This window comes from Carica papaya, chromosome 3, assembly GCF_054855325.1.
Source record: "Carica papaya isolate Zhongbai chromosome 3, ASM5485532v1, whole genome shotgun sequence".
Taxonomy (NCBI): Eukaryota; Viridiplantae; Streptophyta; class Magnoliopsida; order Brassicales; family Caricaceae; genus Carica; species Carica papaya.
In genome coordinates, this window is record NC_142311.1 from 25,536,786 (window position 1) to 25,680,964 (window position 144,179).

The 144,179-nt window shown below is 34.1% G+C and overlaps 4 protein-coding genes across 8 annotated transcripts; 1 reads left to right on the forward strand and 3 right to left on the reverse strand.

Moving 5' to 3' along the window:
• Positions 1 to 12,986: 12,986 nt before the first annotated feature.
• Positions 12,987 to 60,537, reverse strand: LOC110807706 (lipase class 3 family protein). The gene is made up of 14 exons (XM_088216327.1): positions 60,174 to 60,537; positions 59,904 to 60,042; positions 58,805 to 59,021; positions 58,624 to 58,724; positions 57,377 to 57,498; positions 45,920 to 46,011; positions 45,406 to 45,511; positions 45,016 to 45,170; positions 41,176 to 41,303; positions 25,699 to 25,820; positions 24,274 to 24,371; positions 23,956 to 24,170; positions 23,416 to 23,788; positions 12,987 to 13,686 (listed from the first exon to the last, which is right to left on the reverse strand). The coding sequence occupies exons 1-14, from the start codon at positions 60,450 to 60,452 to the stop codon at positions 13,611 to 13,613; spliced, it is 2,223 nt and encodes a 740-aa protein (XP_088072453.1). The 5' UTR covers positions 60,453 to 60,537; the 3' UTR covers positions 12,987 to 13,610.
• A 39,295-nt stretch (positions 60,538 to 99,832) lies between these two features.
• On the reverse strand, positions 99,833 to 108,352 carry LOC110824995 (uncharacterized). 3 transcript variants are annotated; one of them, XM_088216329.1, is made up of 3 exons: positions 107,152 to 108,352; positions 100,749 to 100,933; positions 99,833 to 100,367 (listed from the first exon to the last, which is right to left on the reverse strand). In XM_088216329.1, exons 2-3 carry the CDS (start codon positions 100,902 to 100,904, stop codon positions 100,047 to 100,049), a joined length of 477 nt encoding a protein of 158 aa, XP_088072455.1. In that variant the 5' UTR covers positions 100,905 to 100,933; positions 107,152 to 108,352; the 3' UTR covers positions 99,833 to 100,046. The 3 variants fall into 3 exon arrangements, with proteins under 3 accessions (XP_088072455.1, XP_088072454.1, XP_021911161.1); XM_088216328.1 differs by having other exon boundaries at positions 100,749 to 100,948; XM_022055469.2 differs by lacking the exon at positions 107,152 to 108,352 and having other exon boundaries at positions 100,749 to 102,083.
• Positions 108,353 to 111,163: 2,811 nt separating this feature from the next.
• Positions 111,164 to 126,315, reverse strand: LOC110807704 (Got1/Sft2-like vescicle transport protein family). Of its 3 annotated transcripts, none has more exons than XM_088216330.1 (6): positions 126,157 to 126,315; positions 124,829 to 124,913; positions 117,896 to 117,987; positions 117,702 to 117,782; positions 111,632 to 111,676; positions 111,164 to 111,440 (listed from the first exon to the last, which is right to left on the reverse strand). In XM_088216330.1, exons 2-6 carry the CDS (start codon positions 124,854 to 124,856, stop codon positions 111,408 to 111,410), a joined length of 279 nt encoding a protein of 92 aa, XP_088072456.1. In that variant the 5' UTR covers positions 124,857 to 124,913; positions 126,157 to 126,315; the 3' UTR covers positions 111,164 to 111,407. The 3 variants fall into 3 exon arrangements, with proteins under 3 accessions (XP_088072456.1, XP_021888592.1, XP_088072457.1); XM_022032900.2 differs by having other exon boundaries at positions 111,535 to 111,632; positions 126,157 to 126,314; XM_088216331.1 differs by lacking the exon at positions 111,632 to 111,676 and having other exon boundaries at positions 126,157 to 126,314.
• Positions 126,316 to 138,290: 11,975 nt separating this feature from the next.
• LOC110807701 (uncharacterized) lies at positions 138,291 to 142,129 on the forward strand. Its single transcript, XM_022032897.2, has 3 exons — positions 138,291 to 139,490; positions 139,870 to 141,518; positions 141,615 to 142,129. Exons 1-2 carry the CDS (start codon positions 138,341 to 138,343, stop codon positions 141,480 to 141,482), a joined length of 2,763 nt encoding a protein of 920 aa, XP_021888589.2. The 5' UTR covers positions 138,291 to 138,340; the 3' UTR covers positions 141,483 to 141,518; positions 141,615 to 142,129.
• The last annotated feature ends 2,050 nt before the right edge of the window (positions 142,130 to 144,179 follow it).

Sequence of the window (144,179 nt, forward strand, 5' to 3'; positions counted from 1 at the left end):
GAACATTTAGAAAGGTAAGAAGATGCTGATTTTTGCAGACCAGAAAGATTTTGAATGAGCAAAATGAAAATTACTAGAGAGTCTAAATGCATGAATGAGATCAATGAAATGACATAAAGATCAGAATGAATGGTCTTCTTATTCAAGACCAAATGGCAACTATATTGTATATTCCTTTTACTTAATTTTTTCTTCTCGCCAAAATCATAATCTTTTTAGATCCTCATACGACCGGATATTTAAAGGTATATGTGGCTTGAATTGAAGACTTCCAATTTGCTAATTTGATAGTTTAATTGTCCTTTGTCTTTGCCAGATATATATATATATACACCAAAAAAATTAGAGGCCAAATTCTTGTTTAATGCTCAAATCTCTAGTTGTTTCCCTCTTTTTCCTAGAAACTGTAGTGGTTACATATGCTTTTGAGGAGTATGTACCTATATATATAGAAACTAGAGAGACAACTATCCATAAACTACTTTTTCCAAATTTAATTAACCTCGGATTATCATCATGGGTACAGCTTTTTCGAAAGTTATTCTCATGAAAATTTCCAGTATTATTTTTTAGGTGATCATTAAGATGAATTACCCTAAAATGTTTTAGCTTACCTTTATAGTTTACTTTTGAATTAATGAGAGAAGTCGTTCAATTAATATTCACTTAATATTCCATAAAGCTAAGCTAGTTTTATCAAGTTATATAACAAAAGAAGAAACTTTTGAACAATGAATATATATATATACATGTATGCAGTTAGGGTTTATCCAATTGGATACCTTTTCTCGCCTTGTTCATCTTGTATACTTATAAATATATTTACATATATGCACTTGTTTTTAACACCTAACTCATCAACAATATTTCACCATAATTTTTTACACCATTTTAGTAGTATTTTATATGTCGTTGTGTTAATTTAAGAAAATAATAAAGTAGGTTCACTTAAATTTTTTACTATTTGTATTTTTACTAAGCGTAACTATTGAAGTAAGTGGGTTCATTTAGTTTGGATAGATCTTAATTTACTACACTCTGTCGTTACACATAGAAATTTATATACCGAAAAGTATAGATCGTTGGATGGTCGGAAGAACTTAAATTTTTAACTTTATTATCTAGAGCAAAAAAAACAAAAAAAAAACATAACCTTGTTTAATGTCATGTAACAAACTTTAGTTATTGAAAAGTTAGAGTAAAAATTTTCATTCAATATATGAGTTTCAACGGTAGAATATAATTCTTAGTAACTTATATAGTGGATCATATTTTAAAAATTAAGAGTGATAATAATATGAAATGAGTTCAATTAAATGCCCCAAAGATTTCTTAATGATAACATTTTTTATGAAATTTTAATGTGTAAATCAACCGAAAAAAATATGAGAAATTAGAACTTATCTATAAGGAATCTTATCAAGATAAGCAGCTCAAGAAAAATAAAAAGATTCTTCTATGGAGTGATGTCGACAAGAGCTATAAACAAAGATGTTGAAGATCAAGAATGCTTAGTCGTCCCAAAATGATGAGTAAGATAAGACAAAAATTCTTACCTTAAATTTACTCATGATGCATTGCTAGATACTCTTGGAATTAAATGATAAATTAGTAAATTGAGATCAAAGAAGAGAAAACTTATCTAAGGTGCATCTAGTTTTTTTCTAAAGAAGTTGATTCTTTAAACAAAGAAAATGAGTATTTAAAATCCAAGTTGGATGAAAATATTTTCTTAAAAAGGAAATTTGAGGGTTTGAATATTATGTTATCTAAATTTGTTCAATACAAGGAAAAGCTTGACATGTTATTATCTAATTGAAGTAGTGTATGTGACAAAGTGGGGTTGGAACATAATCCCCCTAAGAATCAAAAGCTTTTTAAGAACCTTTTTTCAAACAAAATCTATTAATTATAGTAACCTCTTATTATGGTAAGAAATATCACATTTCACACTCATGTTCTATTAAAAGAAATATATATATATATATATTGGAGTAAGAAAACGTGGGTTGCTAAAAGAAATATACCTTCTGGCACTAACTCTTATAGGCTTAAGAAAATTTGTACAAGAAATGTGAATAAAGATTTAGGAGCACAAATTGATTAACAATCATTATTGAAGATAGTTAGAGCAACAAGAAAAATCATGATCATATATAAATTGGTAACGCTGTCACCTCATTCAAATTTGATTAATTCAAATAATTATTTGGTAAATAAGTTTATTGTTTAAGTTTTTGCCTATAATTATTTGGTAAATAATTGATTGTTTAAATTTTTGCATAATTATTGAGTTTGATTGAAAATCATGGTATCAGTGATTGTCCAATGTGATTGAAACACCGGGATAACACAATAAATGATCAGTAGAAACTTTCTTAATCTTCTTGTTTGATTAAAAAATTAAAAAAAAAAAAAAAGAAAAAAAGATATGTATATGTATGTGTATATATATGTAGTTAATATGATTAATTAGTAGAATTAAAGAAGAAGAATAAGTGAGAATCAATGAACATGATGATGATTCTTCTTGCTTGAGATTTTGGTTGCCTCATTTGATAAATGGTGGATTTTGATTCATTTTACAAGATTCTCTCTTTTGCACTTCATTATCATATTACAAGAAAGAGAAAGAGAAATGAATAAATAATCATCTTTAAAGACTCTTGATGTACATAATTTTTGGTAATATATCTTGAAAATACTAGAGGTTCTTCTATACCAAGCTTTAAAATTTTAAAATTAAAAACTTCAATTGATAATTGAATGATTAATTTTATAACACTAAGAATTTGAGATCCAAGCAACAATTGATGTCATGGACATACTTTTTTGAAATAATTCTTCTTTTTTCTTTTTTTTTTTGCCCCCCTCTCTCTCTAGTGATTAGGTTGCACATTTTCATTGATCTTGAAAATCATTCCTTTGAATGAACTAACTCATATTTCAATCTTAATTTTATTGTAAGAACAATCCCATAACCTATTTGAAATCAGCAAGTTTTACTACACAAATACATCTAAACCAAACATAAATATATTATAAACACTCTGAACAGCACATTATATTTGCAGTCAGATCAATTTTATATATTTAACTACCTAAATTCGACAATTTTGATACACACATTATTCTCACAAATTCTAATTTACTCTCCAAAATCATAATTTAACCCGAGTAAGACCGGAATTAACCAAACTAAAATATTTTATATACCAAAACTATAGTTGGAGCTAAAAATCTCCTAATTCACCCAAATGTTAAAATTAATTAAACTAATACATTCTCTACACTAATTTTTTTATTACCAACTGTATGTCTTTTAACTAAATGATTGTAAATTTTTAATTCCATACACTAATTTGACTTGGACTAAATAACTTGTAAATTGCCAAAATGGAATTCTAGATTGATTAGCTTAATAATACATTCCCACACTAATTTATGGTTTGAACTAAATGATTCGTATATTTTCAAAACTAATTTTTGAATTAATTAAATTAATATGTCTCTTACACTAATTTATATTACCAATTAAATTTATTGTAACTAATTAACTATAAATTACAATAAACTAAAACTCTAGGTATAATACACAAACACTATTCATGTTCCATAACTTGTGCTGTTCGGTGGTCAAGGTTGAAGAAAAATGGTGACAGCCACTATTCGCGGCTGTTTGTGGTCAGCTAAATGGCTGTAAAATGAAACTTGTGTTTCGTGTGGAGGAGGAAGAAGAATAAAGAAGAAAAGAAGAAGAAAGAGGAAGAAGAAGGTACTGTGAGGGTCATAGACAAAAAGAGTCTGTTGTGCGTTAACTGGTGTTTTTGGGGCTCCCTTTTACCAATTTTATTTTGTTTTTATCCCCTCCGTTTTTCACATTTTTAGCACATATATACATGTATATATATGTATACATATTTATATTAGTACCATATTATGTAGCCATCACCTGAAGTAATTATTATTATTATTTTTTTTTCTCATTCGCTTCGTGCTTCTCTCTACCTACATACTCTTTATGTTATATGCATTATAATATATAAGAGGCATCCATTTTCTTGTACATATGTAATTTTATGTATAACTATATAAAAGTCACATAAACTATACATCACTATTCATACATGTAAATTCCTTTCTAATATCCTTAAATATGTAAATATATATAAGTTAAACTTAAATTTTAACGAAATTTTTAATTTAAAACTTTTAACTTCTTTTATTTTTATTCATATTTTTACACTATCATCAAACTTAACGCTATCTAAAAATACTACATTACAAAAAAAGTAAACTAATAATAACATAACAAACTACATAGATGTCATATTGACTATATTTTTGAAACTTGATGTTGACGTGGACATATTTTTTATCACGTGTGCATCTACTTGATAATTTTAAACATGTCATTAATGATAAAAGTTTATTCGAATAAAATTTAAAGGTAAATATTATATTTGAATAGAATAGCGTAGGAGCCGATTTAAACTTTTTGCAATAGAAGTAGAGCTTTTCAATATATTATCTCCTTAAACAAAATATACATATTTTCTTAATCAAATTATTAATATAACATGAATATATTTAATCTGTATAGATTATATAATATACCATTTATAGTTGAAATGTCGATCTTATTAAATTTTGAAATAAGACATATAATGATATTTGTGTAGGTGTTTGTTATAAAAATAGGTGAAAAATAAGAGTCTATACATAAAATATTAGTGCAAGAGTTATTCTCTTGAATTAATTCTACCATGCTCAACTTGCATAGAATATGATATACCATGATAATAAGAAATTAGCTTTCATTCTCTAAGTCTTCACTAAACTAATAACTATACGACTTAGACCGTGAATGCTTAAATTATAAGCTATCAATCTCAATATAAGAGAGACTATTTTATGATTGAGACATCACAAATAGTCTTGAAAATTCATGTTCATGATAAGTTAAGAGAATTGATTTTTTCTTGAATACAATTCATTTTAAATATCTCTTAATCATTGTTTATAATAGTTTGCACTTTACACATATTACGTTTCTTATTGATACAATACATGAAGAAAATGTATTTGTATAAAATCTTTTTGATAAAAAAATTATTTTTTTCTTGAAAATTATTTTATTGTCTTTCAAGGATCACGACATATTTATAGATGTTAATTTATGGTTTCATATCCAATATATTTAATAAATGAATTTATTTAATTACATTGTTAATGCATGAATTGATTATTTAATCTACAACTAGCTAAACAACTGAACTTAATAAATCATACATATGAATTAATAGTTTTTTAACGCTTTAAGTGATTAAAAGTATTGTGTCTAGATAAATCTTAATGTTTACTAACTAGTTAAAATATTTGGTAAAATAGAAAGTTTTGTGATAATATTTCAATAAAATTAAAAAACAAAATTTTTTGTTTTTTTAATTAAAAATTATCTAAAATTAGATCTTATTAAAATCAATCTGCTGACTAAGAGAAATTATACAATACAATTAAAACATAAATTTGAATGAATTTTAAATATTTGATAGGTTTAATATTTTAATTCTCTAGTGATTATTATGCCCATATCGAGGTTTTCCCTCATCTTACATATTATAAAAGGAGAAGTTGGTCCAAACTTTGGATGCTGAGGCATGTAAACAACGGACACAATAAGACTAATTTAAAATATTACTCACGAGCATTAGCACAAAATTTTTACTGTAGAGTTGATAAATCAAATTCAAATCTTGAAAAAGTAAAATACTCATTCATGTCATTTTGACTTAATCTCGCCATCGTCTCGACCTCAAAATCTTTGTAATTCATTTGGTCCTCTTCAACCACTAACTTAAACCAGTTTGTCTTTCTCACATTGTTGTACATTAATCAATAAGAATAATTCAGCCAATCCTAAACTAATTTCAAGAAGTGAAAAAATGGGGTTCGGTTAAAGGGAGTGGCTTATATATAAATATTAAAGTTTACATATATATATATACTCTGAACAGAGTAAGGTGTCAAACCAAGAAACCTTTCTATTTAAAATGTATTATTTTCTTACACCCCATACAAGAAGGCTACTGCTACTTATATATATATATATATATAAGAAGAAGGTCGAAAAGAAAACAAATAAAAGGAGCACCAAAAATGGATAACAAAAATAATAAAACAGTTGGCTAATAACAACAGAAAATACAGCTGGCATAGCACACTCCATTATGTATACTATTACAACAGAAAATGCAGCAGATGAATATCTTAATTCTCTACCCCCCGCCCCCAAGGTGGAGATTGATGGAAATCAACCAATCCCAGCTTAAACAAGAGAAAATCAAACTGAGAAAATGAGAGGCTCTTGGTGAAAATATCTGCTAGTTGTTGCTTATTAGGAACAAACTGAGGTTGAATGAAACCTTCCTTCAAATAATGACGGACCAGATGGCAATCAATTTTGAGGTGTTTGGTGCGTTCATGGAACACTCGATTGGCAGCAATATGAAGCGCAACATTGTTGTCACAATATAAGGAAATTGGCATAGAAACGTTAATACCAAAATTATGTAATAAGTAGAAAAGCCATTTTAACTAACAAACAGTGGAAGCTATGCTTCTATATTCAGCTTCTGCTGAAGAATGTGAAATAGTAGTTTGTTTTATTTTTTTTATTTTTCATGAAGCCAAGGAAGAGCCGAAAAAAATAGAGTAGCCTGTGAGAGATTTTCTAGAATCCTGACATATAGCCCAGTTTGCATCACAATATGTTCTTAAATTGAGATCATTCTAAGAGGACATAAACAATCCTTTGAAGGGATGGACTTTGAGATGTCATAAAAGATGAACTGTTGTATCCCAGTGTACTTGACATAGAGAGTTAACATATTGACTTAATTGTTAAATGGCATGTGTGAGCTCTCGTCTTGTAATATTGAGATAAAGCAACCGCCCTATTAATCTCCTGTATCTGTCAGGTTTAGAAAACAAATCACCTACATCTGTTTGTAATATTTGTCCCTTTTGCAATAGAGTCTTGACTGGTTTAGTACCAAGTAGACCAACATCTTGAAGAATATCAAGGATATACTTGCGCTGATTCAAGTACACCATTCAGAAGATCTAGCAATCTCAATCCCTAGAAAATAATGTGTTGGTCCTAGATCCTTAATAGTAAATTTGTCATCAAGGAAAGCGTTCACAATATTGATCTCAGCTTCATCACTTCCTGTAACTAATACATCATCCACATAAACAAGTAGTGCAAGAAAAAAACCTCCATTTCTCCTAGTAAATAAACAATGGTCAAGTTCTGATTGTTTAAAACTAAATTGCTGCAATTGATAACAAAATTCATAGTTCCACTCTTGAGATGCTTGTTTCAGTAATTTACATAACTGCCCATTTGTATCCTTAGTATATCCCTCAAGTGGCTGCATATATACTTCTTTATGCAGTGTCCCATGAAGAAAAACATTATTGATGTCTAAATGAAGAAGAGGCCAACTATATGCACTTGCTAACACCAAGAATACTCTGACTGTTATTGTTTTTGCCATAGGAGAAAAAGAGTCATAATAATCTATCCCAACAATTTGATTGTAGCCTTTGGCAACTAACCTTGCCTTAAATCTGTCAACAGTGCCATCTGCTAAGTATTTCACCTTATAGACCCATTTGCAGCCTATTGTCCTCTTCCCTTTAGGCAATTCAGTTAAAACCCAAGTCTGGTTCCTTCCAAGTGATGCTGACTCATCTTGCATAACCTTCACCCACCTTGCATCAGTGGAAGCCTATTTATAAGAACTTGGTTCTATAGCTGTAGAAACATTAGCCAGAAATTATATGTAGTGATCATGAAACATTGGTGAAGGATGATAGGGAAAAGTGTTAATCAGGTATGATGATCTGGCAGGAACTACTACTGAGGTACTGACCTTAGCACATGGTGGAGGCGATTGGACAATATTACACACGCAATCAGTGAGCCATGAGGGTTTAATTTTAGCTCTAGTGCTTCTTCTAGGTTGATTGGGTACGAATATATCAGAAGAATTAATAAGAGATTCTACTATGGTGGTAGTAGGAGAACTAGGTGGAGAAGAATCAGACTAAAAGATAGAAGATGAAGGTTCATCTGTAAAATTATGATCATCATCAAGAGGAACGATAGGTAAAGGTGTAGCAGATGATGACGATTAGTATGGAAAAATATTTTCATAAAAGACAATGTCTTTGGAGATCAAGACCTTTTGTAATTTAAGGTCAACACTTTGTACGCCTTCTGTCCAAGACTAAAACCTAAGAAAATACACTTGATGGCCCTCTGATCAAACTTATCTTTGTGAGGTATGACATTTGACACATAACATAAGCAACCAAAATATTTGAAATCTTCATAAGAAGGTAAATATCCATGTAAAACTTTAAATGGTGTTTTCCAATTTAAAAGTGAAGTTGGCAGTTTGTTGATAATATGTGTGGCAAAGAGTATGGATTCTCCCCAAAAAACGTTTTGGCAACTGTGATTGAAACATCAAGGCCCTTGCGACTTGTATATTGTGTTTGTGTTTCCTCTCTACTACCCCATTTTCCTGAGGTGTGTAAGGAGAAGTTTTTTGATGTAAAATACCTTTATTCAAGAACAATGCCTAACATTCTTTATTTATAAACTCAGTACATTATCTGATCTTAAAATTTGAACAATTATGCCAAATTGTGTTTCAATGAACTGAAAAAAATATTTTAAAACTCGAGTAGTCTTAGATTTTTGTGCTAACAAATATGTCCATGTTGAACGACTGAAATCATTAACAATTGTGAGAGAAAAATATGCTCCTATCAAAGATTTTTGGTTCTAAGGTCCCTAAAGATTCACATGTATTAATTGAAAAGTTTTCGTAGTTTTAATATGACTGAGTGGAAATGATGTTCTCTGTTGCTTAGCTGTTTGGCAAACGTCACAAGGAGCGAGGGAAACATGTTTATTTTTTAGAAAATGTAAATGAGACAAAGCTAAAGAGGAAACATGTCCTAGTCTTTTATGCCAAAGAGATAAGGACTGAATTGATTTTTTTTTTGTTGGAATCAATACAAGTGCAACTGAGAGAATGAACTAAATTGATAGTCTTGCTATTTTATTTTAACAAATTTGTGTGATAATCAATCAAGTCAGGACTAATGCTCCTTGAATCCAAAATGTAAAGTCGCCCAATCACCCTTCCCACAGTTAGGATTTTCTCATTCTATAGGTCCTATAACAAGCAATAGTTAAGAGAGAAAACAAATTTAATCAAAGAGGTTTCTGAAAGTTTATTTACTGATAGTAGATTATATTGAAAAACTGGTATATGCAAAGTGGATGTTAAAATAAGATTGGGAGAGAAATGTACATCTCCTACATGATGTACCATATTGACTGAATTATCAGGTAAGAAAATAAGAGTAATGGCTTTGACTGGATTTGGTTTTTGAATGAGTTTTAGATCACTACACGTATGACTTGAGGCTCCTGTGTCCACAATCCAGCTATTAGGTTCTAATAGATCAAGTATACTAAAAGCAAAATGGTGTGAAATTATACTTGTAAAATCTTGGAAATGAGACATGTTAACAAGACCTCCCCCTGTGATACCTTTCCTTTTAATAAATTTACTCATTTCTTGTTGAATCAGCTCCTGAATCTTGTTGTTTTCCTAGGTGAAATTGTTCCTTCCTTGTCAATATTGATCTCAGTATCCACATCTGCCATATTTGCCATCTGTTTAAAACCTTGTTTCCTTTGGTTTCCATGAGGTCTTTGTACCAATCAAGAATGTCATGGATCTTAAAACATGTCTCCTTGTTGTGTCCAATAAAGTTGCAATCTGAACAACGTAAATTAGATTTATCAATCTTCTTAGCTCTACCTCTATCCTTGCCATAATTCTCTGCATCATGACATATTCTTTTGTTATTAACTGTCATCATAGCAACTATATTCAGGGTATCTGTGTATACACTTTTAATTTTCTTTTGCTTTTCAACTCTCAAAATTATTGAATAAGCTTTGTTCACAGAAGGTAATGGTTCTATTACCGAAATATGATTTCTTATGTTATCATATCTATCATTCAGATCCATTAAAAATTGCATCAACTTGCTAGAAGAGTTATAGTCTATTACCTACTTAACTGCTCCACAGCTGCATTATGGAACTGGTTGCAAGTATTGCAGCTCCTCCCATAACTTCTTAAGCTTTGTGTAGTACTGAACCACTGTTTGGTTCCCTTGAGAAATGGAAGAAATCTCCCTCTACAAGTGGTATAGTAACGGACCATTGCATTCTCCAAAATCTCTCCTCTAATTCCTACAAAAGTTCCTTTGTATCTGATGCAGTATGCAAGAATGCATCTACAATGTCGTTGGCAGTGGAATTTAGTATCCACAATTGTACCATACAGTTTACTTTATTCCATTTTTCAAAACTCTCTGATCCTTCTTTTGGCTCCTAGAGCTATCTTCACATAACGACTCCAGGCTAGATAGTTGTTTCTATTTAATGGAGTGGAAACAAGAATCATGCTTGGATGATCAGATGATTGAAGAAGTAATGGATCTTCATCGTTATGCCTAACTCCTTGAACACTTCCTGTCACAGTCTCTGCAATGATAATAATTTCCTCCATGCTTAAAAACTATTTGTTTTCTCTCTTTGGATCGATTGTGCTCTGATACTATAAACAGAGTAAGTTGTCGAACCAAGAAACTTTTCTATTTAAAATATATAATTTTCTTACACCTCATACAAGAAGGCTACTGCTATTTATATATATCTAAGAAGAAGGTCAAAGAGAAAAGAAATAAAAGGAGCACCAAAAATGGATAACAAAAATAACAAAATAGCTGGCTGTTACAACAGAAAATACAGTTGGCATAGCACACTCCATTATGCATGTTGTTACCCAAAACTTAACTGAGAAAAGGTAAGTAAGTTCCGTAATACTTTATTTTTTTCATCTCAAACCCATATTCTTTATCTTCTTCATTAGTGCAAGCACCGACAATTAAGGGAGGAAAATAAAGGCGTGACAAAGGTGAGTGAAAATTAAAGAATCTGGAGGTGCGACAGACTGGATTGACGGCTTTTCTGGTTATTAGATTAAAGATGCAAGTTTGAAAATAGTCATCCTCCTCGCTTATAAAAGGAGTGTTTGAACAAGAAAAGGCAGAGGTAAGAGGTGGTAAGAAGGAGAAAGAAAAGAACGAAAAAGAGCAAGTTATTTTAGTTTTTATCTTTGTAAAAATTACGAGGAAAAGAGTGATTTTTTATTTTGATTTTAGCAAAGAGAAGAGTGAAGCTGGTGAGTTCTGTTTGCTAAAAAAAAAGTAAATTATGTGATAGTTATTTGTGCTGGAGGCCATGGTCAAATAATTCTCAAATTCAATATAGTTTAAAATAACTAAAAAAAAAAAAATTAAATATATGGTGTGTTCGATGCAGGTTCGAATTTAATATGCTAAAGACTCGATGTGAGTTTAGATTTGATGATATCCGATCGAGTAATAATTTACAATTTCAATAGATTTTATAATAAATTTTAAAAAGTAAATATGTTCCACTATAATAGTACTGTTGAAAATAAATATATGTTTTTTACTTTTTCATAAATCAGTTATTAATTATGATTTGATTTCTTATTTAATTAGAAAGTGTATTAATTAGTCTGCTATTTAGATTTTCTTTTAATTATTGTTATTTTAGAGTTAAATGTTGAGAATATTATAAACGTGTAATCCTTATAGGTTTTAGAGAAATTAATTATAATAGACACATGCTATTTGTTAATTAATAATCTTTCTATTTTTAGCATATTTCAAAGATTTTTTTGTTTTCTTAGGAGGTTCTAGTGAAGCCCTAACGAATGCTAGTCTGACTCTAACGTTGTTCAAACTCAGTCATAAGTTTGAACAACATTAATTTCAACAACTCAGTAAATCTATTGGATGTGACTAAAGATTTTCTATAATATAAATATAATTATACAGTATAAATATTATATAAATAGAAAAGCTGAAACAAAAGTTCCTATATTTATTATTTAAAACAAGAGAGTGATGAAGAAAATAACAGTTTCGATCCAACAAATGAAAATATATATATATTATATCAAAGAACAAAGGGTGAAATCTTCTGCCTCCACCACTTTAGCTGCAAGCATCATCCAGATATTCTCCATCATTTGCTGGATAAACAGAGAAGAAGGTTGCATACTCTATCGATTTTTCGGATTCATTTTGAAAATTTTTCAATCTTTAAGTTTTATGCATATCAAACACTCACATAAATCTGAGATATCGCAATGACTAACGGGAAGAAAGATGCTTCTTTTACACGTGTTCTTCAAAATCTTTCTCCACAAATATGAACAAAATTTTCACCGTCAATAGAAGGTAAAAATAATGGGTAAACAATCTTATTGTTGAATCTTACTTTGAGAAGAATCTTGTGTCTAATGCCTCCGTGATGTGTTGCATTTATCAATAAAACTGCACAGTATGCCTCATGTATTAGACAGTAACTTAAGTGAAAATGAAATCTGTCTTTTGCTTCTCTCTCCGGGAGAAGTCTACAAAAATGATTTACATGTGATATATATAAATTCCTAAATATGTTAATTCTAGTTTTATATATTTAGTTTAGTGATGATTATTTACTTTGGAGTTACACTAATTAGTCTATTATTAGGTTGTTTTTTAGGATTACTGTTGAGAATATTATAAAATTTTAAGCCCTACCAGTTGTAAAGAAATTCAATTTTAATAAACTCATGTTATTCTTTAATGAATAACTTTTCTCCTTGTGTATTGCAACCATGCAAATTCGTCCCTGTTTCTGTCTTGCACCAATGAAATAGGCGATATGACTGTTATTTAGTTCATCTTCTTCTCAGTCGAATGGACTTTGGTGGGTGTTGATGGAGAAATAGAGTGCAAAAGCTAGGTCATCAATGGCCAGGATTCTTGAAATATCATAATAAATTACATGAAACTTTGTTTACTACAAAATGATGAAAATTATAACAAATTACATGTGGAATTGAAATAATGCATCAAATTGTTGAGTTTAAAATGTATTGTCTCAATTCCACTTAAAATTTTGCAAATAGAATTCTCATCCTAAGCAAGTTGAATACAATGTATCATTCAAAGGAATTCTATGAGAATAGTTCTTGTTTTCTTTTTTGAAAAATGAAAAACGTAGCCTTACCTTCTCCCAATAGAGAACAAAACTTTTACTCCTATGTTAATTTGATATCTCTTGAACACTTTCTTTTCTAATCGCATTTATTTGAATTAGTAAATGAGGAAAAAGCTTTGCAACTAGAATCTCTATTGTGATAAAAAAGACTACAAGAATCTTTAATGTTCAGGATTCTGTCAGTGTGTGCTGAAAGTGTACCTCGGCAGATTTTGGCAAATTTCTGTTATTTTGCTTGATCAACATTCCAGCTCCGAACTCTGAGATGCAACGCCAGAAGATTTTAGAGAGGTGACCGGTGCGGTTGAAGGCGCCAAGAATAGCAGATTCAAGCCCAGGATTTGCATCAGACCCTGATTTACACGACTTACACCATTTGGGTTTCAGCCGATAGACATGGGGCATTTTGAGCTTCCAATACCTTTAGCATGGCATGGTGACATCTAAAAAAGGATCAACTGGGTCAAAATAAAAAAATAACTGGTTCCCTATCGGGAACAAAATAGTTCCTTTGAAGTGTACCAAGAAGGAATAAAAATAAAAAATCTGTGTAATTATTATGTGAAGCGTTTTTTATGTGCAATAATTATGTAAGAGATTAAGTTATAGTGTTAAAAGTATGTAGTGTATGTGTGTGCTGTTAGAAGATTATAAATAGGAAATAAATCTTGTAATGACAGGATAGTTTAGGCAATTTTTGGAATTTTATTTCCAGAATTTAACTACCTCCTGTTATGTATTAAAAAACATGGCTGTCTTTTAAAGACAGCATAGATGAAGAATTATGTTAAGAAGAGTACTTATTTTAGATATCTAGAGTTTCTCTTTCAAATGAATCCTTAAACTTAAATCTAAAATCAGAACCTGAAGCGGAATCCAGAATCAACCAATGTAATAAAAAATCCACATATACAATTTGGCACAAAAACTTAAACCCTAAACAAACCTTCCTACTTAACCTATAATCAACATGTGATTAATAGTTAAAGTAACTGAGAAAAAATACAAGATTTGATAAAACACCTCAAAAGGTACTTTGATAAGTAGAATCAGTTCTTTACTCAATAAGAAAGTTAACAAAAACCTTCCCAAAGAGCACACAATAGCCAAAGGCTAACCAAAACAAAAAGCTTTTAGTTTATTGAACTTGAACTGATTACAACCAAAGAAGTGAAGCCTTTTTGTAACCATAGGTATTGAGAATTATAATAGAACTCAAAGTCTAAAATTTAGAAAACAAATCTCAAATTTCTATCTAAAACTCTTAAAGAAAATAATAAAATTGAGAATTGTAAAGTAACATAAATTAAGACTCTTCCCTGTCGGATAATTATTTATTTCTTCAAGGATTGTGGTCGCCTTTATCTTGGAGTAGTTTGCTTGGTTTTTGCCTCTTTATTTTAATAATTGTTGGTGACGAAGATAAGAGAAAATTTACCCATGTTTCATGAAGAAAATGACTCTTTTTCCTCGTGAGGATCGGCATTGAGGTGTAACTTATCCCTTAGAGCTTTCACATGTCAAATATGATTCCAACACCCTTTAATATGATTTTAGGGAGAGAAAAAACCGATTAAAACTCTTAAAAGGATGAGGATGGATTCCTTGAGTGAATTACTTCAAATCCTACTTGAATTAGGATTCATGAAACCGATTTATGACATTAAATGAAGAGGGGAGAAAATCACTCTTGGGAAAGAAATTATCTCGGTCATGTGACCCTATCTTATAGGGCTTGGCATAGCTAGCTCTCTTTTGGCTGGATGGGCCTTGTTTTCTTCCCTTGTAGGCTTTTAAATCTGATCTAACATTTTCCTTCAATGATCCACTCTTGAGCAAAAGTTTGAAAGAACTTGTGATAGTCATTCCATGTGTTCCAAGTCCATCATATGTTATGTTTAGCCCTTGTATGCAACCATATGAACTTTGTCCATGGCATAAACATCATGGCCTTGTCTTGGACAGTCCAGGAGGTTGTCATCTCCATTTATACAGCCCAATTAGCCTTAATCTTCCTTTAGACAACCCAAACCTCAACTTACCAAGTTTGGATGGCCCATACCGCAACATTCATCTTTTATGGTGCCAAAACCATGGCCTCTCATGCTTATGAGGCCTTGAGATCCATCTTGGATGGCATCTTACTCTTCTTTAAGGTGGCCGTAATCTTTTGACATCAATTGGTCATGTCTTTCCTTGAAACCATGAGCCTTCAAGTTCATATGCCCATGAATCCTCATAAGGCTGTTAACTCTTAAGTGATCTTGAGCTTTCTTGTGGCCTAGTTTGATTTGGCCTACCTTGGTTCATATCATCCACTCTTTCCTCAAAATAATTCGTTCTCTAATTGGAACCTTCTTATGTAAGGGCTTTATTAACTCTGCTTTATTCGGAAAAATATCCCTAAACTCATGCAAAACAACACCATTGATAAAGAAAGATTAGATAATAAATTCTCCTTCCTTAGCTCCTTCTTTTCCCTATAATAACACTTTCTCTTCTTGTCACCTACTTCCTCTTCTGCTCCTGACTTCACTTCAAAAGAATTCTTGATCTTCAAATACCTTCTTAGGTAATAGTGGTGCAAGAATAAAATTCTGATAATTCATGCTAAACGAATAGCGATTCCTAAAGCCATCATGAACTGCATGTTTGTTATATTGCTAGGGCGTTCCCAATATAATGTAACTAGGATACATGAGTACAATGTCACGACGAACTTCATCAGTGTATCTCACAATAGAAAAAGACACCAATACTTGCTTAGTCACCTTTACCTCTCCATATTCATTCAACAACTGTAATATGTAGAGATTAAGATGTTTTCTGCACGTCAACCCAAGTTCATCAACAAGGGTAGTACTAGCAATGTTGGTATAGCTACCTCTATTTATGATTAGACTACATGCCTTCCAATTCCCAAGGTAACGGGTATGGAAGATATTCTCTCTTTGCTTACTCTCTTCTTGCTTGACTTGAACGTTCAGTATTCTTCTTGTGGAAGAATGTGCTTTACACGTGTATAGATTAAATTAGGAAAATCTGAATATAATAGCTAGTCTCTCTAAAATTAGGTTGATTTGATTAGTTTATTTTTTTGTGGTGTCATAGCCCACATATTATGGGATATGATTCCATTTCTAAAGGTTAGAGCTCCTGTATATAAACCAATTATAATTATAATACAAAATATAATTTTTCCTCTCAAACTACAACATGGTGTTAGAGTTTTAGACTCTTTTTTTAGGAACTGAAACCCTACCCTTCATAGCAGAGTTCTGCCTTCATAGCAGGGTTCTTTTTTTTTCTCTTTTTTTTCTGTTCTATTGTTGAGGAGTTTTCTAAAACTCTACTTCATCACCAAGGTTCCATTGATTCGCCGCTGCAATTGTTTTGACCTGCCACTCTGTACGGAATTGTACGAAATTGCAAGCTGCCCCCTATTTTTGCCCTACCACCACGGCTGCCAGGAAACTTTTGTAAGAGAATACCTGACTCAAAACCAGCCTTAATTACCTTGGGACTGCTTGGTTCGATTAAGAATGTCGGAGGCGGTAGAAACAACAGCTATGATACAGTTGGAGGATGCAGAAATTGTTAGACCTCAAGCCGGGGAATTGCAGAATATTCAGGCAGCATATAGGCTGAAAGGAAAAAACTATCTTAAATGGTCCCAACTTGTCCGAACTGTGATGAAAGGGAAAGGAAAAATCAGTCACATCTTAGGGACAGGGCCAAAACCGGAAGATCCACGATTTGAAGCGTGGGATGAGGAGGATTCTATGATCATGGCATGGCGATGGAACTCCATGACTCTAGAGATTAGCGACATACATTCTTAACCACTGCCAAGGATATACGGGATGCAATTCAAGAAACATACTCCAAGGCAAAGGATGCTGCCCAAGTCTACGAAGTCAAAGTTAAGACGATTGCTGTAAAAAAAGGAGATAAGACTGTTACTGAATATGCCAATCAAATGAAGGCTCTATGGCAAGAACTTGATCATTATCAGCTAATTAAGACCAAATGTCCCGATGATGCAACAATTTTGAAGGAGTTTATTGAACAAAATAGAGTTTATGATTTTCTGGTTGGACTCAATCAAGAATTTGATTCAGTTAGAATTCAGATTCTTGGTAAACAGGAAGTTCCAAGTTTCAATGAAGTGGTGTCGCTCATCCGAAGAGAAGAAAGTAGAAGAGAATTGATGCTTGAACCAAAGGGAAATGACAGTTCGGCTTTAGTTGCTAGTAACAAAAATAAAATAGCCACTAATGCAAAAAAATGTCCGTGGTTGAGAATGGAAGGACCAGCCAGCCAAAGACTCAAAACCGTGACCACAAAGACTAGCCACAAATGCAAAAAAATGCCAGCGGTTGAGAATGGAAGAACCAGCCAGCCAAAGACTCAAAACCATGACCACAAAGACACTCTATGGTGTACCTACTGCAAGAAGGCATGTCATACTCGTGAGCGGTGTTGGAAATTGCACGGAAAACCACCAAGCCACGAATGGGGATAAAAAAGAGAGCAACCAAGGAACAATGGGCACGCCAAGATTGTAACAGTGCAACCGCATGAAGGGATATCCCAAGAGATGGGAAATCTCAGCCAAGAAGAAATTGAGAGGGTGAGATCACTTATTGGCAATCTTGAAAAACCATCAGATACTTGTTCACTGGCGTATCCAGGTAAACTTCCCTTCTCCATTGGATTAAATGTCTCAAATATAACCTTTACCAACTCTTAGATTACTGACTCAGGAGCTACCGATCATATGACCCATTCCTCAAAAATATTTTCCTCATATACCCGTGTCAAAGTAATAGGAAAATAATCACAGCCGATGGATCATTAACTACTATAGCAGGCATAGGTAGTGTCAAGATAAGCCAATCACTGTTGTTAAAAAATGTTCTTCACGTCCCTAGGTTAACCACAAATTTTGTTTCTATCCAAAAGCTCATTAAACATCGGCATTATAAAGTAGTTTTTAATCAGAGTTATTGTGTATTTTAGGACAAGGATTTGGGGAGGACAATTGGACATGCTAGAGAACGGGATAGGCTCTACTATCTCAAAACATTAAATCATTTACCATTTTTTTTTATTTAGCAATTCTTCATTTTACATTTCATTTTACCAAGTCAATCCAACACTACCAAGAGCATGACATCTCATTTTCCTGTCTCACATTCTTTTTCATCTAATTAAGAACAAATTTGGCTTCATCATCGCAGACTTGGACATCCATCATTTAGGATTATTAAACTTTTATTTTCTTCTTTATTTAAGGGTCTAGAAGTTAAACATTTTCATTGTGAAGTGTGCGAACTTGCTAAACACAAACGTGTATTTTTTCCAATTAGTAATAAAAGGAGTTCTATTCCTTTTGATCTCATTCACAGTAATATTTGGGGTCCTTCAACTATTTCCAATGTAAAAAGAGCTAAATGGTTTGTGTCGTTTATTGATGATTGTACTCGAGTCATCTGGATTTTTTTACTTAAACAGAAATCCAATATTAGCGTTGTTCTTCCAAATTTGTATTTTATAATAAAGACTCAATTTGGTGTCAATATCAAAAGATTTAGGTCAGATAATGCTAAAAACTATTTCAATCAAGCCCCAACTACATACTTTCAGAAAGCAAGAATAGTACATGAGCTTCTTGTGTGGGCACTCCACAACAAAATAGAGTAGCAGAACGAAAAAATGGTCATCTCCTCGATTCAACAAGATCCTTCTTGTTTCAGAAAAATGTGCATAAATCTTTTTGGGGAGAAGTGGTTCTTATAGCTGCCCATATCATAAATTGTTTGCCTTATAGAGTCCTAGCATTTAAAAGTCCAATGGATGTCCTTTCCAAGTTCTATCCAAACCTACACACCACAAATAGTCTTATTCCTTGTATATTTAGGTGTGTGGCATTTGTTCATGTTCATAATCAGAACCGAGGAAAATTAGATCCAAGGGCATTAAAATGCGTATTTGTGGGATATTCTTTAACTCAAAAGAGATATAAGTGCTATTACTCTTCATCAAAAAGGTTCTATGTCTCAACTGATGTGATATTCCATGAACAAGAATCCTATTTCACCGTTCCTTATCTTCAGGGAGAGAATTCAGTAATGGAAGACAAGGATAAGACAAATTTTTTGCCTCTTGATCTGCCATCCTCACCACTTCCTGTGAGACAGCCTAGTCCCATGGATGTTTCTACCGAGCTTCCTGAAAATGTTTCTCCCACCGAGCCCACTGACAATATGAATCCGACCATTGATAGCGTGAGATTTGGCAAAGGCAAAGTGTTCTCGAGGAGGAAGAAGGTTATCCCTGAATCTGTGCAAGTCCAAGACTCCAACCTAAATCTTGAGAATGAGGTAGCAATTTCTAATCTTTTTTCTCAATTTGAATATGAGATATACAATAATGACCAAGACCTCCCTATTGCTATCAGGAAAGGAGTTAGAGAATGTACAAACCAAACTCTATATCCTCTTGCACATTTCCTGTCCTTTAAACATGTTTCACCATCTCATAGAGCTTTCCTTGTCAGCTTAAACACCATCTCCATCCCTACCAATGTATCTGAGGCCTTAATCGATGAAAAATGGAAGCAAGCCATGAATGTGGAGATGGAGGCATTGGAGAAAACAAAACTTAGGAGTTAGTGAAGTTACCTAAAAGAAAGAAACTCGTAGGGTGTAAATGGGTTTACACAATAAAATATAAAGCAGATTGATCAATAGAAATATGCAAGGCTAGATTGGTGGTTAAAGGTTATACTCAAACCTATAGGATTAATTATCAAGAAACTTTTGCTCCAGTTGTAAAGATAAACACTGTTAGAGTTTTATTGTCAATAACAGCTAATGGTGATTAAAATTTGCAGCAGTTTGATGTTAAAAATGCATTTTTGCATAGAGAACTGGAAGAGAAAATTTATATGGAAGTTCTGCTAGGTTATAATAAAGGGTTGACTGCTAGTACAGTATGTGAACTAAAAAAGTCCTTGTATGTACTTAAACAATCACCACGAGCATGGTTTGAGAGGTTTGCTAGAGTAATGACAGCTATGGGATATAGGCAGAGTCAAGAGAATCACACTTTATGTAATAAACACTCATTTAAAATTACAGTCCTATTGGTATATGTTGATGACATAATTGTGACCGGTGATGATGATAGGGAGAGAAAACTTCTAAGTCAATATTTAGCTAAGGAATTTAAGATCAAGACATTAGGAAGATTGAAGTATTTCCTTGAAATTGAAGTGGCTCATTCTAAGCGAGGCATTTTTATCTCTCAATAGAAGTATGTTACAGATCTACTCAAAGAAACCAGCAAAACAGTATGCAAACAAGTGAGTACTCCAATAGAACCGAATCTCAAGCTTGGAGAGGCAGAAGAAGATGCTATGGTGAATAGAGAGATGTATCAACAGTTGGTGGGGAAGCTCATTTATCTTTCTCACACTGAGCCAAATATAGCGTATGCGATGAGTGTGATCAGTCAGTTCATGCACAATCCAGAGGAAGTCAACCAGCAGGTGGCATACAGACTTTTGCAATATCTCAAAAGAACACCAGGTAGAGGCATTCTTTTCAAGAGGAATTGAGGGTTAGTCCTTGAGGCATACACAGATGCTGACTATGCTGGATCAATTGTTGACAGAAGATCAACTTCAAGTTATTACACCTTCCTTGGTGAATGTGGTGACATGGAAGAGTAAAAAACAGAATGTGGTAGCACGATCTAGTGCTGAGGCAGAATATTGAGCAATGGCTCAGGAAATGTGTGAACTCTAGAGGATCTGAAGATTACGTAGGATGGCCCTATGAAACTTTATTGTGATAACAAATCTGCAATTATCATAGCTCACAACCCAGTGCAGTATGATCGAACGAAACACATCGAGATTGACAGACACTTCATCAAAGAAAAGTTGGATAGTGGATTAATTTGTACACCTTATGTGTAGACATGGCTAACTTGTTGATATACTCACCAAGGGGTTAAGTAGTTCAGTGTTTGAGAGTTTTGTATCCAAGCTGGGAATGGTGAATACCTATTCACCAATTTGAGGGGGAGTGTGAAAGAATGTGTTTTACACATGTATAGATTAATTTAAGAAAGTCTGAATATAATAGTTAGTCTTCCTAGAACTAGGTTGATTTGATTAGTTCTTTTTTTTGTGGTGTCATATCCCACAGATTATGGGATGTGATTCCATTTCTAAAGACTAGCACTCCTGTATATAAACCAACTGTAATTGTAATACAAAATATAATTTTTCCTCTCAAACTACAACACTTCTAATAACAAAAGTTTTCTCCTGAGCTAGGTACTCAACATCTTCCAATGATGGCATGTTGTCATTATCGTCACTATCACTTGCACTATCAATATCATTGTTGTCTTTGAGTAGTATGATTATCTTATTAGAACATTGAGATGCAAAGTGTTCAGTACCTAAACACTTGAAGCATTTGATGTTATGCTTTTGATTAGAAGTAGGTGCATTAAAACTTGAAGCATTTAAACTCCATGGATTGCCAGAGTCTTTATAAGTCATCAGGACACTATTTTCTTAAGTCTTTTTGGAAAAAACTCCTCAATCTTTATGGCACAAGCTTGCTTTTAGTTCCGCATAACATCTTCAATTTGATGGTCAAACTGAAGTTGTTAATAAGACTGTAGAATTGTATCACTGTTGTTTTACAGGGGACCATTCCTCTCAATGGGTGCAATGGATTTCGTATGCAGAAGATGCATATAACATAGGGTAATCTTTCCTCCTTAGATGCTACTCCATTTGAAGTGATGGTAGACTAGTCTCTTGACTCCTTTCTTGTCGTCTGGGCTTATCTAAATTTGAAGCAGTTGATTGCGACCTCGACAATGGCAATATGATTTTACAATCTCCAATCTCAATTACTTCAACCTCAACAACATATAAAACAAGTATATGACTGTTGTCATTTGGAAATGTCTTTTAATGTGGGAGATCTGGTCCTCTTGAAGCTTCATCCATACAAGCAAATCCTATTAGCAATAAATGAGTGCAGAAGTGGTCTACTCGTTTTTATGGTCCTCTCAAATGTGATCCAATTGGTTGGAGAGGTTAGTTATGAATTGGAATTGTTGTCACTTTCCAAGTTACACCCAGTTTTCCATGTCTCCTCCGTCAAAGCTTTTCATGGCGAGCATCATGGCAAGCAAGCTATCTCCTCTACAGTAACCATTATCCAATAGGTATTCCTCATCCTTCTCCTTGTCGATTTCCAAGTTACGCCCGGTTTTCCATGTATTGTCTCCGTCAAAGCTTTCATGGTCAGCAAGCTGTCTCCTCTACATTTCCCATTATCCAACAGGTATTCCTCATCCTTCTCCTAACTCAGTTGGCATCCCACACAAAAAATGACAGTATGAGGTCCTTATTCATTAGGAAGGTCTTTCTCCAGCAGATGCATCAGGGCAACTTGTGAATCATACGGCTCTACGCTATCCTCACTTTGCACTTGAGAACACATACCAATTCAAGGGGGGAAATGATATTAGAAACAAAATAGTTCCTTCTGAGAATGTGTATGATACACAAGGAACAAAAATAAAAAATCTGTACTAATAGTCACATGAAGTGATTAAGCAGTAATGTTAAAAGTATGTAGTTTACGTGTGTGCAGTCTAGGAGGTATTATAAAGAGGAAGTAACTACTGCAACGACAAGGGCAATTTAGGCATTATGGGATTTTATTCCCAGAATATAACTGCTTCCTCCTGCTATGAGTTATATATTTAAAGACATGGCCGTATTTAAGAGAGCATATACAGCGAATTACTTTAAGAAGAATGCTTTCTTACTCCAGAGATTATAGGGTTCTATCTTTCAAACAAGTCCTTAAATCTAAAATAGGGAATGACAGAAAAACTAAGAAAAATAATTGTTTGCCAACTGATTTTAGTGTTCATTGTCCAATAATGATATCCGCCAGTAGGGAACATAATATTCCCTAATTCATAAATTTCACAAACTACAACTGAGGAACAACTCTTTTTTTTTAAATAAGAAACAACTCTTTTAAGTACTCTAAAAAACTCAACCCCCATCTGAGAAAAAAAACAGAGAGAGAGAGAACGAGAGAGAGAAAGAGAAAATTTAATACCTCCAGGGAAGATGATCCAGAAACATAGATTCTGATACAACAATATCTTTGAAGCATTCTCTGTTTGCTACAAAGGCTTTATAACTTTCTGTGCTTTCTCGAATTCTCCATCCCTTCCACAGTGGCAGATTAACTTTTTGTGGCACAATATGAATTACTAGGCCAGGTAGAAACATCTCAGCAGAGTTAAATGCAGACCCAATGTCAGACCTTGGAACAGTTTCCATAAACTGAGATATAGGATTGTCTAATGGATTTTCATCAGCATTCATAGAATGAAAAGGATTACTGGAATTATTAGCAACTTCAAAAGCATTTTCTTCCATGTCAGCCTTATTCCAGAGGGAAATTTCCTGATTTTCTTCCTTCCTCCCTGCAGTAAAAGTGGAAATCTTTCAGTACAAAACACATCAATCCTCCAAAGGAGTGTAAGTCTTTGATTATCATGATAGTAAATATACAAGTTCATATGCCATTCATTTTTTTTATGAGCATCAAAGACATTTCTATGGTAACTTTTGATGAAGTTTTGCTTCAGACCTTCAGAGCGAATCCCAGAATCAACATTTGATAGAGCCTTCACCTCAACCTCACTTCTTTGGTAATTGCTTACATAGAGAAATCGTCGTGCAAGCCTGAAGATCAAGGTTGAATCCGTTTTGGCATCTTGAGACAGTGCCATGATGGCAGCTGCACGAAGCCGTAGGATTGATCCAACTGAAAGGCGTGCAGAAAATTCATTGTCGTATACAATGCTGCAGAGAACTCAAAAGAATTCCAATGAAAAAACAAGAATCTTATTTTTTTTTTAAAAAAGGTAATTTCCTGAAACTTCAACAGCATGACTGAGTCAATTACCTTGTAACAAATTCAGAACATGCATCTGCCACAACTAAATCCACACATGGGAGGGCTCCATATGTATAGACATGTAAATTGGGGAATTTGCGGTATAGCTGAGCATCGAAGAAATAGAAAAACGTCAAGTCAGTGACAGAGAGAAAAGGAGAACAGGTGATAGAAACTAAAATACAACTTTGTAGCTTTTCTCTTGTACAGAATGGAAGAGGCATAGCCACAACATATTGCGTCATTTTAGACCTCCAAATCCTCTGATCTTCAAATAAATAGGGTTCTCATTTGACAAGCTGGGATCTTGTGTATTCATCCACATGCATGCACACATTTGTATTATGCTATTTTTCCTATAAAGAAAATTTCATATGCTGCATTACTGAGCAGGACTTGATAAAAAGGGCAAAAAAAGTCAAAAAAGCCAAAACCTTGCAGCACATGAAGCACCCACTTCCCTACACAAGGCTCAACAGTCTGAATTCTTCTGAGACTGATCATGACGTAAATCCATGAACCATATGATTTTCAAGGCTCTTTTTTCTTACTTGAAATATGAATTTTTAACACCTTTGCCATGAGAAATAAGATTGTGATGTAAACAACTCAAAATTTTATTGATTGAAGATTACTATCTTAGTCTCTCAATTTGGATTGAAACATTTACTACAGTTAGAGAACCTAATTGTGAAAAAAAAGAAAAGAAAGATTTAGGACTCACATATAATAAGGGCTATAGTTTTGTGACTAAAGTGGTCGGTAGCTCAAGATATTATTCCTCAGCCCCCCTCCCGCCCAAAAGAAAGGAATTTAAAAAAAAAACAAAAAAACAAAAAAATCTCTCCCTTGAAAGTAAATTGATAGATCAGCCAACCCATTTGTCTGAGGAAGACAAGCTTTGATGTTGATGATTATATCAAAGACTAGAGCAGATAGAAAATTGTCCAATATGTTTGTCGTCAGAGGATGTTGGAATTTGAACCCTGAATGTTATCCTCGACTAGTAATCTTAATAAGAAGACATGGATATTCGGCAAACCACAGTCATGATCCTACTTTATTATTTCTATGAGGACAATCCATTGGGTAAAGAACTCGACTGTGTGAACAAAACTGAGACCCACTATAAATTATGGTGAAAGTTTTATGTCTTTCAATAGAAAGATTGCAGCCAACTCTTCCTTCTAGCTTAATACCATGTGAAGTACCATTTATAAGTAACTTATTCTTCCAAAATCTTACATTGATTTTGTGAGAAAAAAGCTATATGTTTTACATGCCAACAATATTGATTTCAGTGAATGCAAAACCACTCCCCCATACAAGTGATACTTTGTCTAAGCAAATTATCAACCGTCAAACATGCACATACACTATTAAAAGTAAGAAAAGGCTGTGTTAATCACACTGTTTAAAGTGAAAAGACCATACCCTTAGTCCCAGCAAAGTAGCGATGGCGCCTCCTAAGGAATGTCCAACTATGCGGATGTTATAGCCATCACATTCCCTTCCAGCTCCAAGCAATGAGGAAAGAAAACCAATTGATTCAGACTCTACATGTCGATTTACATCAAATACAGAGAGAATATACAAGTTAACAAAGAGTAATTTATAATTTTATAGAAAAAAAAATTTCACATAAAAAATCTACTAAGGCTTTGTCCGGGAGGGGGAGAGAGAGACTTAAATAATGGAATGGAAAGGAACAGAAAATCTTTTCTATTGTTTGGATAAGATGGTAATAGAAATGAGAGCAGAATAGTTTACCTTGTGTGGATAGGAGGTGAAAGAGAAAATGCTAAAAAATTAGTTATGTGTAAAAGAAATAATAACCTTTTTCTTTGTAAACATAATAAAAGGATGAGGGTAATTTAGTTAATCAACCAAATTAAATTTTACTCTTATTTCCATTCTGTCCACTCTCCTCCAATTTACAAGAGAAAAAATTTGGTCCTTTTGAGGGAGAATGAGATGAATCATTCACCAGTCCCCAAAACAAGGTTAAACGTTTCAGTCTCTAAATTTCCCATATCGTCCCCTCTCCCAAACATACCCTAAGTAAATACGTAAACAGGCAAGTAACTCATTTTTTAACAAGAACAATTAACAATATTCATAAACATCTAACTTTCAGAAAAAAATATATATATTTATAAAAAATATTCATAAGCATCCAAGAAAATTGAAACACTTATAATATTATTATTGAAAATATACAACTTTTTCTAGAACAGAAAATGTAGATTATAAAGCACCAAGAGGATGCAAGTCTGCATACAAAATATTTATAAATCAAGCAAAATATATATAAAGTCCCCAAAATCTTCACTAGAATACAACGGTCGGCTCTTTATTAAAAAACTTAGAGCTTGGAGTCAAGAATTCTTAAATCTATCAAAATAAACTTCAATCCCATCAAAAGTCTTTCTATTCATCTCCTTCCATATAGTCCAAATAGTAAATAGAGAAACAAGTCTTAAGTGCTTTTCCTCCCTCAGAAAACTCTTCCAAGCCCATAACTCACCTAACAGTGCCAGCAATGAGCCAATCAATCCTAGCGACCATAGGCTAACAGGCAAAACTGGTGAGCAAATGGGCACCAAAGAAGAATGTGGTTACAAGTCTGTTCGACTTGTTGAACACCTCTGTCAACAATTTTGCTCATTGGCCTGTCTATAAGGTTATTCAAGAAGAGTGATATTTATTTTTATGAACAATTCATAGAAACCCTGTTGATCACATAATTTTTTCCATTATAGTGATCTTTCCACTAACCAACATTAACCCAATCATTGAGTACATTTTTGAAATACTACTAACCGTGAAAGGCCAACGTAGCCACTTGTCTCAAGAATTTCATGAGTAACAATATCCTGTTTTTGCCTAGATTCTCAAATCTTCAATTCAAAGACAGCACTCTGATTCATCCTGACAACGTAAACACCCCTAAATCTTGTGGCTGAAGCAAAACAACTGAAAACTGTTATGAAATTTTGAATAGACCAGCCAATTCAAAAGGTGAAACAGTCACTTGACTAGTTGTCATTCTCCACATTTACATGGAGAACTATAAAAGAAGATAAGTGGAAACTGAAGGGGCTTAGTTCAAATTAATCTCCTAATTTTGAAATTCAGTACAGTATTTAACCAGTTAAATTAGTGTCTACAAATGAAAATTCAATATGCTACTAATAAATAACAGGAGAAAATATCTTTGCTTCTTTGTGGGCTTAAGTTCATGGCTTCTTTAGGAATGTCTATGGCTATTTTGCATAGGACTTGAGATGTGCTGTTATTCTGTGTAGAAGTCATAAATAGAGCTGACTCTAAGAAGATTTATTTCCTAGATTGTCGGAGAAGATTTCTCTTAGATTGTAGGAGAATATTTGTTTTCTAGATTGTAAGAGCTGATAACGAGCATCTGGATTTGATCCTAGGATCCCATAAAATAAGTGTAAATCTCTTTCTTTCCTAGGGGATTCAATAGAATAGGAGTCTTCCCTAAATTGTCGGGTCACAACTCTTGTAACTCTCTATACATGTAATTCTAGTAACCTTATGAAATCAAGCTATAGAATTATCAAATAACATGGTATCAGAGCCATCTCAAAATCACCTTCATCCTTGTTAGTAAACCATCACAAAAATGAAAAAATAAGGAGTGACCAGCGAGCAATCCTCAGCATCTGAAAGTCACATCCATCCCTGAAAATTTTTTGGTAACTAACAGAGGAATGGACAATCCCGGAGTGTCCATCACCGGACATAAACTAAATGGCTAGAATTATCTCCCGTGATTGCAATTAATGATGATATTTGTATGTGGAAAGGGGAAGGACAATTATCTCACTGGAGCCACAGTTCCACCAGCAAAGAACCAAAATATTGAGCTTAGAAAACTGAAAAAGATATGGTGATTTCCCGGCTCATTAACTTAATGACAAACGAAATTAGGGAGTACTTCCTTTCATTTGGTCTGCAAAGGAGATTTGTGACGTAACAAAAGAAATTTACTTCAAAGTAGACAACTCATCTGAGTTGTTTGCAGTGGAGCGCACACTCCATGACCTGCAGCAAGGGGACTCAGCGTAACCCAATACTTCAACCTCTTGACCCACAATTGGCAGCAGCTCAACAGGTTCAAAGAACATAAATGGAACTCTCTCGACGATGGCTTGAGGTATATACATATTGTAGAAAGAAGAAGGCTCTACAAGTTCTTGCTCGAACTCAACAAAGAACTTGATGTCTAAGGGAGGGTTTTGGGCTCGAAATTAATACCCAGTGTCTGCAAGGCATTCTTCAAGGTATGCAAGGAGGAAAACAGAAACAAAGTCATGCTTATAAGCTTCAATCCTCCGCAAACACCTAAAGGTTCTGTACTTGCTGCCCAAAACAGCCGGATAAGGCAGGAGAGAAACAACAGAAGAAACAAAGACCTTGGTGTGATCATTATCAAAGACTAGGACATACAAGGGAAATCTGCTGGAAGCTCCATGGGAAACCAGCAGATTGGAGACCTTCAAGGAATCCAAACGGTAGGGAAGCAAAAGGAATGTAGCTGCAAGGGAACACTCTCACTCCAACAGAAACAATGTTATTTAGTAAGGAGCATGGAGTGTTTGCAAAAATTAATCAATCCCCATTAAATAAACAGCCCAGAGGATGATACTGGGTCAATGGCTCACTCAAGTAACTTCATAACTGGTATAACTTTAAGGCAAAAATAGGACAACACTTGCATTGTAGATTCTTGTGCTTCAGACCACATGACTAGTGATTCCAGAATCTCCACTACTTATAAACCCTACCAGTTGTTGGAAAGGGTTCAGTATTTCTAACCAGAGATATAATATTAGATACAGTACTTTTTGTTCCTAAAATTAAATTGCACCTATTAACTGTTAGTAAACTCAATTAAAAGCTGAATTGTGTTGCTAAAATTTGGTTCAAACCTGATTGAATTTCAGGAACTAAGTTCTGAGAGAATGATTTAGAATGCTAAGACACATCATAGATTCTATATTCTCAACAGCAATTGTATTTAGGAACAACCACTCAGGTTTACCTCTGAAAAACGGCAAGAAGATGCAAATTCATCCATATAAATGTTAACTAGAATATTATGTTATTCAATTAGTTAAGATACCTTTTTCTGTATAATCTTTCCCATAATGATGTAATTAATTGGAATCCCTATTATAATATTAATTTTCTCATTGTAAACAAAAATTTTATATATACCCCAAATATAACAACATAAATTGTATTAGAAAATAAAGTTAATATTTTTCTTCAAAATCTTTATGATATCAAAGTCAAATAAAGTTATTTTAGGATTCTAATTTCAGAGTTTCCTTCAAACCCTAAAATAGTACAATGGGTTGAGTTAGTACCTATCTATCAAAGATCTACTCCCACCACCACCAGTTTGCCTCACCGCCAGGCTCCCGCGCCTACTCCAGTGGTCTTTTCCGTGCGCATGAGTCACACACGCCGCCATAAATCTTTTCCTCTGGCTCGAATCAGCCTTCTAGTATGCGCACGGGGATTGGATTTACAAATCTGGCGCATATTATCCTCTGTCACGCAAATTTGACCGGACCGGAACAGATTTCGCAATCCGACACAGATCAGGTTTCTCCGCACATAAGCTGTTTCTAGTTTCGAGATCTGGCACCGAACCAGCTCCTCCGCACGCGTCCGCATCTGGTTACGCAATACCCACGCCGATCTAGCTCCTCCATGCGCATCCGCGTCTAGTTTCGCAATACCAACACTGATCCAACTCCTCTGTGTGCATCCGCCTTCAAGTTTTGTGATCCAGCGCCGATTCAATTTCTGCGTGCGCAAGCCACTCCAACCAGTCGTTTCTAATCCTTTTTCCAAGTACCGCCGCATCTGCCGCCGCATCTGCTACCGCTTCCTTGCTGGACCGCTCTGTTTCTAGTAACTATCTTCAGACTTGCAACATATTTCCTTCTTTGGTGCTGGTTAGAAAGTTTGTCCTTTACTTATGTGATTAGTTACTAGGTATTATTCTTTCCCTATTTTTAGTACTTTAAAAATGATAGAAGTAAAAAAAATTATTGTTTCTAATTCCGATAACTCCTTATTACAAATCAGTCCATATAATTTGATGGAAATAATTATCTTACTTGATCAATATCTTTTTTATTATTTATTAAAACTAGAGGATTACAGGATTACATTACTGTTGATATGAAAAAACCAAATGTTGTTAGTTTGAAATATAACACATGTGATTCTAAAAACTCTTCACTAATATCTTGACTTATCAATTCCATGCAACTCCACATTACCCGAACCTATCTATTGTTCAACATCACAGCAAAAATATTAAATGAAGCATCTATCACATACTCAAATGGGTAATGATGCCTAAATTTATGAACTTCGAAATAAGATTCATGACACAAAATAATAAGAGATGAATAGTTCTCAATATTTTTCCGAACTCAATGGACTGTACCAGCAATTAGATTACCATCAAGATTTTCAGACAGATTGTGCTTGAAATGCAATCAAAATTCATAAACTGATAGAGAATTAGCGAATTTATGACTTTTTGACTGATTCAAAAACCGAATATGATCATATACGAATCTAGATGTCTGATAAGAATACTCTTCCCTCATTATAACAAATTTATGTTTATGTTCAAGAAGAAAAAAATAAAAGAAATGTCATGCTTTATACAGCACTAGTTAAGAAAACTGAATTAGTTGCTCAATCTGATCAATTCAAACCAACGAAATTGTGAATATTATGACAAGACGAGACACACTAAGGAAACTTACTAAAAATTGCATGGTCGACCAACTAGAGGTCGTGATAAAAAGAAAAGTTGACCTACAAGAGCTCAACAAATTTAGCAAGTGAAACACCTAACACACCAACATTTGGAGCTTTTTCAAACGAAAATATTCAAAATCTGAAGCGTATTTTATCTCAACTTAACTTTTCATCCACTATTAGTGCACCAAATATAGTAAAATTAGGTATTTTTTTCTCCCTACTATTTTCAATTTTGATATTTGGATTCTAAATTCTGTAACTAATAAATACATTGTAGGCTTTCGTAAAAATTTCTTAACCTATATTGTTTGTATTAAAGGAGAAAATATCCATATAGCAGATGAGTCATACACTCCTATATTTAGAACAGATTTCATTAATTGTACTCCGACTATTACACGAAATTTAATTTTACATGTACCTAATTTTTTTTACAATTGTTTATCAATTAGTATCATCACTAGAGATTTTAACTATAAGATTGAATTTTTTTCTAATTATTTTATCTTTCAAAATCTTCTAACAGATAAGAGAATTAATACCGGTAGACTGCAGGATAACTTGTATATTTTGGACAGAAGTCATAATTTAATTGGGAATCAAGCCACCATTGGGAATATGAAAGTTAATCTGTTAATACTATAATAGCACCTGCGGTTGGAATATCTTTCTTTTTTTGTATTTAAAAAATTATATTTCAATTTGTTTAAAAAAACTTCAATAAATTTTTTGTTTTGTTATGCATGTGAACTTGCTAAAGATAAATGAAATTCCTATCATTTGAGTAATAATAGAAGTTCTATTTCTTTTATAGCTATTCACTCTTATGCATAAGGATCTACTCATAATACTTCTTTATCTGTTCATAGATAGTTTGTTACTTTTATTTACTGTTATACTAAATTAACATGGATTTACCTATTGAAAGCAAAAAGTAATGTGTTTTTATACTTTCATTGATTTCATAAAATGATATGTACAAAATTCAAATGCTCAACTTAAGATTCTAAAAACTGACAACGGTACATAATATATCGATTGTGGGTTCTGTGCCTACTTGAAGTCTAAGGAAAAATCCAACAAATAAGTCGTGTTTACACTAGTGAACAAAATGAGATCGCTGAAAGAAAAAATGGATATATATTAGAGGTACTTCAATCACTGATGTTCACTATAAATCCACCAAAAAGTTACTGGGGATGCAGTTCTCTCAACTGTTTATTTTATCAACATAATATTTTTGTCAATTCTTGATTTTAAAAGTCATCTAGAGATTTTGTAAGGACAAATGTCTTATATTGTTCTCTTAAAAGTGTTTGAATGTGTTTATTTTATCCATACTAGAAATGTGGGTAAACTAAGACCTAGAATCTCAAGTGTGTATTTGTTAAATATTCCCCTACTCAAAATGACTATAATTGTTATCATCCACTGTATAAAAAGTATTTTGTGAATATGAATGTTACCTTTAGAGAGTCAGAAAACTTCAGTCCCAACACCTCTTCAGGGGAAGAGTGAGAAGAGATTATTCCCAACTTGGTAACCCTTAACAATCATATTTAATGGAAGAATTCTACTTCGGAAGATCATATTCAATGAGGAAATGTCAAACATTTGCATAAACCAAACTTGAAGAGGTATGCAAGGAGAGATAAAACAGAAAAAACTATCTTACAGTCAGCATTAGACCAAGTATCTTTTTCAATTCTTGAAAATACTAGTGAGTTACTTTTATCTTGTGATTTGTTTGATAAACCCATTATACTTAAAAAATGAATCAAGACGTGTACTAAACATCCTATATCTAACTTTGTTTCCTATTACTCTCTATCTTACTCTTATAGAGCTTTTATCTTGTGTGTTTTCTCTGTGTCTTTTCCACGGGATTGGAGAGCAGCTCTAGGAAATTCCAAATAAAAGTAAACCATGATTGAAAGAATGAAATGTTTGCCAACAAATGAAACATGAAAACTTATTTTACCTCCACAGGGAAAGAAGATGGTTGGTTGTAAATGAGTGCTCACTGTGAAACACAAAGTATATAGGTCGATTGAAAGATATAAAACAAGATTGGTGGGTAAAAGGTTTACTCAAACCTATGGAGCTGACTATCATGATACATTTGCACCTACCGTAAAGATGAATACAATCAGAATATTATTGTATTGCGCAACTAACCTTGATTTGGACTTACAACAGTTTGATGTTAAAAATACCTTCCTCCATGGAGACTTAGAGGAAGAAGTATACATGAAAATTTTTCCTAAATTTGAAGATGAAAAAACACAAGAGAAGGTTTGCAAATTAAAGATAGTTTTATATGGATTGAAGCAGTCTCCAAAACATGGTTTGAAAGATTTAGAAGAGTTATAATCTCTTTTAAATATCAACAAAGCAATGTCGATTATATTCTCTTTACCAAACATTATGAGAGTAGGATCACTCTTCTTATCGTCTATATAGATGATATGGTGGTGAGTATAGATAATACAAAGGAGATAGCACGATTGAAAGAACTTCTTATTCAAGAGTTTGAAATAAAGGATTTAGGAAAATTGCAGTATTTATTGGGAATTAAAGTTTTCAAATCTAACAAAGGAACTTTCATTTCTCAAAAGAAATACATCTTAAACTTATTAGAAGAGACTGGTATGATGGATTGCAAGCCGATAAAATCTTCCATTGAAAGTAATTACAAACTACAAGCAGGTAGTGGTACATCAGTTGATTTGAAAAGATATCAGAGATTGGTTGCAAAACTCATTTACCTTTCACATACCAAACCTGATATAGCGTATGCTATTAGCCTAGTGAGTCAGTACATGCATGATTCTCGTGTGTAATTTACATGTCGTTTTTCGCATATTACGATATCTAAAATCTGCACCAGAAAAATATGTGTTCTTCTCCAAAAATGATTACATTAAGATAGAAACATTTATAGATACCGATTAGACTAGATCTCCAGATGATAGAAGGTCAACCACTGGTTACTGCACACTCATAGGAGGCAAATTGGTTATATGGAAAAGTAAGAAGCAAAGTGTAGTTAGTCATTCCAATGTTGAAACAGAATATATAGCAATGGCCCAAGAAATATGTGAATTATTATGATTACAAAAGTTAAAGAAATAATTAAAATTGTTCAAAGGAAAAAAACCTATCTTTATTCTGTGACAATAAAGCAACTATTAGCATTACTCATAATCCAGTTCAACATGATCGGTCATTGAGAGTTACTGACACTTTATAAAAGAGAAAGTGGTTGATGGCTTTTTATGCTTATATCATGTGCCTTCAAGTAAACAGGTAATAGATGTCTTCACTAAAGGATTTTGCAATAAATCTCTTTATAACTTGGTCTGCAAGTTGGGTATGGGTTATATGTTTGTACCAAATTGAGGGGGAGTGTTAACTAGAATATTATGTTGCCCAATTAATTAAGATATTTTTTCCTATGTGATTTCTATCGTAATGATGTAATAATTAGAATCCTTGCTATAATGTTAATTTCCTTATTTGTAAACAAGAATTCTATATATATACCCAAATGTAATAAAAAAAGTTATATTAGAAAATAAAATTAATATTTTCTTCAAAATCTTCAATAAATTTTAAGAATTTCCAGTTGAAAATATATCAATTTATAAAGCATTCTCGTAATTTTTATCAAACTCAAGCTCATAAATATTAAGTCTATTTTCACCAATTAATAGTGATATATGGAGACTCTCCAATGTAAAAAAATATTATGGGAGAAAGGTGGTTTATTCTATTTATTGATGACTATACTAAAATCACATAAGTGTATCTTATGAAAGAAAAATCTAAAGTTAAAGAGATATTTTAAAAGTTCAATACAATTATCCAAACCCAATTTTATATAAAAATTCAAATATTTAGAATTGATAATACCAATGAGTACTTTGGAAAAACTTCAAAAGACATTTAAAAAACGAAGGCCTTATATATTTAAAGTTCATGTGTTGATATATCCAACAAAATAAGGTCATAGAAAGAAAGAGATGTCACATCCTAGAAGTAACTAGATAATTCCTATCCTGTACTTACGTTCCAAACTTTGTTTGGGTAAGGAGGAAGTCACACTCACTGTCACTTACCTTATCAATAGAATGCCCTCTAAAGTATTAAACCTTCAAATATCAAGCCAAAAACTACTCATGATGTACCCTCTAAACCAAACAATTTCATCCATAACTCCAATAATAGTTGGGTATATAGCATTTATTCACATTCACACACAATACCGCAGTAAACTTGAGCATAAATCGATAAAATGTATCTTCTTTAACTACATTCCCAACCAAAAAGGATACAAATGCTATTTCCCAAGCAACAAACAACTCTATATCTCTATGGATGCGAAGAATCTTTCTACTCTAAACCTGGAATTCAGGAAGAGAAAAAGCAATAAGAATCCCAGATTTGGGATCAAATAGGAAGAAGCAATCAACTCTTTGGTCAAATGAGGGAAAACAATCAAGCTATCGAGTCACAACCTATCCCCAACAAGTTGCAAGACAGTGATGACAACCCCTACTCCCTGCAAGATAGTGGAGATAGTATTGCCAACAACTAGTAAGCCTATGGTTAGCCAAGAATGGAAAGTTCACAGCATACTCAATGAAGAAAACTCAAGAGGATATAAAACACATCACAAGAAATGACAAGAGTCCACTCTAAACGAGAGTTCTCATGCACAATCAAGTAACATTCTATTTGAGGAGAATATAAGTGAATCCATGATTGATGATCGTCCAATTTTCCTAAGAAAAGGGTAAGGTCAATGCACTAATCACCCCTTATATGATTTTGTTTCATATAAAGGGTTGTCCGAACAATTTCAAGCATTTCTTACAAACTTAGATAATGATTCCCAATACAATCTAGGAGGCAATGAGTATCCCAAAATGAAAGGCAGTTGTCTTATAAGAAAAGAAGGCTCTAAAGAAAATAACACTTGAGAACTTATAGGCCTACCTAAACAAACAGCGGGATGCAAGTGGATCTTCAATGTAAATACAAAAGTGATGGAAGTATTAAGAGGTTTAAAGCTTGATTAGTAGTCAAGGGATTCACTCAATCTTATGGCATTGATTACTAGAAGATGTTTTCCCCTCTAGCCAAATTAAATACAATTCGTGTGTTATCCTTGACTGTTAATCTTTAATTGACCTCTTCATCAACATGATGGGAAAAATATCTTCCTTAATGGGGAACTCATAAAAAATGTGTACATGGATATTTCATCGAGCTTTGAGACATAAGTAAACAGAAGTAAAGTATGCAAACTACGAAAATCACTCTATGGATTAAAATAATCCCAAGAGCATGGTTTGATAGATTCAACAAAAAAAATAAAAAAAATTGGCTACATATGGAGCTAAACAAACTATACCCTTTTGTGAAGCATTTTGATAATAGGAAATTGGTAGTATTGCTAGTGCATAAGGACAAGATAATCCTAACCAGGGGCGATGAGGTTGAACTTAAAAAGCTCAAATGCTTCTTAATCAAGGAATTTAAAACAAAAGATTTGGGAAGCTTGAAATACTTCCTTGGAAGGAAGTGGCCAGGTTTATGAAGGAAATCACAGCCTCACAAAGAAAATATATCATTGACTTGCTTAAAGAGAGAAGATAACGTGATAATAACTGAGGAAAAGATCTATAATAAACAGAAGGTTTCTGTGACCACTGAAGGACGGAAAAGACTAAACGGTAACAAGCTTCCTGGACATATTCGCAAGTGTTCTCGGACAGATAATGACCAAACTGAAACCACCCAGGTAAAAGTCCAAGACAGCAAATCTGAATTAATTACACCTGGATCTCGGCCAAAAGAGAGACGGAATCAGAAAAGACGGGAAACTAGGAAGTTATTAGGCCTTACGGCTAAGGAAAGACGCGGCTCACGAATCCCGGCCCAAGAAGAACCCCAAAATGTGATATGGGTATGCATACTCGTGGCCTACATGTGTGTGGGCCTTTCCATATGCGCAACGTGGCCTCTACACGAGCGAACACCTAACCCGCATGGTCACGCACGTAAGATGTGAGAACAGCAGCACCCGCATGCCCCACAGCACACTCACAAGCACACAAGGAGCTACCCGCACACACAACCAGCATGCATGTGCGAACAGGCAATCCCGCATGACCAGCGCATGCTGGCATGCGCGCAAGACACATGCAGCATGCGTGCAGCGACGCACAAGTGCGCAGGAGGCCAGGCGCAAGCCCAGCGCACGCGACCCAGCCTCGTGCGACAGGTATGCACCTCACACACGCGCCGCCCTCGCGGCCTGCATGCTGCACGCGTGCCTAGCAGGCTGCCCACGCGACTTTGGCCTTCCTAAGTCCTTTAGGACTTTTTTTCTTACTTTTTCTAAGTCTACAAGGTTTCCTAAGCCTCTACAATTATCCCATGTGATTAATGCCAAATAGAGGAGGATTTCTACTCAAAATTGAAGTCCAAAGAAGATAAAAACCCTTGAAGATTTGAATAGGGAGAAAATATTATTTTAATAATTATCTTAATTATTTAGATTTGTTTAATTAAGTTTAGAATAAGATTTGATTATTTTAATATTTATGTATTTGTTTTCTAATTAACTTAAGTTCTAGAGTTTGGATAGGAATTATAAATCCTATTCTGATTAGAAATAGCCAATAAAAGCCTATGTAAAGGCTTAAGTTCAAGTTTTGTAATCGTACCTTTGAGAATTAATAAATTAGAAGATTTGAGCTTTTTTTTAAGAATTAGTTATGTGCTAATTTTAGCGTTTTCAAGTTTTTCGAAGTTAGGGAATTTTCCGAAGTCTTATTAAGCCAAGGAGTTAGAATCGACTTATCAGATAAATCCGTTGGGTCTTTCTTTTTCTCATTTTATTTTCCTAATTCTTATTTTTGCATATCATTTAAGTAGAAGGAAGAGTTAATTAAGCGGTTAAGTTTCTGTATTGCATGCGTTGGGTTGTGATTCTGGGAGTCAAAATGATCTTTCTCATATCCTCCCGCATCACAAGAACCCTAGGTTGTAAACGAACAAAGACACATATAGAGAAAAATATAAAATTTAGAACACAAGGCGAAAGCTCCCTGGTGCACAAGGGGCAATATCAAAGATTAGTGGAGAAGTTGATCTACCTCTTACACACAAGACCTGATATAGGGTCTGCTATTAGCATAGTGAATCATCTTACTAACTAACATTTGGGAGTTGTTAACCAAATCCTGTGATACCTAAAGTCATCTTTAGGTAAGAGATTATACTTCAAGAATAACTCATGGAGGGACGTGAAAACATTCACCAATGTTTATTGCGCACGGTTAGTAACTGATGGGAGATCAATATCTGGGTACTGCTCATATGCATGAAGAAACTGAGTGACACAACGAAGTAAGAAATAGTCTATGGCTTAATAGAAGCGGATTTTAGGATTATGACTCGTAGAATTTGTGAAGATATTTGGCTTGATTATATCCTAAAAGAATTAAGGGTTGAAAATTCAACTCCAATAAAACTACTTTATGATAAACTATCAGTAATAAGTATTGGAAAAAATCTGGTTTATCATGATTGCATGAAACATATCTCTTGATTGTCCCATCTAACTTTAATTTGATTTTAGAGACCCATTTGCATCCCACCGGTATCTTACCTTTAGGTAGATCCACCATTTTCTGTGTTTGGTATTTCTCAAGTGCTTGCATTTTCATATTCATAGTATTCTTCCATTTTTCACAAGATAATGTCTCAGATGCTATACAGGACGGTAAATACTTATCAAATGGCGCAAATTATGAGAAAGGATAAAAAGTATGTTTAGTGCAATTTCTTATACCTTTATAAAGTGCAATAAGTATGTCATTATTAAACTTTATAGATTTTTCAAGAGTTATCTCAATTCCTAGATCAAAGTTGGATTCTTGCACCAGTTTATACTCAATACTTATTATCCTCCTCCTTGTAAACATGCACTCAGGTTACAAAATTGGGATATGATATGACTAATATTATATTTGATTTTAAGTAAAAACATTCAGATGATTCTAGTCAATCATCAATAAATGAGACAGATACATCAAGTTCCAGAAATATTAGGTATATCAATTGGTTTTAAAATATCATTATGGATCAATGAAAATGGAACTAAATTTCGTTTATTACTAATAAGAAGTGTCACACGTTTATATTTTGCAAACTCACAGATGTCGTATTGTAAATTTTTATAATCAAATTCTTATATAATAAAGAAAACATAATCCTTAAGATGGGAAATAATGGGTGTCTAAGTCCTTTATGATAGAGTAAAATCTTCTTCGTGGGGTCAATAGTAATAGCAGAGAATGATTTCCTGGGTGCATCCATGTAATAGAATCTGTTTCTGCTTAAACACATCCAACCATCTTCCACAAATCCCAATTCTCAAAGCCATAGTGAGAAGAGTTAAATATTATTTTGCATTTCAAGTCTTATGATTACTTATTGATTGACACAAGATTAGCACACAACTTGGGAGCATATATTAAATTTTTTGGGGTAAGAATAGGACTAAACAACTTGGGAGCATATACTATATTTTTTGGGGTAAGAACAGGACTAAATTTAAAATTGCCCTTCCCTGCAACAGTATTAGGGGAACTATTTATTGTGAGAATTTTTTATTACTTGAATATAAAGCATATGCATGAAAATGTTTAAAAGTAGTAGTTATACGATCTGCTGCTCCAAAATTCACAATCCAATAATTTTCAAAATGTTTATCTGAGATATTTAAATTGTGTGACAAGAAAAGCATACCTGAGAATGCTAATAAATTAGTATCTGTTTGTTTTTTGAAAGACTCAAGTCGAATACTCAGTCTTTCAATTTCCAATTTGAATTCATTAAGGTCTAAGGTTATCATGTTGAGATTTGCTCTCGTGATTTGGGACGTAATCTCTGACATGATTTAAGAAATTTCTAGGCAATCAAAGCCAATTAAAACAATGCTGATTGGAGTTGCTTTATTGGAAAGAAAAAAACAGGGCAGACACGTGCTGGTTGGCTGCACAGCTGTTGACTGGTTGCACAACTGGTAGCTGCACAATTGGACTGGCTCATGGCTGCAGAGGGCAACGGCTAGAGGTATTGTTTGTGGCTAGACAAAGGCTTGAAAACAGACGAATTGCAGCTGAAAAGGAGTAAAACGGGTCGTTAGAAACAGAGTAGAACGACGATGAAAAACAAAATAGATCTGAACGAAAGCAGAGTAGATCTTGGTACAAAACTGAGCAATACAGGATGTGAAACAGACCAAGCAGGGCACAGAAAACAGAGCTCAACAGAGCAGAAAAAAAAGGAGAAAAACAGAGCAAATCTGCAAGAAAACAGAGTAGATCCATGCACCAAAACAGGTAATGGCGGCCGAAAAACAAATCTTGCAAAACCAGAAGGCGGCTGGGTGTTTTTTGGCTATGAAGGCTGTCTAGGTGGAGCAGAAGCATGCCTACTTTCCAAGATACGAAGGATGGGTGCTGCTGTGGTGGTGGCCGGCTAATAAGGCTGGCCCCATTAGGGTTTTTTTGTGTTTTTCTTATTTCTGCAATTAAGACCGATCAGAGTTTGCAAAAGAGTTAGTTTCTGTGTATTTGATTAAATATTACAACCCTATATATACAGATTGTTTAAAATGGAAGAAGGAAATGAACAATAGATTATAATTGATAACAAAGGTTTATCCTTATACTCTTTAACATAATTTACCCTTTCTTTAACAATATATATGTAATTCTGGTAATTTAATAAAATCAAGTTATAGAATTATCAGATAACATTTTGATACTTATGTTTTCTCCTTTTTTTTTTTCCTCTTGTTGGCTAAGGGAAATTTCTCCTCTATCTAATAATATTTCATTTTTCATAAAAAAAAAATTAAAAAGAAAAATAAAAATGTTGACCTTTCTATTGTTTTCTTCTCAAAATGAAAAATAAAAATATTAACAGGAGCACCAACAATAAATCTGACATGCCAAGGGAAATCAAGTAGGAGAAAAAATATTGTCAAAATAGTTGGCCCATTACCTTTGTTTCCATGATTTCCTTCAATTTGCATGAAAAGGTCCCTTGCAGCTTCCACTATACCCAAATGTCCATAACGTGGGAAAGATGATTCCACGCGATGCTTCATCTTAGGGTTATTGTGACTATCTCTACAAAGAAGAGAGAGTTACAAGCTAAGGTCATTGCGTTTAGTGGACCTTTAAAACCACCAATCAAAATAAGAGAAGATCCAAGCACATTAGTACAACAAGTGTGCCTGTGCAAGATGTTGAACAAAGCCATACCTCAAGGTTAATGCCTACTCAAAAAAGTGTCAAGGTTAAAAACTATCATGTATATGTCTAAAATTTATATCCACATTAGTGCTTTTTGTATTCAATCAAAGATTGTCCTTACCCAAAGGTCTTCAAACTAACTTGTCTCTTGAAACTGGGATTTGGAAGAGCATTAGAGGAGGGAGGCAGTAATTCAGCTCTCAAGGATCATTTTTCAAGTTAACTATAGGTGATTCTCTTCAAAGAAAAACCTTCTATTTTGTTCAATCCAACATTTGATAAGGATGCTTTTGTTAGTAATTGTTATAAGTTTGTTGATCGCACATAACCATAGTAGAATTTTATTTATCGTTGGAGTATTTTCAGTTTATTATTTAAGAGACTTATTAGAGTTAAAGAGTTTATTTGTTGTTAGTATTGTTTTCTATTTGTATTAGAATTAATATTCTTAATTCTATTAAATTATTATTTCCTAGTTAAATTCTAGTTAGGAAAATATTGTTGTAAATAGTTTGTTATTTCACACATTGATCATTCAAATATTTAATAATACTTTTGAGAATTTCTCGTAATTGATTGTTTGATTCAATCAATCTTTAGGTATAATGTCTAAGAACCTTAGATGTGATATCTAGATCTTTCCTAATTTCTTATTAGACAAATTGACCTAATATGTCCTATATCATTTTGGTATTTGAGCTAAAAGTATTCTACACCCAGATTCTCAAAAACTCTAAACTCAAACAGTCCCAAACCTATCTGAAAACAAATCAAAAAACCCTTAAACAATCACCAACACCATTCACCAATCACCTGCCGGAGGTGGTCGACATCATCACCACCCACTCTAGCAGGCCCAATCAGCCTACACCTGAAGCCCCGCCATGAAACTTTCTACTCCAGCCCCCAATTTGGGATCAGCACCTCTGTTTGAGCCGCCTGCCAAACGGTCACCACTGTGCGGTGACCGGAAGCCGACGCATAAAGCTCATACAAGGCCAGCCGCGAGTAAATCTTGAGCCTGTTGTTTTGTTTTGATGGTTGAAACTTTTTTAAGAAGAATTCAACTTCAATAATGGTGACCAATGCTGAATTAAATGCCACAATTGAGAACTTGAGACAACCACTAATACTAAATTGGAATTGATGCAAAACTCAATCGAAACAATCCTCGAAGAACAGAGACACATAAGCACAACACAAGCAGGTCCACCAATTCAAAATTTGCATGTTGCTCAAGCAGTCCATCCTGCTAAAAGACATGTTGAAGATAATGCTGCAGAGATTACCAAAAAGATAAAGGTCGACGCCCCTGATTTAGTAGAAAAAGGGATCCTGGTTTCTTTCTTGATTGGCTTAATCCAATTGAAGAATACTTCAACTGGTATGAAATGTCAGATGCACAAAGAGTTCCATTTGCTAAGATGTAGTTGGTTGGACTTGCAAAAATATGGTTGTATACAATTAATGAAAATATAACAAGGAGACAACAAACAACTAAAACATAGGATGAGATGAAAACTATTCTTGATGAAAAGTGTCTACCTCTCAACTACTTTGACAAACTTCGTGATCAAGTTTATATTTTAGTACAAGGCAACATGTTGGTAATTGAGCATACACAAAAATTTAGAAGAACTAAAAATTCAGAGTCATTTAGTCGACAATGATAGTCAATCAGCATCTCGGTTCAAGGCAGGATTAAGAGTTGATATTAAAAGAGAGAGCACAAACTATAGCACAAACTAATCAAGTTGCCTTGGATATTGAAGATTAGTTTAAGTATTCAACTTCGAGGAAACTTGAAACCACCCAGGAGGAACTGTGGAACACATTGTGATGAGTGAGCAAGTTCTGCATAACGAACTTCAACTCAGAAAAAATTAGGTCCCAATACAAGAGGCAAAAGAATGGTTTGCTTCAAGTCTGGGAGGCTAGGCCATATAGGTTATCAATGCCTTCAAAAAAATAACTTGCATATTGGAACAGCGGAAGAGAAAGAAGAAGATAATACAACAGATAGGGATGATAACGTTTCCCTTGACGATCATGACTTAGCTGATGACAACTGTCGAGTGGATGCTTCCTTTGTGTCTATAGTCAGGCGTATCCTTGCAGAACCTAAAGTTAAGGAATAAGATTGGCGTTGTACTACTATATTCCAAACATTTGTCATTTGTGGACTAAAAGCCAAAAAGTTTGTCATCGACGACGGGAGTTGCATGAATATAGTGTCGGCTTCCCACTAACTTCAAAGACAAGAAGACTGCAAAAATGTCTTGTCTCTTTCAATATGGTAAGTATAAAGATGTCATCTTATATGATCTTGCTCCCCGTTGGCTATCTGATCGCAATGTACACCATAATGGAAGGAAAAATGCATACTTCTTTTCCATGGAAAAAAGAAACATTCTCTTGGAACATATGATCACAAAAGATATTAGAAACTTCAAAGACAAGAAGACGGCTAAGTTTGCAACTGCTGATCAAAAAGAACAACTCCATTAAATTGATTGCACTTGGATTACAGAAGTTCACCTCAAGAGGCTAAACCCTGTCATGCATGCCATATTTTATGATTTCAACTCAACAGAGCCGAGCTTTTTTCCTCCTGGGGAGAAATGATGGCACATAGTCATGATAGGATTCTATTTATTATGTAGCATTTTTAGTTCATTTGTTTAAGAGTCTTATTAGACTTAGAAATTTTATTTTTTTAGTATTATTTTCTATTTGTATTAAAATTAGTATTCTTAATTCTATTAGATTACTCTTTGTAGTCTAACTCTAGCCAAGAGAAGATTATTATAAATAATTCATAAATTCACTTATTAATCATTCAAGTATTCAATAATATTTTTGAGAATTTCTCATAATTGATTTATATGACTTAATCAACCCTTAATTGTGATGTCTAAGAACCCTAGATGTGATATCTAAATTTTTCCCAATTTCTTAGTAGGCTCAACCCCTAACTTGTCCTACATACATCATTTGTTTTGGACAGCAGATACCAAAGAGCAGTTTGAGGTTAATGGATACCACAGTTCTCGTGTGTCCTCTTCTCTTGCTAGGGTATAAATTTCTTCCCTTGTAAAGCTTTCTGGAAGAGTACAGCTACCTAAGTCATATTTAGTTTGTATTGGAAGCCGATCGGAATAAAATTCTCACTCTATATAATCTAGCAAAAAGGAGTGTCATTTGCAGTTTGTGGAGCTCTTGGTCTAGGCAGTTCTGGGACACAGATACAACTCCTTGGTAGCACAATAAAGGAGCTTTGACAGATGGAAACTTTTTTCTAATTGGATCAGAGAATTTTAGATGGGTGTGCTTCAAGTTTGGATTACAGGTCAAGCACAAAAATGAAGGAGAGGCTGTGGACCTTGAAGGTTCTGTTTCTTGCTTTTATTTATACACAGGCAGTGACCCCCGAAAAAAATAAAGAAAAGAAAGAAAATTTATTGAACTTATGTATGTTGCACATGTATGAATATTTGGTTTCACATACAGAATTTATTTTACATATGCTCATTTATCCATTTAGATGTAAATGTATATCACAAACATAATAGAGAGAGGAAGATACTTTATTAACCCATCCAAATCTGCTGCAGAAAGAGGACATGCCTTGCCTAAACCATCAGTTATGAGGTCTTCAGGGGTCTCTGTTCCCCGGACGGCAATCACCACACACCTAAGTTGATGTAAAACAACAACAAAGTATGCAGCCTCACATTTTTCCTAAGACAGAAAGAGAAATAATGTCTCAAAGGTAACAGACAAAAATGGAACAAATTTAAATTCAGAGGATGAAAATTATTAATATCAAAATGTTATCCATATTATTGATCCTATAAACGGTGCTTCCACTCTCTCACGGGGAACATGAAGTTGTGAAGCATCAAACAACCCTAAGAAACATCCAGGTTATTTTCTGCTGTACCATCTAAGTAATTGTGGCCATTAGAAAACTCACCTGGCAAACACGACCTCTTCGAAGAACATCCGGTGGTAAATTAACAAAATTTAAAAAGGCTGCTGCATGACCTCGCCACCAGTTATCACCATCAAGTATGGGCTGCCTAAAGAAGAAACAAGGAACAATACGCAATCAATATTCTGACATATGATATATATAGACCATCAAATGTCTACATATACACTGTAAAAATAACTCTAGATGGATGCACAAACACAAGATACACAAGCACACATGCACAACTGCAGACACTTGCATGCATACACACATGCAGACACATTTAAACACACATGCATCAAGAACAACCACTTTTTGTAACACGATTCGGCCTCCCATATTCAGCCAGCAACTTACAAAAGTATGCACCTATTTAAGTTTAATGCATGACTGTATTATCTGGGCCAAAACCATCCCAGATAATTATGGTGGTAAAATTTTATAACTGGAGTTGCAGATCAATTGTGTACGGGATATGCATATTAAACATGTTAGGAGCTGCAGGACCAATGACCTGTTACGAGTCCAAGGAGTCAAAATCCCTTGCCTAGAAATCCATGCACATGGAAATAACATAGGATTTCTCCCTAAATCAAGTAAGGGTCCCTGCATCAGATAAAGATTTATATAAGCGTCATTCTTAACATAAAAACAATAGTCAAAGAATAAGAAATTCAGCCCTAAGTTTCTGGAACGTGAAAGTGTTCTTGAGTAAAAAAATCCTCTATCCTAGGATTCTGTCTGTCTTGTTATCTTATTATCTCATTGTCTTGGACACTATGAAGAGGTCATTGTCTAATCACTTTATCTTGGACACTGGGTGGTTCTTCATATCCCTTTACGGATTCTTCTGGATCAAGGTCCATGATTATTGGATTAGATCCCACAAGAGTGAGGATTAAGTTCTTTATGTTTAATTGTGTTAGAATATAATAGAATATTCCCTATACATAATAATATAATTATCTTTCCGAATATGTAAACGTAATTAGGAAGAAAATAGTTAGAGTAATTTATGTTGATTAGCATATATAAATCCGTCTACATGTATATATATCCCGACTTTTATTTCAATAAAAATACAAAAATTATTCAGTATTTTTATTCGCTAACCTTTTACATAGTATTAGAGTTAGAGTTAGGATTAGCATTTTTAAGGGTTAAACTAAATAAGCGTTGAACAATCCATTTCCAGCGCTGGAGGAAGTCGACCACCGTTCTCCGGCCAGTTCAGATCGCAGCCGGCATGGTGGTGCACGCAGAAGAGGTGGAGGAAGTCATTTTCCAGCGATTTTTAGTCCTCACGCGTCGGATGAACTGGAGAAGACTGGTTCAAGTGCAGGTCAAGTTTGGCATGAGGGCAGGGCATGAAGAGACGCTCGGTCGGCCTGTTCTGAGCAAGAAACCAGAAGGTCGGAGTGGAGAAAAGTCGCAGCAGAGCAGACCGCACGGCAGCAAGTTTTCTAGAGTTTTCCAGTGCAATTTGAGGTGTTTTTGCAAGCCCCTCCTGGATTTCAATTGTCCGGTGGGTTCTGTGGCGATTTTCGGCTGAAAGGAAGCATTTTGGTGATTTCCGCTGGCGGCGCATGACTTTCCCGCTACGACGCATGAACTCCTGCGGCAGCGCGTGTGACGACGCGTGAGCTTTGGTGGTGGCAGTGCGGTTCTCTTGAGTTTCCGTGCGTGAAAAGTCAGAATTTCTAGTTTATTTGCAGTGTTTTCCGAATATTTCTAATTGTTGTGTTTTGAATATTTTGAGTAGTATATTTTTGTAATTACTATATTGAAATGTATAATAATATTATCTGTTACTACTACTGTGAAAAATGACATATAAAGCAATACTATAAAAAATTATAGAATCTCAATTGGATGACACAGACCGCTAATATTGTTGCTACTACTGCTAACTCATCTTTTAATAAAACTGTTATGATTTAAGCTGACGAGTATACTAAATTCACTCAGTATTAGAAATTTTTGAATCAATTTTATGCTCTTGCTAAATTAGAAAAAAAATATCTTATCTTCTCCTCAAAAAGATAGGTGATTAATTCTGATATTACAGATTACATAACAGATAATCCTAATATTTTTTTTAAGTTTTGACCATACAAACCACATTTTCCTATAACTGTTACTGATGGGTTGACCTATAATATTGTGAATTCGGGGACCACAAAACCAACGTCATCTATTATTTTATCATTTGCATTAAGTTTACCTAAACTTGCATTCAATCTGATTTCTGTGAGTAAACTCACTAAAGATTTGAATTGTTGCATTACATTTTTTTCTAATCACTATGTTATTCAAGATCTTATGACGAAACAGATTATTGGTAAACAAAATATGTGAGATGATCCTTACATTCTTGATACTTAGGTACCTCGATCAGTTACTGTTCTAGTGTTATCTCTCTATTTAAAGCACATTATCAATTGGAACATCCTTCTATCTGTGTTTAAGAAGTTACGTCCTCAATTCCATGATGTAACCCCACTGGATTGTGAGTCATGTCAGTTTGCAAAACATCACCGTAGTCCATCAGCTTCAAGAATCAATAAACGAGCAAAATCTACTTTTGAGTTTTATCATTTTGATGTTTGGGGCTCATGTCCTGTTCCGTCCGAAACTGGTTTTAAGTATTTTGTTACCTTTGTGGATAATTATTCTAGAATGACTTGAATATATTTTATAAATAATCGTTCGTAAGTATTTTCTCACTTTTGTACTTTTTGTATTGAAATCAAGACACAATTCAAAATTTTTGTGCACGTATTGAGGAGTGATAATGTTAAGGAATATATGTCAGATTCATTTCAGAACTATATGACTCAACATGGGATCATTCACCAATCCTAATGTGTTAATACACCATTTCAAAATAGGATCGCTGAGAGAAAAAACAGGCATTTACTTGAGGCAACTTGAGCCCTCTTATTTCAAACACAAGTCCCCAAGCAATTCTGGGCAAATGTCGTTTCCACAACTTATTTCTTAATTAATTATATGTCATCTATAGTGTTTGATGAGAATGTTCCTTATAATTTTCTTCTTCTAAACAAATCTTATTTTTGGTGCAATATAAAATATTTGGTAACACCTCTTATGTTCAAGATGTGCGAACTAGTGTGACAAAACTAGACCTAAAAGTCTTGATGTGTGTATTTTTGAGATATTCTCACCTCCACAAAGGATACAAGTACTACTCTCAAAATCTCAATAAATATTTAGTATCAACTTATGTGTTTTTTTAAAAAAAATATATCGTTTTTTTCCTCATCATCCAAGTCTACAAGTTATGAGGCAGACGACGAGTGGTTCATTTATAATTTCACAGTAGGTGCCTTTACTGAGCAAACAGATAAAAATATTCCTTTAAATGATGTGCGTCCAGCTCTACTTGAGCTTGTTGATAATAGTGCTCGCGTGTCTCTGATCCAAGTACTACTACCGATTGTTCATGTTTATTCCAGAAGATAACAAACTAATGATACATGTCATCCACCACATTTGTCGTCATCTGATTCTGCCTCACAGGATCTTGATCTATCCATTGATTTTTGTAAAGGTAAACGTCTCCTTCTTCTAATGTTTTCGTTGTTTTTATATATTCAACTTTTATACTCAAGACAATTAAGGAGGCTCTGAATCATCCTGATTGGCGTAATGCTTATGCTTGAGGAGAAAATACTCTTGATGATAATCATACCTGGGATCTATTAGATTTACTCAAAGGAAAAAATAATGTAGGGTGCAAATGGGTATTTGCAGTCAAAGTGGATGCAGATAGCTCTGTGGCGAAACTTAAAGCTTGACTAATAGCAAAAATCTATGCTCAAACTTATGGAGTGTACTATTCTGATACATTATCTCCAGTGGCCAAACTTACCTCTATCCGTTTATTCATATCTATTGCAGCCTCCCGAGATTGGCCCTTACACTAGATAAACGTTAAAAATGCATTTTTTCATAGTCTTAGAAGAAGAGTATATGAAGCAACTACCTGGGTTTATTGTTATGGGAAGTACGAGAAAATCTATCATTTGAAAAAATCTTTATATTGTCTAAAGCAGAGTTTCCGTGCGTGATTTGGCAAATTTAGTGAGGTAGTATGTGAGTTCGGATTGAAGAAGAGTAAGTGCGATCATTCAATCTTTTATAGACAATCAAAAGCTGGTATTATACTTCTTATTTTTTATGTTGATGATATTGTGATTATAGGAAATGACCGTGCAGAAATATCTTCTCTCAAGTCATTCTTGCACACCAAGTTTAATACCAAAAACTTGGAATAGATAAAGTACTTTTTGGGAGTTGAAGTGAGAAAAAAAAATGAAGAGATTCTGTTATCTCAGAAAAAATATGTACTTGATCTACTTGAAAAAATACGAAAGTTGGGAGCTAAGTCATGCAATACACCAATGGTACCAAGTGTATATCTTACAAAAGATTATGATGATCCCCTTAATGATTTAGAGAAATACAGGCGATTAGTTGGGAAATTAAATTAACTCATTATGACTCGTCCAAATATTGTATACCCTGTCAGTATTATTAACCAGTTTATATCAACACTTATAGTCAAATATTATGAGACTTTAAAATAGATTTTGTGTCACTTAAAAGGTGTCATGGGACTTGGCATAGTGTTTAGAAATCATTAACATACTCACATTAAATGTTTTATAGATACTGATTGGGCTGAATCTAAGATTGATAGGAGGTCTACTATAAGCTATTGTGTTTTTATTTGTGAGAATCTCGTATAATAGAAAAGTAAGAAACAAATAGTTGTATCTCACTCAAACACAGAGTCCGAATATAGAGTTATCTCCCAATCCATATACGAAACCTTATGGATACATCATCTGTTAGATGAAGTGGGTTTGAAGCCCGCATCTCCTGTAAAATTCTGATACGATAATCAAGTCACCCTTCACATTGCCTCAAATCATATATATTATAAGAGAACCAAACATATCGAAGTTGATTATCATTTCATTCGAGAGAAAATTCAGAAAAACTTCATATTTACTGGTTATGTGAAAAAATGAGAACAACTTGGTCATGTATTCACAAAATCTTTGAATGGAATACGGATTGAGTATTTTCAAAACAAATTGGGCATGATTAATATCTATACCCCAACTTGAGGAGAAGTGTTAAAATATTATAAAATATTCCCTATACATAATAGTATGATTATCTTTCCAAATACATAAGCGTAATTAGAAAGAAAATAATTAAGGTAATTTATGTTGGTTACCATAATGAATCCACATACATGTATACATATCGAGACTTTTATTTCAATAAAGATACAAGAATTATTCAGTATTTTTCTTCTCTAATCCTTTACAAATTGAAATGAAAAAGCTAAAGATGCTTCTTGAAGTTGAGGCTCAAGAATGATGGTGGAACAAGGAGACTGCTGGTTGCTGAAGGAACAGAGGCTGAATGTTCGGGGAGGCTTCTGTCAGCCAGCAGTCAGATGTATGATTTAAACATGAAGGAAGGTAAACAGGTGATCCTTACAGAAACTTGCTGGTTAGAGATGACACATATGCATTACGAATTCAAAAAATGATCTTGGAGCCAAGAGACGAGGGCAAGATGGAAGAGGTTAGTTGTGTAGTTGTTCTGCCCGTGTGAAAAGCAAGGATGGTGACCAACATAACACTTCCTCGTAGAAAGAATGAAGCTGCAGTCCTTGAGGCAAAAAAGAGAGTACATCTCTGCCCTATACAGACATGCCCCTGTATTATGAAAGATTCCCAGCTAAATTTCAGAATCGCCTGGGAATGGCCTTAAGAGCCTTGGTGCTAGGCATAAACCTAAAGATACATGACCAAGCTTTCTATGCCAAAGCTTACAGCCTTCGAGAAGGGAAATGAGCAGCTGAAACCTGCCAAAGCAGGTTAACACTTAATAGACCTTTCTTCCAAGCCCAACAAGCCAGAAAGTGCAGTTTTTCATGAGGCAGCATAGGGAGTTGACTATCCAACTTATCTTCCTCTTTCACTGACAATCCTCCATGTACTGAATGTTGCTTTAGTTTGGGAGAACCAGTTGTCACATTTTTGTCAACAATGAAGAAAGTGGTCTGGAGAGAAAGTCTAATCCCATTAATCTGCGAAGGATCTTCTTTGGCTTCTCAAGATCTTCTATTACTTCTGGAACCCAGCATGGTCGCAGGAGATGGTCTATAACACAATTTGGTGACTCTAAAAGTGAAGGAATCTCTGTTCAAAGATTTGAGAGGAAGAAATGAAGATGACAGGTGAGACAAGTGTAAGCTTCCAAAGGAAATGGTAAGGTGCAGGATTGAGCAACATGGCTATAAGCTATTCCAATACCATAAAGGCCAAGAGAGAGGGTCAATCTCTCATCAGTGATCTTGTGAAGAACAAAAACAGAGGGGAGGTGATGGCACCATAAAGAGTTGAAAAGGCTAGAACCGCCAGTTGTTGAGAGGAAGGTCAAACCTATTTTGGAAGTATCCAAGCAATGCACACTTATTAGAATAAAAATAATAGAGAAAGAAGATACACAAAGAAGCTTCCATGATAAAGATAAAGAGAAACAGAGAGAGAGTCTATGTCTATGCTTAAGCCCCCTAGAGAGACCTTGAAAAAACTGGATGGCCATCATTTATGATAACGAAAAACAAGGCTGAAGAAATTCATTGAGAAATTTTCAATCACCAATTGATGCCAGGACCATTTGTCCCACAAATATAGGAGGAAAGACCACGTAATAAGATCACGAAGTATGATCTTAAGTCTTTTTACTATCAAATTTACAAAATATTAATTGACCACCCCTCCTATGGAAAGTATATAATCAGATTTAAGGACATTATGGTAAAATACACCCTACATAATTAATGTAATTAATGGTCTATTTCCTTTTCAATTCTAGAAAACTTACATATATAAAATACACATTCAACTATTCTTGACATGGTATCAGAGTTGTAGGTTAAGAAATCTTAAGATTCTTTTATAAACTTTATTAGGCCTTTATTGCAAAAATAAGAAATCCTAAAAGAGGTCAATCTTCATTGCTGGCCATTACAACCTAGCTGACGACAACAATAGACTGGCGATCTCCACCACAAACCAGCCATCATATCTGGACCTACTTAACAGAACCTAATGGCCAAAAGCAGCCGAAGGAACCGTTCAACCGCCAACTACCAGAACCTAATGCCTACACCTGTACAGCACTTGTCCAGCCAGCCTGCCACAACCATGAGCCCAGCCGCCTCAGCCACGCACACAACTAGCCAAAGCCCCTCTTGTTGTTCGCGTCTCTGCCCAGGTCGCTAAGACCCGCGCCATCATCTTCAACTCAGCTGCTCTAGGCGATGATTCTGTCCAGGGCACACAGCACCACCAATTGGTAACATCCTTCTTGTGACCTTTTATTTCACATTATTTGTCCTACAACTTTTAAAATATATCAGAGGTTACATTCTAAAGTACAATTTGTGTCATTTGATAATATACTCATTGCAATTTATAAAGGAACTAGGAAATGCACTAAACATCCCCTTCATTTTATATCATAATTAGTATCATTTGGTAAATGTTATAGTCTCATAAAAATTTTCTTATGAGTTGAATGCGGAATCTAACCCTACACTGTGCCTAAGGCATTATCCTGTGAGAAATGGAAAAATTATATGAATGTTGAAATATTGGCACTAGAGAACTAAACATGGGGAGTTGCAGACTTGCTCAAAGCGAAGAAGTATGTGGGTTTCAAGTGGGTGTGTAGAATAAAAAACAAGGTAGATTGGATAATTGAGAGGTATAAAGCAAGATTTCTAGCAAAAAGCTACATCTAGAACTATGAGATAAATTACCAAAAAACATTCGCACCAATAGATCTTACTATCTTAGCTACTCATTTTGAAAGGTGATTGCAATAGTTCGATGTGAAAAATGCATTCCTACATAGGGATCTGCATAAAGAAATCTGTACGGAGATCCCACTAGGATTGAAAAAGAGGTTGGACCATATGAAGTTCGTAATTTGAAGACAGCATTCTATAGACTTAAAGATTAACTAGAGCATGATTTGGTATATTTACAAAGGTAATGATGGGTTAAGGGTACAAGCAGTCTCAAGGAGATCACTCTACTTATCAAACATTATGAGACAGGAGAAGTTACTGCTCTCCTAATATATGTCGATGACATTATCATAACAGGAGATGATGAAAAAGAGAAAATGATGCTCAAGTAACATCTGTCTAGAGTATTTGAAACCAAGAAGTTCTAAATTGAAGTACTTTCTGAAAATTGAAGTTGTCCGTTCAAAATTAGAAATCTTCATCTCCCAATAAAAATGTATTCATGGCCTGCTAAGAGATAAGGACAAACTAGCATCTACGCTAACTAGTACTCTTATAGGTCTCAATCATAAACTAGGACTGGTAAATAATGATACATCAAAAAATAAGGAGATTTATCATATATTAGTTGGAAGACTGATAAATCTATCACGCACAAGAGTAGACATTGTCTATGCAGTAAGTATTATAAGTTATTGCATAATTCTAAATAAGTACATTTACAGAAAATCTACAAAGTGATGCATTACCTAAAAAGGTCATCCAGGAAAAGGATCATGTTTATAAATAATGACTAGGTTGCTTTTAGAAGCCTATACGAATGCAAACTATGCTGAGTCAGTAGTAGACTAAAGATCTACCATGGGTTACTGCACTTTTCTTGGGGTTAACCTAGTTACAAGGAGTAAAAAGTAAAATATAATTACAAAATCAAATGCAGAACTAGAATTCCAAACAAAGACTCACGGTAGGATATTTGAAAATCAAGTGGGAAACTGCATGGGCCTATATTGTGATAACAAACCAACCATAAGCATTACCTATAATCTGGTACAATATGACAAGACCAAACATACTAAAGTTAACAGACATTTCATCAAAGAAAAACTAGACAGTGATTTAATATATATCCCATACATGCCGACTAGTTCAAAACTTGTAGATATATTGACTAAAAATCTGAGTAATTTAGCATTCTAGTCTATCATTGGCAAGCTGAAGATGAACAATATCTAGTACCCAGCTTGAAATGGAGTATTAAAGAAAATTTATAATTGTATTAAAAAGTATTAGAGTAAAATACACAATATATAATTAATGTAATTAATGGTTTATTTCCTTTTTTATTATAGAAAATTTGTATATATAGGGTTGTGAGATTCAAAAAAATACAAATTTAATCATTCTTGATAGAAATCATACATCAAAAAAATTATTAATGACAAAAACATCAAGGCTTTGACACCTCCACAAAAGTTGTTATGCATCCCCAACAACAGCAAGCATCACCTTGCTCAATCTACTATTAACACTTTAGCTTGACCACTCCCTCCACTTTAAGAACAAGGATCAAGAAAGTAGCAATAATGTGAACGAAAAATTGTCCCATATCATGGAATTCCTTGAACATCTCGAAAGCATCACCTTCAGCAGTTTCCAACTCTGTTGGATAAAAGCAGTCAATTAAGTATAAGGCTTGAAACCTTTATTTCCGTTACAGGACTGAAGGGTCTAGTTTCTTCTTCTGAAATATATAAAGGTAGAATATGATGCAATGAATGAACTAAAAGGGCCAGTATAGAGTTTTACAGTCACTTCACATAGAACCTGATGTTTGAAACTGCTAGGACATATGATATGTTAGAGCATTATTGAAGATGAGATTCAGTGTGCCTTTTTCCTCCTGTTCCTCTCCTTCATAATCTGAATGGCTAGGATATTGGTGAGTGGATCACCTGTGAACACCTAGTTCCATCTATTCCCCTTGTATTGGAAAACACAAGATAAAGGACATTCGTCCAGGACACTATCTTCAAGCTCTACCCTGCTCTCAATACAAGTATTACCACCCTTCTCACCACTCCATTTGTTGGTAAATCCCTCAGCCCACCTATCTAATCTTTCACAAATTATGCACCACCTGGCTGGAGAAAGCCCCTAATTTCATCTCTTAGAAACATATTACGTTTAGTTTCGATGTTGACATGCATTATGTAACTACCACCTTTTGGTTGGATTGTTAGGATCCTTATCTAATTACCACCTTTTTGTTTGGATTGTTAGGATCCTGCACAAAGTAAGAAATAATTTTATTTAACATACTGCAACAATTGATGCTCCTCCTTTCTTTCTCTTCTTCCCCTTATTTGACCTATCATAATTAATTGTTGAGTCTTTTCAATTCTCTAATCCCTGTCTACCCCAATCTTTCTTTCATTAGTTGAGCTTGGTTTACCCATGCTCCGCTTTGTGACCATTTTGGCCATCAGTCTAGTTGTTCCTGGAAGTGGCAAGGAAGGGTGGTGAGGAACCAAGTCAGGTGAAGAATTATCTGATTTAAGAATGAACATTAAGTCTTCCAATTAGACTAATGGAAAAGAAAATGAACACAATGCTGGTAATATTTTTGGATCATGTGGTAAGCGGCTTGAAAGTCTAAGTACTGCCAAACACGCTTTAAAGAATTGAAATATTTTATGATTGGTTCATTATCTTGAGAAATATCACCAAGCCTCAAAGTGAGTTCATACACTTGAGATTGGTTACTCAAATCAGAGTGCATTTGGGTAACATTATTCGGTAGTTCTTTGGCAGTAGTGTAGCATATGTAATTAGAATTAACATCCCCCTCTATAGAATTCAAAATCTATGCCATAACTATGGAATTTTATATCTCCCAGGTGCATGCGATGGATTCGCACTGGCTGGTTCCAAAGTAGCACCTGTAAGGCAACCAATTTTCCTCTTCCTCTATGTAAATCCAAACTGACTATAGTCAACGTAAAAAATTATCACCGTTAAGACTAATGTTAGTAATTTGGATTGGATGAGTTCCAGAGTTAGAGGAAACTCAAGGATTATGGGTTTGGTTAATATTATGTGGTGGCAAGGAGTGAGCAATCAAAATTTCTGACATACTGGAGGTTTATTAATGTTGTGATGGCTATGGCAATAACTTTTTAGAGTTTAGTCAAAAAAAAAAGTTCAGCTCTAATACCACGTTGTCGAGAGGAAAATAGAGAAATAAATATTTGATTTTAATTTTCTCTGATTCTATATTCACACCTTCTACGGTCTTACTTATAGTATGAGGAGATCTTATACGAAAGACAACTAATTACACCAAAAATCCTATAAATTCTCCCATCCATTGTTCCCTATTAATTACAGAGATACTATTAGAAACTAAATTGATATATAAACCTTAAGAATTTGTACACTAATTACAAAATTTCCAACAAATATTAAGATATTTAGCTTATTTAGAAACTACTAATCGATAGGTTTATGAATTGTATAAGTTTTTATTCCCTATTTAAATACTCTATTATAGGGTATTCCAATTAGTTAGCTTATTTTCCTAGTTTCTAAAATTCTTAGTTACACGTAAGAATTCCTATTTTTATTTTATTTAAGTGTCTACGAATTGGATACCCTAACTCAGTTATTTGATAAACTATTTCCGATTACCAATGTTTTGTTTGAGTTAGTGATTTGATCCTTGAAATCCAAGATGTCCTTCTGTCTCTTGTTCTTTATGTCTACTTAATATTCTTCTATTCTTTCTTTAAAGTCTTTACCTTTATCCTCTATTTCCCTCTATCTATCTAGTCTTCTATTCCCTTCCATCATACTTTCTCTTCATTTCTCTACATTGTAGGATAATTGTAGTTCTACCATTAGTTGCCTTATCTCATTAAGAGTTCTTGGTTTCACTTATTTTTTGACTGTGTATCTTGTGCTAGATGAAGACGATTTGGGGAACAATTTAGACATTTTGGTTTTTGGGTTTCTGGATGTGGACAGCAATGATTTGGCGACTGTTAACTTATACTCTTTTAATCTCAAGAAAAAATAGTCAAACAAAATGGTCTATAAGAATACCGTGTAGGCAGCTTCCGCAAATTTGTGGAAGGTAGCAGCCCCCACTAGGTGTTCTTCAGGTGCCTCTATAAACCCTTCATAGGATGTGGTGGGTCGGTTATTCCTCTGCAGCAAAGCTAAACCTGAATAATACAGTTTATAACATCACTGAAAGTACAGAAATTTCTAGCATGAAATCAAGAAAGAGTTACTTGTCATAAATTAATGACAATTGGACTAGCAAGTGAAAGACAAGACCAAAAGGAGAATTCTCCCCATAAAGGAGATAGGAGCTTTTTGTAATGAGAAAAACTTTCTTCCCAAAAAATCAACTAAATGATAGTTACATTTTCATCATCCTGATGCTAATGAGGCTTATAGAAAGAACCTAGAAACACCCAACTTTTTTATCTGTGACACAGTAGTTGAATGTTTATGTTTTCAAGAACTAGATTTCTCTTATTTGATATTTAGTGAAATAGCAAACAAACAACTTTATTCTCAGTAACCCCCACAACAGCCAGAACAAAAGGTATATTCAAATGATGTAACACAGCAAAATAAGGGTTGAAAAGACCAAAAAAAAAAGATAAATTAATCCAGAATCATATGGATTAGCAACAACCACAATAACAGAATTATCACCACCACTTGCTATCTCCTTTGCCCCAAGGGTATAGAGTCAGAGGAATAGTAGTACCTCCTCTTTGCTATCTCATGATGCAGTTTGGACCTACAGCAAATGATAATCGGAGAAATTCCCTTTTATATACTCCAATAATTGGAGAAATCATATCAATTAAAAGAAGACGTACGTACTGCAATTGTAAATATCTTTTGGAGAAATGATATTAGATAAAAGAAGAAATTTAGTGCCTTCTAAATCTGAATATATCTTTCACCTATTTATCCTTGAGTTGAAGAAAATATAACACCTAAAAAGGAAGCTTAAAGTAATGTTCCTTATACCATGTGCCACGTTCTCTCTATTATGGTCTTCAGAATTCAAACCACCACTTATTGAGTACTACAAAACTAAGCTACATATATCTCAAGAATCTAATACATATAAGAGGCATCCAACTCCAACACTAGCCAACTCAAAAAATTTGCTCTTCTCATATACCCTTGTTGTGAATGTTTTTTGGAGAAATCGTAACAGATTAAAGAAGACATACATACTAGCTTCAATCATGTAGTTTTGAAGAAATACAAGAAGCAGAGACATGCAACTGATGATGATATGTGACAGAATTTTCAGTACTGACCTGCTAAAAGTTCTAAATGACCAGTGCCTGTTGCACGATAAGCAACTAGATCACCCAATAATCGTGCTACTGAGTACACTTCATCTTCCTCAGCCACACTCCTGGAAAAATAAATTCTCTGAAAATTGCAAACAAACATCAATGAATAACTTATAATAACCAAAAATGCAGAAAGACACACAAGTATTGGATGCGTCCCAGACAGCATAAAGCCTCCCGAATGCCATGATCAAATACTTCATGATAGTGAGCTTTCCATACATCATCTTCAGTTGCATAAAAAGATCTCCACCTTAGAACATCAGAGCCTGTAAAACATTGCACTACTGCAACAAAACAGACCATGAACATTAACAAAGGCAGCAATTTTGCCTTCCATCTGCTACCATTTGAAATTCCTGCATCACATATATTGACAACCATGTGATCAAATGAGAAATTAGAATAGATCAATCAGATAGAGAGAAAGGGAGAGATACAATTTCTTAGAAGAAAACTGAAAACATTAATTCTAAAGGCTAAACCTTTACAGTTTGGCTCTAGGCTTTGCAGCCAATAGACGTACATTCAATAAGTCCTCCACCTCAATTCAAGTTAAGGGCTAGTTATTTATTTTTAATTTGACCAGCAACAGAAAAAGCTCAAGGCTACTTTCAGCCAGAATAAAACATATTTGTGAGATATATATCACAATGGAAGTAGAGCTTATATCTAGATTTACATCTGCCCTAAACAGAATACTCAACACCTGCATTCCTAGTACGAGAACAGGCATCATTCTAGTCCTGTTTGAAATGTCCTACAGCGGACATATAAAAACTAGGTCTAGAACCCATTGGTTCTGCAGCAAACCTACTGCTATTGGCCATAGTTAAACGTAAAGATTGCCTAATCCTGAGCAAAACAGAATAGACAACAAAAGTAACAAGAAAATGAGCAGCAAGTAATCATTTATGCATGATGCAAACTGTTTGTTTTCCTTTCCTTGTCCAAAGGATGCACACAAAAGGATATTTAATATTACAACATGTCAACACCAATTATACGAGCAAACGAAGGCCAGAGACAGAATTCTGGTTACTGCTTTATGCTCAAGATAATTCAGTATCGATCACTAGATCATATTATAAAAAGAAACAATCATAATATGATTTCAATATTTAGGGGAGAAGTAAAAGTATCCAAAACTTAAGACTCAAATAATACCAAAAAAAAAAAGAGTAAGAAAGGAAAGCTTAATATGAAAAGGGCAGAAAATTAAAGTTAATATGTCATTTTACCTAACAAACAGTCCCTGGGCAATCCATCACGGGAAACATTTTCAACAACATGGAACATAAGGTAAGCGGCCCCCAAAAATTGCAGAGCTGTAACTAGAAATCCAAACCGGCTCCAACAAACCCATGTCTTGTATCTCATCTGTTCATTAAGAAATGGAAAAGAAACCCCATTAGAGATGTAGAAATCAAGTGCAGTAGATTCAAAGCAGACGTACGTATGATATAACATAAAACACATTACAACTATCCAGAATAGGGAGGTTAAAATACCCGTCTATGGTGGCGGAGAGCGGCGTCAACGACTTCGGTCTGCAACGGAGAATCGGTGATGGCTTCAGCGATAACGAGCTGCGCAATGCCGGTCTTGATCATGGTGGCGATCTTAACGGCGGCAGCGAAGGAAACAGCTCCGATTGGGAAAAGGTTTATAAGGTCACAACCTGAGGATGAAACAACGAGGAGAGCGGTGCCGACTATGAACACCACCAAATTAGCAGCGGCCAGCACCAGCGTCGTCCTTCTTACGGTTTGAAGCCTCGGTTTCCACATTTTCTCCCCATGTCATACGCAACAAGAACACATTGTTCTCCCTTTTATCTCTTTCTTTTATTCATCGCAGTTAGAGAAAATGCAGATATAAATTAGACAGCCATACTTGGAAAATAAATAGAGTTTTATATTATTTTAAGGAAAAGAATTAGTTTTATAATATTATTAACGAAAATATATTAAAACCATGTTTGTTAAAAATTAATAAAGAAATTAAATAATTCGGGAGAAATACAGAAAATAAAAGGAAAGAAATTCAAGAGAGTAATTTATTGTAGTATAAAACTATTAAGTCAAAGGGTGTGGCATGCAGCGATACGTACGTTGCATGAGAGAAGCATTTAGGCTTTTTTTTATTTCTCTACTGGACACACGCAAAACGACACCGTTTTGTTTGTGCACTTTCGAAAAATTTTGCTTCCCGTTAAGAGAAAAAGGACCTTAAAAAGCCTTCCTGCATAGATATATAGAAGATGATATCTATAAGCCAGCCCTTACTAATTCACAAAGGGTATAATTCACAAGCATTAGCCATTGGAGTTGCTCCTTTTAATCTCGTCTATACATTGTTTATCTTCAAAAAAAAAAATTATATTTTTCTTTTTAGTTTAATTTATGTGATTATATAATTATCATAAGGAAATTCTCCAAATATTATCTACATTAATGTCTTAACTCTTAAACTCATTTGTGATGTCAAATATTTTGAGGCACTTTTCTATTCTATGGATATAGAGATAATGTTCAAGGAAGGTAATTCAATTGTTAATTAGAAAAAAAAATCTATAAAATTTTTTTTTTTACAAAAATATATTATAAAAACTGTTCTACTCAAATGGATACTGGTCCTTTCTTAATAAGAAAAAGAAAAAGAATAATAATAGCTAATCTAATAATTTCTTATACAAATAAATAATAGCAAACTATAATTTAGCATAATCACCTACTTTAATCTTACATTTATAGTGAATTATACTTTTTAGTGTGATAAAATAATTATTAAAATAAATAATTGGAGAACTATAATATCCATCAAAATTGATCTTTAATACAACTATCAAAAGAACATTTCAATATGTTAAGTAGATTTTGCACTCTAGTCAATGGTTTGTCTTCCACTTTCTTTTTAGTGTTTCTTTGATGTGGGTAAGTGGTTGTCCTGATCTCTGCCGTTCAATGAGTTAATTTGTTGTATACTTGATATTGAATATGTTTCCATAATAATTTACAAAAATCAATAGCTGATTTTACACAAAAAGTGAATATAAGAATTTACAAATTCCATTATCAAAATCCTCTAGTTGTAATTTTTCTTTTATAATTTTATCTATCTTTATGGCTTCTCTTATTTATTACAGTGCAATAATGTCAACATGTATGTATTTGCGCTCTAATATGATATTTGATCTAATAATAAAATATATTTAATTTAAATATTATTTAAAATAAAAATATATTCTCATAAAACAACTCTCAATTTATGTCAAATATACAAAAAGATTATACTATTTCTTATAAGAATAAGTTACAAATTTATTTTATAATACCATCAGTGCGGAGACGGGGTCGACAAAATGATATCATTCATTTATTATTTACTACTCATTGTTATGTATTTAATTCCTATATTTATATTATGCAATTATTTTCTCTTATAGTTTAATATTTAATCTCCTAATTCATTGTATTTCTAATATTGCTTATTAAAAAAAAAAAGGAACAACATAGTAACATGTGATAAAAGAACTACTATAATATTATTGGGAATTGACGATATTTAAAGGCAGTCCTTTAAATTATTGCATGTCAATATTTTATGTACCTTACAATTAAAAGTGTTATTTTAGTTGCCATAAAAACACAGTATATCTATGTATATAAGCATATGTATGAGGAAAATTGTAACAGCCCCGGAAATTTAAAATGGAATGTATATTAAAAATATCAAATGCGGAAGCGAAGTCAAAAATTCGATTAACATCCCTTACACTAAAACCAAAAACGTGCTCACAATATAAAAGATCAAACTACCTAACGGAGAAACTTGAAAGTAAAAGCTACAAATATGACTATGGAGTCTTTAGGCGTTCCCTTCGTCGTCCTCCTGCGGAACCGGCTCGGGAACAATGTCTTCCTGATCTGAAATGATTAAATAAGGAATGAGCTACACTAGCTCAGTAAAGACATCACGATATCTCACCGTCACGGAGGTAAAGGTGGGTAGAAAACACAAAAAGACCAATGGAGCATAATTTACAACAAAACCTTTTATCAATAATAAAACCTTTACCATTCACTTATCTCGGTGAAATTCATAAGACAATATACGAAAGCAATAACATCATCATCATCATGAAATCATATATAGATTGTATAACGTAATACTTATCAAGCCTTTCGTAATTCAATCGTTACACAACATATTTTCCTTATTTACCAGCCCACTAGTATCCGTGGGGATCCATAGGGTCCCGCTACCCGTTAACCTTTAACACTTGAAATCATATTCCAGGGCCGTCCCCATACCCCGTCCGGTATGAGCGCCAAAACACATAAGATCTCCATACCCCGTCCGGTATGGGAGACCACAATCCCGGTAAGGTTCCCTACGGACCCGGTCCGTCCACCATCTCTCAGGATATCTAGTCAGGCTGACCACATTATACAATTACCCATTTACATAATCTTTCATTCTCCTTTCCCTCAGTCAGCATTATCAATCCACATACAAACAAGCAAAACGGTAATTTATGCCAAACAGATAACATACAGCATCAATATCCCAGTCGTTCAATCCATAATCAGTAAAACAGTAAAATATGCACACGAAACTATAAAATGAAAAACATCAAACCTCATATTGCATTTAAAACTGTAAAACAGGCCAAGTAACAGTTAACCGACAAACACACTAGACTCGGGCTCCATTAGCGACCTTAAGCAATTTCACACATTCGTTGATTCATGAAATATCGTTTTATCATTTATTGAACTTTAATACCGTGATAGGAGATAGGGTGAGGGGTCCTTACACGTTTCGGGGTCTGAACACGGCTTCACAGTGTGCCTACAGGCTATCCCTAATTTTTCCTTAATTTTTTCTGGGGAACTGAAACGCACTACTAGTACCTGCACTTGTTCCAAAAAATCCCAAATTAGGCCCAGGGCCCCTTTCGGCCAATATCGCATTTCCGGCACGGCGGATCCGCCGTACTCCAGCAACGGCGCCGCCGCTTGCGGCGGCGATTCACCTCGGTTTGGCCATTTTCAGCCGTTTCCGACCGAATTCGGCCACACTTGCATCGATACTTGCGATTAAACAACTCTAGGGCCCTCGGGGGGCCAAAAAATTACGAAAAACTGAAGCTTACCGGCGACGGTGCTCTCGGGTGCGGCGGCTCTCCGGTGAAGTTCGTGTTTTGGTGATTCGGCTCCGATCAACCTGTAGAGAAAAGAATGGTGATCACGGTGATATAAAAATTGCATTAAGCGGAGGCCGAGAAGGACCTCATCGGAGGCAAAAACCGAGGAGGGGCGCGGCGGCACCGCTGGGCTTCGGCCGTTTGGCCGGGATTTTGGCTCCGATTTGGCCACAGGGGAAATCATCGTGGAAAAACGAGTCAAGGGTATGAAATTTACCTCGATCGGCGGTCGGAAATCCCTCCGGTGCGGCGGCCGGCTTCTGGTTCGTCTTCTCCGGCGAGGGCAGGCGGCTAGGGTTTGTGGTCTGGTGTGGGGGTCTTATTTATACCCTTTTGCCTTTTGATATCAGCCGTCCATTTTGATTTAATCTGGGCCGTCCGTTTTTGATTGAATCTGGGCCGTCCGTGTGATTGCATCTGGGCCGTCCGATCGCACGTTCGATCTGGACCGTCCGATCGCGCATACGCGGATCGCCAACGTGGCCCGTCTTGGATCAACGTGGTCTTGCCACGTGGCAGGTCCCGGTTGGCCGGTACTGCTGACTGAGTCTGCTGACGTGGCTGCTGACGTGGCCCCCCCCCCCTTTTTTTTTTTTTTTTTTTTTCCTTCTTCAATTTCCCGGGCGCTACAAAACTCTTGGCTTAAGCTCCTGCTTCTATTTTTGCTGCCAAATGGTAAAAATTTGATCAGACACAAAAAAATAAACTTTTTAACTAAAACTAAAAGCTATTTTTTAGTTTTATTTTTTTATAAAGATGAAAATTAAAAGTTAGAAGTATATGATTTTGACAAATAATTTTTTATATATGAGATAAATATTATTTTTTATATATATTTGTTAACTTTATGAATGAACCGAAATTAAAGCAAAAGGACCGGAAAATGAACCGAAAATTGCGAAGAAAAATAGGTGGTTGATGAAATTGAAAATAGTTTTGAAAAAAATGGGTGAAAATTTGGGATTTTAGGGTATTTTTAAAAGAAAAATAAAAAATTAGAGGTCAAAATGTAATTTTAAAAAATGTGACACGTAAGACGCCCAGTCAGCAGCCCCAACAAATCGGAGCGCGTTGCGTGGTAAGGCGCGCTGGCGTGGTGCCACGCGGAAGGCCACGTTGGCAATCCGCGTGACCGCGATCGGATTGTCTAAATTTTTTTCTGTGCGTGTGCACGGTCTAGATCTGTTTTCCCTTTAAACGCGATCATACGACCTAGATCAAATCACGATGAACAGTCCAAATTTTTTGACTTTTTCGGCCAAATCGAAGCCGCTTAACGTATTTTCTCATAGGAATGAGTACAAAATCAGCTGAAATCGGTTAAAACTGGCCGAAAACGGCCAACCCAAGGTATACTACCAAAAAATTTTTCATACCTTAATTTTTTGTGATAGATCTACAAGATAATTGAAATGTCAGAAAAATAAATGATCAAGAGCTTATATAGTGCGTAGTTTCTATAACATCCCGGGTTCGGATAATTAGTCTTGTAATAGTAAATCGAATTTTTTAAAAAATGATAATAATAATAAGAATAAAAATTTTCATTTATTATGAAAATGCAAAAATAATGAAGAAAAAAAAAATTCATTTCGGACCTTTTTGAAACAAATTTCAAAAATCAAGGCCAACTTATAAAATAAAGGGGGGACTCACTTGAAAGAAACTTGTAAAAATCGGGGTCATTTCGTAAATTAAAGGACATGGGTCACGTAGGACGGCCACGTCAGCAGCACAGGGAATCAGGATGCACCATGTGACAACCGTGCCAGCAGGCAGCTTCACGCTTGGTGATCCACGTGCTTGAAGGATTAAACAACTTGGATTCATTCTCGCTCGAACAAACAGTCAGATCGCGATCCCACCTCAATTGGAACGAACGACCCCCATGATGGATCCAATGGCCACGTGATCAATGGCTCAAATTCGCAGGATTGATCGATAGAATGGCCTAAAACGCGTATCAGAGGGAAATCTGGGATGCCATAAATAGGCTTGATCGGATGGCTCCCATTGCTCCACGCGAACTCAAACGAATGACCCAGGTTAAAGAGAGAGAGGTATTTAAACCTCTTTTTTGTCGGCCTCCAAAACTCTAGCCACCAAGTTGACCAGAGAAGAAGAAGCAGAGGGCACTGGAGGGAGCTCAGGCGTTGGAGGAACGATTGTGCCGCCGTGTCAAAAGCTGAAAAACGACGCTAGTAAGCACGATTTTCTCTCATTCTTCTTATTTTTCCGTTCTAAACCATTTAAAACTATTTTTGATGTAGAATAACCCAAGAAAAGCTGCAACCCGAGGGAGTAGATGACAGAGTGTAGTTGTGTTGCCTTGTTGGAGGCCAAACCAACGCCGGTAAGACCAAAATTTATTTTTTTTCCTGTAAAATACTTCATATCCATGATTTAAGCTAATTGCCACCATAACCCTGCTAGTTTTGACCTAATTAAGGGAGATGGGCACCAAGGAAGACGAACCAGACGGCGGAGCTCAGTTGCACTGTTGTGCTGGAACTCCAAATCGACCTCAATGAGTTTTGTTTGCTCCTTTTTGTTGCTTTTTATGTATTTCCACACCGTTTTGATGCATGTTTCCTAATTCTACCAAAAAAACTCAAAGAAATTCGTGTGCAGGGAGCCGCCGCTAACCGTAGTTGAGAGGCGGTGTTCTGGTCTCTAATCTAGTTTAATAATTCCTCAACCTTTTTTCTTGTTATGGTTAAATCAAAGTCTAATTGATAATAATTTTATGATTCCTCGATGATTAAATACAAGTTGCCGATGGAGCCAGTTAACAGATTTGTTTATGTTCATCATTAGTTCTATTTGTGTTATCTATTCGTTATTTTTATCTCTATTTTTATTTTATTTTATTTACTTATTTTATTTTATTTTCATTTCCATTATTTATCTACTTAATTTGCAATTTTCTATTTCTTTTAAGTTGTTGTAATATGTTTCCATTCTTATTTCGTTATGTCCATCTGGAACCAATGTATTAACCACACATATTGAATTGTTGCATTTTATTTCATTCTGTTTTATTTTGTATTATTTAATTCTAGTTTATTTCATTATCATATTTTACTTTGTTTAATTTCACCTTGATAATAATGAAAAATATGCATGCATAAATCGATGTCATTGAATAAAAATGCTTATCGGGTATCATGAGAAAGAGTATACGAATTTGGTACATAGAGTGAACCCTATCGTAGACATATCCTCCGTCATACGGGATTAAAAAGTCCCATACCGAAAGGGGTTGGGAGTTAATTAATTTCGCTCATACTGGATGGGGTATTGAGACGGTCTTTAATTTGTGACGCCTATTAGTGGATGGGGTATGAGGACGACTGATCATTTAAGAAGGAAGTGTTTATGAATCCATGCATAATAGGGATCTATAAAGACCCGAAACCTTAAAGAAAAGAATATATATTACAATAGTGGAAGCGAATAGTAATTTAGGGTTTACATTCCTTACACAATAGATTGGAGTGCCCAATAACACTACGGGAATGTCCCTTTTATAACAGTTCATAAAAATGAGATAAATGGTTGAAAACAAAGAAATAAAAGTCTTATGGGGTTAACCTCCACTAGTAACTTTGATGAGATCTGGGAGGTAACCTTACTTGCAACCCTTCTACTATTCAAGATCTGGATCTTGGTCTTCTTGATATAAAATAGTTAATAGGAGAGTGAGCTACACTAGCCCAGTAAAAATATCACACTAATCATTGGTACGTAAATTGAAGATTGGTAAAAATTATAAAATAACCAATAGAGCTATTAATTTAGGTAAATTCATTTAATATAAAACTTTCATTCCATACTTATCACTATGAGTTCCCAAAATCGGCCTATGAAGACAATAACTCAAATAACATTGTGATTTCATATCTAATGAGCAAGGATAGTGACTTACCCTTTTACCTACTTATTAGTACCTCTGAAGGTTCATAGGGATGTCCCCCTACGCGTGAACCCAATAACCAATTTATCATTTAACCGGCTGTACTCATACCCTGTCTGGTAATAGGTGTCAGACATACCATCGCATTGATATCCCGTCGGTATAAGAGTGAACCATATCTCCCAAACTCTTCTAGTATGAGACTTCTCAACCCTGTTCGACTGAGGTAATGTCTACGGTAGGATTTTTCCTATGTAACGAGTTTGTCCATCCTTTTCCAATGCACCCAGTAAGCCTCTCATACATAGATTCACACTATTAATCAATCACCAATTATATATCAACATTCCATATTTATAAATCAGTAGTAAATCATATAAAGAGACGGTACATAAATCAAAAGAACATAATTGAGACATTTATTGTAAAATGATCCAACAAATGGGGGGCTATGCAGTTAGGTAAATTAAATAACGAAGAAAGCAATTAAAAGTAACAATTTAACACACACAATATAATAGTAAATATTTTAGGAAGAATAGGAGAAAATAAAAAGTAACAAGGCCAAATACGTACTGATCAGTTTCACCTCCACTAGTGATCTGTAATTAATTTTAGGATTTTTTAATTTTCTTAAAATACTGCATTATTGATTATTAAGCTTTAATTTATCATAACAAAGAAAAAGATGAGGGATTTTTACCTCGAATCGGTGTTCGAAATACTGTACTTTCCACTGTGCCTCTTGACGGTCTTTGGGTTTCTTCGATTTTTTCTGTAGAAATTAAAATACCCGTCACGTATCCAAAAATACCCTAAAAGATCAAAATAGGCATTTTAAAACCTTTTCGACCAAATTTAGGGTTCCGACATGGCGGCGCCACCGTGTTCGGCACTTGCACCGCCGCCCAAGGTGGCGATTCACATTGGGCTGGCTGGTTTTGATTGGTTTAGGCTGGTTCTGGCTCGTTTTGTACATAAACCTACAAAAAAACCAAGTTAGGAGGCTTCAGTTGGCCAGAAAAAGCAAAAAATCGAAACCCTACCGGCGGAAGGTCACAGATGCGGTGGCTTCACCGGTCCTCTTTTGCGACCGAAGTTCTCTTTTGGTTAACCTGCACCAGAAAGTGACAGAGAATATAATGGTCAAAAAATTACATAAAACAAGAAATGGAAAGGGGGTCATCGAAGAGAATTTTGAATTTTTGGTCGTGGCAGCTAGGCTAAACTTTTCCCATGGTTTTTGGCTCTCTTGTTAGCCCTTTGGCTCTGATATGGCCATAGGGAGACTCGAGATTGAATTATGCGCAGAAAGGAGAAAATTTTACCTCTCTCAATAGTCAGTGATGGCTCGAGTGCGATGGTGACAGTGTCCCTCCAGCAACCTATCTTCCCTTCGATTGCCCTCCTTCTTTTTCTTTTCTACTTAGGTGTTGACTATGGTTTTGGGGCCGACTGAAGAGAGGTTTAAATACCTCTCTTCTCTCCTATCCTAACTATTTATCCGTGTCGATATAGGGCAAAGAGAGTCGTTCGATCATTGCCTGTTTAGGCTGATTATATGGGCTAATTTGGGTAATCTATTGCTATCAATCTCATTCGTCTATCGTGATCAATCTCATCTGTCTAATCGCATCTGAAAAAAAAAACAATTTGAACCATTCGTGCACATGGGATGGGATCTGGGCCGTCAGATCACTTAAGTACATGAATCACCTGCGTGGAGCTGATGCTAGCCTGTCCACCACGCGGCGTGTTCTAGTTCGTTATGGCTGCTAATGTGAGTGTCCCATATGGGTGTATTTTTTTTTTGGATTTTACCATTTGTTTTCAATTTTTCTTTCAAAAATATTTCTTTTATTCACAATTTCACCCATTTTCATAGAATTGTTTTCAATTTTGTTCTTAATTCATTTTTTCTCAAAAATTTAACAAACTTTAAATTAAAATAAAGATTTAACTATTTATATATATTTTTATAAATTAAAAAATTATCCTGGGGCTAAATTTTTGGGCTCCGATATTACAACTTTCTTCCCCTTAAAAAAAATTTGGTCTCTCAAAATCTTCACCCTCTTATTAGTCAAACAATTGGAGGTACTGTGCTCTGAAGTTCGATTCTAGCTCCCAAGTGGCCTATTCCCTTACGTGATTCTGCCATAAAACCTTGACGAAGGAAATTTCTTTGTTGCGAAGTACTCTGATCTTTCGGTCTAAAATGCCTACCGATATCTTCTCATAGGATAGATCCTCCTAGAGTGAAAGTGACCTGTGAGATAGGATATGCAAGGGGTCTAGGTTGTACATGCGTAATATAGACATATGAAACATGTTATGGATTTGGATAGCTCTGGAGGTAGTGCTAGTTTATAGGCGGACGTACCAATCATATCTAAGATCTCAAACGGTCCAATGAATCGGGAATTTAATTTCTCCCTCTTACTAAACCTGCTGATACCCTTGAAATGGATAACCTTAAGAAACACTCGATCACCCTTCTTAAATTCCATATCTCTCCTCTGGATGTCTGCATAACTCTTTTGTCTACTCTGAGTTGTCGAGATATTCTTCCTGATTTTAACTATCTTGATTGTGGTCTCCTCTACAAGATATGGGCCAAACAACTTTCTATCACCCACATGTTCCCAACAAATCGAAGACCTACAGGATCGATCATACAATACATCATACGGGGCCATCCCGATACTTATTTGATAACTATTATTATAAACAAACTCTATTAAGGGTAATGATCATCCCAATAGCCTCTGAAGTCTAGGACACAATTTCGGAGCATATCCTATAGTGTGCGAATTATTCGTTCTGATTATCCATCAGTTTAAGGGTGGAATGCAGTGGACAGTTTCATTCCCATTACTTACTAAAAACTAGACTAAAATCGAGAATTCAATCTAGGGTCTCTATCGGATACCACTGTCACCGAAACTCCATGTAGCTTGACTATCTCTCATATATAAATTCTTACTAGCCTGTTTAAGGGGTCAGTCATTTTGATAGCTAAGAAATGAGAGGACTAGGTGAGTCGATCAATAATTACATAGATAACATTATGTCCCAAGCGTGCCTTAGGCAACCCTGTTACAAAATCCATGGTGATATATTTCCATTTCCACTCCGGGATCAATAATGGCTGGAGTGGCCCACCTGGGCGTTGATGCTCTGCCTTAATCTGTTGACATACAAGACACTTAGAGACGAAATCAGTGATTTCTCTTTTCATCCCACTCCACCAAAAATGGGATCGTATACTTTGATACATGTTTATACTTTCGGGATGCATGGTGAACTTTGAGCTATGAGCCTGTCATGATGTCTCTTTTTAGTTCATTATCATCTGGGACACACACTATGTCCTGGAACCTGAGTAACCCATTGGTAAAGACTCAGAACTTTGGATTTACTCCATGTTCTGTATCCTTCCTGAGAGTTGTTAGGGTAGAATTGGTCAAATAGGCTTCTTTTATTTTCTAAATCAGTTAAGGTTGGACAATTAGATGGGCCAGACATGTAACCCTCTTCAAGTCTTGAAGTCGTACATGTTGTGCAGCCCTTATTACCCTGCATTCAGAAATCATTTGGTGAGCCAACATATCTGCACTTTTTCTACTGAGCGTGTTGGCTACCACATTACTCTTGCTCGGGTGATACAAAATCTTACAATCGTAGCCCTTGAGGAGCTCTATCCAATGCCTCTAACGCATGTTAAGATCCTTCTGAGTGAATATATGCTTCAAGCTCTTATGATTTGTGTAAATCTCAAATCTCCCCATACAAGTAGTGGCGCAAGGTCATTAAGGCGTGGATAATAGCAGCAAATTCTAAGTCGTGGGTGAGGCAATTCTTTTTATGACTCTTCAACTATCTAGACCCATAAACTATAACATTCTCATGCTGCATCATAACACAACCCAACCCTAGGTAGGAGGCATCACTATACACTGTGTATCCACCTGTTCCACTTAGTATAGCCAATACGGGTGTGGTAGTTAACAACTTCTTGAGTTTTGTAAAGCTCCTTTCGTAATTCTTATTCCACTTAAACTTGTTGTTCTTCTTTGTAAGTCGGGTTAATGGAGCGGTTAGGTTAGAAAATACTTCCACAAACTTGCGATAATATCATGTTATTCCCAAAAAGCTATGGATCTCCTTAGCCAAAGTTAATTTTTTCCAACCGAGTACTACCTCAACCTTTTGAGGATTCATTAACACCCTATCCTTTAATATTATGTGCTCAAGAAAGATAGTATGCTCAAGGTAGAATCCGTATTTACTCAATTTTACATACAACTTCTTTTTCCTGAGAACCCATAAAACCTGAGCGTTTTCCTCTCTACTCTTTGAATAGACCAAAATATAATCAATAAAAACAATGATGAATTAATGCAAAAATTACCAGAAAACCCATTTCATCAAGTCCATAAAAATGGTTGGGGCATTGGTTAGCCCAAAAGGCATGACTAGGAACTCATAGTGTTCGTAAATGATTCTGAAAGTTGTCTTGGGAATGTCTTCTGCCCTGATATTTACTTGATGGCAACTCAAACGCAAGTCTATCTTGGATAAAATCTGAGCACCCTGTAACTGATCGAAAAGATCATCAATCCTAGGGAGGGGGTACTTGTTTTTTACTATGACTCTGTTTAATCCCATGTAGTCAAAACATAACCTCAGAGACCCATCCTCTTTTCTTACAAACGTGACTCCAGCACCCCAAGGAGACACATTGTATCGGATGAACTTACTATCCTGCAATTGTTTGATATGTTTCATCAGCTCTTCCATCTCTGCACGACTCATGCGATAAGGGGCAACCGAGATCAGCTAGGTGCCAGGCTAAAGACTATGGTAAATTCAACTTTTCTATCAACTAGCAGTCTGGGTAGTTCATCAGGGAATGCATCCAAAAATTCTCGGACCACAGAGATCTCTTGAATGCAAACTTCTTTCTTATGTTTGCCTAATATAGAAAACACAACCGAGGTAAAGTGTCATATAAACAATGCAATTGTCATGAGGGAATAATATCTAAAACTTTTATTAATTTGTGAATAACTCTGTATTAGGAAGATTGAATATAAGCTTCTTATGAAAATAGTCTACAGTGGCGTGATAGGCCGCTGACCAGTTCATCCCCAGAATTATATCAAAATCTCCCATGTCTATTTTTGTCAGGTCTACACTTAATTTTTTATATGTTATCTCTACGATACATATTTTGTATATAACTTTCCCTAGTAGTGTCCCATTCCTAAGAATAAATATAAACAGTACATAATCAAGATTCTCAGGTAACACATTCAATTTTTTACAAAAGTCTGTGAGACAAAAGAATAGAAAATACTAGTATCAATTAAAACATGTGCAAAGTAATTACAGATAGTGTACGTACCCTATATCACGTTCAGGTTGGCTTTAGCATCCAGTTGGGTGAGGGTATAAGCTCTACCCTGAATTGTAGATCTAACCTGATTCTAATTCTGTGGGCACTCTCTCACGTAGTGCCGGGCACTCCCACATATACGATAGGTGTTGTTGAGGCGATAACAATGTCAGTCCCCATGGTCCTTTTCACAGTACTGACAACTCCTGCGTTTTGTTATCGGGGCCTGAAAAGGAGTTTGAGTCACCAACCTAGGTTTCTTGTTTTGCTGAATCGGTGCAGTCGTTACTAGTTTACGGTGTGGGACTAGGGGTCTGGAATTTTCCACTACTTGAGGAAAAATACAGAGGTTCTTCTATATTAACTATGTAGGTGCTGAGCTCTAATACATACAATTGTTGTCTAATCTCAAGACAGAGGCCCCACTCAAACTTCTTTACCTTCCTCCCTTTATCCATCATACTCTCAAGAGAATATCAGTCCGATTCTAGGGACTTTCAAGTATGCTCAGATATTGTCATCTCTCTTTGGACCAAGTGTGCAAACTTCATTTCCTTCAAATGCCCAAGGTGCTCTGGAAGATACTCTGCATTGAAGGCTACTAGAAATTGTTCTCAAGTGACTGGGATAGGCAGGGTGGCCTGCTTCAACTGCCACCATTGACTTGCTTCACCCACGAGCATGTAGGTGGCAAGTACAACCTTCTATTCGGAAACTACCCCAAGAGTTGTGAAGACCTTCTATGTCTCTGCAAAACAATACTCGGCCTTTTTGAAATAGGATGTACCTGCAAAGGTAGATAGGTTTAGTCTCTTATACCTCTCAATGTTGTCTGGGTCCATCATGGGTGAAACCAGGTCTCACTAAAGAGGGACTGGATTATGTTGGGGAAGGACCGAGTGACCCTGTGGCGGCACCTGGTTGTATAGTGAGGGCACTAGATTGTACTGTGGGGGCACTGGATTGTACTGTGGTGTCAGATGATAAGGTGGAGTAGCATGGTTGTATTAGGGTGGCACTAGATCTTCTTGCTGTAAGAGTGGCTATAACTGTGACAGTGGTGGAGGGTCAGATAGCTCCCTTCTTTCTTCTCAGGCCTGTTGGACGGAGATAAGTCTCTCTAAATATCTCAAAGAGTCGATCAACATTCTCTCGAAGCGACCCATCCTGGGCTGCTAGGTTTAGTAGGGGCCTCCCTCTCCTCATATCCTTGTACTTGTACTTCACAAAAAATGGTTTAGCAACGGGTTATATTTTAGTGACTTAATCTTTGTGTAAGGAACTGTTCTGAGGAACGCAACTCTGATACAAACTGTAAAGATCCAAAACTTTAAAAAATATATATATATTAAAATATCATAAGCAAATAGTAATTTAGAATTTATATTCCTTACACAGTAGATTGGAATTCCCAAGAGGGTTTCGAGAATGTTCTTTTTACAGTAGTTCATAAAAATGAGATAAATGGTTGAAAATAAAGAAATAAAAGTCCTATGGGGTTAACCTCCATTAGTAACTTTAATGGGATCTGGGAGTAACCTTACTCGCTACCCTTCTGCTATCTAGGATATGGATTTTGGTCTTCTTGATATGAAATAGTTAATAGGAGGGTTGAGCTACACTAATCCATTAAGAATATCACACTAATCACTGATACATAAACCAAAGGTTGGTAAAAATTACAAAACAACCAATGGAGCTATTAGCTTAGGTAAATTCATTTAACATAAAACTTTCCATTCCATATTTACTGTTATGAGTTTCCAAAATCGACCTATGAAGACAATGACTCAAATAGCATTGTGATTTTATATTTAGTGAGTAAGATTAGCAACTTAATTTTTTACCTGTTTACCGGTACCTCTGGGGGTCCATAGGGATGTCCTTCTACGCGTGAACCTAATAACCAATTTATCATTTAACTAGCTATCCCCATACCCCGTTTGATAATGAGCGCCAAACATGTCATCGCCTTGATATCCCGTCCGGTATGAGGGTGAACTATATCTCCCAAACCCTTCCGGTATGAGACTTCTCAGTCTCGTCCGACTGAGGTAATGTCCATAGTAGGACTTTTCTCATGTACCGGGTCCGTCCACCCTTTCTTAAGGTACCCAGTAAGCCTCTCATATATAGATTCATACTATTAATCAATCACCAATTACATATTAATATTTCATATTTACAAATCAGTAGTAAGTTATGCAAAAAAAACGGTACATAAATCAAGAGAATATAATTTAGACATTTATTGCAAAACGAACCAAAAAAAGGGTGTTATGCGGTTAGGTAAATTAAATAACCGAGAAATCAATTAAAACTAGTAATTTAACGCACACATATAATAGTAAGCATTTGCAACTATAAAAATATGCACTGACTAGTTTTGGCTCCACTAGTGATCTGTAATTAATTTTAAGATTTTTTAATTTTCACAAAACACAACAATATTGATTATTAAGCTTTAATTTACTGTAATAGGGAAAAAGGGTGAGATATTCTTACTCCAAATCAGTGTCCGAAATACTATACTTTTCACTGCGCCTCCTGTCAGTCCCCAGATTTCCTGAATTTTTTTTACGAAAATTAAAACACTAGTAACGTATTCAAAAAAAACCCCAAAAGGCCAAAATAGGCATTTTAAAACCTTTTCAGCAAATTTTAGGGTTCGATTTAGCGGCACACTATGCTCCGGCACTAACTCCGCCTCAACGGGGCAATTTGCCTCGGGTTGGCGGGTTTTGTGCATAAACCTGCGAAAAATCAAGTTAGGAAGTCTCAGTTGGCTAAAGAAAAAAACAAGCTGAAACCCTACCAGTAAAAGGTCTTCGGGTGCAGCGGCTCCGCCGGCCCTTCTTCATGGTCGAAGTTCCCTTTTGGCTAACATGTACCAGAAAAGGACCGAGAACACAATATTAAAAAAATCATGTGAAACAGAAAATGTGAAGGGGGTAATCAAATAGGGTTTTGGGTATTTAGCCATGGCAGCTTGGCTGAGCTTTGGCCATGGTCTTCGGCTCTCGCATCGGCCCTTTGGCTCCGATATGGCCACAAGGAGACTTAGGATTGAATTTCGAGCAAAAAAGTAAAAATTTTACCTCTCTCAACAATTGACGGTGGCTCGAGTGCAGCAGCGACAACGTCCTTCCGGTAGCTGGTCTTCCCTTTGGGCGCCCTCCTTCTTCTTCTTCTCTAGTTAAGTGTCGGCTAGGGTTTCAGGGCTGACTGAAGAGAGGTCTAAATACCTCCCTTCTCTATGATCCTGATCGTTCATCCACATCGACTTGGAGCGAGAAGAGTCATCCAGTCGTTGTCTTTTTAGCCTGATTACGTGGGTTAATCTGAACTGTCTATCACGATCAATCTCATTTATTTAATCGCTTATGAAAATAGAATGCATCTGGACTGCTTGTGTGCATGGGATGCTATCTGAGTTGTCGAATTGCCTAGGTATGCGGATCGCTTGCGTGGTCTCCCGTATGGAGCCGATGCCAGTGTGTTCGGCACGCGGCATGTTCTGGTTTGGTGTAGCTGCTAACGTGGCCGTCCCACGTGACCATTTTTTTTTTGCGATTTTATCCCATATTTTTTATTTTTTTCAAAAACACTTCTATTATTCACAATTTCACCCCTTTTTTCCAGAATTTTTTTCAATTTTGTTCGTAATTTATTTTTTCTCAAAAATTTTACAAAATTTAAATTAAAATAATGATTTAACTATTTATATATATTTTTATAAATTGATAAATTATCTCGAGCCAAATTTTTCAGTCCGGGTGTTACAGGATCCCTCTGGGCCCCTAGCGATACCAGTAGGAAAAATAAAAAAAATAATACGATGGGAATTTATATGGTAAGTAACCCAATTTCAAGCAAAATAGTAAAGAACCAAACATTATATATTCATTGAAATGTATGCTTATTGTGATTAAATCGTCATCCTGACTTTATCTTAGTATATTATGTTTGAAAGACTACTAGTTGTGGAAGGAAATAATAACATTTTCAGAAAAATGAATAAAGAATGCATTAACATTCGGATTTCATTAAAAACATGTTGCATCGGTTATTTTATGTTTTTTACAATTCTTTTATTTCCATATCGGTGGTAAGATATTGATATTCTTATTGAACTAGTCCACCCCTTTCTTATTAACCATTTCAGATCAAGATGACCAAGACTCAAACTCCGAAAAGTGAAAGAATAGCTAAGAGAATATTCTTTTCCATTCTACTAGACTTAGATTGAGGTTAATTATCATTTTGTAAGAGTTTCCTTATTTTATGTAATGAGACATTTGAATAGATCGCTCTGGGTATTTATAAGTAAATATGCAAAGAATGTAATTTTTAAATTTTAAACTTTTCCGCGCTGTGAGAAATTCAGTATTACTGTATTATTACAAATATTCAAATCCTTAATATTAGTTTTCGACTTTTACAGTTTCGAATGTTATAGTCAACTAAAAAATAATTACATAATAGTATTATCATACTCACATTTTTTTTATATTTTAAATATTTAAATAAATAACTATTATATATTATAATATTAAATAAAATAAAAATTATCTACATTATCATATTATTTTTTTACTATATTTAAAGATTATTTTTATATTTCAAAATTGTAAATTAAATAACAATTATTTGTTATCACATTAAATAAAAACATTAAAGAAAAAATTGACACGTGTTAACTTTTAGTTTTACTTTTATATATGACTAGATCTCTATCTCATGTAACACACGAGTTCTAATTTTAGAAATTAATTATACAATATATAAATTCTAGGTAATTAAAAATTAAATTCTATATAAGAAATTTCAAATAGATAAATATTATATGCTATCAAAATTATTTTTATATCTAAAAGTTATATACTATGTGAGTTATAGTTAATTAAAGATTAAATTTTATTTTTATATTTTTTCTACTTTAAATAAATAACTATTATATATATTATTATATTAATTTTATTTTTATATTCTAAAATTTTAGTGGATAATATCTGAAACTTTATTTTTATATAATATAGATAATTATAATTATCACATTAATTTTACTTTTATATTTTTAAATTTTATTTGATAATATCTAAATTTTTATTTTTATATTATATATAATTATAATTAATATTAATGTATATTATTTTTATTTGTACTCCAAAAAATAAGAAAATGTCATCTAATGTTTTTCAGTATTATTTTGATTGACTAATTAGTATTTTTTTATATATACTATTTGAGTGGATAATGTTTATATAATTATTATGTATTAGTATTATTTCATCACCAAATTAGTATTATTTTTATTTAAAATTTTTTAATACTATATATATAGATTCTTAAAAAATAATATCATTTAAATATTTACATAAAAAATAATAGAAACTAATTTTACAGTAAATTTAACCATTTTTAGACTTTAAAACTGCTTTGAAAATGCTCGTGGATACATCTCGACTAGCTGAGAGGACAAAAACCGATCCGCGGGTTCAGACAAAAGTACCCTTAATCCCTTTCCACTTTCTCAGCTGTGGAAGTTTTGTTTTCATCAGCAATTCTAAATTTTCTACAATTTCAATTTTTATTTTCAAGTTTCTTGAGAGCTTTCAGTTCGGAATTGACGGTCGAGGAGTTAAAGTAGGAAGGTGTGAATGGCACCTCAGGTTCCCACTTACTTTGCCTCGGAGGCTATTTGAGCTCTCACCATGTACACTGAACTTTAGCCCTACACACACACTCCCCTTCTTGATTCGAACTAAACGAGAAGATATTCAGGGTCCCTACCCTATTCACTCCTACCCTCTCGTTCCAAAATTCTCATGTATAGTAACTATATATACAAAACATGAGGTTAAAATTTAGAGTCTAATATAACAAAATAAAATTTTTCTAATATGCACAAAATATACAAAAACAAGAACCCTTTTATAGGTTCTACTCGTCTGGCAACGGTGCTGCCTCTTCATTCTCCTCTGAAAAATATCAAGGAGAAATTTAATGAGTTTCACCAACCTAATAAGTATTTGCGTTCTCTCAACCCATATAAAATTTGATGCAAAACACATGGTAAGAAACAAAAGCAATAAAAATGTTTTAGTGCAAATTCATGTTCTTATTTTCACTATTTCACATGTTTCTGATCGATCTGATAAATTCTCTTGAATATCATACACAAACCTCAATTGCATATTTTTATACTCTCGAAAGTCATAAATGCACTTGAATATCAATTTTTATTTCGAAACATAATTACACATATATAAAAGATCACAGATACACTCAAATGGTCATTTCTATGGTTTCATCGCGCGATCCCGTTTATGTCATCATATTGGAAAGGCTAAATGAATTCCTCAATCCCATAGAAAGCACACACATAAGTCACACAATGGCTACAGTAAGTATGTTTGCTAGATGACCCACACTCACACGAATGCCTATCTACGTCTGGATTAGGTTTCAGACTCTATCCATGTGTAGGTTCACCATGTCTGCTGAACTTCAACCACATACACACTTCTCTCATCGATTTAAACTAAACGAGAAGGTATTCAGGGTCCCTACCCTATTCACTCCTACCCTCTCATTCTAAAATTCTCAGTTTATTTAAGTGGTGATTTCTTAACCTCAATTATTTCTTTTCCTTTTTATTTTTACATTTTTATTTTATTTCTTTTTCTTTTACAATTTTTTCCTTAATAGGGAATTTTCCCTTTCAATTTTAGATTTCATCAGTTCAAATAACTCAATTCAAATAACTCTCAGTCCATTGGATCTGTTTTATGGTTTCGTCTCCTCATAAGATTCCAATTTCTTAGGTTTATATATCATAATTTGGGTTATGTTTTTCCATCGAAATTGGACCAATGTCCATTCAATTTTAAAATTCATAATTTTTATAGAATTTATGTACATTTCGAAATTTAATCCAGTTGAGATTTAGAAATACTTACTCTCCTACACATCTTTCTAGATCCATTTGAAAGTCCAAATTTTCCTGTACACACGACATAATTAATTAAAATACTTTGAAATACATAAATTAATTTAATCAAATTATAGGTTCCAACAACCACCCAACAGAATACTTGAATCTATCAGGATCCATACCTAGAAAATCTTTTGGCTCCTTATTCGACGAATCAAATTTTCGTTTTTTTGAGAAAGACTTTTCAGCTTTCCGGATGGCAAACCAGATTTCTGTTTCCCAAGAAAAATCTTTTTAGCTTTTCGAATAGTGGATCGAATCAAAAAATGGTTGATCGGGCTCCCGTGCTCAGGGAAGACCCTTTAGCTTCCTAAATGGGTCGGCTTTCCCCATTCCCGAGGAAACCTCCTTAGTTTTTGCAAGGGTGATTAGCCCGGCCGGGCCCGCGCAGATAACCCAACACTAGCCCTGCCCAATCACTGCTCAACCACCACTAATACACAAAAACATAACGATTTTACCTTTTGGCATAGACGATTTGGCCTAGACTTAGCTCCTAGTCGCCTCCTTTCAGTCACCCTGGCTTGCGTGCTTGCAATTGGAATGGTGATTTTTATGCCTAAAAAAATTGGTTAGTGCAAAATAGAAATAGCTTGATTGGAAAATAGAGGAAGAAAAGATAAAAACGACAAACCTTAACCTCGTTTGCCTCAGTCTCTACTGTCACACGACGTCTCGGTCGTTCCCTCATCCTCTTTTTTCTTTTTGGTTCGGCTTCCACACTCTCCCACCTCCGCTTCTCTCATATTTTCTTCCTCCCTCGCGGTGACCGCTCTTTGGCTCCTTTTCTCTTTCCCACTCCCCCCCCCCCCCCCCCCCTTCTTTTTTCTTACTCTTCCTCCTTTTTCTCTCCTTTCTCTTCCTCTTTCTTGCCTCGCTCTTCCTTTTCTCTCCTTTTTTTTTCCTCTCAGCTCTCCCCCCCTACTCGACAGATCTCCTCTCTTCCCTCTCACCCAGTCGACTCTCTCTTTTCCCCTCTCATTTTCAACTTCTCCTCTTAAAATGAGAAAAAACCCTAATCTCTTTCCTTATATATCTATCTCCTTGGCTGTTTGATCTCACCAGCTTGATCTGGGCCATCTATTCTCTTTTAAAATCTCCTCCATCAAATCTCTTCAAGCTGTCCGATCTGGGCCGTTCGTTCTCCTAATTTCCTTTGTCTATTTCTACTTCTCATTATTTATGTTTTTACCCCCTTTTTTCTTACCTATTTTCATTTAAGTCCTTGAATTTACTTAAAAGCCCCAATTTTTGAAAAATTCCTTTCATTTACATCCAAACTCCCAATTTTATTTATTTGTATATTCTTTTTTCTTTTAGATGGATATTATAGTCATCGATGAGAGGCGAAAAGGATCCCTCCATTGCATGGATAGGCCACACAATCTCACACTGCCCATAGCAGTTACGTTTGCTAGGTGACCCGCTCACACGATCTCGGTCGCCAGCATCACCATGTACCATCATACACATGTCACCGAAAATGTCAGGCGCTGATGATCGAATTAGCGTGTGTTGTCACATGTGGCACAAAAACATCATATTTGGTTGTCACCCTTCAATTTTTCTTCCTTAATTTTTTTTCTTCTTCTTTTTTCTCCTTTTTTTTCTTTTCTTTTATTCTTTTTTTATTCTTTTTTTTTCTTCTTTTTTTTCTTTTTTTTTCTTTTTTTTTCTTTTTTTTTTCTTTCTTCTTATTCTTCTCTCTCTCTCTCTCTATCTACCCGACATGATTTTTCTCTCTTATTCTCTTTCTTTTCTTCCCTTTTTTTCCTTTCTTCTTCTTCTTCTTCTCTCTCTCTCTACCCAACATGATTCTTCTCTCTCTTATTCTATTTCTTCTTCTCTTCCCATTTTTTTTCCTTTCTTCTTTTTCTTCTTCTTTATTTTCCTTTCTTTTTCTTCTTCTTTCTGCCCGACGATCTCCCCTTCTCTTTTTCTTTCTTCTTCCTGTGACGTCTCCCCTTCCGTCGCGTCCCACCTTCACGACTATCGTTCACTCCTCCTCCTCATGCGGCTAAGGCTCCTCCCCTCACTTCGTTCTCTCAACCCCGATGCTGCCTAGACTTTCTTGACGGCTAGGGTTCTTCTTTCCTCTCAAAGTATGGATATTTGGGAGCTGTTAGATCTGCAAGATAAATCTGAACCGTACATTTTCATATCTCACAACGTGTGACATAGCCAAATGGCTCGACCCATCCTTACACCTCACCTGCTAAGGTGTCCCGTATTTTTGAAATTATATTTGACCCTATTTTTGGTATTTATTATCATTTAGATCCTTATTATTCATAAAATGCCACCAAAATTTTATTTTTTCTTCATTTAAGCCCTTAAAACTTTAATTCATTTAATTTTATGCTTAATTAAAAATTTAAATATATTTTTTTCAAGTCTGCAAAATTGCAGGTGTTATAAATCTTCTCCATTGCCCAATAAATTTGGTTCTCCAAATTTTCATTTGTAAGGACCCCAAAACAACCATTCCTATATTAGGTTGGTATATTTATCAACAAATTGGAACAATCATAACATTTTATCCTAGGAGAACAATTTTAGATTATGATATTTGTTTTCTAATTTTTTTACTACTAAAGGTCAGTAGGTTTAAGGGTGTTTGTGGTACCTAATTATTTTATCATTTCCATTAGTGTAAGGGAGCCTATTATCTAAAATTATCATGGTGATGGTTCTATTATCAGAATATGTCCTTTAGGGATTTTGCTTATGAGTGTATTTCTTAGTTTCAAAAATTAAATTTGATGGTGTTTTATTCAAATTTTCTTCAAAATAGATAGTATAGTTAGAGAAGTACTATTTGAGCTAAAGTTATATCAATTGTTAAGTTTCATGTGCCTAATTTAATTCATTAGTTTTCTAACTTCGAACAATTAAAGTGTGATTGTTTGAAATGGCTTAGAGTGTTACAGAATTAATGATTATTTTTAAAAGTGATTACGAATTCTTTTAGTAGCAGATTAATTCATTAGTTTTGCTGTAAACAGTTACGTTTAGTTCTAATTCTTGCAAGTACACTCCAAGTTCCCAAGAATTATGTGACTACTCTTAAGTATGGTCTTAAGATACGAGTCACCGTTTTGTCACACCATCAGTTTACTCTTTTTGGTTTGGAAGAAAAAAATCATTCGGTTGGTGATGGTGGTTCATCACGCTTCCACTGCACTATTTTGATAAGAAACATATTGAAATTTATGAATAGTTAGATGTGAGGATAGCTCCTACGGTTATATCCCTCACCTATGGAATTTTTCTACAAGTACTAGAACTCTTAGAAATGAGGATTTTAACTAGGCATTGTTTGATTTTAGTTCCTAGGATGATAGTTTATTATCTAAAAATATGGTTATTTGTTTTCCTAGGACTCGAAATCACTACTGGAGTCTCTAAACGAAGTTGGAAAAAAATTTTGAAATAGTGAGGGTATTTGTTTTCCTAGAGGGATGCAAGGAGAATTCTTAGAAAATTAAATTGTCATTTGGTTCCTATCAGCCCTAGGTTTGTTATATGGAGTGTATCTATTTGGAGTTCCTCTAATTTTGGGAATTTCTCCATATTAGAAAATTTTCCAACTTGGGGAATTTTCTTTCAACCTAAGGGATTTCTCTTATTTAGGAAATGTTGTTATTGTTAAGGAAATCTCTCATTTGAGGGATTTCTGGTGCTATTTTCGGGACTTCCACCTGCATGGTAAGTTTTCTCCCAATTGAGGCATTGGTTCCAAATGGGAAAGTGTTTCTCCCTCTAGAAAATTTTTCCCTTAGTTGGGAGATTTCTCCCCTTTTTAGGAACTACTTTCTTATTTTAAATGAAATTATATGCTTTTTCCTAACAACTTTGTTGCAGTCATTTGACTCTATGAGGTCGATAGGTCAATAAAAAGGTTAAGGCTCTGATGGTTTTCCATAACACTTATAAAGTTCAACGACAGTGGTTAGTTATGTATCGTCGTCTGTTAACTTAATGGTGAACCCCAAATCTATAGAGTCCTAAGTTTGCCAGGAAATAACCTATGTGGTCCTATCGTTAGGTTTGTGGAATACTATTCTCTTATTTTTTATTTGAAAAATATTTTAGAGGATGACCAAAGCATTTCTTAGGAGTCATTTTCCTAAGTTTTTTAGGTCTTAGACCTCTTAAAGTTCATATGCCTTATATTACAAGGGATGGTTCTAAGGAATGTATGCTCTGATACCACCTGTAAAAGCTAGAACCCCAATGTCGGTGGGTACGGACATTAGTACAATATTTCTAACTAGTGGAATAAATAAATAATAAATATGCAACGGAACTACACTTTAATACACATCTTTTGTGACCGGATAATTATTTGTTTACAAATAATTGAGGTATCTAAATTAATTTATAAATCTAAAATAAAAACAAATAAGGTTTCCTTTTTGATCTTCCATTGATCTTGTACTTCCTCTGACCTAAATGGGGGTAAATTGGGGTGAGCTTCATGACATACATTCACGTAATATATAAAATATAATAATATTTATAATCAAGAAAATGTCAAAGAAAGCATCATAATCAAAATACACAACAAACATTAACGAAAACTTATCTTAATCTTTTTCATCATGTTCTGCTCTTATTTCTAAATATTATTTATGAAATCATTCTTGTTTTATTATTCACATTCTTTATTCATAATATTTCTCTACTTGAATATCACATCTACACTCGAAATATCATAATACACTTATAATATTACATCTAAGGTTTCATCGCATGATGCCGTTTATATCGTCATTGAGGAGAAGCGAAAAGGATCCCCCTATCACATAGATAGGATACACAATCTTACATTGCCCACAGCATTTACGTTTTCTAAGTGATTCGTTCACAAATACTTATTCACGTCTGGACTAGATTTCAAATACTATCCATGTGTAGGTTCACCATCCCCGCTGAACTTCAGCCACACACACACACCCTCCCCTCCTCAATACAAACTAAACAAGCAGGTATCTAGGATCCTTACACTCCACGCTCTTTCCAAATCTCTATGATTTTCAAGTCACTTATTTCATACCTAATATCTTAATTTCTTCGTTTAATAAAATACAAACATACACATACACACACAAAATACACAATATCATTATGCACATCAAAGCCACACATTTTAACCCACTTTCTGAATCGTCTTGTACCAGATCGCACAACAAACACATGATACTCATATTCCTCGCGTAATTGTACTAGATCACACAGCAAGTACAAGGCATGGTACATCTTCACCAGATCACATAGTAAGTACAATGTACCCAATTCCACACGTACACACACTGGTTATACATTTCACACGCATAACATATGTATACACATTTTAATACATATATATTATAATACAAACATGTATCCTCAGTACATGTCTTAGACAGAATATATATTTATATTTACATACACAATTTCTATCGATAGATACATACATTTATACTTAAACACGTGTACACAATCATAACACACTATATGTAAGTACTCACATATTTATTCTTATGAGTTTTGTTCTTATCAATTATGTTCTCATTAATTCATATCTCATTTATATGCACATACGCATGCATAACAACGTAGATATATATACACTACATAAATATAAACAAATACAAATTAGACATACTAATTATATTTATATTACATTACACATACATTTAAATATTTATGCATATTGCACTATATATATATACACATTTATATAAATATATAATTTATCTCTCCATACAGAATACACATAATTCTTACCTATGGTGTGATCGATAAAGCTTTGGAAATTTTTTCTAGCTCGATATGCGGTCCTATCAGAAATCCAAATAGAATTTGGATAATTTTTCTTGGGATACGTGGTCCCGATTGCCAATATCACCATGCGCCATCACTCGTGTGTCACTAAAAATGGCAGGCACTGATGATTGAATTAGCGCACGTTGTCGCATGCGGTGCACTAACATCATATTTGGTTGCCACTCTTCTATTTTTCTTCCTTAATATTTTTTCTTTTCTTTTCTTTCTTTTTTTTTTCTTTTATTCCTTTATTTTCCTTTTTCTTTTCTTTCTCTTTTTTTTCTTCCTTTTTCCTTTTTCTTCTACTTCTTCCTCCTTTCTCGCAACTTTTCTTCTTCTTTTTTTCTTTCTTTTCTTTCTCTTCCGTTTTTTCCTTTTTTTTTCTTCTTCTTCCTCCTTTCCCACAACTTCTCTTCTCTTTTTTATTCTTTTTTTTCTTTATTATTATTATTATTATTATTATTATTATTATTATTCTCTCTCTTTCTCTCTCTTCTTCTCCTTTTTCTTCTGGTCACAGCCACCGCATCATATAACCCACGTAACCTTCTTCCTCTTTCTTTCTCTCTCAGTTGCAGCATCGCGTAATGTGGCGAGACCCTTCTCTCTCTCATCAATGCTACTTCAGCTTTTTTCTCCTATCACAGTTGTGCCTCTCTCTCCTCGCTCTCTTTCTTTTTCTACTATTTTTTTTACATATATATACATATACTTATGTATATCTTTATTGCTTACGTCCTACTCACATCCTTTTTTTTCTTCTTTAATTATATATATACTTATATATATATATATATTTGCCACCTCATTTCCTTGTGCTTCCATAGGCACACACACCTCTGAGCCTTTCTATTTTTTTTAATTTTCTTCTTTCTTTTTTTCATTTATAATCAATTATATTTTTTTTTATTTTTTTTTCTTTTGTACCCAACTGGGCACTAACTAGGTATTACAAATCTCCTCCCCTTAAAACAATTTGCTCCTCCAAATTGCATGTCAAGGAATTGGAATCACTTATCTCCCTACTTGGGAAAATTTTCACTTGTTGGTAGGGTATTTTTTTCTTACTAAGAAGATGTTTATCTCTGTTGGAGAATCTCTATTAGTTGGGAAAATTTCTCTCATGTGCGAATCTCCTCTCTTTCTAGAAATTTTGATCTTTTAAATTTTCATTTATGAGAAACTTCAAATAACCATCCATGTAATCTGTTGACGTTATTTATAACACCTGCAATTTTGCAAACTTCAAAAAAATATATTTAAAAGTTTAATTAAGCATAAAATTATATGAATTAAAGTTTTAGGGGCTCAAATAAAAAAATAAATTTTGGTGATACTTTATGAATAATAAGGACCTAAATGATAACAAATACCAAAAATAGGGTCAAAATATAATTTTAAAAATGCGAGACACATCAGCGGTGAGGTGTCAGGACGGGTTGGGTCGTTCAGCCATATACATGGCGAGATCTAAAAACGTACGGTCTAGATTTATCCTACAGATTTGACGGCTCCCAAAAGCCCATATAAGAGCTTTATTTTCAGCTCTTAGAGAGGAAAGAAGAACCTTAGCTGCCAGGGTAACCCAGGCGGCATCGGGGCTAACAGAGCGGAGTGAGAGGAATAGCCTCGGCCGCGTGAGGAGTTGGAGTGAGCGGCAGTCGCGAAGGTGGGACGAGAAAAAGATAGAAAAAGAGATTGTCAGGCAGAAAGAAGAATAATAAGAAAAGAAAAGAAAGAAGAAGAAGAAGAAGATAAAAAGAAAGGAAAAAAAAGAGAAGAGAAGAAGAAAGAGAAGAAGAGAGAGAAAAATAATATCGGGTAGAGAGAGAGAGAGGAGAAAAAGAAAAAAAAAGAAGAAGAAAAAGAGAAGAAGAAAGGAAAAAAAAAGGGGAAGAGAAAAAGAAGGAGAAGAAGAGAGAGAAAAATCATATCAGGTAGAGAGAGATAGAAGAAGAATAATAATAAAGGAAAAAGAAAGAAGGAAAAAAAGAAGAGAAGTTGTGGGAAAGGAAGAAGAAGAAAAAAAATGAAGAGAAAGAAAAGAAAGAAAAAAAAAAGAGAAGAAGAGAAGTTGCAGAAAATAAGGAAGGGGAAGAATAAAAGGAAAAAGGAAGGAAAAAGAAAAGAAAAAGATGAAGAGAAGGAAAAGAAAAAAAAAGAAAAGAAAAAAGAAAAAAAGGAATAAAAGAAAAAAAAATGAAAGAAAAGAAAATAAAAAAAGGAGAAAAAAGAAGAAAAAAAATAAGGAAGAAAAATGGAAGGGTGGTGACCAAATATGATATTGGTACACCGCATGCGACAACGCGCACTAATTCGATCATCAGCGCCTGACATATTTTATGACACGCGTGTGATGGCACGTGGTGACACTGGCGACAAAGACCGTGTGTCAAAAGGTAAAATATATTCCTCCTCTTTATGTGTGTATAGTTTTCGAAATTATTTGTAAATTAATGTATATTTTCCATTGAAAATGAGAAAAATGATCCAAACGATATCTGAATTTTTGAAAGAATTGTAGATAAAGCCAGAAAGGATTCCTAAAGCTCTTTTGGTCACACTGTAGATAAAAATTATGTGTATTCTATATGGAGACATAAATTATATATTTATGTAAATGTGTATATATATAGTGTAATATTTGTGAATGTTTAAATGTATGTATAATGTAATATAAATATAATTAGTATGTCGAATTTATATTTGTTTATTTTTATGTAGAGCATATGTACGTTGTTACGCATGTGTGTATGTATATATAAATACACGATGCATTAGATATGACTTGATAAGAACAAAATTGATAAGAACAGAGCTTATGAGAACAAATGTATGAATAAATATATATATAGTATATTGTGTGTGATTGTGTTTACGCGTTTAAGTATGAATGTGTGTATTTATTAATAGAGATTGTATGTGTGTGTGTGTGAACATAAATATATACTATGTGTGAGATATATAATGATGGTACATGTCTGTATTATAATATATATGTGTGTACATATGTTATGCATGTGAAATGTATAAACAGTGTGTGTACATATTGAATTTGAGTACACTGCACATGTTGTGTGATCTGGTACAGATGTACGACGCATTGTATTTGTTGTGTGATCTGGTACAAGATAATTCATAAAGTGAGTTGAAATGTATGGCTTTAATGTGCGTGATGATATTGTGTATTTTGTGTGTGTGTGTGTGTTTTTATTTTTTTATGCGTAGAAATTAAGATCTTAGGTATGGAATAATTGATTTAGAAATCAGAGAGATTTGGAAAGAGTGTGGAGTGTAAGGACTCTAGATACCTACATGTTTAGTCTGAATTGAGGAGGGGAGGGTACATGTGTGGCTGAAGTTCAGCAGGTATGGTGAAGCTGCACATGAATAGTGTATGAAACCTAGTCTAGACGTAGATCAGTATTTGTGAGCGGGTCACTTAGCAAACATAACTGCTGTAGCCAATGTGAGATTGTGTGTCCTAACCATGCAATGGAATATTTCTTTTCGCCTCTTCTCGATGACAATATAAATGATATTGCGTGATGAAACCTTAGTGTGATATTTCAAGTGTATTGTGATATTTTGAGTGTAAGTGTAATTTAAAATAAGAGCAAGAATTAGGTTATAAGAGTGAGGATTAGAATATATTTCGTGTGATGATTTGTTTTGTTGAGTATTTTGATTGAGATGCTTTGTTTGATATTTTTTTTATTACAAATATTATTATATTTTATATATTGCGTGAATGTATGTATGTAAGTTTCCGTTATACAATCTTTTTTCTTACTAAGTTTGTTAAACTCACCACAATTCATCTTCATCCAGGTAAAAAGAGATGAGGAACAAGTTCAAGATCAATAGAAAATGATGAAGAAAAACTTTATTAGCTTTTATTTTAATATTGTAAATTAATTTAGATACTTCAATTATTTATAAATGAATAATTATTCTATCACAAGGGATGTGTATTAAAGTGTAGTTCCACTGCATATTTAATATTTATCTGTTCTACTAATTAAAAATATTGTGTTAACATCCGTACCCACCGATATTGGAGTTCGGGTTGTTACAGAGGAACTAAAAGAATTTGAAATACTTGATCAATTGCTAAATGATTATACTGTTTTCACGAACCACACCCTGTCTTATTAGAAAATAATTAGAACCTATTTACTTAAATCACATAAAGTCAAGTTAAGTAAAATAATTGAACTTTATTAATCATAACAGAATCGTATAAACGTTACATCTCTTAAATATAAAACATAAATATATGTACAAAGCTCTAAATTTTTTTGCTTACATTATTAAACAAAAGTACGAAACAGTAACATTAATCTCAGAGTCTAGCTACCAAAATTTTCTATGTATCACCGCTTATTCTGCAATGGTATCTCCAGCATCTGGAGAATGATAGGGGGTGAGATAAAATATCTCAATAAGCTATAGTATGAAATTACAGCATAATACATACAATATATAATTTTTTACACACAACAAAGCATATATCATATAATTTTTACAAAACAGATATACGAATAAGAAAACGAATGCACAAATCAGAAAACATATTCACAATTGGTTCATTGTATATTTCATCACTATTATAGAGTGTTAATCAGTTACCATACATTATGCGTAGGCACACATACTTACCATTGGTTCCCCATGCACCCGAACACAGAACGACATATATGAGTACTTTGAAACACCGCTACCCTCCGAACACGAAATGCTTAAGGCACACATAAAAGATTGTTTTCCAAAAAAATCGACTATGGAACAGTTATGTATGGGTACACACTTATCACTTTACCAATAACCCGAACAGAGAACGATTATATACAGTTACATTAAAGTCTAGCATAATGCAAGTGCTTTCGGAACAACTTCTTTCCATAATGCGGTAATGCACACATATCAAAATCACATTTCGAAAATAAAATACAAAATAACACTTATATCAAAATAAAATTTTAACAAATACTTACTTAGCAAATATGAAAGATAATTCGAACACTTTCATATTTTTATATTGAAAATAAGTAAAATATTTTCAAAATTACGTAGGCTAATGAATCTGTAATATCCACTTACCTTAGGTCCTTAGCAGTCACAATCTTAATTTCAGTAGAGTTTTGGCTTTATTTATGACCTTTTTCTCTCAAATATCTGGTAAAGTTTCGGAACGATTTTTTTTCACTTTCTTGACTCAAAAATATCAAACACAATACTTAAAAACTAATTCTGAAAATTAAAGAGAAACCAAACTTCAAAATTTAAGAAAAGACTTACATTTCTAACTGTTTATAACATTCTTTGGATCGCAAGCCTTTCTCATCTTCTCTTCCTCTTCTTTTACTCTCACAAATTTAGTAGAGTTTTCCCAAGGTTTTTATCTAAAACCTTATAATACTCTAAAAAATCATAGACTTCGTACTCTTTCTTTCCTCAGCTCTATGTTTTTCATTATTTTTCTCTCATCCAAAATACTTCTTTCTCCCTTCTCCCATCTCTTATTTATAGGAGTGGAGAGCCACGAGAGAAAGGTTGCCACTGTTTCATAATACAATTTCATCTAAAAGTTGTCATCTTTCATCATGTCACTCCATCTAAAATGTTACCACTTTTCAGATATCGTTTTATCTAAAAAATTACCACTTTTCACATGTCACCTCATCTAAAAAATGCCACTTTCCATTATGTCACTTTATCTAAGTTTTTATTTTTTACATGTCACTTTATCTAAAAGTTGTCATTTTTTATTATGTCATTTCATTTAAAATTTACCACTTTTTATTATACCATTTCATCTAAAATGTTTCCACATTTTTCTGTCTCTTCATGTTTATTCTATCTCCTTTATTTTTATCCATCCTTTTTTCATTTGATTATAAACTATGTTCTTAACTTTATTTTATATTTCTAAAAATATATAAATGCTAAATTAAATATATTAAACATAAAAAATTAACTCAGAGGTATTTTCGAGCAATCACAACTCTAATCTGTATGTGTTTTTTAGAGTGTTGAAGTAAGGCAGAAGTTGGTCTTATGAATTTGCAAAACTAAAAATTGTTGCTGATATTTATGAAATGCTTTTTGTGAGAATGATCTAAAAATTCCAGATACTTCATTATGATTTAGTCAGATCCCGAGGGTAGATTAGGATAAGCCCCTAACGTGAACTCAATGAGCATTGATGAATTTTTGGTGCATGCCTTAATGCACCTCGTGATTTCAGGTACGCTAATATGTCCCCTAATTTTAGTAAGAAGGTCTAAAATCTAGTTGACTATGATTTTGATACAAAAATGTAAGTAAACAGTCATATATGCAATATGCAATATGGTGAACGTAGTATGATCTTTTTTCTTCTTTTTCAAATAAGTCCCATCAAAGTTAGAGATTGAGCAATTTCTCTAAATGCATGCCTTAGTTGATGCTTTGTTTTTTTTTAAAATGTTTTTTTCTAAATTTTAAATATTAACCCTCGATTAGATGTGTTTTTGTGATTCCAATAAGGAAAAGACATACATATATTGTGTTTATTAAGATATTCATACAATTTGTGAAGGTTCTTTTTTGAATTTCTTGTACATAGAATATTACATGATGACATAACAAAATAAAATGACAGAATGTATTTGAAGGGGCAAGAACACAAACCTTAAATTTAGATTTTACAAGATAATAAACTAAGATAGGAAAATTATTTTGCAGGAAGTACTATATTAACTAACACAAGAAAAAAAAATTCTTATGGTGAGAAATTTTCACGATAAATTCTTATGTTATTTAATGGTCTCTCCTTGAAAACTGAAAAGAGAAAACTATATAAAGTTTTTTTATACGTCAGAAGTAATAAAAAATCATATGGAGCCATGAACTCTTACATGCTCTGATAATTGCCTTTTCTTGTTCGTATTTATTTACGAAGACCATATAGTTGTTGTAGCCTCCATTTTCAGAAACCTCTCATTTGAACCCTTATTATTTAATTGGTGAACAAATACAAACTATTTTTTTTTTACTTTTTTTTAAAGAAAATAAGTTTTTTTTCGGAAGCACTCAAAGTATTTTGTATTCAAATTTTCTTTTCCACTAATTGCTCTAGTTTTGACTTCTAATTTAATAGCTATCATTATGCTTACATATTGGAGTAGAGATTTTCATTATTAGAGCACCAAGTTAATACCAAAAAATGATAGTGTTAATGGCCAGGTTTTTTAGGGGGTTTTTGCATTATGTTTCTTTAGGGCATTAATTTAGATGTGATTATTGTGTTTTAAATTTACCAGGTGGGCTTATATGTGTAAATTATTGTGTATAAAAAGCTATCAGATTAATGGAGATGGTTAGAAATTATCTGACACAGTTAAGAGTGTAATGGGTCTTAATACATCAAATTAAAGTGTGGGGTTTATTTTATGTGTCGAGACCAAATCTATAATTTTTAATTTTATGATCTGTCAAATTAGGAATATAAAAAATTTACAGACAGGGATTACTTATAAATAGGCAGTTATGGTCCTTAAATTACACGTAGGATTTGTTTATTTTGATATCTCATCACTAAAAATAGAAAGAGTGTGAGAACTCAAATAGTTTTAGTGGCACATTTTGATCTTGAGTTGCATCAGAAGGATGCTAAGACATAATTTCTCAATGGTGATATTATTGAGACGATCTATATGATGCATTTAGAAAACTTTGTATCAAAGAATGCGAAACAAATGGTTTGCAAACTAAAGAAATCCATCTATAGACTTAAGCAAACTTCCCGTTAATTGTATTATAAATTCCCTCAGGTTATTATCTCGTTCAGTTTTGTATATGATGACATACTGCTTACCAATAGTGATGTGGATTTATTACACGAAACAAAGAGATTTCTGACAAAAGAAATTTGATATGAAAGATCTTGAGAACATCTCTTTTATATTAGAGATTCTGATACAAGGGGATTGCTCTCGCACTATTCTTGAATTATCACAAAAGAGCCATATAAAAAAAGTACTTAAGAGATTTGGTATGCAGGATTATAAAGCAGGTGACATCTTTGTATCTAAAAAGTAAGTTTACTCTTAATTAATTCATTAAGAATGACTTTGAGACTAAGAAGATGCAAAAGATTCCTAATGTTTCAACTGTAGAGAGTCTTATGTATGCACAAGTTTATACGCATTCGGATATTGCATACATTATTGGAATGTTAGAGAAATATTTAAGTAATCCATGTGTGGATCATTGAAAATCAGTCAAATGCGTTATGCGGTATCTTCAGATAATAAAAGACTACATGTTCACATACAAGAGATCAGATCAATTAGAGATCATTGGTTACTCTGATTCTAATTTCGTTGGATGCCAAGATAGCAGGATGTCTACATCAGGTTATATCTACTTGTTGGGAGAGTCATTTCCTAGAATAGTGCTAAGCAAACACTCATAACCTCTTCCACTATGGCGAAAGAGTTTATAGCATGTTATAAGGCATCCAATCATAGAACATAGCTACGAACTTTTGTCACTAGGCTATGCAGTATTTATAGTATAGAAAGACATTTAAAGTTATTTTATAATAGTAATTCTACAGTTATATGTTCCAACAACAACAGGAGTTCAACAAAATCAAAGTATATAGATATCAAGTTCTTAACTATTAAAAAGAGAGTTCAAAATAAGAAGATATCAATAGAGCACATCGAGGTGAACTCCATAGTTTTGGATCTGGTTACAAAAGGATTACTACCTAAGGTCTTTCATAAGCACATTGCTTGTATGGGTGTAGTACTTTTTGACGATGTATAGTTTCAGTGAGAGTTTTGTACTATATTACTTTTATGATACAGACATGTCATAAGTTTTGTATTTTGGATTTGGTTTATGGATTTTTTAATTAACTTCAGTTATAATATTTTTTGTTTATGTTTATATTTTATCTCTGAGTTTTCTTGCAATTGATCTCACTAAGGTTAAGGTAGGACCAATTGGAAATAAATATGCTTGGGTCACATTTCATGTAATTTCCATGCTACACATTCATTTTGTATCCATGTCATTCAGTTATATTAATATACATGACCATTGATGGGTTTAATTACGACAGATGTAGCAAAGACAACTTTGATCCTATGTTGATATAATTGATGGACGAAATTGTTTAGAGATGCATTAAGGTAATGATAACAAAATTTTAAATACTCATATAGTTATTTAATACATAATTATGAGGTAACACATATACCTCAAGTAGGAGATTATTGAGTTTCAAATTTACCATATGGGCTTATATATGTAAATTACTGTGTATAAAAGAGTATCAAATTAATTGGAGTTGGTTAGAATTAATCCGATACGGTTAAAAGGTGTATTGGGACTCAATGCATCAAATTAAAGTGTGAACTTTATTTTATGTGTAAAGACTAAATATGTAATTCATAATTTTGTGATGGGTCAAATTATGAATATAAAAAATTTATAGGTAAAATTTGTCTATAAATAGACAGTTATGGTCCCCAAATTACATATAGGATTTTTTTATTATGATATTTCATCACTAGAAATAGAGAGAGTGTGAGAACTTAAAAGACTACGTGCTAATTTGGAATATTTACAGCAGGACGTATAAATTTCTTCCATTATGGATTCAAGTACGCTTTCTTGTTTATTTTTTTTTTTTATTTAGTATGAGATTTGTTTACGGTTTTATTTTCAGATCTACTTTAATTTAATTCTAACAGTGATAACTTTTTTATGCATTATATTAGTTACTTGTATTTGTATGTTTATAATAATATAGATTATGTATGAATATCTTATTTTAATGTGTCAATTTTAGATTATAATTTAATTTTTAGATTTATTACATGTATATGCTAAATTTTTTTGATGAACAATATCAAAAGAATAAAGAAAAAATTATTAAGAAAATGTTCTTTTTGAGAAGGTAAAAAAAAATTTAGCAACTATGAGAATTTCAAACCAAATTATGCCTTTCAATTAGTGACCATCTACAACTGTCGCTAAAGTGTTAAAACCTCCCTCGCAATAGTCGTGGTTTATCATTAATACAATCATTTAGCAAAGGTTTCAAAATCATCATTTTTGTCTTGTTTAAAAAAATGAGATTTATGTGATAGCTTAGAGACTGCTAAAAAGATTTTGGGCAACAAAAAACCACGATTGAAGTCCTTAAAAGTTGTAACGAAATTTTGATGTTGTTTTAGTGAATGGTCTATATGTTTTATTAGTATTAATAAGAACTAATTATCATCACTTTCTAAAATTTAATTCTAAATTTGTTATGGTTTAGTTCTTGAGTTTTTATTCCATTACAAAAGACTATTTAAGAAAGATGATGTTAAAATTTTAAATGTGAAAAATGTAAGCTCTTAAGCTTTGTTTATAATAAAGAAATAATAACCTTTTTTACAGATCAACATTAATCAAATAAAGAGGAAGGGAGCAAATATTTGAAGGTTTTCTCAATTGGGTAGAAGAGTGTGAATCAAGAGCAATAGAGATGAAAAAGGGAGACAAGGGTCTTTATGATCGAGGGCAGAAGGGAGACAAAGTGGTTCATGGAAATCGAGATAATTGGATGAGAGAAATGGAGATGAAGAGTGTTATGCAAACATTTTTTATTTCAACTTTCTAATGAATTCATTGAAAAAACAATCCAAAATATTTTGATAGTGGATTGGTTTCAGCTTTATGTGCTTATGATTAATTAATGCGAACTCTCGAATATAAAGAAATAAGAATTGATAATCATCAAGCCCCCATACCCCTTAGGAGTTAGTGGGATTGAAGTAGTAAGTCAGTTATAGTTTTTCTTTTCAGTTCTAGATATTCAATAAAAGTCTTAGGGAATTCGATAATATTCACTTTGTTATCTTCATCCTGGCCAAATAATGGACTCATACTGTGGAATTGGTCTCATGTCCCATGTTGTAATTGATCATGTTAAAGTTCCCAAAATTATCCATGAAGTATGGAATGATCTTTGTTGGCAAAAAATCTAAAGAAACTTAAGATTGTCCATGAAGTATGAAATGATCTTTGTTGGCATAAATATCTAAAGGAGCTCAAGAGGACGATGAATTGAGTTTCTAAAATTTTAAATTTATTATGCAAAAATCATCACAAATTAAATATGTAAGAAACTAAAGCATAAATTAAACATGAAAAATAAGTAAATTAAAAGAAGAGTTAAGAGATTACAAACAAGAATTTATGAATTTGACCACCCAAACTATATATGCATCATTTTTATCCAATTAACTACTTGAGTTTTCCACTATTGTAACGAACTTTTATAATAACTAGCTTTTTTGGTGCTTAACTTAATATACTCATGTTTCTCACAAGCACAAACCACTTAAGAGGATTTTTCGTATTTAATTTATAAAATAAAAAACATTGGATGAAAAGATTTTAGATTTTTTTATTCTCTAAAAAATGAATATATTAGTTGAAGCTCATTATAGGGTTCAATATTAACTCAACAAGAAAAATGAGAACTTCTGATTGATTCTTAAAATAATTTGTTATAAAGTAATTTTAAAATCATATAGAGGAAGATACTAAAGATTAAAATGAAAAAATAGTCATTAGATGCAAAAATAAGTCACATTTGAGCACTAAATGCTCATAAAATCATGTTTGAAAAAGTTATTGCCGCAGGTGTAATATGATAAAGTGCATCATATTACTTCTTCATATGTTTCAAAAAAACATTTGTTATAAGATAGTATGACACACTATCACGTCATATTGTTGGGACACCTCTTAATGTAATGATGTTATATGGCACGGTCCATCAAATTTACATTGCCTAGATATCTCCCAGTGACAATGTTATGTTTCGTGTTTCATCACACCATATTGCTTAGACACCTTTCTGTATGTTGAGGATATGTGAGGATATGTGATGTTTTTCGTCATATCATATGCTCTAAAGGAAAACTTCACAAAATTTTTCTGGAAAAATTTATTCCAACTTTAAAAGGCTTTAAAATTTTATTTTATAAATAATTTTTACATAAAACTCAAAAAATAAAATTTTCAAGACTTCTTTTTTCAAATTTCTTTTAAATATTTTTTTTCAAAATATCAAAAGATGATTCTTGAGTCAACATATTTGAATTGTAGGAAATAAAATAGATCTGAAACAAATCTAAATGAAACCACATTTTCACATCAAACTAAAGGGTTTAGAACTGAAACGGAAGCGTACTTAAATCTATAGCGAAAGAAATTTTCACATCATGTAGTAAATTTTTTAAATTAGCACGTAATCCTTTAGAATTTTTTCACTCTATATATTTGGTTATGAGATGTTCGAATAGAAAACCTTATGTGTAATTTGGGGACCATAACTGTATATTTATAGGTAAATACTGCCAATCAATTTTTTTATTCTCAATTTGACCCATCACAAAATCAAAACTTATAAATTTAGTTTCTACACATGAATAATAAAATTTATACTTTAATTTGATGAATTAAAACTTAATATACAATTAATCGAATCATTTCACTTTTAACTGGATCTAATTAATTAAATAGTTTTTTTATAAATAATAATTTACACATAGAACCTTACATAATAAATTTAAAATCCAACATGAATCACTTACTTTGCAAAAAAAATAATTTCTTTTACATATTTGTCTTCTATTTTTCTTCTCTTTAGCATTTCTCTTTTTTCAAATCTTCTAATTTTCTTACTCTTTTTTTTTTTTTTTATACGTTTATTACACTTTTTGACTTTTAAGAATTCGTTCAACAAATATTAGTTAAATTAAGTATTGTCCTTCATTACAGTCAATGTTTATGTTTCAACAATTTCCATTATTGAGGGCATCAACTTGTCAAGGAAGAAGTCAATCATGAACAACCCACACGTATCAATGAGGCATTTGTATTGAAACGATTGTTGTGCAGGAGGCAAGACTTTAGGAACTTTCTATGCTAAACAAGTTTTATTTTCAATTTATAAATTGACTTCCCTTTCTGGTTTGGTGATGTGCCAAATGGGTTTGCAGCTTTGGATCCCAATTTATGTTTTTCATGTTTAAAATTTTAGCTTCATTCATCTTAAATGGTTTTTCCAAACAAAATTGAAAGCTAAATGACCTATAATTATATTAGGAACTAATAGCTATAGCAAGCATGAATAACCAACTCATTGCTTCGCATTATTTGGATTCGAAAGAATCAGTCAAGATATGATATATTTATTGGTCATATCATTGTAGTAACTGAATTTTTTTTCCATAAAAAAAAAAAAAAGAAAAAGAAATCTAATTATAAGTTGTGAAGCAAAATAAAAAAGTATGCAGATAAATGGATTTTCTTATATGATTAGGTAAACACAATTTGAAATTTAAATACAAGAACGGTCATGAATTTACAGTTAAGAGTTAATGGTTTCAGTTTGTCCTCAAGTTTTGCTTTTGTGACTGAAAATCCACATTTGATTTTTCAATAGAAAAAGAGGGGAAAGATTTTCATCTAGTTGATATGATTTAAATAATTGTAGTAATTATATTTTTTATTATAATGTAAATTTTTTTCATTATTTTAATATCTATTATTAATTTTATAATATAATTAACTAATCTTGATACAATATTTTATATTAAAATAATAATGTATTTATCAAGCATTATACTAAATTAATCTTAAAATTAATTTTATCGAAAGCTCTTTTTATATTACTTTAATTATGTAACAAAAATACTGCATGAATTCAACATACTCTAAATATATATTTCTTATGACTAATAAAATTAGAGGTAGAAAAAAACACTCTAATTGCTTAAAGGGGATTTCCCACTAAGAATTTTATGTACTCTCTTGAATCCAAATAGTAATTCAACAAAATAATCAATTCAAGAGGGTCAAGGTGTTTTACCATATTTTACTCTCAACTTTAAAAACATCAACACTAATATAGAAAAGCACGAAACATTAGATAAACAACCTGTTAATGGTCAATACATCGACAAGCAACTCGCATTTTACACCTCTAGTGAGATATGAAATTTGGCGTTCGAGTTTGTGTTTGCGGAGGTGGGGAGAGAGCATGAACGTACTTGCAGTTTGGGCATGAAGGGTAGGATTTAAAGAGTATTACAAGCAGATGGCAATTCATACATGGCAAAGCCACCATGTTACTACCACTCCCTGTTGATGAATTTTGTTGATTATCATCTTCAACTACTAACTTCTGTTGACCAGTAAAATTAGGGTTTGTGGAGATGTTGAGTTCAAGGTCCAACTTCTTCTCCTTGGGGTAGCTCCAGCTTCTTCTCAAGCTCTTTTTGTTCACATAATACATTCTACCTGACTGCCATAATAACACCAAAGCACTGTTTAGTTATACCTATCAAATGAAAACCATTCAAACGACAGGAGGGTATGGAAACATTTATATGAGAAAATATGATTGATGCAAATATATAATACCTTAGGAAATATATATTAATTAACTTGCATGGCTCGACATCTAACTAAGAGAAGGATATATATACATTATATAAAATATAGATCCTTTCCGACTGCCAAACACTACTTACGTGTCAAATAAAACAATTCTAACAGGAGGGTATTAAACATATGTATATATGTGTATGAAAAAAATATATGGAAATGAGAATTTTTCATTATTAATTAACCTGCATGGGAACATGTGATTAAAGAGAAAGATATAGTATATTTATATGTATACCTCAAGATCAAGACATTGTTCCCAGTCCCAGGGTAGAGGGTCCTTAAGTTGAAGGTCAACACTTGTTTGAAAGTTAACTGAAAAGAGCTTCCTCTTCCTAGAAGACTTGCTCAACTCAGACTCTGAAGATGAATTACTGCTTCTGGTTTTACTCATCACACACTCTCTTGGAGCCAAAGATAGCTCTGTAAGATCCATTACTCCCAGAAAGAAGAAGAAAAACTCTCAGTTCAGATACAGGAGACTATAAATATTTGGCTTCTGTATATATGCAACTATATATATGCACGTATATGCATAAATATGTCCTTGTACTAGAAATGAAGAGTAAAAGAAGAAGAAAAAGAAAACCCAGTTGAAGAAAATTTTTGGGAACAAACATGAAAACATGGAGACATATCTAAATTGATATTAATCTACCACAGTCTTGAAGATCAAATTGCGCAGGAGAGAATCATGCAAGATGGCATGTCTAGTTAATAGGGTTCTTAAATTGCTCTCATCGAACCTATTAATTAATGAATGGAGGACAGGCCAAAGCATTAAAGATGGCAAGTAGATCTCACTTTAATGCCCAGAAAATTAAAAACCATACCTACACATTACAACCTCAAATATCCACTCACAACACATATTAATACTATATGTCTACCAAGAAACTATTACTTAATTTATTAGCTAACTAAAAATTAGTTGATGATATTTATTGCTGCTGTTTTGAAGGGATTAGGACATAAACCAGAAAAACTAATTGACAAACACAAACACTACGTTTAACTCCTTAAATTAACATATATATATATTTACATATATATGCTGAAGGATAAATGCCATAATATAATAAATCAGCAGATGAGGATGTAGAAATCGTCATAATTATGTGTTGGGTCCTCCAAATATTGAACTGTTAGATATGCATTATAAATATGGCTGTACGTAGTCTCGTGCATAGGCCAATTAATATATGTAATTGTGATAGCAGTTGCAGAGAAATTTATAGGAAAAAAATTTCACCACATAGGAACCCAAATTGAGGCAGAAATTAAATGAATATGTTTCTTTCACATGAAGGATAAGGATTAAAGCCTAAAGGGCCAGTCTAGCTATTGATTATTCTTCTAGGAATTATAAGCTAGTTCATTTATAATAGATTAATGTTAATTTTTGTTCTCCAACAACGTAACAGGTACCATATAAAAGATTGGTGGTTTTCTAATTTTTAAGAAATAAAAATCTCTGTTGTAAATTTCTGTTGCATATTTATTTTGAAACTTCATTTTGATCTCTGATAAATTATTTTCTTTTGCTACCAATTTAAAACTTTTTTCGAATAGAAATTCTCTATTTAGTAAGTGACTATAACTTATTTTATAAATTTTAAAAATACTCATAGACTATTTGTTGTTAAAATTATTTTTAATTAATTTTTTTTTTTTTTACATTAGTATGAATTTAAAAATTATTATTATTTATATGAATTATTTTTAAAAATATTTTTATAATTTATATTTTATGAGATACCTAAAACATAACTTTAACCTTTTAATTTAACTTTTTTTAATTTATAATATGAATAAAACTTATCAAAATCTTAAAAATATTACTATTTTTAATTAATGATATATTAATATCAAGATAATTTTGACTTTCTAAATATTTTAGGTAATTAAACACTTAAATTCTTGAAAAACTAAGTGCATTTCTAAGAATTTTGAATACTCCTATATATTTTTTACTTTCTAGATATTAGAAAGTATTGAATACATGGACAAGTTAATACTTATTCATATACTCAGTAGTTATTTAATTAATAACATATTAAATACTTCCACGTGTCTTTTGAGGCCTTGGCAGTAAACTTTTTCATTGAGTAATTTGCAGGACACCCAAAACTTTTTATCCTTATAAACTGTAAAGGCCCACAATTTTAAGAAAATAAATATATATTATAATGACGAAAATAATCTTAAGAATTTAAAATTTACATTCTTTTAAAAAAGTTTAATAATAGAATAAATAAATAAAAGAAAACATATTAAAATCTTATAAAGTTAATATCCGCTGGACACCTCTGATGAAATGTGAAAGACAGTTTTTATTTGCAACTTTCTTACTGTTCAATATCTGCATCTTAATCTTCCTGATATGAAATTGTTAAATAAGAGAGATGAACTACACTTCTCTAATAAGAATATCACACTTAACACCGATATAGAAAACCAAATGTTGGTAAAAATCGTAAAACAACCAATAAAATCATTATCTCTTTTTAAATAAATTCATTTAACATAAAAACTGTGATTTCCATATTTACTCTTATGAGTTTCCAAAACCGACCTATGAAAACAATAACCAAGATAACACTTTATTACACATTTAAATAAACGATAATAGTAAACTTATCTTCCTACCCACTTACTAGTACCTTTGGGAGTCCATAGGAATCCTTCATATGCGTGAACCCAATATCCAATTTATCATTTAACCGACCAACCCCGTAGTCCGTCCGGCAATGAACACCAAACATATCACCGGCTCAATACTCCGTCCAATATAAGGGTGAACTATAACTCCTAACCCCTTACAGTATGAAACTTTTTAACCCCGTTCGACTAAGATAATATTCACAGTAGGATTTTTCCTATACACTAGGTTCGTACACCATTCCCCAGGGTATCCGATAAACCTTTCATACATATATCCACATCATCAACCAATCACCCATTACATACTAACATTTCATATTTATAGATCAATAGTAAGTTATGCAAATGAATAATATAAAAATCAAGAAAACATGATTTGGACATTTGCTTCGAATCAATCAATAAGTGAGAATAATCAATCAAACAATCAATGAACGAGAAAGTAATTTAAATCAATAAATAATAGCAATTTAGACAGTATAGGGATAAATAGACAACACAACTAGAGCAAATATATACTGACCGATTCCGGTATCACTCGTGACCTGTAATTAATTTAGAAATTTTTAATTTTTATAAAACACACCATTATTAATTATTAAACTTTAATTTACCGTAACGGGAGAAAAATGTGAGAGATTCTTATCTCGGATCGGTGTTCGAAATACCATCTTTTTCACTGTGCCTCCTGATGGTTCTCGAATTTCCTAGATTTTTTCTGTGGAAATCAAAAACACGGTTACATATTCCAAAATATCTCCAAAAAAGGTTAAAATGAATATTTTTAAATTTTTTCGACCGGTTTAGAGTTCCAGCACAGTAGCGTCGCCGAGCTCCGACACCGGCTCTGCCACCCACGATAATGCTTCCTCTTAGTCTTTCCATTTTTGGCCAGTTTTGGGCGATTTTGGCCGATTTTGCATGAAAACCTGAAAAAATACAGGGTTAGGGAGCCCCTGTTAGCCGAAAAAGGGAAGAACCGAGACCTTACCAGCATATGATTTTTTCGATGCGGCGGCTCCACCGTTCCTTTCTTACGGTCGAGGCTTCCTTTCAGCTAACCTGCAACTGAATGAGACGAGGAACACGAATGTCAAAAAAGTGAGAAAAATGGGAAACAGGAACAGGCTCTTCGGAGGAATTTTCGGATCGTAGCCGCGGCAGCTCGATTGAGATCCACTCGCATTTTCTGCCTCACCCTTTGGCCTTTTGACTCCGATATGGGTGTGGGGAGTTTCGAAATTCAATTTTAAACGGAATGAAAAAAAATTACCTTTTCAGCATCCGCGGTAGCTCCGGTTATTGTAGACGAACTCTATCAGGGGTAGGTGATCGTCCCAATCCCTCCAGAGTTTAGAACACAGGCCTTGAACATATCCTCTAGTGTGCGAATAGTTCGTTCTAACTGTTCATCTGTTTCAGGGTGGCATATTGTGCTAAGAGACAGTTTCATTCCCATTACTTGGTGAAAACTTGACCAAAACCGAGAGATGAATCTAGTGTCCCTATTTGATACCACTATCAACAGAACTCCATGTAACCTGACTATCTCCCGAATATAGATTATTTCTAACTTGTCTAAAGGATCGGTCATTCTGATGACCAAGAAGTGAGAGGATTTGGTGAGTTAGTCAACAATTATCCAGATTGCATCATGCTCCGAACGTGTCTTAAGCAACCATGTTCTCATTTTTACTCCGGTATTAGTAATGGCTTAAGTATTCCGCTTGAGTGTTGATATTCTACCTTAACTCGCTAACATAGAAAGCACTTGGAGATGAAATTGGTAATTTTTCTTTTCATCCCACTCCACCAGAATCGGGGTTGCATGCTTTGATACATTTTAGTACTTCAGGGATACATGGTGAACTTTGAACTATGAGTCTCTGTCATGATATCCCTTTTTAGTTAACTGTCATTTGAAGCATATATCATGTCCTAAAACCTGAGCAACCCATCGGTAGATACTCAAAATTCTGGATTTATGTCCTGTTATATATCCTTGCTGAGAGCCGCTAGAGTAAAATCAATCAGTTGGGCTTCATTTATTCTCTGAATCAGTTCAGGCTGAATAATTAAATGGATCAAGCATGTGGCCCTTTTGAAATACCGAAGTTTTATCTGTTGCGCAACCTTTATTACCCTACATTCAGAAACTAATATGTGAGCCAACATACCTGCACTTTTGTTGCTGAACATGTCAGCTACCACATTGTCCTTGTCTGGGTGATACAAGATCTTACAATCATAGTCCTTCAGAAGCTCTATCCAACGCCTCTGACTCATATTGAGATCCTTTTGGATGAATATATACTTCAAGCTCTTATGTTCTGTATAAATCTCAAAAGTCTCCCCATACAAATAGTAGCGCTATGTCTTCAAGGCGTGGATAATAGAGGCAAGTTCCAAGTCGTTGAAGAGGTAATCATTTTCATTACTTTTCAACTACCTAAACCCATAAGTTATGACTTTTCTGTGCTACATCATAGCACAACCCAACCCTAGGTAGGAAACATTACTGTACAATGTGTATCCACTTGTCCCACTCGACAGAGCTAAAACTGGCGTGGTAATCAACCGTTTTTTGAGTTTTGTAAAACACAATCATCATTCTACTCAAACTTAATATTCTTATTCGTAAGTCGGGTCAAAGGGACGACTAGGTTGGAAAATCCTTCAACAAACCTGCGATAGTAACCTGTCATTCCCAAAAAGCTACGAATCTCCTCAACCGAAGTCAATTTTCCTCAACCCATTACTGGCTCAACCTTCTCCGGATTCACTGACACTTTATCCTTTGATACTATATGCTCTAGCAAAGTAGTCTGCTCAAGCTAAAACTTACACTTGCTCAGTTTTGCATATAACTTCTTTTTTCGAAAAATCTTTAAAACTTGAGTCAAGTGCTGAACGTGTTCCTCTCTATTTTTTGAATAGATCAGGATATCATCAATAAATATTATGACAAACTGATCTAAAAACTATCTAAAAACTCTGTTCATCAAGTTCATAAAAATAACTGGTGCATTAGTTAACCTAAATGACATGACCAAGAACTCATAGTGCCCGCACAGGTTCTAAAGATCGTCTTGGAGATGTTATTTTCCCTGATTTTTACCTAATGGTAACCCGAACACAAGTCAATCTTGGAGAAAACATGAGCACCCTATAACTGATCGAAAAAATCATCGATCTTAAAGAAGAGATACTTGTTCTTGATCGTGACCATATTCAACCTCCTGTAGTCCATACACAACCTCAGGGACTCATTCCTTTTTCTTGCAAATGTGACTCCGACACCCTAAGGAGATATACTGTGTCAGATGAACTCACTATCCTGCAATTCCTTAATCTGTTTCCTCAGTTCCTCCATCTCAACATGACTCATACAGTAAGGGGCAACTAAAATGGGATAGGTGTTAGGCTGAAAATCTATCGTAAATTCAACTTCCCTATCCACCGACAGTACAGGTAGTTCATCAGGAAAAATATTCAGAAATTCTCATACCACAAAAATCTTTTGAATGCAAATTTATTTCTTAAACTTGCCTAATGTATAAAAGAACAACTGAGTTAAAGCATCATATAACTAATGTAGTTACCATGAGAGAATAATATCTAAAATTTTTATTAATTGGTGAAGGACTCTTCGTTAGGACGATTGAATACAAGATTTTTATGAAAATAATCTACGGTAGCATGATACACCGTTAACTAATTCATCCCAGAATTATATCAAAATCCTCCATGTCTAGTGCTATTAGGTCTACACTCAATTTTAATATGCTATTTTTACGATACAAACTTTGTATATGACATTCTTTAGTAGTGTCTCATTCCCAGAAATAGACATAAACAACACAGAATCAAAATTTTCATGTAACATATTCAAATTGCAAAAGCATGTGAAACAAAAAAATGTGAAGCACCAACATCAATTAAAACATGCGCAAGGTAATTACAAATAGTATACGCACCATGTATCACGTTTGGGTTGGCTTTAGCAACCTGCTGGGTGAGGGTGTAGGCTCTGCCCTGAATTGGAGGTTTGACCTAATTCTGATTCCGCGGATACTTTCACGTAGTGCTGAGTACTTCCACATATGCAGCAGGTATTGTTGAGGCGATAGCAGAGTCGGTCCCTATGGTCCTTGCCACAATACTAGCAAGTCCTACTGTGTTGTTGCCGAGACCTGAGAAGGAACTTGAGTCGCGGGTCTTGGTCGCTTGTTTTGCTGAATCGGTGCAGTAGGTGCTGGCCTGCAACATGGAACTGGGGGTCTGGAATTTTCCACTGCTTGAGGAAAAATGTGAAGGTTTCTTTCTATCAGCTGTGCCTTGACAAGAACTGTTGCGTAGGTACTGAGTTCGAATACATACGGTTGTTGTCTGATCACAGGACGAAGGCCCCACTCAAATTTTCTTGTCTTTCTGCCTTCATCCATCATACTCTCAGAAGAATATTGGTCCAATTTCAAGAATTTTCGGGCATACTCAGACATTGTCATCTCACCCTGGACCAAGTGTGCAAACTTCATCTCCTTCAAATGCTGAATGTGCTCTAGGTGATACTCTGCATTGAAAACTATCAGGAATTGTTCTCAAGTGACCGGAATGGGCAGGGTGATCTGCTTCAACTGCCACCAGCGACCTGCCTCACCCATGAGCATGTAGGTAACAAGTATGACCTTCTGTTTGGAAACCACCCCAAGAGTTGTAAATGCATTTTCTGTCTCTACTAACCAGCACTCGGCCTTTTCAAAAGTGGATACCCCTACAAAAATAAATGGGTTAAGTCTCTTGTACCTCTCAATATAGCTTGGGTTCATCACAAGCGGAACTAGGTCTTGTTGAAGAGGGACTGAATTATGCAGGATAGGGGCCAAATGACCCTGTGGCCGCACCTAGATGTATGGTACCGAATTATACTGTGACGGTGCTGAATGATACAGTGGAGGAGCAGAGCTGTATCGGAGTGGCACTAGGTCTTTTCATTGCAGGGATGACTCATACTGTGACAGTGGTGGAGGGTCAGCCAGCTCCCTCCTCTCTTCTCTCGCCTGTTGGGCAAAGATAAGTCTCTCCAGCATTTCGAAGAGCCAATCGATATTCTCTCAAAGTGACCCATCCCAGGCTACCCTGTTTAGTGGAGATCTTCCTCTCTTCATATCTTTATACCTGTATTCCATAAAGAAGGGTTGAATGTCAGGTTATATTGAATGATTCTAATCTTTGTGCAAGAAATAGTTCCAGGAATACGGCTCTAATACCAACTGTAAAAATCCAAAACCTTAAGAAAATGAATATATATTGTAATGGCAGAAGCAATTAAGATTTTTGGATTTATATTCCTTACACAATGAATCAGGATACCCAATAGGATTACGGGAATGTCCTTTTAAGGAAGTTTAAATAACAAAATAAATAAATAAAAGAAAACACACTAAAATCCTATAGAATTAACTTCCACTGGTCAACTCTGATGGGATGCGGAATGCAGCTTTTATTCGTAACGTTCTTACTGTTCAAGAACTAGATCTTAATCTTCCTGATCTGAAATGGTTAAAGGGGATGAATTACACTATTCTAATAAGAATATTACGCTTAATACTGATATAAAAAATTAAATATTGGTAAAAATCATAAAACAACTAATGGAAATATTATCTCTTTTTAAATAAATTCATTTAACATAAAAACCGTTATTTCCATACTTACCCTTATGAGTTTCCAAAACCGATCTATGAAGACAATACCCATGATAGCACTTTATTACATATTTAAATGAACGATAACAGTAAACTTACTTTCGCACCCGCTTACTAGTACCTCTGAGATTCCATAGGGATCCTCTACACATGGATCCAATATCCAATTTATTATTTAACCGGTCATCCTATACCCCGTCCGGTAATAGACACTAAACATATCACCACCTCAATACTCCGTCTGATATGAGAGTGAACTGTACCTCCCAACCTCTTTCGGTATAAAATTTTTCAACCCTGTTCGACTAAGGTAATGTCTATGGTAGAATTTTTCCTATGCACCGGATTCGTACACCCTTCCCCAGAGTACCCAATAAACATTTCATACATATATCTACATCATCAACTAATCACCCATTACATACCAACATATCATATTTATAAATCATCAGTAAGTCATGCAAATAAACAATACAAAAATCAAGAAAACATGATTAGGGCATTTGCTTCGAATCAATCAACAGGTGAGAACAATTAGTCAAGCAATCAATGAAAAGAAAGTAATTTAAATTAATAAATAATAGCAATTTAAGGAGGTATAGGGATAAATAGACAACACAGTTAGGACAAATATACACTGACCATTTCCGACTCCACTTGTGACCTGTAATTAATTTAGAAATTTCTAATTTTTACAATAAACACTATTATTAATTATTAAACTTTAATTTACCGTAACAAAAGAAAAGAGTAAGAGATTCTTACCCCGAATCGGTGTTTGATGCACCGTCTTTTTCACATTACCTCCTGACAGTTCTCGAGTTTTTTGGATTTTTTTGCAAAAATAAAAAACATGCGTTACGTATTCTAAAATACTCTAAAAAATTCAAAATGAGCATTTTTATATTTTTTTCGGCCAGTTTAGGATTCCGACACAACAATGGCACCAGCTTCGCCGCCCACCGCGATGCTTCCTCTTGGTCTGGCTGTTTTCAGCTGATTTTGTCCAATTTTACATGGAAACCTGCAAAAAACAGGATTAGGGAGCCTCTGTTGGTCGAAAAATGGAACAACCGAGACCCTACCGGCGAAGAATTTTTTTGGTATAGTGGCCTACCATTCCTTTCTTACAGTTGGGGCTTCCCTTCAGCTAGCCTGGAATGAGACGAGGAACACGAAGGTAAAAAAAGTGACAAAAATGATAAACGAAAAGGAGCTCATCAGAGGTGTTTTCGAGTCACAGCCACCACGGCTCGGCCGAGCTCTGCTCGCATTTTTCACCTCACCCTTTGGCCTTTTGGATTCGATATGGGTGTGAAGAGGTTCGAAATTCAATTTCAAACGAAAAAGGAAAAAGATTTTACCTTTTCGGTGTTGGCGGTGGCTCTGGTGCAGCGGCAACGATGGCCGGTCTTTTTCTCCGGCGACTGGTTCGATTTTCGGCTGCCCTTCTTCTTCTTATATGATCTTCTCTCTAGCGGCTAGAGTTAGAGTTTCCTATGAAAATGAGTTTAAATACTCCTTTTTATTAAAGTTAGGTCTTCCATTCGAAGAGATGTGGCTCATATTCAGCCGTTGGATCATTCTTGTTTGGAGAATTAATCTGAACCGCATGATCTAATCAAATCCAACCGTTCGATCACGCCTGAAGAAGAAATGGATCTGAGTTGTCCATGCAAGCAGGATGCGATCTGCACAGTTAGATCTGCTGGTATGCGAATCGCCTGCAGAGCCTCCCGCGTGTCCACGTGTCCGCCACACTGCGCACAAAGATCAACCGTGCTACTGTCGTGGCAGTCCATGTGGTCAAAATTTTATTAATCTCATTTTTACTCCAATTTTCTAAATTTCGTTTTAAATTTTTTTATTTCTAATTTATTTCTTATTTTTGAAAATATTTTCAAATATATCTTAAAATCTAATTTTTTAAAAAAATTAAAATTAAAATTATTTTAATTTACTATTTTATATATATTAAATTATCCTGAACTAAATTTTCAGATCCGGCTGTTACATAAACCTAGCTTCCTCATGTATACATATATATACATATATATATATATATCCATATTGGGAACATGTATACTAGGAAGAATAATAAGACCAATATTTTCCTTCCATGTCTCTGGTTTGACTACCCTTTTTCTCCTTTAGTTAAATACTGATCAACAACGGCAGATATAAGCAATTAGCTATTTTTCACCAGCAAATGCATTAAAAAACAAATTTATGGCTGCATCTCAACAAGCTGTCGAATTCATTGGATGTATGAAAAATAGGGTGTCAAGAAAACAACAAATATCCATTATACTATACGTGCCTTCGTGCTTTACAACGTCATAAATGATTTAGGTCAAGAATCTTCTTCCAAAATAAGAACCAGATTTCATGTTTACAACTATAAATTAAATGCTTCCTATTTTCATCATACTTTCATTTATCAGTTCTATCCACATTAACAAAAAGAACATAAATTAACTTACCATTACAGGTATCGTATAATCCACCCAACAAATGGAATCTGATTAAGAAACATCTTGACAGAAGGCCAAAAGCCACTGCAACAAAATGTCAATCCAATTAGGAAACAGAATTTGAAAGCATAAAGTTAATTATCTAGCTAAGAATTTATCACTAAAATTATAAACTAACCCAAATAGGACAACGCAACCATAAACTTCAAAGATTATTCCAACTACTGGCCAACGAACAAAAATGAAAAAGAGGCCAAATAGGAAAGAAACAGTACCCTGCAGAAGAAAAAATCAAATGTAATGCCTGCTTTGTTCCAGATCTGCTCATGTCAAATCATTGTACTGTCATGCAATTCTGTCTTTAGATTGACAGAATTAAAACAAGGGAAAAGTACTTCTTATAAACTATATGAAAGCCTTTAACTCCAGCCCGAAAGAAAGGAGTATCATAAAACAATAATAGACGGAGACAATTCAAAACTATCATGAAAGAATAGGATATAACATAGAAATTGCATAGCCAATAAGGGAGAAAAAATGGCTTTAACGAACAATGAACTATTAACACTGATAAATCCACAAAGAAAAAAGAAATAAGTCATTTGAAATTGAATGGGGAAATAAATTTTGCACAAGTTTTACAGTGTTCTTGTTAAAGTTAGGCATGAGGAAACTGAGCAGCATCAATTCCATAGAGAAAGATGCTATCCATTTGAAGTTGAAAAAAGTTTCTTGGACACTCCCCAACATTTTTTCCCTTGTTTTTCAAAGCCAACACTCAGCATCTTAAAACTATATGAATGCAACTTAGGAATCTCCAACTCAACCACATGCCAAATGTTACTAAAATTTCTCAAGGATAAAGCACTCTTGTTATTTATTTAAAAGAAAACTAGAATGTTCATATGTAGAAATGTATATATACATGTATATTTACATTAGGGATAGTTGGTATTGTTAGGACAACGAGTATTGTTAGGACAGCTGGGTGCTCTCTCCACTAATTTTTTAGTTTTTGTTAGCATCTTTTAACCGTCTTTTGTCTTGACCAAAGGCCAATATATTTGGCACATTTGTACCCATGTAAGATTAAAAAAAATTAGAGGATTTTTACTCGTCACACAAACTCTCTCCTTGTTTTCTTCATGGTATCAGAGTGGTAACTCATATCCAAAATCTTTCATCATCCAACTCAAGCCGAAATGGCCATGGATGAGCAAAACTCCTCTCACATTGATCATGTCTCAGGTTCCTTCAATTCAATACCTATCAACCATTCTCACATTGACCAGACACCTTTATTTGTCACTGGACACAGACTGAATGGGAGTAATTATCTCCAATGGTCTTCGTCCGCTCTCATGTTCATCAGAGGGAAGAGCAGGGATAAATACCTTACGGGAGAAGCTATTCAACCACCAACGGATGATCCAAGTGCCCGTTCATGGAAGGCCAAAAACAATCTGGTAATGTCTTGGTTAGTCAACTCAATGACGACAAACATTGGACAAAAAATTTTGCTGTATGAAATCGCACACGACATATGGGTGGCCGCACGCAAGCTTTACTCCAGCCGAGACAATACCTCTGCCACCTTCGAAATCGAGACTCAGTTGCAGGACTTGCGACCATGGGAGCTCACTGTAACACAGTAATACAATGCACTCTCTCGGCACTGGCAGCAACTTGACGTCTTCGAGGAACACCCGTGAAATTGTTCCGAAGACTCGAAACTCTTCAAAACTCACACTGAACACAAAAGGGTCTTCAAATTTTTTATGGGACTCAACAAAAACTTGGATAAGGTTCGTGGTTGCGTTCTGGGTACAAAGCCGCTGCCAAATCTCAGATAAGCTTTCTCTGAAGTCCGTCGAGAAAAGAATACAAAGAAGATCATGCTGAGTGATTTTTACTATGATACGAACCCTATAGACACAACTTCTACCCTTGCTGCTTAGAGGCCGCTGCTCAGTGAACCTCAGCCTGGTGCCCTAAATCACGAGCACGCCTCTACTTTCGTCGGGCGTACTTCTGAAGCTGGAGGAAAAAAAGGGAGACCCTGATGTGATTATTGCAAAAACCCGAGTCATATTAGGGATAAATGCTGGAAATTACATGACAAGCCAGCAGATAGGAAAAATTACAAAAATAACACTTAGAGCAATATGGTAATTTCAAAAGAATTATCCCCTGCAGCCAGTACTACCGAGAGCTCTCCTTTCAATCCAACCTAATTAGAGGCTCATGCAAATGTTTTCTCTAAAGGATATTCTCGGTAGTGCTTCCTTGCTCAAAGAAGTAATTGCTTACTCAATTTATCTGCTTACTCTATGAAAAAGCAAATGTAAATTATTAATTCAGGAGCATCTGATCATATGACCGGAGACATTACACTCCTTCATTAGTACAGTGAATATAACGAAATCTCATTAATCAGAATTGTTGATGGAACAAGTTCTAGAGTTGCAGGAGTTAGCTCAACCATTATATCACCAAATTTGATATTACAGTCCGTTCTTTATGTGCCTAATCTAGACTGCAATCTGCTGTCTGTAAGTAAATTACGTAACGACTTGAACTGTGTTGTTAAATTTGACAGTGATTCTTTTGTTTTTCAGGACTTGACCACTAGCACAATGATTAACAGTGCTAAGGACTCAGAACTTTATCTTCTACCAGTCAAAATCTCACCTCCTAATAGATAAACTTCAAGTGCAGTATGTGCTAATTCAGTATCTGTAGGATCTTCTAATATTGATGAATCTATTATGTTATGGCATTATAGATTAGGACATCCAAATTATATGTACTTAAAACAACTATTTCCTGCTTTATTCAAAAATAAAAATCTAAATTCATTTCAATTTGAAATATGTCAATTGTCTAAACATACTCGCAATTCATATCCCAGTATTGCTTACAAACCCTCAAAACCCTTTACATTAATTCATAGTGATATATGGGGACCGGTATGGGTAAAAAATATTACTGTCACAAAATGGTTTATCTCCTTTATTGATGATCACACTATAATAACCTGGGTCTATCTGATGAAAGAAAAATCTGAGATTGGTGAAATCTTTTAAAAATTCAACACTATGATTCAAACCCAATTTCAAACAAAAATACAAGTGTTGAAAACAGATAATGCATGTGAATATTTTGCATCCAACCTAGGCAAATTCCTTTCTTGTCAAGGTATTGTCCATCAAAGTTCTTGTCCCTACACTCCTCAACAAAATGGTGTAGCCGAAAGGAAAAATAGGCACATTCTTGAAGTGTCCCGCTCTCTCATGTTTACCACAAATGTCCCTAAATACCTTTGAGGAGAGGTTATCCTCACAGCCACATACCTGATCAACAGAATGTCCTCCCGTATCCTTAAGTTTAAAACATCTTATGATTCACTACTTCAAACCTTCCCAACATCGCACATCCTTCACACAATTCCGTTTAAAGCCTTTGGTTATTCTGTCTATGTTTACATTCACGGTCACCTCAGAGGGATCCTAAAGCCCTTAAATATGTTTTTGTCGGGTATTCCAATTCTCAAAAAGGTTACAAATATTTTTGTCCGATAACCCGTCGGTTCTATAATACTATGCATGTTACTTTTTTTGAAAACCAACCATTTTATCCCACTCTTGATATTCAGGGGGGAAACATCTGGAACTCAGGAATATCAATTGTGGGATGTGAATATCCCTCCTCTACAAACTCCATTGACAACTTCAGAAAAAGATCATCCGTTGACAACTTCAGAAAAAGATCATCTTCCTGAAACCATCAGAGAACTTGAACCTATCACAGAGACTGATAACACATTACCTGTAGTTAGTGAGTTGCATGTCTATACAACGATAAACAAAACTCAAGGTAAAGATAAAGTACCTGAACCATCGATACTCTGCCATGACTCAACTCCTGAACTAAGCACCTAAAATAACACAAATAATGAGATTTCTGACTCTACTGATGATATTGGTTTACCTATTGCATTACGAAAGGGGGTTCGTTCTTGTACTATGCATCTCATACAGGATTGTGTCTCTTATGGCAAGCTGTCTTCGAAGTATCATGCACTTGTGAGCAACTTTGATAGCATCCCTTCTAAATCAAGAACAGTTCATGAAGCTCTCAAGATTCCTAAATGGAATGATGCTATCCAATAAGAAATTTCAGCCCTTGAGAAAAATGGAACATGGAAATTATCTGATCTACCTTTAGGGAATGCTCCTGTTGGATGCAAGTGGATCTTCACCACCAAGTACAATCTTGATGATAGTATAAGCCGCTACAAAACTCGACTTGTTGCTAAAGAATTTACCCAATCATATAGCATCGACTATCAAAAAACATATGCTCATGTTGCCAAGCACAACACAATTCGGGTATTATTCTCTTTAGCATCTAATGTTGATTATCCTCTCTATCAACTTGATGTAAAAAACATTTTCCTTAATGGTGACCTAGATGAAGAAGTGTACGTGGAAGTCCCACCTGGACTCAAAATGAATCCTCAAAAGGTATCTAAATTAAAGAAGGCACTGTATGACCTCAAACAGTCTCCAATGGCTTGATTTGACAGATTCCCCAGGGCAGTAAAACATATGAGATATCAGCAATGTCAATCCGATCATACCCTGTTTGTCAAGCATTGTATCACAGGGAGAAGAGCTATATTAATTATTTATGTGGATGATATTATCCTTACACGTGATCACAGTGAAAAAATTCAGAAACTGAAAGACTTTCTAATTAGAGAATTTGAAATCAAAAACCTTGGGTTGCTCAAGTATTTCCTTGAAATGGAAATTGACAGATCCAAAAAAGAAATTTCTATATCTCAACGAAAGTACATCTTAGATCTCCTAAATGAAACAGGCATACTTGGTTGTAAACCTGCTGAGACTCCTATGGAAACAAACACTAAACTTGGTTTCAAAAGTGACAATGTCTGTTGATAAAGAAATGTATCAAAGGTTTGTAGGCAAACTTATCTACTTGGCTCATACAAGACCTGACATCTGTTTCGCTATTATTATTGTGAGTCAGTTCATGTCTCAACCTACTGAAAAATACATGTGGGTTGTTTATCGTATTCTGAGGTATCTAAAGATGACACCTGGACAAGAATTATTCTTTCAAAAGAATATGGTCAAAGATATTGAGATCTATACTGATGCTGATTGGGCTGAATCTGTGACAGATAGAAGATCCACATCTGGTTACTGCTCTTATATTTGGGGTAATTTAGTCACTTGGCGTAGTAAGAAGCAATCTGTTGTATCAAGAAGCAGCGTTGAAGCTAAATTACGATCACTTACACATGGAATATGTGAGGGAGTATGGCTTAAAAAGATTCTACTAGAACTAAGATTTTCTGCTCCTATTGCAATGAGGATTTGGTGTGACAAGCAATCAACTATTAGCATGGCCAAGAACTTTGTGCACCATGACAGAACTAAACATGTTGAGATTGATCATCACTTCATCAGAGAAAAAATTGAAAGTCCAAATGTGTCACTCCTATACATCCCGACTAGTCAATAAACAGCTGACATACTCACCAAGGCACTACTAAAAAGGGAGTTCAATAATCTTATATCCAATCTAGGGTTACTTAACATTTATGTAACCTAAATTGAGGGGGAGTGTAGAATGTTCATATGTAGGAATGTATATATACATGTATACTTACATTAGGGACAGCTGGTATTGTTAAGACAGCTGGGTGTTCTCTCCACTAACTCTTTAACTTTTTGTTAGCATCTTTTAACTGTTTTTTGTCTTGGCCAAATGCCTATATATTTGGCATATTTGTACCCATGTAAGATTGAAGAAAATTATAGGATTTTTCCTCGTCACACAAACTTTTTCTCCTTGTTTTCTTCAATGACCATGTGTTAGCTTATATAGAGTATGGTGTTATGAAGAGTCCAATGTTCCCTCATGTATTGAAACAAGCATAAAGCTACTTTCCATTCCGTTGCTTGTATCTCTAAGCTTTGAAGCACCTGAATCTGATAAGATCTAATAAACTAACTAATTCGTAACTTATTTTAATTCCTAAATATTCAACTGATTAATAAATTATTTATAACATACTCGATTTTTGTTTGCCAAATCAGACAGCAATTTTTGATGTACTTCCAAATTTCCCATAGACTATCTAACAAAAATACTCGTTTTTGTTCAATTCCAAATGTGAAGTAGATCTCTCAAGTAAAGCATTTTTGTCCCTGAGAAGCTCAAGTAAAGAGGAAATTTAAAAAAGAAGAGAAGTCTTTAAGAGAATGAGTGTCTTTGTGGCTTCAGCATTGTATAATCTAACTCATATAATACCTTGTAATTTTTTCTGCTAGTAAAAAGTGTCCAAGTAGACTGCCAACCAAGCAAAATTGCCACAGCAGTCAAGCAGAATATCTGATTACAGGATAGGCATAAATAATGTTACAACTTTGTTTGCAAAATGTTATATCAGGAAAGAGTAATACAAAGTTCTATAAGAGTTTAAACAAAAGGGAAAAAAACCTTACATTCCCAAGAGCAAGCAGACCCCTGTCAAAGAAAAGAATTACACCTAGAATTGAGAAAAAGAAACCAAAACCAAGGAGGCCAAATCCTATCTCTGCATATCAAAATCAAATTTTCAAAGTTAAAAGCCAAATTTCAGTTCAATTTATTGCAAATTTATCATAGGAAACAAAAGAAAAGACAAGTGAATCTGATACTCTATTGACCAAAATTTAGCCCAACCATCAAAAAAGAGTTGTTGGCAAATGCATCAGTACCATGAAAAAAGATGAAAACCATGCATTATTTCAAATTTTTCGTTCATCCTATACACCTTGTATACAGACAGAAACCCGCTTCTCATGAATAGTAACTATTATTTTCTATCAAAAAAGTTTTACTACATTTTCCTCATCCCCCAGGCAACTAGGATATAATAGCAAATCACTCTGGTCTTGAACCCTGATTGTCTTTTAAGGGTCAGTCAAATGTAAGGTAATGTATTCTATCTGTTTGACAGTCTACTGATCCAATCAGCATTCTTTTGTAGAAAACTGAAAAATACAATTCATTTCAAGAACAAGAAATTCATGAGCATGGGAAAGAAGCAGACAGACTACAGAAAAGATGCCCTGTTCTCATCCTTACGTCATTCCATTCTTCCAGAAAATGACAAAGCCCCCAGTACAAAAGTATCAATGAGAAGCTATCTTTCTTAGAAAAAATATCATCCACATTTCTCTTGCTTCTCAACTTCCAAAAAGATTAGGAAGGGAACTTCTTGCCACAGATAAAACACTAATAATTAGTAATGGAAAGGGATGCTCAATATCATTCATTTCCTTTAAAATTCTAAGTCTTCCATTCCACTAAATTAGAAGAAAATTAAGAGAAAAAAAAGGCCTTAAAAAATTTAAAGAGAAATTTAATATTTTAATCTCATTTGCCATTCTATTAATAAAGATATTATTGACTACTTTCTTACAAACAATCATTTCCTTCCCTTCACAAGCTAAATCAAACAAAATATTATAATAATTCTTACTTTAGTTTTTCATTTTTTAGTTATTCAAACAACTGAAACACTTCTATTTCAAAAGCCATTTTTTTTCTTTTCTTTCCTTTCATCTTTATTCCAGCACCAATTTTTACCCAAACATAGTGCAAATTTTATATCTAATTTCAAGCCATATAATAACCAATAACTGATAAACTCTATCATGTCTCGAATTTATTTTTCTTACTGCTCCCTCCTAGCTTTCATGGCTCTATGATAAAACCACTCTAGTTTTTTGAGAAGACAAAAAAAAGGAAGATATACATTGAACAGGTACCAATCAGATGCAAATAACAACAGTGCTTTTTTACAAAGTCATATACAGAAAGTAGCTAACAGTTTACCACAAAGTTTTCAGTATGGAACAATCTGCTGGTAATCAGCACATATCATGCAATCATTTCAATTCAATTAGCAAAGTTAAAATAATCAAAATTTGGACAGAGGCAAAGGTTTAACTGCTAATGCATTTAAATATCTTTAGATGAATTTATAAACTCACTTTTAATACTGAAGGTTTGAAAAATGGAAAATCCTCTTCTACTTGTCTTAATTTCATTCTTGGTGGTACTACAATCTATGGAAAATAAAGTAACAAAAATAACAACTTCCTAACAAATTTATGGGGAGAAGGAATTGCAAAAATAGTTATAACCATTCTGAGATTCTCTCCACTAGGCAAAACAGAAAAGAAACAAATTTATTTTTCTATATTTTCTACACTCCCCCTCAATCTAGTTTACATAGATGTTAAGTATAGATTAGATACAATATTATCAAAGGTTCCTCTTGGTAGAGCTTTTGTTAAAATGTCCGCAACCTGTTGACTTGTTGAGATATGCATACGGGTTATAGATCCATCTTCCAATTTTTCTTTGATAAAGTGTCAATCGATTTCTACATGCTTGGTTCGGTCATGATGAACTGGATTCTTGGCCATGCTAGTAGTTGATTAGTTATCACACCAAACTTTCATAGAGGTACCATCATAAACTTTCAGTTCTAAAAGTATCCTTTTCAACCACACTCATTCACATATTCCAGAGCAAATGCTCGAAATTCAGATTCTGCACTACTACAAGATACAACAGACTGTTTTTTACTGCACTAAGTTACTAGATTGCCCCAGACATAGGTACAATATCCTTATGTAGATCTGCTGTCAGTTACTGACCCTGGCCAATTAGCATCAGTGAAGATTTCAATATCCTTTTTTTTCTGTTTTCTGAAAGAACAATCCTTAACCTGGAGTCATTTTTAAGTACCTCAGAATTCGATATACAGTTGTCATGTGCTTCTTAGTTGGTTGATTCATGAATTGACTCACTGTACTAACTACAAAACTGATGTCCAGTATAGTGTGTGCTAAATAGATGAGTTTGTCCATCAGTCTTTGGTATCTTTCTTTATCAACCTTTTTATCATTGATGTCGAATCTAAGTTTTACTGTCGGATCCATAGGTGTGTTAGCAGATTTACTTCCAAGCATTCCGATCTCTTTCAGGAGATAAAGGACATATTTTCGTTGTAATACTGAAATTCCCCTTTTTGAGCAGGCTACTTCCATACCAAGAAAGTATTTCATCATTACAAGATTTTTAATTTCAAACTTTTTAGCTAGGAATTCTTTAAGTCTCTAAATTTCGTCAATGTGATCTCCTATCAAAATAATATCATCTACATAGACAATCAAGATAGTTTTTTATCTAAGATGTAGTGTTTAACAAAAAGTGTATGATCTTATTAGTATTGTCCATACCCTTCTTGTTTTACTACTTTTGTGAACCTGTCAAACCAAGCTCTTGGAGATTGCTTCAGACTATATAGTGACTTTTTGAGCCTGTACACTTTTTGAGGATCATCAGTTAGTTCAAATCCTGATGGGATATCCATGTATATTTCTTCTTCTAGGTCACCATTTAGAAACGTGTTCTTTACATCTACCTGACACAGTGGCCAATCAAGATTAGAAGTAAGTGACTGTGATACCCAAATTGTATTATACTTGGCTACTGGAGCAAATGTTTCTTGATAGTCTATCCTATAAGACTGAGTAAAGCTTTTTGCTACTAGGCGAGCCTTGTATCGATTTATACTCACATCAGGATTGTATTTTGTTGTAAAGACCTACTTGCATCCAACCTGACGCTTTCCTGTGAGCAGATTAGTTAACTCCCATGTCTCATTTTTCTTAAGTGCTCTAATCTTTTCTTGGATAGCAGTTTTCCATTCCAGTATTTCCAGAGCTTCATGAATAGACTTTGGCTCTGGTGAATTACTATCTAGCCTGCACACAAAGGCATGATATTCTGAAGATAACTTACCAAATGAGATATAGTCCTGTATCGGATGTTTGGTACATGTTCGAGTCCCTTTTCTCAATCTATAGGCAATTCATTGTCAATATTAGTAGTAGGGATAGATATCTCATTACCTGTAAATTTCTGAGTACTTGGAGCCGGAACAGATTCATGGCAAGGCTTGTCTGATTCAGGTGCCTTCCCTCTTTGGTTTTTGTTCCTTTTAGTGTAGACACGTAACTCATTATTTGCAGGAAATGTGTTTTCTGTTCCTAACACTGGCTCAGGTTCTTTCTGTGTGGTTTTTGGTGAAGTATTGGTGATAGGTTCAGGTTCCAGGGGGATGAATAGAGAGGAGGTATGCTAATATTCCACAACTGATATTCCTGAGTAAAGTTCTCCCCCTGAATATCAGTTGTAGAATAAAATGGTTGGTTTTCAAAAAATGTTACATCAATGGTTTTATAGAATCAACGTGTACCCGTAACTAAACACTTATATGCTTTCTGATGGGCAGAGTAATTAACAAAAATGCATTTTACAGCCCGTGTATCAAGTTTCCCTCGAAGATGTGGGTGAATATGAACATATGCAGAACACCCAAAAACTTTGAGAGGCTATTTAGGATATGGGATTCAGGAAAGGTTTGTGAGAGTAATTTATATAGTGACTGGAAATTGAGAATACGGGAAGACATCCGATTTATCAAGTAAGTGGCAGTAAGTATAGCCTCTCCCCAAAGAAATTTTAGGATGTGAGTGGTAAATATGATTGAGTGAGCAACCTCCAGGATGTGTCGGTTTTTCCTTTCAGATATACTATTTTGTTGTGAAATATGGGCACACGAACTTTGGTGAATAATGCCATGATCAGTGAAATATTTCCCAAGAGAGATTTCGAAATGACTTATAGAAATAGAATTTGCACATACTGCGTTTTGGTCATTATCTGAATGACTTATAGAAATAGAATTTGCATATACTGCATTTTGAATTTGTCCCCTAAAAGTGTCTGCTTGAAGAAGGTGTAGTCCTGAAATCATACTATCATTGTCAATCATCCTCCCCGAGTTCAAGTCCTAAAATTCACACAAATTAGAGACAAATTTAGTAACACATTTCTGCTCTCCACAAAGTTTGCTCCCTGATAACAAATTACAGTTTAATTTTGGCACATAAAAGACTGAATGAAGTGTCAAATTTGGAGATAAAATTACGGAGCCACATCCAGCCAATTTGGAGATAGATTCATCAGCAATTTTTATCAAAATATTTTCTTCAGATTTGCTGTAATTTTGGAACAGTGACACATCTCCAATCATATGATCCGACGCTTCAGAATCAACCACCCAAACCTGCTTTGTTGAACACACAGATAAACCATGAATTTTACATTTGTGTGCCACTAATACGTTGATGGGAGGTTGATAATTTTTTTGGGTCAAAATTTTTTGAAGTGCTTTCAGCTGCTTAGGGCTAAAGGGGTTACTCTACACAGAACTTAGAGAGGCTTCTCCAGCGGACGCGTGACTGCCATGGTGGTCGGTTTCTGGTCTGGGCGACTTTTGGTCGGCTTGTTTTCCATAGAGTTTCCAGCATTTGTCGCGGACATGACCAGGCTTTTTGCAATGATTGCACCAAGGCCGACATTTCTTCCCCCTCGAGTCCTGAGTTCTCATCGAGAGTACGGAAGCGTTTTCAACAGATTGAGTGAGTTGCGCATCACCCATCATCACTCTTCTTCGGCTTTCTTCTTGTTGAATCTCATAGAAGACTTCGCAGATGCTAGGTAATGGTTTGATGCTAAGCACCCGCCCTCGGACTTCATCAAGGTTGCTGTTCAAACCCAACAGAAATTTGAAAATACGTTTCTCCTCCACAAATGACTGGAAATTTCTAACGTCCTCGGGACAATTACACCTCCTTTCTCCGAAGGCGTCCAATTGCTGCCAACTGCGAGATAGAAGATTATAATACTAAGTTACATTTAGCTCACCTTGTCTTAGTTCGTGAAGAGCGGACTCGATTTCGAAAATAACTGATGTATTTTTCTTGTTGGAGTAGAGTTCTCGAGCTATCTCTCAAATTTTCTGCGCAGTCTCGTAGAGAAGGAAATTTTTTGCGATGTCCGGCATCATCGAGCTTACGAGCCACGAAATCACCATATTGCTGTCAATCTTCCATATTCAAGCATTTGGGTCATTCGCCGGTAGAGGTAAGAGTTCACCGATGAGATACTCTTTGCGACCTTTGCCTTGGATGAAAAGTAATATTGACGATGACTACTGAAGGTAATTGCTACCATTCAGCTTACACCCAGTGAGGAGTGATGCGGATGGTTCAACCAAGCATGGCTGGTAGGAGAAGGATAGTAAGAGCCCGATGAAATTTCGGGTGGAGAAGACGGTAGTTTTCCTGAGGCCATTTTTGACTGCGGCTCAATCGGGATGATTCTCCTGGATCAGAATTGCTCTGATACTATGAAGGTTTGAAGAATGGAAAATCTTCTTCTACTTGTCTTAATTTCATTCTTGGTGGTGCTATAATTTATAGAAAATAAAGCAACAAAAATAACAACTTACTAACAAATCTTCCTAACAAATTTATGGGGAGAAGGACTTGCAGAAATGGTTATAACCATTCTGAGATTCTCTCCACTAGGCAAAACAGAAAAGAAACAAATTTATTTTCCTATATTTTCTACAAATACATATATGTTAGTGTTCAGATTTAGGCACATGTGTAGACATGCACACACACTAATTCACATGCATGCTAAACAATCATACATAAAAAGAAAATGTCACCTTCCAAAAAACAAACAAGAATGCATGGATGGAAAAGGAAATTTAAGTAGTACTTAATGACTTCTTTTTTAAAAAAAAAATAGTACTTAATGATAACAAATAGATGAACAATCACTAACAACAAGCAACTATTATTTTTAGTTATTATAATCATAACATTCTGTCATGTAATTACATTGTCCACCATAAAATGTTTGCCCACATAAAAAATACATCGTGTCTCTGTGTCAGCATGTAGAAAAGCAGACATATGTTACATCAATGTGGGTGAAAATTCAGATAAAAGGCATGCAATATCTAAGGTTACAAAATTATAAACAAGAAAAAATTAAAATTAATTTACGTGTGCAGGTGACCAAACATGAAAGACATCTGATTATAGCAACCTATACTATAGGATACAGCATTTCCTTGTTTGATTCCATTCTCAGGAGAATTTCATAACCTTTAAGAAGAAACATTGAAAATTTTTATTCACACAGAAGTTAGCATGATTTAAGTTGATATGGTCAAGCAAGAAATATTCTTTTTTATTCAAAATAGAAACCAGGACAAACAAAGGGCGGATTCTTTTTCACTCAACTATCTACATATGCCAACTATTTTTATGCACGGATAACAACATTTATAAATAACACTAGCTATTTTTTTTTCCTATAAGCCATAATAAGCATAAAGAGGGTGAACTTATGCATGGCAGAAAATATTAGCTTGTACCATACATTGACTAAAAAGTAAATGTATGCACATGGAACCTAGCAATAGATACTTATAAACTGCGAATAATGCTTACTTTTTTGCTCACTAATTTCATATGCCATCTTGATGACGGTAGTCACTGCCTGCTCATCAAAGTAGAAGTAGCACCTTCTAACAAACTGCAATATATTGCAAGCTAAATAAGAATATCTTATGCATTAGTCAACAGTAATTTAAAATAGATTTTGAAGAAGTAACTATTGCCATGGGCAACAAAGTAATAAATCAGAAGCTATCACAAGAAGAAAATATTATGATTGACCTGAAACCTTCAATTGGTCCATTAATCATATTTCTAGGCCATGCGGGGTAAGGTATCGCAATCTTTCTCACTCTTTTGGTTTCTCATTAAGGCCGAACAACAATTACAATTAACACGGGACCAAGATCCAAGCTTACATCAATGCAGTGACACAAGTTGGCAAATGCTTCAATACTATTTGTATAGCCTTGGCCCAAACACAACTACGCAAGCAAATTTTTAACCCAAACCACCAGCCAACAGCTTAAACAAAAATTCTCAGTGAGAATCGGCTTCACCAATGACATTCTTATCCATGTGGAATAAGATCTTACATAACAAATGAGCAGATGCTAACTAAACTGAAAATCCTATAAATAAGCAAAGCCTTGGTTCATTAGACGGGAATTTAAAGACCACAAGCTTTCACTTCAATATTTACCATATATACTGGTATCTATAAGCAATTCAAGTTTCAATTTCCATCTATCAACAGTGTTAGTAATCATTTCGCATACTTTCCTTAAGAGTTCAAAAGCAGAATATTAGTCCAATTCAAGCTGTTTTTCATTTGTAAGTAACATGAAACATAAAATGAGTTTACAACTTTAGCAACAAAATTAAAAAATAAAAAATGGATCATGTCACTCAGTAGTTATATTTCCGATTGCAACCTAACTTACGATAACTTCAGACTATTTCCCCATAAACATAGCAAACTAAAATTGTCAATTGCAGCTTACATTATTCCAATTTAAGTGCCGAAAGAAAACCTATTCACTAAAAAAGAGGTTTTCGAGGTCATAAATGAATTATTAATGATTTAATTAAGCATCCCTCGAATCTGAAACAACCGAGCATCAATTTCAAGTGAAAAAAATTAATATGTTTATGAATGAAAGACACATAATGCCAGACGCAAATTCCACTCGAGAAAATGAAAAATAACTCTTGAAACCAAGAAACCATCTGCTGGTGCTGATTCTACTGGGGACTAATGGATTGTAAAACAATTTTCTTGTGAGAAGCCATGGACATAAACCTGAATTGGAATCTAGCCGAAAGAAATAATACGAACAGAAAAAAGTAAAAGAAACTTAATAACGGAGATGGAGACTTGCCTCGACAGGGAATTGAAGAGGGTTTCTGTCCGCCGTTACCAGAAGAAAAGAAATATTATTTCATATTGACAGTAAATTGGTACCAGGCCCAACAAGCTCAAACAGTTGAGGGTGATAAAAATTAGTAAGACAAAATTTTACTTGGATTGAAATTTTAATTAAACTTAAATTTTTCGATGCTTTCCACCAAACCTTTAGATTATTAGATAGACATTTACATAATAATATATGGTTTTTAATATAAATATTTAAAAACTAAAAACTATTAAAGTATAATACTAGTTTTCAAATTTTCTTTTCATCATAATGATTTTCAAACCTTTTTAAGTATATAACAACATAGACATTTAAAATTTAAAAAAAAAAAACAAATATATTCAAGAATGAAAAACTATAAAATGTGCACACACAAAAAAAGTAAAAATATTTTTAAGCATAAAAAAAAAACATATCTTTAAAACTAATTTTATCTTAACAATATAGTTAGAACACTATTAATTTAGAATTTAATCATTTTATAAATAATGTTGGTTATTTGACCTTATCTTCCAACATTATATGAACATATGTGTGTATTACCTTCTAAATCTATTTTTATATTTGCTTGTAAAGTTTTTTTTTTTAAAAAAAACGAATTTCTACCCAATTTTATCAAAAATGAGAGAGGGATGTATTTTTACTCTAAACATGGTCTAATAAAAGAAAGTAAGGTTAGGGGAGGTTCTTCTGTTATGTTCATTGGTTTTATATAAAGGAAAGAATTATAGAGCATTCGTTGTAATGGGAAGAGACACAGAGATGGAGGTGAAAGGGTATGAATAGGTCATAATATAGAGTTAAAGAAATAGGTTGGGATGTCTTCACTTAATGGTAGCATATGTAACATGTTATTCCTAAAATATACACGAACATTTACAAAATATACAATAATATTTTAATAGAGTATGCACTTAATTTATTATACAAATATTATAAGATCTTTACTACACTAGTGTAATTTATTCCTTATTTAACTATTTCAGATCAGGAAGATCCGATTTCTGAGTCCGATCCGCAAGAAGGTTACGAGTAGATGCTAGATATCTTATAGTTTCTTTTATTTTTTTCATTTCTCGTATTTCTTTTAGAGAATTTGTTTCGTGATATTTGTTAGTATTTTTGAGTTATTGTGTAAGGGATGTTAACTTTATATTTCGCTTCCGCACTCAAATTATTATATACATTTTCTTTTAAATTTTCGGGGCCATTACATTTTATTTATTATCTCTTTAAACTTGAATTAATTTTAGTGTCTAATTGATTTCTTTATATATAATATATATTACTATTTGTTTCTCTATGCAGATTATGTAACGGCCCCGGAAATTCAAAAAGAAATACATATAATAATCTGAGTGCAGAAGCGAAATAAAAGATTAAGGTTAACATCCTTACACAGTAACTTAAAAGTACTAAACAACATCACGGAATAAGTTCTCTGAAAGAAATACGAGAAATGAGAAAAATTAAGGAAACTATAAAGCATATAGCATCTACTCGCAGTCTTCTTGTGGATCGGGCTCGGGAACCAGGTCCTCCTGATTTGAAATGGTTAAATAAGAAATGAGTTACACTAACCCAATAAAGACATCACACTATATCACCGTCACAGAAGTAAAGATTAGTAGAAAAGCAAAACAACCAATGGAGCACTAAATTTAGACCAATACATTCATTAAAAATAAAATCATTTACTATTTTTCTTACCATTGGAGAATCTGTGAAGACAACCTATAAAGACAATAACATCATACAGATCATAACTTCATGCATAATTAGTAACATAGAATGTAACGCCCAACAATTTTAGAATTTTATTGTTATTATTATTAATTTTATTTTTTTTATTTATTTAGTTTATTTTAATTTAAGTTAATAAAAATAAAAACAATAATAATTGTAAAATTGGGTAAAAATATTATTTGGATTTAATTGAAATTGATTTTGGGAAAAATGGTGAAAATTAGGATTCTGTGAGTATTTTTGAAAAGAAAATCGAAAACTGGGGGTCAAAACGTAATTTAAAAAAATTGCGCCCCGTCAGCGCCACATCAGCAGCCACGTCAGCGGCCCAGTCAGCAGCCCTGGCCAACCAGGACCTGCCGCGTGGCAAGACCACGTCGACCCGGGAACGAATCACGTGGGCGATCCGCGTGCGCGCGATCGGACGGCCCAGATGCGTCCCCGCGCGCACAGACGGCCCAGGTCAAACGTGCGCACGGACGGCCCAGATGCAAGCGCACGGACGGCCCAGATGCACGCGCACGGACGGTCCAGATTCAATCAAGCACGGACGACCCAGATTTAATCAAAATGGACGGCTGTGATCAAAAGGCAAAAGGGTATAAATAAAACCCCGACACCTGACCACAAAAACCCTAGCCGCCTGCCCTCGCCGGAGAAGACAAACCAGACGCCGGAGGAGCCGGCCGCCGCCACCCGCCGCCGCACTGGGGAGTTTTTCGACCGCCGATCGAGGTAAATTTCATACCCCCGGCTCGTTTTTCAATGCTGAGTTCCCCTGTGGCCAAATCGGAGCCAAAATCCTGGCCAAACGGCCGAAAAATACGGCCGAAACCCAGCGGCGCCGCCGCGCCCCTCCTCGATTTTTGCCTCCGATGAGGCCCTTCCCGGCCTCCGTTTAATACAATTTTTATATCACCGTGATCACCATTCTTTTCTCTACATGTTGATCGGAGCCAAATCACTAAAACACGAACCTCGCCGGAGAGCCGCCGCACCCGAAAGCACCGCCGCCGGTAAGCTTCGATTTTTCGTAATTTTTTGGCCCCCCAAGGGCCCTAGGGTTGTTTTATCGCAGGGACCGATACAAGTGTGGCCGAATTCGGCCGAAAAGGGCCGACCCGAGATGAATCGCCGCCGTGCCGAAATTGTGATATTGGCCGAAAGGGGCCCTGTGTCTAATTTGAGATATGTGGGACACGTGCAGGTACCAGTAGTGCGTTTTAGTTCCCCAGAAAAAATTCAGAAAAAATTAGGGACAGCCTGTAGGCGCACTTTAGAGCCGTATTCGAACCCCGAAACAAGTAAGGACCTCTCACCCTATTTCCTATCACGATATTAAAGTTCAATAAATGATAAAACGGTATTTCATGAATCAATAGATGTGTGAAATTGTTTAAGGTCGCTAATGGAGCCCGAGTTTGGTGTGTTTGTCGGTCAGCCGTTGTTTGGTCTATTTTACAGTTTTAAATGCAGTATGAGGTCTGATGTTTTTATTTCATAGTTTCGTGTGCATATATCACTGTTTTATTGATTATGGGTTGAATGACTGAGAACCCGATGTTGTATGTTGTCTTGTTTGGCATAAATTACTGGTTTGCTTGGTTGTGTGTGAATTGATGATGCTGACTGAGGAAAATGGGAATGAAAGGTTATGTAAATTGATAATTGTATAATATGGTCAGCCTGACTAGATATCCTGGGAGATGGTGGACGGACCGAATCTGTAGGGAACCCTACCGGGATTGTGGTCTCTCTACCGGACGGGGTATCTCTACCTTATGTGTTTTGGCGCCCATACCGAACGGGGTATGGGGACGGCCCGTTTTGAATTGATGATGCTGACTAAGGAAAAAGGAAATGAAAGGTTATGTAAATTAATAACTGTATAATGTGGTCAGCCTGATTAGATATCCTGGGAGATGGTGGACGAACCGGGTCTGTAGGGAACCCTACCGGGATTGTGGTCTCTCATACTGGACGGGGTATGGAGACCTTATGTGTTTTGACGCCCATACCGGACGAGGTATGGGGACGACCCGTTTCACCATCATACCGGACGGGGTATTGAGGTTTATAGTTTTGGCGCCCATACCGGACGGGGTATGGGGACGGGCCTGGAATCTGATTACAAGTGTTAAGGGTTCACGAGTAGCGGGACCCCTATGGATCCCCATGGATACTAGTAGGCTGGTAAATGAAGAAAAATATGTTGTGTAATGATTGAATTGCAAAAGGCGTGATAAGTATTATGTTATACAGCTCATATGATTTCATGATGATGATAATGTTATTGCTTTCGTATATTGTTTTATGAATTTCACCGAGGTAAGTGGATAGTAAAGGATTTTATTATTGATAAAAGAATTTGTTGTAAATTATGCTCCATTGGTCTTTTTGTGTTTTCTACCCACCTTTACCTCCGTGACGGTGAGATAGTGTGATCTCTTTACTGGGCTGGTGTAGCTCATTCCTTATTTAATCATTTCAGATCAGGAAGACATTGTTCCCGAGCCCATTCCGCAGGAAGAGGGCGAAGGGGACGCCTAAAGACTCCGTAGTTATATTTATAGCTTTTACTTTCGAGTTTCTTTTTTAGTTAGTTTGTTCTTTTATACTTTGAGTACGTTTTTGGTTTTAGTGTAAGGGATGTTAATCGAAATTTTTATTTCGCTTCCGCATTTGACCTTTTTAATACACATATTTCATTTTAAACTTCCAGGACCGTTACATAGAACATATCATAAATTCATATTCATTAACAATAACTAATCATCACCGTTACTCATTTCACCAGCCTACTAGTATCCATAAGGATCCATAGGGGTGTTCCCGCTATACGTAAACCATTTTTCTTAACAATCTTAATTCCAGGGTCGTTCTCATACCACGTCCGATATGAGTGCCAAGACATTAAACTTCAATACCCCGTCCGGTATGAGCACCAAATGACCAAGTCTTCATGCCCTATCCGGTATGAGACAACGTTCACGGTAGGGTTCCCTATGAACCCGGTCCGTTCACCATCTCCCAGGATATTTAGTGAGGCTGTCACCTCATATGTTTATTAGATCACACCACTTTTCTGCTTTTCCTTAATCTCCGTTATCAAATTTAATACAATCACATAAACAATGAACATGCACCCGATAATGCAATCATATCTTAAATCCCAAAATCACACAGTGGTCAAGTAAGACAGTAATACATTATTTAAAATCATAGAATAGATAAACCAAATAGTATAATGCATTTAAACTATAAAATAAATCAAGCAGGAATCGACAGAGAATAATGTCCGGTTCGGCCTCCATTAGTAACCTTAATTAATTATGCATATCTATTTAATTTGTAAAAAATACAGTATATTCATTTATTCAAACTTCAATTTCATGATATGAAATTGGGTGAGGGGTCCTCACTTGATTTGACGCCGAAAAGCTAAATGGTTAATGCATCTATGGGTGGTCCCTAGGTTCCCTGAATTTTTCTTCGGGAGCTGAAACGCACTTATGGTAGCTATAAATGTCCCAAATAACCCAAAATCATTCCCAGGACCTACTCGGCCAATTTTAAAATTCCGGCACGGTGGCTCCGCCGTGCTTCGGCGATGGTGCCACTGCCCACGGTGGTGATCCACCTCAAGTTAGCTGTTTTCAACTGTTTTCGGCATCGATTCCTGTGAGAAAACACACTTAGGACCCTTTGTGGGCCGAATAAACGTAAAAAACTGAAACTCACCGGCAGTGGGGCTATCCGGTGCGGTGGCTCCTCCGGCTCATGTTGCGGTTGGGTGTTTTGTTCCGGTCAACCTGTAGAAGAGGAAACAGTGATCACAACGGTAGAAAAATCACATCGAACAAGAATCAGAAAGGGCCTCATTGGAGGCGAAAATCGAAACACCCTGCGTCGGTGCCGCTGAGCTTTGGCAGCGTTTTTCGGCCAATTGGCCATTTCTTTCTCTTCAATTTGGCCATGGGTGGATTTGAAATCAAATTCTGAGCAAATGGTAGAATTTTTACCTCATTTAGCGGTCAGAAATTGCTCCGGTGTGGTGGCGAGTGGCGGCGGTCGGCTCCCCGGCGGCTGGGCTGTCTTCTCCAGGGAGGGGCTCTGGCGGCTAGGGTTAGGGTTTGAGTGCGGATGGGGTTATTTATACCCATCCGCTTTTGATCTGGGTCGTCTATCACTTTTGATCTAGGTCATCCATCGCTTTTAAATAGGAAATGAATTTGAGCCGTTCATCACAATTCAATCTGGGCCGTCCGTACGCGATTTAATATGGACCGTCCGTGCGCGATGCAATCTGGACCGTCCGTGCGCGTGGGAACGAATCTCAGCCGTTCGATCACGCGTACACGGATCGCCCACGTGGCTCCTCCCCGCGTGGCCTCCCGCGTCAGCGTCTCTGCCACCTGTCGCGTCTTGGTTGGTCAGGACTGCTGACCGGGCAGTTGACGTGGCGTAAATTTTCTAAATTGCGTTTTGACCTCTGTTTTTTCGATTTTTCTTTCAAAAATACTCACAGAACCTAAATTTTCACTCATTTTCCTCAAAATTATTTTCAATTAAATTCTTAATTTTTTTTTCCCATTATTATTATTATTACTATCATTTTCATTTAATCAAATTAAAATAAATTAAATTCAATTCAATTCAATTAATACATATTTATATTTATATAGAAATAATAAAAATAATAAAATGAATGGGATGTTACAGATTATATGACTACGTACAATGTCTCTATATTACATACTCAACTTCCGTTTAGTTTCCAACTTCATCAAAATTGTTGAATAACTCATACTAATAAGTTACCTAATTGCAATTAGCATAATAAATTATTTGATAGAAATTATCAAATGTTTTAAAAACTATCTTTTACCTAATTTCATGTAGCAAGATAATTAATTAAAGTACTCATACTTGTAAGATACATAGAGTCCACTATATACAAAAGGAACACCATAAACTGCCACACATCATTTTCTCAATTTTTTTTGGAATAAGATATGAGAATTGTTTTACATTTTCATTAGAAACCTTTTTTTTTTTTTTTACTTTCATATAAGTAAAATAATATTTATGCTTTTTACAAGCAGGCAGTTTACCGTATTAACATATAAAGTTTAATATTAGTTACAATTTGGTATTTAATATATATATATTTTTTTCGATACAATTTAATTTATAATTTATTTATTTATTTTAAATATTTAAATTTATTTTTTAAAAAAAATTATCTAACATCACTACTTGTTCCTGTTAATACATCTCACTATGCCCGACATACACACATTAACTTAATCTAATGATCTTAAACTTGTTTTTTTAATTATGAAATTGTATATTAATGAGTAGGAGATAATTAATTCAAACTATACTTTCTATACCCGTATAATTTCTATATATATATATATTTTTTTTTAAAAAAAAAAAACGACAAAACTAAATATTGTGGACCCTAATTATTAGAATCCAAATTACCAACGACGATGTTTAGGTTTAGTTAGGTCTGCCAACTTTATTTTTAATATATACGTATGTACCAGTTTTGTAAGCAACTTGGGCGTAGTAACTTGTGTTCTGTGCCTGGCGCTCCAAAAAAATCACTAACGACTCTTTAAATAAATTAGTAATAAGGTAACCAAGATTCTTTACGCACGTGTTGAATCCTGATCACATGGCATGGCATATATAATTATATCATCCAAAACGTGCTTTTTTATAAATAAATAAAAAAAAACAAATTATTTGATGCCGAGGCATGTTCTATACACCTTCTTTTTTTTTTTTTGTTTTTAAAGGGTAAATTTAATTCAAGATGTACTGTTTTTTCTTATAAAATATTTTGTTATATAATTATAAGAGATACATGAATATTTATTTTAAAATATACTGCTTAGGATAATCAAAAGTATGGAATATGTACTACATGTGAATATTTTGAACAATAAATAATATTTCTACATTATCTTTTTTTTCTTTTTTTTTTTAAAAAAAAAACTAATTTAGATTTGATCCCCTTAATAAGGTAATATGTGTACTGTTATCAAGAAGAAATTATGATATTAATCAATAAATGACACTAAAATATTATTCTTTGGATTTTATTCAACAATTAAATTCGTACTTATTAAATTTCTTTGAGAAGGTTATTTAAAATTTGTTATTAAAACATAAAATAATTTTTATAGCATATAGTAATATTTTTGCATATATTCACATTATAATAACTATATGCCATATTTATACACTATATATTTATTTATTTATATTTTTAAAAGTAAAATGAATTTTGACTAAACGTGTGCTGAATCACACAGGTATATTCGTGTGTGTGTGTGTGTGTGTATGCTTTCGCAGGAATTTTCAGAAGAAAACAAGAAGAGACAGGAATTAGAAAGGAAAGGCAATTAAGTTGGTAAAAGAGACGTAGACAACAAGCATTATGCCAAGATTAGTTAGATGGATGACGAGAGGAAAGACAGTACAAAATTTATACTTACTGCATAGAAATCCATGATTAATTAATTAATTGCTTACTTAAATTTTAATTTAGATATGTCTAAAAACTTTTTGAGATCAGTGATTCATATATGGATAAAATGTTCATAGACACCTACAGACGCCGGCCAAGAAGTATACAAATTAATTTTCTCTAAAAAATAAAAAGTTGGTTCTTTATATTGACTTAAAATCAAGAAAAGAAGATGAGTAGATTAATATACATATATATATATCTTTTTTACTGACGAAAAGTAATTAATTTTTTTAAAATTGTTCTCATAAGAAAATAATTTATTGAATGACAGAAATACTAAATTTTACTTTATAGTTTAAAAAATTATTTAAATTATTATTATTATTATTTTTTTTTTTTTTACGAATCAACCATATTTTATAAAAATTATTCAAATTGCATTCTTACTTGTTATTAACTGTTAACGTCATTAACGATAGTCATACGTGTTTGATAATGTGTTTAAATAAATATCACATAGAGCTATGTAATCAACACATAGATCCGCTCATAAGACATGAGTAAAGCTCGACCCTTAACTTTTGCATTGATCCTAAATTTTAGAGCACTTACCACTCTTCTCCTTTGTGATCAAGGAGCTTCTTTTGCCACAAAGGAGTTTGCTTCCATGCCCTAACTTCTGCCATATCCAGAGTTTGCTTCATCGGTCTCGAAATTCATTATCACTTGTTTGATTCCTATTTACTTTGATATCATTGCTAGCATTTGCTGCATCTACGTTGGATTTCTCTAAAAGGTCGAGCATTACTTCATGCTGCTTCATTGATGAATAAATTTAAGTACTTATAAATTTTTATAATTTTTACACACGATTTGATATACGTGTATGTATTTAAAAATATGTTTCTATTATACTATATTTATTACTGTTGGTGGTAACAAATAAAAATTGTATAAAAAATATAATATTTGAAAATTAAATTACTAAATATATTTTTATGTTTTATTTATGAGGATTTTGATATTATCGTTATTATAGTAGAAGTGTTGGTGACAAACCTTATTACTTCAGTAGGGAAACATAATACCAAGTTTTATGGGTAAACATGATAGCCAAGCACCAGTAGCTGATTCGACTCTCTCAAATGTAAATTTCTAAATCCATTAAAAAGGTTATTCTGAAATTCTTGTCGATATTCAGTGTATTTTCCTGTTGTTGTGTTGTAATTTTTTCTTTATTTAATTTAATTTAATTTACATGGGTGTCTATAATTACTTGTATTAATGATGAGACAGTTTCTAAATTATAGTTTTGTGTTTCACTATGCAAATGAGAGTACCCAGAAAAACCCATTAATTCCAAAGATATGGAAAATAAAAAGGCAGGGCATTTATATTTTAGGATATTAGGTAAAGATGATTGATGTATATACATATATATATATATATAACTATGCCATTATTCATAATGAAATTAGTTCTGGAAACCATTTTTTTTGTTTTTGTTTCCATCTTCTTTTTCCCTGTTCAATACTATAATTCCATCATTATGTATACATGACTATGGTAGTAAAATTTGACACGATTCACTTATATTATATATTTAGATACAGAGTTAAATAGGTACAGATTTAGTCTACACAGATTTCAATTATTGTCATATTAAATTATTTACACTCGTTTGATTGGTTAAATAAGTTAGTCACAAAAATACGTTTGACCAATTAAATGTATACATCTACAAATACAAATTCATAACATTATATGTACGTACATCATATATATATATATATATATAATAGAATATCTCTCATTAATGCTATAATATAGAAATTTAATATGAATATTCGAGAAACTGATCAAGTTTCTAATAGGTTAACTTATTCAACATTTTATGATAAACAAGTCAAATAGATCTAAATAAATTAACCTCTTCATAATCCTTTACAGGTTAGTGTTTGTAAATAAATAAAAACAAAGTTTTATTCATAACCAGTGTGTATGATAAGTATTATTTAAGTATTTCACAGTGCACAATTAATTACATTCGTTAAATATGTTAATTATATTGTTTAATTTAGTAGTAATTGTAAACAGCAATAATGTATAACATATATATATATATATACATATACACGTCCAGCTAAAGTTTCTTTTACGATACACACATATAAATACTGACTCATAGATATATGTGTGTTTGTATTAGTAACCTAGCTAGTAATAATCATATATAGATATAACAAACAAATTTGTGATCTGATATATATATATATATTTTCTGATACAAAAGAGTGAGAAAACAAGAAGAAACAAGTCTAAAAGTTGCATATAAATGTTATGATGAATTGACGAATCAAATTTGAAATGTGAAATTATTTAGTTGGCTTGAACAATTCAATTTTAGACTTATAAGTCCAAAACTCGTTCAACTTGAACTCGTATTTACTATATATTTTTATTAGAAATTATAAATTAAATTTAATGAGCACAATTCTTTTATTTGTGAGATGATTTTTTTAAAAGAAATAATAATAATTAAAAAAAAGTTAACTATTTGTATTTATATTCCATATAAAATAAAACATTTTTAATTGTGCTAAATATTTTATTACAAATAATTTTGACAACCTTAGGAAAAAAAAAAAATAAAAAAACATCTACCAATTACAAAGATAGTGGGATTCTATTTATTTACCGGTTTCCATGTTAAAAATAAGAATATATATGTATATACTTCCAAAGTGATAACTTGAGAAAATGAAATGAAAAATAATATAAGGGAATCATTGTAAAAGGTTTTGGAATAATTGAGCTTACTCTTGATTGAAGGTGAGTTTCTTCAATTTTAATATTTAAATGTATGAAAACCCATTCGGAACTGGAGTGGATATTCTTTCTAAATAACACATATTTATTAAACACTCTAATTTGACTTTCTTAAGAGTTGTTTCGTTACACGGAATTGACTGTCCCCAGTAACATCACCCAGGACAAATTGCAAAATTATTAAAAGTTAGGTTAATGATGTGAATATATATATATATATATATAAATTATTATTAATAAAGGGTTTTTTTTTTAAAAAAAAAAATATTAAAGTTGAATCCTCAAAAAAATCATATTTACAGGTGGAGTAATTAGGATCAGTATACAAGGAAAATAATGACGACCAGAAATTAAATAAATAAATAAAGTGTGTGGATGATTTTTTTCTTGCACGAAATGAAATTCAACACTTTCTTTCTCAAATTAGCTGCGACGCCCACTTGATGGATTTCACATGCCATTCTCATAATCACATGCAACGGAAACAAAAATTAGATTTTTAAAATTATTTATTTAGTCAACATATTAATTTAATTACTCAATCATTAACTCCTTATAAGGTGGACAAAACGTGCATTATTATTTAATTAAGTATTAATTTAGTATGGGCAGCTAAAAATTCCAAAAGACAATAACTAAATTAACTCTAATTAATTTAATTTAATTTACTTATTAATTATTCTAATTATGTATCATAATATCATATAGTCTGAACCTTTTTTTTTTTTTTTTAAACAAAAAAATTATTACCATTTTTAGATGATTAAGTTAAAAAGCTGCAGAATTGGAATTATTAAAAATATAGATTTTGAAAATGTAACTTGTAATTTCAAATTAGAGAAGCTGAAGGAGTGGAATTATTAAATATTTGATATCAAATGAGTAGTTGGGTCACGAAATATATATATATATTTTTTTAATAAGAAATTAAAACAACAAATTGAATCAGTCCCTTAATGACAGCTCTGCTTCAACGACTCCACTTACTATATATAAACAAACTAATTCTTCCATTCTCCCAACTCATTCACTCACAAAAATAAACCAGTGAAGGTCTCTTCAATCAGTGACTTTCTCCGGTGGCCGATGGCAACTCGGTCTGACGGCCCAATAATGGGTCGACTCCGGCCTCATCTCCTACTACCCTTCACTCTCCTACTTGTTTCATGGAATGTGCATTCTGTTTTGGGTGATGCTTATCTTTATAGCTCTCCACCACCTCCTTCGCCTTTTCCTCCTCCACCGCCTTATCATTATAAGTCTCCACCACCTCCGTCTCCCTCACCGCCACCACCTTACCATTACAATTCTCCACCACCACCATCTCCATCTCCTCCACCACCTTATCATTACAATTCTCCACCACCACCGGAGAAATCTCCACCACCACCACATTACTACTATAAATCTCCACCACCACCATCTCCTTCTCCACCACCACCACATTACTACTACAAATCCCCACCACCACCGGAGAAATCTCCACCACCACCACAGTACCACTACAAATCTCCACCACCACCATCTCCTTCTCCACCACCACCTTACTACTATAAATCCCCACCACCACCGGAGAAATCTCCACCACCACCACATTACCACTACAAATCTCCACCACCTCCATCGCCATCTCCTCCACCACCTTATTACTACAAATCTCCACCACCACCGAAAAAGTCTCCGCCACCTCCAGATTACTATTATAAGTCTCCACCACCTCCATCGCCATCATCACCTCCTCCATATTATTATAAATCTCCACCACCACCATCTCCTTCAGTACATCCTCCTTACTACTATAAGTCTCCACCACCACCATCTCCCTCGCCTCCTCCCCCTTACTATTATAAATCTCCACCACCACCATCTCCCTCACCTCCTCCGTCATATTATTACAAATCTCCACCTCCACCATCTCCCTCACCTCCCCCACATTACTACTACAAATCACCACCACCACCACCACCAATGAAATCTCCACCACCACCACATTACTACTATAAATCTCCACCACCACCACCTAAGTCTTATCCTCCTCCTTATCACTACGTGTCTCCACCACCACCTAAACACACTCCTCCTCCATACTATTACACTTCTCCACCACCACCTACTCCTCACTATCCTCCTCACCACCACTATCCATTTGTAGTCAAGGTAGTTGGCAAGGTCTACTGTTACAGATGCTACGACTGGAGGCATCCTAAGAAGTCACACGATAAGAAACATCTCAAGGGTACGTCTTTTCAATATCAATCTTTTTTATATATATATAAAAAAAAAAAGATTATAATCAATATTTTTATTAGTTAGTTTCAAGCATAAACCAAGTAATGTTGGTAATTTATACAAATGACAATTGAGTATATAAATCTATTAAATAACTTTGATTATTTTTTAAACCTAGTTTATAATTTACAGAACAAATAATTAATTAAAGTCAAAATATGTAGGTAATCCTTTTTAAATTACGTGTTGATGAAGTGCATTATTGTTAACTGTTGAGATAAATTTTATAAATACATGACAATTAATTTTTAAGAAAATAACAGTCAACTGTATGTATTTAGAATTATAATAAGTAAATTGATCAACAATTTTCTTGGTGAGACTAGGTGCTGTGGTAGAGGTGACATGCAAGTCTGGGGAGAGAGAGATCAAGGCATATGGCAAAACCAAGATCAATGGAAAATACAGCATCACGGTAGAGGGTTTCAAGTATGCAAAATATGGAGCAGAGGCATGCAAGGCCAAACTTCACATGGCACCTAAAGGCTCAGTTTGTAACATCCCTACCAACCTCCACTGGGGTAAAAAGGGTGCGAAGCTCAAGGTGAAGTCTAAGAATAAGTACGAAGTTGTGTTATCGGCTAAGCCATTTGCCTATGCTCCTAAGAATCCTTACAAGGAATGTCATAAACATAAACCTTACTATTACACTTCTCCACCACCTCCTACCCCCACTTATGTTTATAAATCACCACCTCCTCCTTCTTATAACTATAAATCTCCCCCACCACCATCCCAGTCTCCACCTCATTACTATTATAAGTCTCCGCCACCACCATCTCCGTCTCCTCCACCTCATCACAAGTCCCCACCTCCACCATCCCCATCTCCGCCTCCTTCATATTATTATAAGAGTCCGCCACCACCATCGCATTCGCCTCCTCCGCATTATTACTACAAGTCCCCACCACCTCCGTCACCCTTTCCTCCTCCCCCATACTACTACCACTCCCCACCTCCACCTGTGAAATCTCCTCCTCCCCCATACTACTACCACTCCCCACCTCCACCTGTGAAATCTCCTCCTCCCCCATACTACTACCACTCCCCACCTCCACCTGTGAAATCTCCTCCTCCCCCATACTACTACCATTCCCCACCTCCACCTGTGAAATCTCCTCCTCCCCCATACTATTATCACTCCCCACCTCCACCTGTGAAATCTCCTCCTCCCCCATACTACTACCACTCCCCACCTCCTCCTGTGAAATCTCCTCCTCCCCCATACTACTACCACTCCCCACCTCCACCTGTGAAATCTCCTCCTCCCCCATACTACTACCACTCCCCACCTCCACCTGTGAAATCTCCTCCTCCCCCATACTACTACCACTCCCCACCTCCACCTGTGAAATCTCCTCCTCCCCCATACTACTACCACTCCCCACCTCCACCTGTGAAATCTCCTCCTCCCCCATACTACTACCACTCCCCACCTCCACCTGTGAAATCTCCTCCTCCCCCATACTACTACCACTCCCCACCTCCACCTGTGAAATCTCCTCCACCACCCTATGTCTACAAGTCCCCACCACCTCCTTCACCATCTCATCCTCCCCCATACTACTACCACTCCCCACCTCCACCTGTGAAATCTCCTCCACCCCCATACTACTATCACACCCCACCTCCACCTGTGAAATCTCCTCCTCCCCCATACTACTACCATTCCCCACCTCCACCTGTGATATCTCCTCCACCACCCTACGTCTACAAGTCCCCACCACCTCCTTCACCATCTCCTCCTCCACCATACTACTACCATTCCCCACCTCCACCTGTGAAATCTCCTCCACCACCCTATGTCTACAAGTCTCCACCACCTCCTTCACCATCTCCTCCTCCCCCATACTACTACCACTCCCCACCTCCACCTGTGAAATCTCCTCCACCTCCAGTCTACATTTACACATCTCCACCGCCACCGACTCATTACTAGGAATCGAAAATTCACCTACATACCTCCATTATTCATGTAAGTAAAGGCTTAATTATTTTTCGATAATTCAAAATTTCCTATTGAATTAATGATTGTAACTAAAATTAAATAATAAAATTGAAATAATAACAGGTTTCAATTTCAACAATGAAATAAAGGAAGGCTGCAAGAGGGGAATAAGTGAACATGGAGCTTTCTATCTAAGTCAACTCAATAAGGGTCTCAGCATTAACGCAATTAAGAGGTTAAAGATATATAGTGCAGACCAGATGAATGTCTCGACTTCTCTAGTGGCCATCTTACATGTCTTCATATTATTATGTTCGAGTATGACTAGTTTCAATGGAGGAAGTAAAGTTAAATTGATTGATTGGAGAGTTTAGGCTGTGGAAGCGTGGGTGCCACCAATTTGCTTGATCAATTTTACCGACTCTGCCCCCTTTGTAGTGATGATTTGATCTCTTAAATTTAGTGTTGTATAGATTATGGTGCTATTTATATGTTTAAGGTGGTTCTACAATTTATTGTGAGCATTTATTTCATATACCTTCCAGTATCATTTGCACTGGGAGTGTAAGCAATAAAATACAAAGATTTCTCTCACATAAAAATCTCCTAAATAAATTTGATTCAAATACTTTTAACCATTTGTTATTGTTTGAAGGCTCAACTCATCCTCTACTTTCATATATATATATATATATATATATATATATATTTCAGTATATATATATTCAGATATTGCATGCTCATATCATTACACGAGTAAATCTGATGATTTCACTAGCGCAACTTTACACTAATCTTCATTTTTTAACATTATTATGCACATACATTTTGAAGATTAAAAAGAAGAATTTTATATATAGTAAATAAAAAGAAAGAAAACATAGCAGGATTCTCGAGTAAAGAATAATTTGTTTGTTTCCTCAATAAATTTAAGAACCAAAGTTTAGTGCTTCATATTCTTGATATAAAATCTAAACAATAGATGAAAATTTTTCAAAGCTTAAAATCTTAGCTTGTTCAACAAATAAACTTAATTAGTTGTTAAAAGTCATAACATATAGATATAAAAAAAAATTAAAAAAAGTATAATGGTCTAGCTAATAACTAAGATCATTGTACCTAAAACAACGTTTTAAACTCAAAACTTATCAATAAAATAAAATGCATGTATGATTTTTCTTTCATAAATTGTAGTCACATATGAGTACTATCGATTACTCGGTTATGGAGCTTTGCGAAACTTAATTTTTCTTTGAATAGAGTATTTGTATGTACGTTAATTTAGAGGTAAAATGAAGAAATCCTAACGCATAAACACTCCTTAATATTTTTTTAATTGAGTAGTTGGTATGAGAATATAGTTGGAGCGTTTCATACGTATTTTCGTCATAAAATCAATAATATTACTATTGATGTGTAAGTCTTACTTAATTATTAAAATGCATCAAGTTTCTTTTAAAAATATATATATATATATATAATGCTCTTACCTTTTTCTATTCAAAGAAAAGATTTAAACATTACGCACAACATTTGGTTGATATACAATTAACAAAAGATTTAAAAATAAAAAAAGAAAATCTAAAAAATTCTGTTTTTAGTTGTTAAAGAAGTAATCATGAGTTGGATTATTATTTTTTTTTTTATAAATATTATTAAGAAAATTAGGAAGATTTGAATAGATCAAATTACTACAGAAAAGTCATCTTTAAGATGGGAAGGAGGAAAAATGAAACATCTTTAGTAGGTATTGATTTGTTGAATTGGATGTTTGTATGTTTGTAAGGAAGCAGTTGGAAGTCACAGCTAGAAAGTCTTTAGTAAACAACAACTCTTCTTATCTCTTGATTAAGCTGTCACCAATTTAGAATTAATTTTTATTATTTAAAATTAAGATAAGTGTGAGGATTTATGTGGTCGGAATGTGCAGATTTCAAAAAGTTAGTGGAAGATGTCATTTGTTGTCTAGAAAATTATTTATTTAATATTTATAAATAATTTAAACGTATTCTTTTTTTTTTTTTTTTTAGTATTTTACAATTTTTTAGTAAAATAAAAATTATGTTAGTCCTTAAAGTCATTTTGAAAAGTAGAAATAAATATCATAATCTTAATCTTTTTAAGTTTTTATTTGTGGGTGACCTAACTAATTTACTTAATTACCGTCTCCATATCTTCTTAAATAATATACTACATTTTAAAATTAATATATAATTTATCTAACGTGTAACTGCATATTTTTTTTTGAATAAAAAATTTGAAAAAATTATTAAATTAATTTTTAAAATTTAACATTTATTACAATTTAATTTTTAATATTTTGGTCCCCATATATCAACAAGTACTTTAGTTTTTTTTTTAACAGAATTTTTTTTTTAGAATTCTCAAGGTATATATTGACGTTTTGAAAAAATAGTTCAAAAAATAATTTTAACTTATTAATTAAATTAATAAATTATTATTATAAAAAATAAATTTAATATTATTATCAATATATTAACGTAGTTAAAGTCATGAATATTTTAAACAAATAAAAAATTCATGAAATCAAATTATAATGTTAGAATATTAGAATCAATAATTTTTTTGACATAAAGAATATTAGAAATAATTAATAGGCTAAATTTTTTGATTCCTCACAAAATACAAGACGCCACCTAAAGTTTGAAGTTATGTCACCTAATTCTC

Excerpts from the sequence above, each read along its gene's own strand:
- LOC110807706 (XM_088216327.1), bottom strand. The coding sequence starts at position 60,452 with ATGTGGAAACCGAGGCTTCAAACCGTAAGAAGGACGACGCTGGTGCTG. Across the intron at positions 60,043-60,173 it reads CTCTCCGCCACCATAGACGG|ATGAGATACAAGACATGGGT; the intron begins GTATTTTAACCT and ends CTTAATGAACAG. Across the intron at positions 23,789-23,955 it reads TTCTGGGATTCGCTCTGAAG|GGAGGAAGGAAGAAAATCAG; the intron begins GTCTGAAGCAAA and ends CTTTTACTGCAG.
- LOC110824995 (XM_088216328.1), bottom strand. The coding sequence starts at position 100,946 with ATGGATCTTACAGAGCTATCTTTGGCTCCAAGAGAGTGTGTGATGAGT. Across the intron at positions 100,368-100,748 it reads AACAATGTCTTGATCTTGAG|TCAGGTAGAATGTATTATGT; the intron begins GTATACATATAA and ends TTATTATGGCAG.
- LOC110807704 (XM_022032900.2), bottom strand. The coding sequence starts at position 124,856 with ATGGCATATGAAATTAGTGAGCAAAAAA. Across the intron at positions 117,988-124,828 it reads TGAAATTAGTGAGCAAAAAA|AGATAGGATTTGGCCTCCTT; the intron begins GTAAGCATTATT and ends TTTGATATGCAG. Across the intron at positions 111,633-117,701 it reads CTAGCAGAAAAAATTACAAG|GGTACTGTTTCTTTCCTATT; the intron begins GTATTATATGAG and ends TTTCTTCTGCAG.
- LOC110807701 (XM_022032897.2), top strand. The coding sequence starts at position 138,341 with ATGGCAACTCGGTCTGACGGCCCAATAATGGGTCGACTCCGGCCTCAT. Across the intron at positions 139,491-139,869 it reads CGATAAGAAACATCTCAAGG|GTGCTGTGGTAGAGGTGACA; the intron begins GTACGTCTTTTC and ends TGGTGAGACTAG.